Source organism: Sciurus vulgaris (genome assembly GCF_902686455.1).
Source record: "Sciurus vulgaris genome assembly, chromosome: 1".
Lineage (NCBI taxonomy): Eukaryota > Metazoa > Chordata > Mammalia > Rodentia > Sciuridae > Sciurus > Sciurus vulgaris.
This window is the reverse complement of record NC_136461.1, coordinates 122,254,933-122,358,518: the sequence shown is the minus strand read 5'-3', so window position 1 is coordinate 122,358,518 and position 103,586 is coordinate 122,254,933. Positions and strand designations below refer to the sequence as shown.

Sequence of the window (103,586 nt, the reverse complement as noted above, 5' to 3'; positions counted from 1 at the left end):
AGGCCTTTATTCATTTAAGGACTTGGGCACCGTTGGCCTCATTTTCCAAAGGTGAAAATGACCCTCAGTTACAGAGGGAATTTTGGTTTTACGAGGTGCAACGAAGATGACATAATCATTGGAAGTTCTGTGCATGCAGTTTTGATCATCAGGGGCTAGTTGTACAGGTTAAAACTCTAATTTAGGAGGGTAGTTGTTAAAAGGTTGAAACTTGTCTGGAGAGAGAAGGGTCCAGACCCCAAGGGATGAGTACTCAAATCTTGCCCATCGTTATTTGCTGTGCCTCCATTTAGGACTAATTTGCCATGGGGAAGGTCAAGGTTTAGGGCCCAGCATTCAGTATCCCCACTTTCCCCCAGGGCTGCTGGGAGGTTAATCTTTGTTTAGTTTCCCCTCTCTCCTCCCAAGCTGCCCCTCTCTCCATTTTTCTTCAGGGGCTATCTTGCAGGAATATTATTTTCCATAACCCTTCACTGGGGATGTAACTCAGTGGTAAAATGCTTACCTAATAAGCATGAGGCCCTGGGTTCAATCCCCAGTAGCACACAAAAGGTGCTGGAGATGAGCACAGTCTTACAGCTCTTGCTGCAGGCATGAGGTCCTGGGTTCAATCTCCAGTCACGAAACAAAAACAAAAACAAGGAAAACAAATGTATAACACAGAAGTGCTTCTAAAAAAGAGATTTCTACAACAGCACAAAGAAATTGGGGTTGATCATACTTGAGCATACTTAATGAAATAGTAGTAAAAAGACAAATAGAATAGCATGACTGCTGGATGTACTAAAAGTTTTGAGTGTTAAGGGGAGTTGCACCATGTGAACAGATCATCTGGGCTTGTTAATTGGTGCTTAACTGGATGAGAAAGAAACTATCTATTTTATTTTATTTTTGGTACTGGGGACTGAACCCAGGGGTGCTCTACCCCCCCCCCACCTCTAGAGCCCTTTTAATATTTTATGCTGAGATAGGGTCTTGCTAAGTTGCTAAGCCTGGCCTCAAACTTGAGATCCTCTTGCCTCGGCCTCCACAGTTGCTGGGATTACAGTTGTGTGCTATATACCCAGCTACAAATCTCTATCTTTACACAGTGGTACAAGAGTTAGAGCATTGTGCCCATCTGACTGAGGGCTAGAGAAAGAGTTATGTCCTTGAATGTTTGCATTCCAAAGAGGTGGCTTTCAGGTCCTTGAGAAGACAGGTGGTATAAGATTTACTTTTCAAGGGGCCAGAGAAAGAATTTTTAAAATGGCAACCCTTCTGAGGTACTTGCTCTTTGAGAGGGCTTAGGGGACTATGTCTATTACCAGGTTCTGACTGAATTTTTTCAGGCAAACCATTTTAAGGAGGGGACCTGGAACTTGCCTAGGGATATGGTCTCAAACTGCTAGAAGTCATACTAGAATATGGTCAAGGAGATAGTCTTGCCAGGAGTGGTGGTGCATGCCTGTAATCCAGGTGACTTAGCAGGCTGAGGCAGGTGGATAACAAGTTTGCGGCCTGACAGTTCAATTTAGTGAGACCTGTCTCAAAATTAAAAAAAAAAAAAAAAGAACTGGGAATGTGGCTTAGTTTTAGTGCACCTTTAGGTTCAATAATAGAAGGCTTTAAAAAAAATTAGAGTCCTTATCACCTGGCACTTCTGGGGAGTAAGATCTCAGTGCCTTAAAACAGGTGAGTGGTGGGGTGCATAGTGATAATAATTCATGTATCTAATTCATTGCATCAGCCATCAACCAAAAGCAGGACTGCTTTTAGATGCTTTTAGGAAGCAGTTCCACAAGTTGTAGGTCACCAAGATTCAGAAGACTGGGACTGGGAGGGAGGCTCACTGGGGAACAATATACTTAGGAAAAAAATTTAAAATGTGTGATTTTTTTGCTATCCAAATTTTCATTAATTAAGGAAAAACTGTGAGAGATTCTTTCAAAATTGTGAAGTTGACAAATACAGGCATCCCTTCAATGGAATTCTAGGCTCTCCAGACTAGAGGATGCATCTGTGGTTTTCTGATTCTCGAGGGGTCTATATTGGGGACTGTTTTTGACTATTTTGCAACTCTGTTGAGAAAGAATTTGTGGAAGCTGATAGTGATGTAAATGATCCCTGTTCATAAAAATGCAAATGAATTTTGTCTGGTAGAGATACAATTGATTTCCTCTTTGTAAGGAAATTAAGATGATTCTAGAAATTAAATTTTGCTCTATAGGTTAATTAAAGAGTTAATTAATTGTTAACATGTATTCATTTTATGGTACCATAGAAGTCATGATTTTTACCTTATTAAAGTTTATTTTAATTGACAAATACCAATCGTAAATATTTAGTAAGTAAAAACTGATGTCTTTGAGACAGGGGTAAAAGAAAAAAAGACCCCTAATAAATGTGTCAGGAGAGAAAACATATCTCCTAAGAAGGGTTTGAGGAGTTCCCAGAGAGAAGGGGGAATTTGACTCAGGACCAGTAGGATTCTTGGCATACGTGACATGACAGGAAAGACTTTCAACATGCATCAAAGGCATAGACAGAGGTTTATTTATGGAGTAGATACACATTCAAGGGAGAATGTGGGCGATCTTGAGAGTGAGTCGTCCCTCCTTGGGGTAGGGCTTCAATAGTTATAGACAGGATGTAGTTAGGGGCTGAACTGGAGGTGGAACCAGGGTGGAGCCACACCATTTCCCTGCACTTGCACATTTTCCTCCTTTTACAAGGAGTCACACAATTTCACTTCAGTTTTACAAGGGTCTGGGTCAAGGGCATGTCACTCAGTAGCTACAATTACTCCTGAGCATTTTTTTCATTTCAATGACTCATGGACATTTCCTTTGAGACAGTCTCTCTCTCTTTTTCTCAAATTCCTATCTCATACAGAGACCTAACTATGAGCAATGACACTCATTCCTGTCCCTTTAGTTAGATGAACAGACCCTCCTGAGTATGCTTGTAATAGATCAACTAGAACAAAAACATAAATCAATATAAATGTCACCAGATTCAGATGTGCCCACAACTGATTTATTGCTTAGCCAAAAAGAAACATTCTGATCCCCAAATATCAAATGATTGTTACTGGATTTGAGAACCTGTATTTTTTTTTTTTCCCCCACGGAAAATCATATATATGATAAGAGTTCAACCATGGGTGTGTCACTTGTTTTCTCTGATAGACCAGAAGCTTCTGTGCCCTGTCTTTGGGAGTGGGTATGCTTTTGCTGTCCTTAAATAAATCTGTTTGTGCCTTGCTTTTCTAGAAAAAAATATTTATTTATTTAGAGACAGGGTCTTGCTAAATTGCCTCCTGGCCTCAAACTTGAAATCCTCCTGCCTCAGCCTCCCGAGTTACTGGGATTACAGATGTGTGCCACTAGACTTGGCTATTTGTGCCTTGTTTTTGATGCATCCTGGAATCTTTTCAGTGGCATAAGTCAAGAACACCCAGGTCTACTTGAGGTACCATTGCCTCCTTGGAAATGAAGCCAGAATTAAAGACAGGCAGTTAAGTGTTGATAGATGATCAGATTGAATGGAGAAAATGGAGGTCGGTTAGGATCCTGGAAGTTGGAGGGAGACTGCCCCTGGGGAGATTGGAATGTTAATGTCTCCAGAACCCTTTGATTACCAAGATCATCTGCCTATACAAACCGCCTCTCCCCCTCCAAAAAAAAAAAAGATTTTAGATGGAGTTATTAATTAATGCTTCCTGAGCTGCTACCTGCCTGGATCACTCCATTTGCCTTTTGGCCATCCCAATAGCATCTCCTGGGCCTAGTCAGGTAGGTAGGAAGTAGAGAGGTAAGGGGGTGGGGGGAGCAGGAGAACAAAGACTGTAAAAGTGTATAAAAGGGGAAAAGCACTCTCACTTCTTGGGATACCAGAATACCAACCATGGCCCCCTTCTTCCTCCCAGGAGAAGTCTGTATTACTTCCTTTGAATAAAACCTGCTTTATATGCTTGCCTTGGCATGTTTCTCTAACGTTCAAACTTCAACATTTGAGGAAACACAACTCATCACAGATAAACTGTGGTATCAGAAGGACCTCCTCGGACCCCCGTCGGGTGACATCTTGATACATTATAAATTGTGAAATAATAAAATCAAGTAATTAACATCACCTCAAATACTGCCACCCTAACCATGTGCTGGAATAGAAGCCTTGAGCATGCTAGATGAGTGCTCAACTCCTGAGCTACATACCTAGTCCTTCAAATACTTCTGTTAGGTAGCTAGGCAACTATGAATGGGTGAGCAGGATAATGAAGGGCAACTGAAAACCACTGGGAGCCTTACCTGACAGAAAAGGACCTGGAAGATGGTGGTGTGGGGGTTTGGGGAGGCTAGGTAGGTTAAAACCTCCCCCAGCCATCATTATATCCCCTTAAGAAAAACTATCCTTTCAAGATCATGTCATAGTCTACCAGGTGGACAGGACCTTCCCTTATCATGGAAACTATGTCACAACCCCCAATCACCCTGGCAAACAAAATATCAAACCCTCACAAAGAAAGCTTGCTGAGGGCTATTCAGAGGGGGAGGAAGTTGAGGCAAAAACAGGGGACTCAATTTCCTTAAAAACTTCAACTCTAGTTGGGCACAGAAACTCACACCTGGAATCCCAGCAACTCACGAAGCAGAGGCAGGAGAATGGAAAGTTGGAGGCCAGCCTTAGCAATTTAGTGGGGTCCCTAAGCAACTTAGACCCTGTTCCAAAATAAAAATAAAAAGGGCTGGGGTATAGCTCAATGGCTCAGTGGTTAAGTACTCCAGGGTTGTTCAATCCCTGATACATACATACATACATACATAAATAAATAAATAGAAAGAAAGAAAAGAAAAAGCAAAAAGAAAGAAAAACCAGAAAAGGACTTTGGAAGGGATACTGAAACTTAAACTTCTTTCTTTTCTTTGGTACTAGGGATCTGTAACAGCGGTCCACTTCATGCTTTGAATATAGTTCTTGCTGCTCTGCCACTGCAATGTATTTTTAAAATGGTGGTGTTTCTTTTTCCTCTCTCCCTGTTCCTCCCTAATATCTCCCCCCAACCCCCAATCTCAGGGGAAATAGGATTACCTTTCTTCCCCATCCTAGGCAGAGTTAACTGTTCTTGAGCACACACTTACCATAGAAACTAAGTCATTTAGACTCAGGGGGTGCTATCAGAAGATCTGAAATGACTATCTCAAGTTAACAAGTGAATTACAACTCCAACAGAGAACACATAGAATGTAGCCTTTGAATCACCTCTTTAAAAGTCCCCTGTTCTTGCTGATGGGCAGAATCAGAACTTTTGGGACAGGAGACCCCTGTGTTTTCTCCTTTGCTAACAAAGCAATAGACCTTTTTTTTTTTTTCTCGAAACCATGTCCTCGTTATTGGATTGGCATTGGAGACAGAATAGAGCTTTTGGTAACAGATTGAGTCCAGGGGGCTTAACCACTGAGCCACATTCCCAGCCCCTTTTATTTTTTATTTTGAGACAGGTTCTCTGTTGCTTAAGTCCTCACTAAGTAGCTGAGGCTGACCTCAAACTTGTGATCTTCCTTAGTCCCCAGGTGTCTTGGATTACAGACATGCATCACCATGTCTGGCTACTTGAACTTCTTTAACCAATGCCAAAAGATAGGTTTCAGAAAAAGGTGAGATCATAAATCTTATTCAGATATGAAAAAAAAATGAACCTGGGTTAAAGACTTTATTTTATTCATATGAGAGAACCACATAGAAGTTATTAAGGGTTAAATCAGAAGAGGAAAAATATATATGGAGAGGAAAAAAAAGTTGAAATACAAATGAAGGCAAAAATTGGTTGGGGGTATGGAGAGGGTGGAGGAAGTAATAGAATTTACATTTGTCACAGAATTTGTGTGTCTGTCAATTACCTCCAACTTGCAATACCTCAAAGAACAAAAGGCTTGAGGTGTATTACAAGGCATCACATTTAGGCAAGAAAGATGGCCCACACCTGTAATCTCTGTGGTTCAGTTGGCTGAGGCAGGAGGATTGAGAGTTCAAAGCCAGCCTCAACAATTTAGTGAGGCCCTAAGTAATTTAGCAAGACCCTGTGTCAAAATAAAAAAAAACAAAAACAAAAAGGACTGGGGATGTGGCTCAGTAGTTAGGCACCCCTGGGTTCAATTCCTGGTTAAAAAAGAAAAAAAAAAAAAAAGAAAAACAAAACTAGAGGGCTGGAGTTGTAGCTCAGTGGTAGAGCGCTTACCTCACATTTGTGAGGCACTGGGTTCAATCCTCAGCACCACATAAATAAATAAAATAAAGGTATTGTGTTCATCTACAACTAAAAACAAAAAAAAAAAATTTAAAAGCTAGACTCTGATACCCTGGAAGATGATAGGCAATTCATGGAATTCTACAAGAGCTTGAGAGGGCTCCCTTCCCTGAGGATGTGCTGGCCACTGGGATAATAGGATTAGGCCACCTTTCTTGCCTAAATGTGATGCCTTGGTGTTTATATTGTAAACATTTTGAGAAACGCAGGCCTGATCTGTCTCCATTCCCAAAAGAGGAAGCATTCAGATGTGAGGTTCCGGCAAGTTCGAGCCAGTTATTTAGGTCCCACTAGGGCCCACTCCTCACTGCGCTGGCTGAGGCCTCAGACAGGAGACCACGCCCCCTAATCTGCTTCCAAGTGTGCCATAAGGGGAGCTACTATGGCCACCAAGACCGTGGCCTCGCCCTTGAACCCCAGTAAGGGATGAAAGAACACTGAAACTTTTTGGACGGGTGGGGTGTCTAGCCCAAACCGGCATTGGTTTGGATGTGGCAAAGGAGGACATCTAGTGGCTGCTTGTGTTCTTGGTTTCTTTTCCACGCAGAGACCTAATTATGGAGGGGTTCTAATGCACAGGCTTCGCTAATTTTAAGGAATGGTTTCCGCATCTGTGTGAGAAGAGAGCCTGTCTGGGGCGCCTTCAAGTCACACAGAGAAACCGTCTGCTGGGGTAGAAAAGTGCGGAGAGGTTGCTGGCTGCACAGAAAAGTGGCACCGGGGAACGCACTGGGGTAATACAGCACCTCTTGCAGGGGCGGAAAAGAACTCGGAGGTTGGGGGTCTGGGAAAGGAACTTGACTGTTATTCACCCCTCCAGTTACCTAACCCTGCAAGGAGAACCTAGGCTTCTTGGGCTACACCTTTATGATACCTTACCCCGCCCTCAACCCCACCTCCCAATTGCGGGAGAATAGATCCTGGTCAGACCGGTTCTGAACTATTGTGATGCTGTATTTTAGAGAGTGCTGAAGTGAAAAGGTAGCAGGAAGTAAGGTATTTATTGGGAAGTTTACTTGAATCCGCATTCCAAAGCACCTGGGCGGGGGAAGCAGCCCTTGGGGATTAAAGGGGAGTGATCTATGGGTGAAGGGAGCCGGATGGGAGAAAATAAGGGAAAAGAGAAAGATTATGGAAGGTGTTAACTGAGATTAAGGATTATTCTCCTTCAGCGTCCTTTAGGAGGCAGTATAGGGGGATTCCCACCCCCTCGATATTTTATGCTTATATGCTTATTTGGATTTTGGATTGTGATTTTTTTTTTTTTTTTTGGACCTTAATAATCTTACCAGTTTTGGAGCTTTTGACTAAGTATAAAATTGTAACAAATATTAACACTTATGGTCTGAATTTTACCTCCCTCCAATTCATATTTGTTGCCAAAAGCTCAGTTCTTTTCCCTGATGCCAATCCAATAAGGAGAACACGGTTTTGAGAAAAAGGAAAAAGACTTATTGCTTTGCTAGCAAAGGAGAAACACAGGGTAATGTGTTTACCCCACCCCCCTTTTTTGGGTAATGGGGATTGAACTCAGGGGCACTTGACCATTGAACCACATCCCCAGCCCTATTTTTTGTATTTTATTTAGGGACAGGGTCTCACTGAGTTATTTAGCACCTCACTTTTCCTGAGGCTGGCTTTTGAACTCACATTCCTCCTACCTTAGCCTCTCTAGCTGATGATATTACAGGTATGGGCCACCATGCCCAGTTTCCTTGGCCCTTTAACTTCCTTGACTTTGGTCTTAAGTTTTTGGTTTTTAAACATTCAGTAGGCCAGTTTTACCAGTTTTAAAGTGGGAATAATGGGGTATAACTGCAATATCTATAATTTTACAATTACCCCTTTCATTTAATCAAAGTCAGTACTGGTACTATAAGCCAGCATTATATCCTAACTTGTAGGTGATGGCTTATTGTCTCAAATTAATTCAGGTTGTTTTATTAGAAGCAGTACCTCTGCAAAACACCAATAGGCAACAGTTATAAAGTTTACAAGGAAAATACAAAATGAATTAACAGAGCAAAAACATATTCAGTTTGTGTAATAGCTATAAATCAAGAAAAATTATTTTATAATCTTAAATCTTTACTTAGTTATACATTGTATCCTATTTATTTTGAGATCACAGTAATCTTTACAACAAAAAATATATCTTTTGAACACAACTTTAAATAAGTTTAATTCTAACCTACTTCAGAGCCATCCTAACATGAATAAGGGCAAGAGACAGAGCCTTAACTCAGGTGAGGCTGGCCTCTTTGAAGGAGGTGGAGACTTATAATCCCTTGGGGGAAAAAGGAAACTGAGGACTCTGACCTTTTGCAGTTTCCCTTATCTGCCAAAGTTCCCCTGCCCGCCAAAAGTGACAGACTCCTTCCATGATGTGGCCCTGCTAACCCCCATAAAATGTGGACCCTTTTGTAGCCCTTCTCCATCTTCCCCTTGAAAATGTGCCCCTCTGTTGCTTAATAAAGCATCACTGGTTTGTTGAGGTCTGTCTCCTTTTCTTTTTCTTTTTATATTCTCTTTCATTTGCTTTCACTCTTGACACATCTTGAAAATTGTTTTATTTCTGAATCTGACCTTTGCTCCTTTTTAAAGTGTCATTCTGCAAAGTTCTCATGTATTGTTTCCTGAGTCCCTGAATATCAGTTAATATAATACCACTTACATCTGACATAATCAAACAGAAAGGTTAAGAGAGATTTTTAACTTCCCTTTTGTGGAAAAGTAGTAGAATGCTTTTATGTTCCATATTGTTAACCTTTGAACAAATCAGACTCTCCTTAATACCTTCCAAAAATGCATTGAAATTTCCATCCCAGTGTAAAGAGAAACACAAAATATTATACATAACATATAAAACATTAAATGGCACAAATAAATACCAATCAATTTTGTTATTTCCATACAAATCTGAAGGGGACTACTGCTACAGACAATTTTAGCTTGGAGAACACCAACTTGGCAAAGTACTCTCCTAAGTTTTAATTTAACTAAGATTAACTTTCAAAGTACAATTTAGAATCCAGAGTTTATAGTAACAATAATCACAGGTCTGGATGGGTTAGCAAAAATCAAAGGATAATCTTAAATTTTTTATACATTTAGGAAACAGTGTTAATGATCAGAAATTAAATTAGTCAAAACAAACAGACATAAGATAGGTCTTCAAATGAGAATGTGACCCTTCTATGTCAGATACAATGTATAAAAGAGAGCACTTACTGGTTATCTTGCCAGTAAACTTACATAAACTTTTATATAGCACTTAGATAATACTTAGATATATTTCTCAGATGTATTCATATACCTACTCACATATAGTTAGGGTGCCAACTATATTGTAATAACCTAAATAGAGTTACGAAGTAATCATTTAAGACTTTAAAATGGGCACAAATCCTAATTCCTTTAAGACTTAGTTTTCCCAAGTAATAAAAACCTAACAAATGCAAGAAAATTATCTTGATAGATAAGAGAAGATCAATGTTTCAGGCTTTACTTCATATCAGTACATTAAAGTTCAAATAATTTTGACTGTGCTCATTATAGCCAATTAAAACACAAACAAAAACTTTTTGAGATTTATCTTCTGCAAACCTTCTGATACTTAAACACTCACAACTTGTTTATATCCTTAGTTTTGTCTTCTTTCATCTTGAACTTCAGCACAAGAATAATACTTTACCAGACAAAATAACTTCCTCATCCAGAAACATTTCTTTTACCTTCTAATTTTCCATACTAAAATATTTCCATCCCTATAACTTTCTATTTTCTAGTTTCAGACCCTTTCTTAAATTCGTATTCTGTATTCTCTCTGATATGCAGACGCTGACTGATAATAAGTGAGTAGGGGAGGGAGAAATGGGGGTTCACTGGATTGGACGGGGGGGGGGGGGAGGGAGGGGGATGGAAATGGGAAAGACAGAATGAATTGGACATAACTTTCCTATGTTCATATATGAATAAGGACCAGTGTAACTCCACATCATGTACAACCACAAGAATGGAAGTTACACTCCGTGTATGACTGATATGTCAAATACATTCTACTGTCCTGTATAACTAAAAAGAGCAACAAAAAAAATCAATAAATGGGATGGTATCAAACTAAAAAGCTTCTTCACAGCAAAATAAACAATCAAGAACGTGAAGAGAGAGCCTACAGATTGGAAGAAAATCTTTGTCATCTGCCCCTCAGACAGACCATTAATCTCCAGGATATATAAAGAACCCAAAAAACTTAACACTAAAAACAAAACAAAACAAACCCAATCAATAAATGGGCAAAGGAACTGAACAGACACTTCACAAAGATAGATGATCAGCCAACAGGCCTATGAAAAAATGTTTGAAATTTCTAGCAATTAGAGAAATACAAATTAAAACTATACTGAGGGACTGGGGATAGAGCTCAGTTGGTAGGGTGCTTGCCTAGCATGCAGAAGGCCCTGGGTTCAATCCCCAGCACCACTACCAGAAAACAAAACAAAACAAAACAAAACAAAACAAAACAAAACTACATATTTCATCTTGATCCTACCAGAATGGCAATTACCAAGAATACAAGTATTAGGAAGTGTTGGTGAGGGTGTGGGGAAAAAAAGGCACACTCCTACATTGCTCATAGGACTGCAAATTGGTGCAAGTACTCTGGAAAGCAGCAGTGAGGAGTTGCCTCAGAAAACTTGAAATGGAACCACCATTTGACCCAATAATACCAACTCCTTGATAGTGATGTGGCCACATCAATGTTTATAGCAGCTCAATTCATAATAGTTAAGCTATGAAACCAATCTAGGTACCCTTCAACAGAAGAATGGATAAAGAAAATGTGGTACATATACACAATGGAATATAATGAAGCCACAAATAAGAATGGAATTATGGTATTTGCCAGTAAATGGATGGAACTGGAAGTTAAATAAGCCAATCCCCCCAAAACCAAAGGCTGAATGCTCTCTGATATGCAGATGCTGACTCACAATAGTGCTGAGGGGAGAGGGAGAGGTTCCCCAGATTGGACAGAGTGGGGAAGGAATGGGGGATGGAAATGGGAAAGACAATGAATGAATCAGACATAACTTTCCTATGGTCATATTCGAATACATGACCTGTCTAACTCCATATCATATACAATTATAATTCATGTGTGTATAATGTCAAAATACATTCTGCTGTCTTGTATAAATAAAAAGAACTAATAAAAATTTTAAAAATATTTGTATTCTGAAACAATCCTTATGAATGTTACCTGTGCATTTAATTTACACAACAAATTTCATCCCAGGACAGTGTTAGACAATCAAGCACATACAAAAACTGTACCTTGATCTTTTACTCCCAGGTTGCATTTAAGGGGTTGGTGCGCAGGATATTTTTGAGCCTGACCTGTCTCCCTTATCATTATCACAATGCCATCAACTTTAAGTGAGTTCCCCACTGTCAATTGTAACCAGAGTCTCTTTTGGGGACTTTTTCTTATACTAGGCATATTGATATGCAACAGAGGAGGCGCTTTCCATTCCTTTCTTTAGATTTCCTTTAAGATCCTTTTGCAGAGCCTGCCTACGAAGCACAGGTTGGCCCTAGTTTGTCTTTTTCTTTTCTGGGTGCAGTTGTTCATTCTGCCAGTCTCCCCATGCATTAAGTTTGATGGGATAATATTACAAGAAGACAACTTGCTTTGCTCCAGTGATGAATATTCCCTGGTCAAATGGGGTGTCCTGTCAGTTCTTAAAAGGGGAGACTATTCCTGTCCCCAGGTCATAAACTAACAGTGCTGGAATCTACTGCCACATCCTTTGTGGCCAGCAGCATCCACCCCCCAGGGGCAAAAGGGACTAGAAGGCAAGACAGAGGCCAGAGGCCAGGTTCTCTTTGGCCATTTTTCTCAGCCCAGGCAGGTTTTCTGGGAGTTTTTTCCTCCCAGCTTAGAGTTAATGTCTTTGACCCACAGTGAGATGATCTGCCATTGCCTAGGACCAGACTGAGAAAGTGTTAGGAGTGCCAGCACTGGGTTTAAAAGATTTAAATCTTATTTTCAAACTCTTTCTTCTGGTTTTCTGCTATTTTGCAAACCACAGGCAGTGACTTTTAGCAGCTTCAACTTAGTTCCTGACTGTTCAGACCCCTTATTATTCAACTGTATAAATGCCTGTATATACAGAATCTCTTTTGTATACTTTACACCTGACAGACCAACTTCAAGATAATCCAGAAAAACCATTAAAAGGCCAGATTGTGTTACAGTAAACTGTCTTTCTCTTATACCTATAGGTAACCCACTCTGCCAAGATCTCACTACTCAACAGACTACAGGTACCATCAATGCAGCATGGCCCATGTCTTAAAGTGCCAGTAACAGATTAAAAAAAAAAAAAAAAAAAAAAAAAAAAAAAAAACAACCAAAACACGAGAGGATAACCAAAACTGGGACTGACAGGAACCTTTAAAACAGATAGACCTGCAAATACAAATTTCTTCCACTTTACCTTTGACAGACCAACTCCAACTGCAAGATTGTATAATAATCCAGAAAGCTATTCAAAAACTATTTCAAAAAGCTATTCAGATCATTAAAGTAAAACATCCTAGACAGGCTTACATTTATAGGTGGCCCTTTCTTCAACTTACTTTATCTCTGATAGAACAATTCCAATTGCAAAAGAAACAACCAGAGAGAGAAAACCAGAGAGGAACCCCAAAACCATGACCGATAGATGGGAACCTTTAAAACGGAACAGCCAAGACCTTTCTCAAGAGACTACTTACAGGATCAATGTAGTATTGGCTATGTCTTAATATTGGCAGTAACAGATGTAAACAAAACAAAAACACAGGCAGACAACCAGAGGGAATTCCCAAACCCCAGACCAAAAAACAAATGAGAACCTAGAATACACCAGAAGGGAGTAAATATCCCTAGGTTCTTGAATCCTGCTTAACCATGACTCCTACACCAATGGCACCACAGATGTCCCCACAAAGAGGAACCAGATGTGTAGAATCAAGGGTCTCGGCAGGCACACCAGGGGACTTACGAGATGGCCAAGGTTTTCGCGACTTTCCTGAGTTCAGTTTCCTTTTTCTCACAGTGGACCATGCTGGAGCAACCTGTACAACTCAGGAAGAGAAGGCGGGAGTTCCCCTGAAGCAAAAGGAGCTTCCGCAGCTGCTGGGATGTTCCTCAGTCGCTCCCCTTACTCACAGGAACATCTCAGTTTGCCACCTGAGGCAAACTCACCCATCTCCTAACTCTCCTTCAACTGGCTCTCAACAAGTTTGCCAGCCACCTTGCATTCTCAGCATGGAAGTGGGGTTCCTTGGAGAGCCAGTCCTGCCCAAGAAACCTGGAGTGGGAGCTGCTCATGGGTCCCACCTGGAAAGCTAGGTCTTTGTCCCTGATGCCAATTCAATAACAAGGACACAGTTTTGAGAAAAAGGGAAAAGGTTTATTGCTTTGCTAGCAAAGGAGAAACACAGGGGACTCCTGTCCCAAATGCTGTGATTCTGCCCATCAGCAGGAACAGGGGGCTTTTGAAGAGGCGATTCAAAGGCTACATTCTCCATTGGGGTTGTAATTCACTTGTTAACTTGGGAGGTAGTTATTTCTGAGATCTTCTGGTGCATCTGCAAAATCTGATTACTTCATTCCTATGGTGGGTGTGTACTCAAGGACAGAGAACTCTGTCTAGGATGGGAAAAAAGGTACTTCTGTTTCCCTGCGATTAGGGAAGGGGAGAGATTAGGGAGGAGCGGGGAGAGAGGAAGAGAAAGAAACATGTCTGCTTTAAAAATAAGTTGCAAAAATAAATAAATAAATTGCAGTGGCAGAACAGCGAGAGCTATATTCAAAGCTTAAGTGGACCAGTGTTCTGATATGTGGAGGTTCTAACTCCTCAGTACCTGCAAATGCAACTTCATTTGGAGATGGGGCCTTTTAAGGAGATAATTAAGGTTAAATGAAATCATCACGGTGGGTGCTCATCCAATGCACTTGGTGTCTTTATAAAAAGAGGAGGTTGGGTCACATATATGGACTAAGGGTCAACAATGTGAGGGCACAGCAGTAAGGTGCCCATCCACAAACCAGGAAACGGGCCTCAGAAGAAACTAAACTGACAACACTGAGGGCTTGGACTTCTGGCATCCAGAATTGTGAGATAATAAATTTCAACTAAGCCACTCAGTCTTTTTAATTTTGTTATGGCAGCACTAACAGACTGATATTGCTGTATTTAAGGATGATGGCAACTAAGCATGCTTTTAACTTGTACAAGAAAAATAATCTGGGTCTTAACTGCATTCATCCTTGACAGTGTTTTACTCATAACAACATTTTACTTTACCCACAGCCTCTGGTCTACCTTTGAATCTCTGAATCCTGTTTTGGAGTCAGATCCTGAAGGGGCTCATACTTTTCTCTTTGACTCTAATGCCTTTTTTTTTTTTTTTTTTTTCCTATCAAAACCTCCTGCAGCTCGCATTCCTACTAGGTTGATCTCATGGTAATTGAGGTTTATGTGGCAGTTTGTTGTGACTGTTTTTATTTAGGCAAAAAAGACATAGCAGAAAGCAGAAAATAACAAGCAGAATTTATGTTGAGAATCCATTTATTAATTTGTAGCAAAAAAAAAAAAAAAAAAACTAAAACCAAAACAAACAAACAAAAAAACCAAAACAAAAAGCAGAAAACACAAACCAAAACAAGTAATAAAGCCACTGTATCACTGTGGCAGAAAACTTTAGAAAAACAGGTAGATTGATGGACTACTGGTAATCAAAAACTTCTTTTTTTAAAGTTAAAAAGTTGTGCTGGGGTTGTTGCTTGGTAAAGCACTTGCCTTTCATGTGAAAGGCACTGGGTTTGATTCTCAGCACCACATATAAATAAGTGAAGGTCCTTTAGCAGCTAAAAAAAAAAAAAAAAATCATCTTAAAAAAAGTTAAAAAGTCTATTATTATAATTTTCCACAAAGTTTTAAAGCATTTAACTTTTTAACTGACAGATTACTCAATTACTGAAAAAACACCTACAATTAAACCAATTCTTATTGATTACCTACTCTGAAAAAAAGAAAACAAACAAACACACAAACAATCCCTTCCCAAACTATATGAGGCACTATGGAGAAATATAAAGAATGACCAAAATTTGTTCAGATTCTTAAGTTGCTCTTCCTATTTCCTATTGTAACCATTCATTGAGTGGCGATTTTTCATTATAGGATGAGAATGAATTATAGGATAAGAATGAAGAATTATTCTATATCCTATAAGAATTATAGGATATAGAATGAAGGGGATAACAGGAAAACCTCCAATCAGTCAACACTTTGCTTTTTCACAAGTGAAATGGATTAGAGGAAAAGCAAAGCTAGGGAGGAGATTGTAAAGAAATGACAGTAAAGGAGATTTCTTAGAGTTGGGCAAATAACAATTTTTAAAAATTTTCTTAATTTGTTGCTAGGGTCTAGCTGACTTCAGCTGCCCTGCGTCTCAGCTCAGGTAGAAGTCTTAGAGTTCACCAATCCCTTTCCTTTTTATCTCCCTGTTTTTCCGGCTTGGGGCTCCCTTCTCTTGTGGACCTATCTCCTCTCCCAGTCAACTAAGTTCCTGCCTTTTCTTTTTCACTTTCGGTCTTCCTTCCTCATCCGCCCTGATTGCCTTTCTCTCCTGAGGACTCATTCATTTGCCTCAGGCCTCACTTCCCTTCCTGTGCTGCTGGGCCCAGGTTCCAGTAGCCATGGTGGAGGTGATCTGCTCAGCATTTTGGCTGTCAGCAGAACTTGATGCCATCCTGGCTGTTTAGCCCTGGTGGAATCATTCCTGTGGGGAGCCTTTTGTGATCCCAAATGCCACTCCTGTCCAGTTCTTTGACCCTGACTCTGTACCTCCTCCTGTATGTAACAGGGGTTCACTTGACTCTTTGACTATATCCCTTTTGGTTTTGAAACTTATGTAAGGCCCCCAAAAAGGAAACCCCAACTCTGTCCCATGGATGGATGGCAACCCCAATCAACCGCAGGAGGCGTCACTTGATGCAAACCGCAAGAGGTGTTTATTCCAGCGCGCTGGGACCCAACTCGAGGAGTCGAGTCCCTAGCAGAAAATCTTGTAGGTTTATAAAGGCAGAAACCACACATTGGGAGGGGTCGCACATGCCGGGAAATTTCAAAGGGGGGTCTGGGTTTACTGATAACACACAACATGTTTCACAATGTTTTACAACAGGGCGTAGATTCTGGTCAATAGTTTCTGGTAATCATTCTGTTTGAGCACTATCTGGCTATCTGGCTCAATTTACCCTTTTATTCTCTGTTTGGGGCTGTTTCTTAGAACAGCTTAAGGGCTTTGTTCCCATTCCTGGGAGGGTGACCTTAGGGAGTTGAGATGACTGGGAGGGTGACCTTAGGGAGTTAAGATAACTGGGAGGGTGGACCTCAGACAGCTTAAAAAAATGTCCATTCTTTCATTTCCCCATTTTCTTTTCTGGTAAGTTCTAATCATGGAACTTCTGTCTCTATATACTCTTCTCCAAAGCTATTTCCGTGGCGGAGGGACTGGTATTATTGCCTGAGCATTAGTACCTGTACAGCACTTATTCTTTCCCTGATGAAGGTGACTAGGCGATTTCAGGCAGGCAAGAGCCGAGGGGGCGGGCCACCAATTAGCAGCCCCTTGTTTTCAGTCCTTGATAAACAGTCCTTGATAAAGGCAGGTAAATTTGGTAATCAATGGCCTCCGGAGATCCTTGACATTCCATTCTTCCAGGGGCAGTCCTCCAACTTGCAGAGGCAGATGACCTCATGGCTTCATTTCCTCGATTTGACCCGATCCCCTATTTCTACACTAACTACCTATTCCCAATTCTGGCTTCATTCCCCTCTTTAGCTTTAGGAACCCATAACTGCTTGTTAAGGAAATGAAAAGGTGCGTTGGTCATTCTGGCTGCTTCGTAGCTGAATGGGGGCAGCGAGGGAGAAGCAGTTTGGAGTCCCTTTTTAAAAAATCGGGTCAATCGAGGGGTCCCAGGAAGAAGCCTGGTTGGGGAAGAGCAGGTTGTAAAGTCATCTGAGGGTGGCTGCTTCTATGATAGAAGAACAAAAAGACACGAGTACTGAAATGAGATTAGCACAAAGTAAATGTTGCAGCATCTGAAACATGCCACTGAGTATCATGAAAATGACAGAAGTTAATCTCTCACCAGGAGGTGGAAGAACTGAGAAATTGTTCCCATAACTAGGCCTAGCAAAGGCTGGAGAGGGACAAGGCCTTTATTTGGGGACTTTAACATTGCCATAGATGTCCCCAAAAAATATAGTTAAGCTACTTAATGTCATCTGATTTTTGTAAAATATCCCTTTATTGGTATAACCTGTGTTTAGTAGAGATCTCTATACTTCTGTTACTTAGAAATAGATAATCATACTGGCAAACATAGATTAAGTCTACCTGTGTAGCTTAGGAAGGTCTGCAGGCCTTAAACTGACTAAAACTTCTGACTCTGGCAGTTTCTCTGATAGTTATCAGGCTACATCTTAAGTTACATTTAACTATTATTTCCTTTAATTGCCCAAGAATGGCTATATTTTGGTTTTAACTGTTTTGCTGGGTATCTAAGATCAAGCTGGTCAATTGACCTGGTTCCTGTCTTGTTAAAGAGTCAGCTGAGTCCCACAGGGGTCACTCATACAGAACTTAAGAGCGGCTCCTTAGCTCCACCAGTGACTTTGGTTAGGCAGGGTCTCTTGATGGGGTGACGTCCTTTAGAAACATCAAGGGATGGTTTCCCCTTTTCCATGACCCTCCTCTGCAGCAGATGCACTGGATGATTTTTCATCCTCTAGTCTCAACAATCTCCTTGATCAGGAGGTTGTGTGACCCAGAGTTGCAACGCTCCTTAGAGATGTTTCTCTTATTCCCTGGGTTCAGGCTAATGTTGAGGGCAGACCCAATATGGACTTTTCTTGACCTCTGTATTTAACTCATATTTCTAAGTTTGATCTTAATTATCCAGCAGCCGTCTCACCAGTCATAAATTAAGAGTAATGGGCTTTAACTTTAATGTCCATAACTTTACAGTTATTTACCCCTTTTATCTAACTGGAGTCTGCATTAGTACTGGAAGTTACCACTATCTATTCTATAGGTGATGGCTTATTATCACAAGTTACCTAGGTTGTATGTTCTTGAAGCAGCTACTTCTGCAAAACATTAACAGGTAACAGTTTTACAAAATGAAATTAGCAAGAGTAAAAATATATTCAGCTTGTATAATAGCTATCTTGAATTTCGATTGAGAACCACATTCTATCCCCTATTTGAGATCACAGTACTTTTACAACAAGAACCAATATTTTGACTTAACTTTAAATAAGCTGAAGTCTGACTTATTTTGGAGTCACTCTAACATGCAGTAAGGTGGGAGGCAGAACCTTATCTCAGGTAAGGCAGGGCTCTTTACAGATCTTAAGTGTTCTAATTCTGATGTTAATCTTTGCTTCTTCCTTAAATATCATTAAGTAGTTTACATATACTGTTTCCTGAGTCTATATAAACTTTATAATTAACACAATTTAACATAGTATCTAAAACATGAATCAAAGAAAGGCTGAGAGAGCTTTTAACTTTCCTTTTGTGATTAAGTGGCAAAATGTTTTCATGTTTCTTTCATATTTCACAATATTAACCTTTAAACAAATCAGACTCTAATGTTTAGAAATACATTTACATTTGAAATTCTTTATCTCAGTGTAAAAAGTAACAAATTTTACACATACCCTATTGATAGCAGGTCCTATAATAGAACATTAAATGATAGAAATAAATCCCCAATAAATTTACTCTTTATAAGTTAAGATTACCATTACAGACAAGTTTAATCTGGAGGATAGCAGAGCTTAATAAATTCCTTGCTTTAAAAAACTTGTGGTCCTGAAAAATATGAACACATTTAATATACAACTAGTGACCATTTCACAATTACCTTGACACTTTTATCTTACCAAATTGAGTTTTTAAAGAAAAATGTAGACTCTGTAACAAAGTTACAATACTCTATAACAGTTGTTTAACCATAATTGTATACACCCCAATTTTTAAGACTAATTGTTTCTAAAGATAAAACTTAATAGACACAAAGTTAAGAGTAAATTAGTGTTTCAAATCCTTGTCATTTTACCATGTCATTCTACCATATAGATTAAACTTTGGTTTATATCAGAACCAAACCTTCAATAGTTTTAGCTGTCTCACATACATATAACCAACTTAGTTACACACAAACTTGTTGAAAATTGCCCTTTACTTACACAGACGTTCTTAGCACTTACTTAGACCTTCATGTATTTCATCACACAAGCACTTTCTTACCCAGAAACATTTCCTTTTTCCTTTTACTAAATATATTTCTATACCCAGAACCTTTTATTTTCTCTTTCCTATTCGTTGACACCTTTTTGTTCACATTCTGAAACAACTCTTATGAAATTTCTGAATTTAGATAAATTACTCTATTTTAATAAGATTAAATATTCTTTTGTTTATAGTACTCTAATTGAAACACAGTTGAAACTTTTGGGACCCTTTGTATATAGAATTGCACTTGTTAGGACATAACTCTTAGTAACCTTGTTTTTAGTTTAGTGATGACACAAAGCAAGTTTAAACCCTTTATTTACCAACCTATGAAACACACCAATAATGTTTAAGTATGATACCCCATGGAATTTTAGGAGTTAAAAGTACTCAATGTTATTTAACAATTAGCATTTTGACTTTGTAAATTAATCAGATATCTCTACAAACACATTAGAGTACATACATGTTAACTCTAATTCACTTATTCTGAAAAAAACCAAGATATCAGACAAGTGTCCTGAACAGTATTTGCTGTCTCTTCCCTGTTGAAGAAAAGTCCTAGAAACAATTGATATTAGACATTTTATTAACATCAATATTTATTAGCTTGACCACCTAGAGACTTGCAAGTTATTTTCAAAGACATTTTACTCCTTATTAGTTTACCCAATTTGAACCTTTTTTAAATCATGTGAATTAAAAGTATCTGGATCCATTTTTAAATTTTAATTTTAGGAGCGCTCAGTTTTGATACAGACAAAACATGACATCAGACAGCACAACATACAAATAACATAAAATCAAGCCCTTGTAACTTTATAGGTGAATCTCCATTGCAGTGTAACAGATGTTCAAAAACTCTAGTTGAATAAAAAATAGAACTGATCAAAAAATCATGAGCTCAAAAAAACATATAATTAAAAATATAGCATTTACTTTGCTGGAGTTTTAAAGACTCTTTTTACCTTTTCTTTCCCTGGGTTTGAGACCAGTCTCCTACTGAGCATTTAGGCTTCTTTTATTTATATTTCGATGTAAGCCTGGACTGAGATCTGGAAGGATCTAACAGGTTTTAACAGAAACTCTGTGTCTAAGGCATTTTAGCCATCTCATCCGGACAGGTTGGATGTTAAAATTATGAGACCTTATTTTTCATTACTTTTGAGACTGAAGCTACTTGCTAAGTTACCCTTTAGGGCTGTCGGGAGGGGGAGTCCAGAGAAGGAACCTTTGGGGTCCACCCGAGAGTAGCCCGGGCCCAGAACCCCCCAGTTGTTCCAACCCTTCCTCCACCTCCGCCACAAACACACAACAGAACCAGATACAGACGGGCGCCAATCTCTGATCCACCAATTGAACCCCATCAGCGCCCTTACCGACGGAGACTACCAGGCGTCCCTGGCTCTCCTTCCACCCTTAGGGCGTCCCCCAGGGCCGCAACCTGTGGCCCCCCAGGCACGTCTACCGGCCACTGTCCGGCCACTCTCACGAGTCACCGAAACCGAAAGCGCGCTCACAGAACCAGACCAACTAACAAAACACAAGACAAAGACAGACAACTTCGGGGTACCCCTTCTTACCTCCAAGGTCGACTCCGCGGATGAGGGGGCCGTCTTATCCCGGACGAGCCCCCAAATGAAAGGCCCCCCCAAAAGGAAACCCCAACTCTGTCCCATGGATGGACGGCAACCCCAATCAACCGCAGGAGGCGTCACTTGATGCAAACCGCAAGAGGTGTTTATTCCAGCGCGCTGGGACCCAACTCGAGGAGTCGAGTCCCTAGCAGAAAATCTTGTAGGTTTATAAAGGCAGAAACCACACATTGGGAGGGGTCGCACATGCCGGGAAATTTCAAAGGGGGGTCTGGGTTTACTGATAACATACAACATGTTTCACAATGTTTTACAACAGGGCGTAGATTCTGGTCAATAGTTTCTGGTAATCATTGTTTGATCACTATCTGGCTATCTGGCTCAATTTACCCTTTTATTCTCTGTTTGGGGCTGTTTCTTAGAACAGCTTTAAGGGCTTTGTTCCCATCCTGGGAGGGTGACCTTAGGGAGTTGAGATGACTGGGAGGTGACCTTAGGAGTTAAGATAACTGGGAGGGTGACCTCAGACAGCTTAAAAAATGTCCATTGTTTCACTACATGTTTTTTTTTCTTTTTCTCAACTTTCTTCTCCCTGATCTTCTCCTCTCTGATCTTCTTTTCCCAGATTTTCTCTTTCCTGATCTCTCCTCCCTAATCTTGTTTTCTCTGAATCACCTTTAAAAGCCCCTGTTTCTGCTGATGGGTAGAATCACAGCCTCTGGGACTGAAGTCCCCCGTGTTTCTCCTTTGCTAGCAAAGCAATAAAACTTTTGTCCTTTTCCTAAAAATAGATAAATAAATAAAAAATTTTCTTAGCATGTCCTCTAAGCTTGGAGTACTGTTAAAGAAATGGGCATAGTTTAGTCTAAAAACTCTGGCTAGTAGCTGAGAAACCTAGTTCCTAACTGTGGGCTTTGATACTAATGAGTTGTATCTTAGTTCCCTAATTTATAAATGAGAGACTGATTAGTTCATCTTTAAATTAGGTGTTATAAAGATTATCTAGTGTTTTATATGTTTAACAATGAAGACTTTAGGCCACTGGGGGCTAGAGAACTGTGTACAATATTCCTAGCATCTTCTCACATAATATAACTGATCTTTAGGTATTAGAGATAAACCATTGAAAGTGACAATGAGATCCCACAAAACCTTTTTTGAATCGCATAACAGCAGCATATTTCAATGGCCATAACATTGTTCACACCCTGAAGTTCAGCAATCCCTCTCAAGGGAATAAGCCCTGAGGAAATAATTAAACAGAAATAAAAGTTATATACATATATATGAAAAGATGTTCATTGTAGCATGATTTGTAAGAGTAAAAGTTCTCAACAATAAGTAATTGTTAAGTTAGAGCACATAAACCAATGGAATAGTGTGGGAAGTCATCCACATCTAGCAGAATCAGACATGGTTGAGCCATGGGACACTGAGGCCTGACTCCCAGGAACTGGCAGCCATGAGGGACTGTTTCATATCACCGGGGATCAGTTGGCCCTGTGTGGGAGTGGTTTATTGTCTGGTTATATGATAGTTTCCCTGAGCAAATGGCTTCCCTAACTCCACCCCATCCTGTCCATCACAGAAGAATTCCCTCCTGGTCTGGGCCCTTTTACCTGTGTGACTATAAAACAAAGGAGAGTTGGGCTACTCCATCTTGTTAAAGGCCAGATTTGGTATAGCCTGGTCCATCACACCCCCTCTCATTTGAAAGAGTGTTGGCTCTCATATGTTTATTGATTAGATGTTTATGGGTTATTAATTGATTTATAGCCAACATCATCCTCCAGCAGTTAATCCTTTTCTCATCCACATGGCTGAAACCTCAACAGAATAGTATGCAGCTATTAAAAATGATAATAACTTATTATCCTTTTTCTCTCACTGTGCAACCTGCTTCAGTGCCAATAGCCTACAGGCACAGAAGCCAGGGCAGTGGTTTTGGACCATAGTTTGTTCTGGTAGTGACACAAGAGAGGTACAAAAGTCCAAGGTAAAAATGATTATGAGAGAACATGTAGAAACTGTTAGGATTGGGACTTGAGTGGCTGCATGAAGAGAGCAAAATGACTGAGGCAGTGGGACAGCGTGCCAAACGGCGACCAATCGAACAGGGACAGATAAACTCCAGAGTCTTATATGTCACTCAGAAAGAACCCCCCACCTATTCTGGTCTATAAAGACCATGGGCAGGTCGGGCCATGCGCGATTTTCTCTGGCTTTCCATCCTGACCTGTACCCCCGGGGGCTGGGAATTTCACCGGAGAGCCAAATTCCAATAAAAGCTTGCTTCTGCTGCTTTTCTGCCTGCTTTTGTCTGGCCACCAGCCCTTGCCCTCGAGCTTACAGAAACATGAAAAGTGTTTATGATTTTGGGTACAACATGTCTATTAGAAAAAGCAGAACACAAATAATATTCATTTTATGATTACAGCTATGTGAAAAATATCACATAGGCAAAAATGGACAAAGGATAAGAAATAAAAACAGGGCGGGAATATAGCTCAGTTCGCAGAGTGCTTGCCTGTTAAGCACAAGGCTCTGGGTTCAATCTCCAACACAGCCAAAAAAATAAATAAATAAATAAAAATAACAATTTAAAAAAATATTTACTTATTTAACTGGGTGCTGTGGCACATGCCTATAATCCCAGAGACTCAGGCAGGAGGATTAGTGAAGCCCTAAGCAACTTGGAAAGGCTCTGTCTCAAAATAAAAAAATAAAAAGGGCTGAGAGTTTGACTCAGGAGTTAAGTGTCCTTGGGTTCAAATCCCTAGTGCCCTGCCCCACCCCCCAAAAAAAAAACTCTACTGCTGAGCTACACCCCCAACTCCAAAACATTCTCTTAGGATAGTAAGTCTATACATTTTTTAAAAATAAATTTTATTTAAAGTATATATTGTACATATATATTTGGTCTTTTATTTTGAGACAGGGTCTCAGCCAATTGCTGAGGCTGGCCTTGAACTTATGATCCTTCTGCCTCAATTTCCCATGTCACTGGGATTAGAGGTGTATGCCACTATGGCCTGGCTCAGACATAAATTTTAAACAACAAAGTTCTGAGTTTGTTTCAGGAAAAGCCCCTGGAACCTACTTAAGGATAGTATGAAACTGGCTTTTCAAGAAGGGGACATTTGCTAGGCACAGTGGTACAAACCTGTAATCTCAGTGATGCAGGAGGATCACAAATTTGAGGTCAACCTAGGCAATTTAGTGAGATCCTGTCTATGAGAAACAGAAAGTTTGGTGGTCCATTTTCAAAATATAGTATTTAGTCTTAATTGGGATAGTAAGATCCAGTTGTAGTCATTTTGAGATCCAATTATAGTCATTTTAACTGTAATCATTCCCTTTGTCCACCCCAATTTAAAATTAGCCAGTCCTGTATATTGTAACTCGGAACTCCTCTTATGAGAGCAAGGGGGTAGTACTGTGTTAGGGATAAAAACAGGTGGACTGTGTAATGTACAAAGCTGCTCTCCCCACCCTTTCTGTGTAGCCATTTCCCCCGCCTCCAACTACTGTCAGTCTGTGAACATCCTAGCTAGCTATTGGTTCATAAGTCAGCTTGCAAGTATCCTTCTCCATTATTGTCCCCTGTTAGCCCCACAGAATTTAACTGCTTAAGGGTGGCTACCCCCGCCATCTTTTCTCTCTTGCTTTTCTCTCCCCCTGACTCATTTTCTCCTCCTCGCTTTCCACTCTGTCTAGCGCGCACCCCTTTCTCTTTTCCTCTCATTTTCTCTCTTACCCTGCAGGGAGACACTCTGTTTGCTTAATAAACTCCCTTATGTGATTTCCCGTGTCTGGTGTGGTTTCCGTAGGATTCCTTATAATGGTGCCATAACTCGGGATGGGTCCTTCCACTGCCTCTTAGCAAGTGGAACCCCATCCCTCCTGTCCTCAGCCTCCCCAGTTGTTGGGATTACAGGCATGCACCACCCACTCCTGCTTCCATTTACTATTTGGACTGTGCTTGACCACTTGGAAAAGTAAAAGCACAGATGGGCTGTGGATGCATAGCAAACCGCCAGAGAAGTGAGTTATTTCATATAGGTGGCTTCGAATTATTTAAATACTACTTCAGTTTAAAGAAAGGAAAAGGGTTGTCGGGGAAACTGATTTGGGGGAAGATAGACAGGAAAAATATGGTGAATAATGGTAAGGTTTATTATGCAGGGTTAAGTCAGTGCCTTCTCTGTTGATGAGAGTCTAGTGATTTAGCCTCCTTCCCTTCTGGGTGCAGAGAGTAAAACATTCCCACAAATGGGAGTACAAAAGATTAACTTCTCTGTTCTCAGAGACAATTTCTCCAAAGTATCAGATCAAAATATTCTGTCAAAACAAAATCCTTACAGGCTAGGGGTATGACTCTTTGGTAGAGTTTGCACCTAGTGTGAGCCAGGCCCTGGGTTCCACACAGGGTCAATTAGATCTATAACTAAATTTTTCTTCTTCTTCTTCTTCTTTCTTCTTCTGCTTCTTCTTTCTTCTTCTTCTTCTTCTTCTTCTCCTTCTTCTTCTTCTCTTCTTTCTTCTTTCTCTTTTCAAGGTGTGGTGGATTCAAAAGCTTCTAGTTGACTTTCTTTTGCAGCTCATGATTTGTGGCAAGCCTCCATTCTATACAAAAGCCTTCTTGGGCAGTTCAGAGTAGTTGGGGTTTTGTAAAGAAAGTAGGAAGGAAACAGAACAACAGGGAGAAAACTCCCCACCACCATCTCAACAAACCTGATTGGGACATCATGTTACTTTGGGTTACTTTTTGCAGGGATTAAAATAGAGGACACTAGGCCAGGTGTGGTGTAATCCCAGCAACTTGGAGGCAGATGCAGGAGGATCACGATTTTGAGGCGAACTTCAGCAATTTAGTGAGGCCCTAAGCAAATTAGGACTGGGATGTGGGGATGAAGCTCAGTAGCAGAGCGCCCCTGGGTTAAACTCCATATATACATAAAGTTGACATAAAATAGATAACAGGAGAAAAACAATTTTAATTCATGGAAATTGTGGGCAGAAGCTGTGGCTCTGCTCAGAGTTACTGCAAAATAGGGCTGTACCTAAACCTGAGTTACTCTGTTTTATACAATAGTAATTGGCCATGAGCTACCCCCATTTGAGTTTAAGTGCTGAGGTGGAATGACTCTACACCTTGTTTGTACAAGTAAATAATCACCAACTGCCTGGCACAACCACAAGGCACCAACGGATAAGTGTAGTCATGCTAATAAAAATGACACCCTGTATTGGCATCAGATCTGCTATTTTGCTGCCTCCATTATCCTGCAACCCCCCCCCCCCCCCACCATTTTACACTCAGATCCGCAAATCCCCTCACCAGTCATTGGTTCGTTGTTATGAGTCTGCGAAATTTCCACTACTTAAAGAATAGCTCCTCAGCTATTTTCTCTCTCTCTCTCTCCCGCCCTGAGAGTGGACACTCTGGTCATCTGCCTAATAAAATCTCTTGTGGGAGTTCCCACATCCGGAGTGGTTTTCTAGGTGCATTCATTCATTGGGGCTACAACTCAGACTGGGCACCCCAGAATATTTGCTCCCCTGGATTCAAGGGTCTGAGCTGCCTTGGTACCAAAACTGAGGGACATTTTTCTTACAACCTGTGAACTTACTGAATTACTCAGATGAATGCTCATAATCAAACTCATGTGGAAAAACCCCAATTCCATGAGCTTATGGAACACCCTGGACCACTGAATGAAACAATCCCCTTGCTCATGGCCCATAAAAGGAGACTAACACAGGGGGCACCATCACCTTGACCCTGCCATCTGGTCACTCATCACCAACCACCAGTGTTTCCTCAGGCTTTAGCAGAGTGCAGTTTCTCCTGCCCTTGACACCACAACTGGCCCACTCCAAGCAGACATCTCAAGCTGACACTCCAAGCTAACATTGTGAAACTGCCATCTTCTGGACCTTGGCCTAGAATAAGTACAGTGCTTTGCAACTCTAAGTTCTGAACAAGTTCTTCAGCTGTTTTGAAACCTTATCTGACTATCTATAGTGACTCTTTGCATTTATATCTGCTCTCTGCCTTTGCTCTCATTTTAGCTTCCTGAACCCCTGTGGCTGCCTTAACCTTTCTTAGTCTGTCTGTAATACATAGTTAATACATACATACATATGTCATCCTGAGCTACAGAAATAAAAAAAGATTTGGGGTTTTTGGGGGTAGTAGAGGCAAATTATGGGAAGGAGAGGGGAGGAAATGGTGAATAATACAGAAAAAAAGTTAATACTTTTTATAATACAGATAAAAGTTTCTTGGGTAATAAAAGTTCTTGGGTTAGCTCTTTTTGATACAGATAATTCACAGAAAATCTTTATATATATATGTACACACACACCATACATATAAATATATACATATTTATATATATTTCTTTAGAAGAGAAGGGGTTTGAAATGTTACCCAGCCTGACCTTAAACTACCAGTCTCAAGTGATTCTCTTGCCACCAGCTTCTTTAATATCTGAGATTATAGGTATACACCAACTCATCTGGCATGGAAATTTTTTTTAACTTTTTTTTCTTTTGTGGTATTGGGGCTCAAACCCAGGACCTCATGCACACAAAGCATATGCTCTTCCACTGAGCTACACCCCAGACCTCCAATAGTTTATTCATTTATCAGTTGATGGACACGGGGGTTATTTCTGTGGATCCTGTGTGTCAACTGAGCCATATAGTGCCAGCTGGGTCACTTGTGAGTCTGTAGGAGCTGGGAGCTAGTCAAGGCCTCCTCAACTCTCCTCCACTTGCCTCTCTTTCCATGTGGTGTGCCCGCCCTCCAGGGCCTCATCATATGAGTCACACCTCTGTATCCCATGGCTCAGCCAAGCCTGCCTAGCATGTGTGAGGCACTTGGTTCAATTCTCAGCACCAAATAAAAATAAATGAATAAAATAAAGGTCGATCAACATCTAAAACATATATAAAATAAAAGAGTTAGTCCCATTAAGCCTTTTCTTTGACATATTTTCCCATTAGCTCCATTTGTCTGGGAAGGAAGATTCCTTTAGTACAGCAGGTGCACTGGGGTAACTTCTGACCAATTATTTACCCCAGCACCCACATTAACATGGGATTAACTTGTGGATGAAGCCCCCCTAAATAGGATAGCCTCTGTGACAGTTCAAACTCCACTGCCCGAACAAAGCAAGGGGGAATTGAACACCTGATAGTCAAAGAGTAGAAGGTGGTCCCCAGTCCTGATAAACATTAAACAGTAACAAATTTGGAGACTGCATTGTCTCCTTTGTTGTTTCTCAAAAGAGAGAGTGCTCTCTGTTTAAGTCTTACTTTGCTTTTAATTTACTTTCACCTATAATAAAGTTCTCTTGCATAGCTTTTTGGTGTCTGACGTTAAATTTTCTTTCCTTGGATCACAAGAACTGAGTTTTGGAGTTTCAGCTCCTTGTTTTCCTGTGACAAGGATCTTGCTGAGTTGCTTTGGGTCTTACTAAGTTGCTGAGGCTGGCTTTGAACTTGCTATCCTCCTGCCTCAGCCTCTGAAGCTGCTGGATACAAGCATGCACCACTGTACCCAACTGATCAACTGAAGTTTTTAATCTATTCAAAAAATTTTTTTTATAGTTTTAAAAACGGTAATTTTGAGAAATATTTTTTTAATTGGAAGAAATTTTGCAAATACTTATTTTGTGTGTGTGAATACTTTTTGAAGTCCAATTTAAATTTGTCATTATCAGGAGACACTGCAATATTTTACTCCAATCCCAATCTATTTACTTCTTTATTTAATTTTGGGTACTGGGGTTTTCCCCAGGGGTGCTTTACCACTGAGCTACATTCCCAGCCCTAAAGTTTTTTCATTTTGAGACAGGGTCTAACTAAATTGCAGAGTCTGGCTTCAAATTTGTAATCCTTCTGACACACCCTCTTGAGTAACAGGGGTTACAGGAGTGCACCATTGTACCTAACATCCAATCCCAATCTTGGCGAAGGTCTAACATTAACTAGGAACCACAAGGATCAATAAGTGACTACTAGAAATAAGAACTATTTTGAACTTCAAAGGATGTCCTAGGCCCCTGGGGAAACCTCCTCAGGTCCAGCTTCTGGAGGATGTCCTCTCTGTCCCTCTTCTTCCTCCTGACCCGTAGGAACATTTGTACAACAAGTCTCATTCAGGCAAATGTGGGTTGACTGAGGACCCTCTTTGATGTCACAATATCTGGGGAGCAGGCGCTAGGGAGCAGATGGTGTGTTTTATAATTTTGAAGAAGATAATGTTGCCTAGAGTTTTTACAGTGTTTTATAGCTTACAAAGTGTTATTGATAAACCATCTCATTTGATCCTCATTATAGTCCTGCAAGAGGTGTTAAAGAAAATATGGTGTATATACACAGTGGAATATTACTCAGTCTTAAAGGAGAATAAATTTATGGCATTTGCAGATAAATTGATGGAACTTGAGAATATCACTGTAAGTGAAATAAGCCAATCCCCCAAAACCAAAGACTGAATATCTTCTCTGATATGCAGATACTAATTCACAATGGGGGACTAGGGGGGCTGGGGGAAATACAGGTACTTTGGATTAGGCAGAGGGGAGTGAAGAGAGGGGAGGAGCTATAAGGGTAAGAAGAATAGTAGAATGAATCTGACATTATTACCCTGTGTACATATATGATTACATGACTAGGATGATTCTATATCATGTACAACTAGAAGAATGTGAAGTTATATTCCATTTATGTATGATACATAATACATTCTACTGTCATTAATAATTAATTAGAACAACAACAAAAAAATCCTCACTTTACAACTGAGAACATAGAGCTTCCCCAAGGGGATGATTAGGGTTTGCTTTTCTAGCCATGCTTCTATACTATCTTGCTCCAATTCCTGCTTCTGGTCCTTTATTCCTGGGTCTTTATCCTTGCATGTGTGTGTGCTCAGGGAAACCTCTTGGATCTGGGTTTTCCTTTGCTTTTTTCCCAGGAACGGGTACTTCTGCTTTGTTTTCTACCCTCTGAGGCTGCATCAAGGGTCTTTGCCAGGCAGCTGTAGGCTCTGCTGTACTCTGTGGATAGGATCTTTGACTGAGAAAATTCTCTTTCAACTTGGAGTTAAAAATTGAAAATGTAGCCAGACATGGTGGTGCATGCTTATAATCCCACCAATTTGGGAGGCCGAGGCAGTATTGTGAGTTCAAAGCCAGCCTCAGCAACTTAGCGAGGCCCTAAGCAACATAGCTAGACCCTGTCTCAAAATAAAAATAAAACGGACTAGGGATGTGGCTCAGTGGTTAAGTGGCCCTGGGTTCAATCCCTGGTTCCATAAATAAATAAATAAATAAGTAAGTAAAATTGAAAATGTAGCTAGGAGTACAAGTCTATAATTCCAACTCCTCTTCAGGCTGAGGCAGGAGGATCACAAGTTCAGGGATAGTCTTGGCAAACTAGTGACACCCTGTTTCAAAGTAAACAGAAAAGGGGAGAGTGGGGGTATTGTGTCTTGGTGGTCGAGCACCCCTGGGTTCAATCCCTAGTATGGAAAAAACTGAAGATATGTCTCCCAAATACACTATGATGTTTGTTGGATCAGAGTAACAAGAACTGGGATAACAGTGAGGCCATGGGTAGACCAGCCCCTGGGTTCTCTAGTGTATCCTTGAAGGGTACTCCTGCATTTTCCTCATCTCTCTTGTTCTCATCGAATGTCAAACCCCTTCTTTCTACTTGTTGTTCAGAATAGTGATATCTACGGAAGTCAAGTGAACAGTCTGAGTTCATCAATGAGGTAGAATCAAGGATGAATATTTCCCCCAAACCTCCTCTTTCCAGCCCAACCAAGTGCCAGTGAAAAGAAATGCACAAAAATTAGAGATAGAATGAATTTTCATGGCGAGTCTTGTTCTAAGAGAGAGTTCAACCATGGGTGTGTCACTTGTTTTCTCTGATAGACCAGAAGCTTCTGTGCCCTGTCTTTGGGAGTGGGTATGCTTTTGCTGTCCTTAAATAAATCTGTTTGTGCCTTGCTTTTCTAGAAAAAAATATTTATTTATTTAGAGACAGGGTCTTGCTAAATTGCCTCCTGGCCTCAAACTTGAAATCCTCCTGCCTCAGCCTCCCGAGTTACTGGGATTACAGATGTGTGCCACTAGACTTGGCTATTTGTGCCTTGTTTTTGATGCATCCTGGAATCTTTTCAGTGGCATAAGTCAAGAACACCCAGGTCTACTTGAGGTACCATTGCCTCCTTGGAAATGAAGCCAGAATTAAAGACAGGCGTTAAGTGTTGATAGATGATCAGATTGAATGGAGAAAATGGAGGTCGGTTAGGATCCTGGAAGTTGGAGGGAGACTGCCCCTGGGGAGATTGGAATGTTAATGTCTCCAGAACCCTTTGATTACCAAGATCATCTGCCTATACAAACCGCCTTCCCCCTCCAAAAAAAAAAAAGATTTTAGATGAGTTATTAATTAATGCTTCCTGAGCTGCTACCTGCCTGGATCACTCCATTTGCCTTTTGGCCATCCCAATAGCATCTCCTGGGCCTAGTCAGGTAGGTAGGAAGTAGAGAGGTAAGGGGGTGGGGGGAGCAGGAGAACAAAGACTGTAAAAGTGTATAAAAGGGGAAAAGCACTCTCACTTCTTGGGATACCAGAATACCAACCATGGCCCCCTTCTTCCTCCCAGGAGAAGTCTGTATTACTTCCTTTGAATAAAACCTGCTTTATATGCTTGCCTTGGCATGTTTCTCTAACGTTCAAACTTCAACATTTGAGGAAACACAACTCATCACAGATAAACTGTGGTATCAGAAGGACCTCCTCGGACCCCCGTCGGGTGACATCTTGATACATTATAAATGTGAAATAATAAAATCAAGTAATTAACATCACCTCAAATACTGCCACCCTAACCATGTGCTGGAATAGAAGCCTTGAGCATGCTAGATGAGTGCTCAACTCCTGAGCTACATACCTAGTCCTTCAAATACTTCTGTTAGGTAGCTAGGCAACTATGAATGGGTGAGCAGGATAATGAAGGGCAACTGAAAACCACTGGGAGCCTTACCTGACAGAAAAGGACCTGGAAGATGGTGGTGTGGGGGTTTGGGGAGGCTAGGTAGGTTAAAACCTCCCCCAGCCATCATTATATCCCCTTAAGAAAAACTATCCTTTCAAGATCATGTCATAGTCTACCAGGTGGACAGGACCTTCCCTTATCATGGAAACTATGTCACAACCCCCAATCACCCTGGCAAACAAAATATCAAACCCTCACAAAGAAAGCTTGCTGAGGGCTATTCAGAGGGGGAGGAAGTTGAGGCAAAAACAGGGGACTCAATTTCCTTAAAAACTTCAACTCTAGTTGGGCACAGAAACTCACACCTGGAATCCCAGCAACTCACGAAGCAGAGGCAGGAGAATGGAAAGTTGGAGGCCAGCCTTAGCAATTTAGTGGGTCCCTAAGCAACTTAGACCCTGTTCCAAAATAAAAAAAAAGGGCTGGGGTATAGCTCAATGGCTCAGTGGTTAAGTACTCCAGGGTTGTTCAATCCCTGATACATACATACATACATACATAAATAAATAAATAGAAAGAAAGAAAAGAAAAGCAAAAAGAAAGAAAAACCAGAAAAGGACTTTGGAAGGGATACTGAAACTTAAACTTCTTTCTTTTCTTTGGTACTAGGGATCTGTAACAGCGGTCCACTTCATGCTTTGAATATAGTTCTTGCTGCTCTGCCACTGCAATGTATTTTTAAAATGGTGGGTTCTTTTTCCTCTCTCCCTGTTCCTCCCTAATATCTCCCCCCAACCCCCAATCTCAGGGGAAATAGGATTATTTCTTCCCCATCCTAGGCAGAGTTAACTGTTCTTGAGCACACACTTACCATAGAAACTAAGTCATTTAGACTCAGGGGGTGCTATCAGAAGATCTGAAATGACTATCTCAAGTTAACAAGTGAATTACAACTCCAACAGAGAACACATAGAATGTAGCCTTTGAATCACCTCTTTAAAAGTCCCCTGTTCTTGCTGATGGGCAGAATCAGAACTTTTGGGACAGGAGACCCCTGTGTTTTCTCCTTTGCTAACAAAGCAATAGACCTTTTTTTTTTTTTCTCGAAACCATGTCCTCGTTATTGGATTGGCATTGGAGACAGAATAGAGCTTTTGGTAACAGATTGAGTCCAGGGGGCTTAACCACTGAGCCACATTCCCAGCCCCTTTTATTTTTATTTTGAGACAGGTTCTCTGTTGCTTAAGTCCTCACTAAGTAGCTGAGGCTGACCTCAAACTTGTAATCTTCCTTAGTCCCCAGGTGTCTTGGATTACAGACATGCATCACCATGTCTGGCTACTTGAACTTCTTTAACCAATGCCAAAAGATAGGTTTCAGAAAAAGGTGAGATCATAAATCTTATTCAGATATGAAAAAAAAATGAACCTGGGTTAAAGACTTTATTTTATTCATATGAGAGAACCACATAGAAGTTATTAAGGGTTAAATCAGAAGAGGAAAATATATATGGAGAGGAAAAAAAAGTTGAAATACAAATGAAGGCAAAAATTGGTTGGGGGTATGGAGAGGGTGGAGGAAGTAATAGAATTTACATTTGTCACAGAATTTGTGTGTCTGTCAATTACCTCCAACTTGCAATACCTCAAAGAACAAAAGGCTTGAGGTGTATTACAAGGCATCACATTTAGGCAAGAAAGATGGCCCACACCTGTAATCTCTGTGGTTCAGTTGGCTGAGGCAGGAGGATTGAGAGTTCAAAGCCAGCCTCAACAATTTAGTGAGGCCCTAAGTAATTTAGCAAGACCCTGTGTCAAAATAAAAAAAAAACAAAAACAAAAAGGACTGGGGATGTGGCTCAGTAGTTAGGCACCCCTGGGTTCAATTCCTGGTTAAAAAAGAAAAAAAAAAAAAAAGAAAAACAAAACTAGAGGGCTGGAGTTGTAGCTCAGTGGTAGAGCGCTTACCTCACATTTGTGAGGCACTGGGTTCAATCCTCAGCACCACATAAATAAATAAAATAAAGGTATTGTGTTCATCTACAACTAAAAACAAAAAAAAAAAAATTTAAAAGCTAGACTCTGATACCCTGGAAGATGATAGGCAATTCATGGAATTCTACAAGAGCTTGAGAGGGCTCCCTTCCCTGAGGATGTGCTGGCCACTGGGATAATAGGATTAGGCCACCTTTCTTGCCTAAATGTGATGCCTTGGTGTTTATATTGTAAACATTTTGAGAAACGCAGGCCTGATCTGTCTCCATTCCCAAAAGAGGAAGCATTCAGATGTGAGGTTCCGGCAAGTTCGAGCCAGTTATTTAGGTCCCACTAGGGCCCACTCCTCACTGCGCTGGCTGAGGCCTCAGACAGGAGACCACGCCCCCTAATCTGCTTCCAAGTGTGCCATAAGGGGAGCTACTATGGCCACCAAGACCGTGGCCTCGCCCTTGAACCCCAGTAAGGGATGAAAGAACACTGAAACTTTTTGGACGGGTGGGGTGTCTAGCCCAAACCGGCATTGGTTTGGATGTGGCAAAGGAGGACATCTAGTGGCTGCTTGTGTTCTTGGTTTCTTTTCCACGCAGAGACCTAATTATGGAGGGGTTCTAATGCACAGGCTTCGCTAATTTTAAGGAATGGTTTCCGCATCTGTGTGAGAAGAGAGCCTGTCTGGGGCGCCTTCAAGTCACACAGAGAAACCGTCTGCTGGGGTAGAAAAGTGCGGAGAGGTTGCTGGCTGCACAGAAAAGTGGCACCGGGGAACGCACTGGGGTAATACAGCACCTCTTGCAGGGGCGGAAAAGAACTCGGAGGTTGGGGGTCTGGGAAAGGAACTTGACTGTTATTCACCCCTCCAGTTACCTAACCCTGCAAGGAGAACCTAGGCTTCTTGGGCTACACCTTTATGATACCTTACCCCGCCCTCAACCCCACCTCCCAATTGCGGGAGAATAGATCCTGGTCAGACCGGTTCTGAACTATTGTGATGCTGTATTTTAGAGAGTGCTGAAGTGAAAAGGTAGCAGGAAGTAAGGTATTTATTGGGAAGTTTACTTGAATCCGCATTCCAAAGCACCTGGGCGGGGGAAGCAGCCCTTGGGGATTAAAGGGGAGTGATCTATGGGTGAAGGGAGCCGGATGGGAGAAAATAAGGGAAAAGAGAAAGATTATGGAAGGTGTTAACTGAGATTAAGGATTATTCTCCTTCAGCGTCCTTTAGGAGGCAGTATAGGGGGATTCCCACCCCCTCGATATTTTATGCTTATATGCTTATTTGGATTTTGGATTGTGATTTTTTTTTTTTTTTTGGACCTTAATAATCTTACCAGTTTTGGAGCTTTTGACTAAGTATAAAATTGTAACAAATATTAACACTTATGGTCTGAATTTTACCTCCCTCCAATTCATATTTGTTGCCAAAAGCTCAGTTCTTTTCCCTGATGCCAATCCAATAAGGAGAACACGGTTTTGAGAAAAAGGAAAAAGACTTATTGCTTTGCTAGCAAAGGAGAAACACAGGGTAATGTGTTTACCCCACCCCCCTTTTTTGGGTAATGGGGATTGAACTCAGGGGCACTTGACCATTGAACCACATCCCCAGCCCTATTTTTTGTATTTTATTTAGGGACAGGGTCTCACTGAGTTATTTAGCACCTCACTTTTCCTGAGGCTGGCTTTTGAACTCACATTCCTCCTACCTTAGCCTCTCTAGCTGATGATATTACAGGTATGGGCCACCATGCCCAGTTTCCTTGGCCCTTTAACTTCCTTGACTTTGGTCTTAAGTTTTTGGTTTTAAACATTCAGTAGGCCAGTTTTACCAGTTTTAAAGTGGGAATAATGGGGTATAACTGCAATATCTATAATTTTACAATTACCCCTTTCATTTAATCAAAGTCAGTACTGGTACTATAAGCCAGCATTATATCCTAACTTGTAGGTGATGGCTTATTGTCTCAAATTAATTCAGGTTGTTTTATTAGAAGCAGTACCTCTGCAAAACACCAATAGGCAACAGTTATAAAGTTTACAAGGAAAATACAAAATGAATTAACAGAGCAAAAACATATTCAGTTTGTGTAATAGCTATAAATCAAGAAAAATTATTTTATAATCTTAAATCTTTACTTAGTTATACATTGTATCCTATTTATTTTGAGATCACAGTAATCTTTACAACAAAAATATATCTTTTGAACACAACTTTAAATAAGTTTAATTCTAACCTACTTCAGAGCCATCCTAACATGAATAAGGGCAAGAGACAGAGCCTTAACTCAGGTGAGGCTGGCCTCTTTGAAGGAGGTGGAGACTTATAATCCCTTGGGGGAAAAAGGAAACTGAGGACTCTGACCTTTTGCAGTTTCCCTTATCTGCCAAAGTTCCCCTGCCCGCCAAAAGTGACAGACTCCTTCCATGATGTGGCCCTGCTAACCCCCATAAAATGTGGACCCTTTTTGTAGCCCTTCTCCATCTTCCCCTTGAAAATGTGCCCCTCTGTTGCTTAATAAAGCATCACTGGTTTGTTGAGGTCTGTCTCCTTTTCTTTTTCTTTTTATATTCTCTTTCATTTGCTTTCACTCTTGACACATCTTGAAAATTGTTTTATTTCTGAATCTGACCTTTGCTCCTTTTTAAAGTGTCATTCTGCAAAGTTCTCATGTATTGTTTCCTGAGTCCCTGAATATCAGTTAATATAATACCACTTACATCTGACATAATCAAACAGAAAGGTTAAGAGAGATTTTTAACTTCCCTTTTGTGGAAAAGTAGTAGAATGCTTTTATGTTCCATATTGTTAACCTTTGAACAAATCAGACTCTCCTTAATACCTTCCAAAAATGCATTGAAATTTCCATCCCAGTGTAAAGAGAAACACAAAATAATACATAACATAAAACATTAAATGGCACAAATAAATACCAATCAATTTTGTTATTTCCATACAAATCTGAAGGGGACTACTGCTACAGACAATTTTAGCTTGGAGAACACCAACTTGGCAAAGTACTCTCCTAAGTTTTAATTTAACTAAGATTAACTTTCAAAGTACAATTTAGAATCCAGAGTTTATAGTAACAATAATCACAGGTCTGGATGGGTTAGCAAAAATCAAAGGATAATCTTAAATTTTTTATACATTTAGGAAACAGTGTTAATGATCAGAAATTAAATTAGTCAAAACAAACAGACATAAGATAGGTCTTCAAATGAGAATGTGACCCTTCTATGTCAGATACAATGTATAAAAGAGAGCACTTACTGGTTATCTTGCCAGTAAACTTACATAAACTTTTATATAGCACTTAGATAATACTTAGATATATTTCTCAGATGTATTCATATACCTACTCACATATAGTTAGGGTGCCAACTATATTGTAATAACCTAAATAGAGTTACGAAGTAATCATTTAAGACTTTAAAATGGGCACAAATCCTAATTCCTTTAAGACTTAGTTTTCCCAAGTAATAAAAACCTAACAAATGCAAGAAAATTATCTTGATAGATAAGAGAAGATCAATGTTTCAGGCTTTACTTCATATCAGTACATTAAAGTTCAAATAATTTTGACTGTGCTCATTATAGCCAATTAAAACACAAACAAAAACTTTTTGAGATTTATCTTCTGCAAACCTTCTGATACTTAAACACTCACAACTTGTTTATATCCTTAGTTTTGTCTTCTTTCATCTTGAACTTCAGCACAAGAATAATACTTTACCAGACAAAATAACTTCCTCATCCAGAAACATTTCTTTTACCTTCTAATTTTCCATACTAAAATATTTCCATCCCTATAACTTTCTATTTTCTAGTTTCAGACCCTTTCTTAAATTCGTATTCTGTATTCTCTCTGATATGCAGACGCTGACTGATAATAAGTGAGTAGGGGAGGGAGAAATGGGGGTTCACTGGATTGGACGGGGGGGGGGGAAGGGAGGGGGATGGAAATGGGAAAGACAGAATGAATTGGACATAACTTTCCTATGTTCATATATGAATAAGGACCAGTGTAACTCCACATCATGTACAACCACAAGAATGGAAGTTACACTCCGTGTATGACTGATATGTCAAATACATTCTACTGTCCTGTATAACTAAAAAGAGCAACAAAAAAAATCAATAAATGGGATGGTATCAAACTAAAAAGCTTCTTCACAGCAAAATAAACAATCAAGAACGTGAAGAGAGAGCCTACAGATTGGAAGAAAATCTTTGTCATCTGCCCCTCAGACAGACCATTAATCTCCAGGATATATAAAGAACCCAAAAAACTTAACACTAAAAACAAAACAAAACAAACCCAATCAATAAATGGGCAAAGGAACTGAACAGACACTTCACAAAGATAGATGATCAGCCAACAGGCCTATGAAAAATGTTTGAAATTTCTAGCAATTAGAGAAATACAAATTAAAACTATACTGAGGGACTGGGGATAGAGCTCAGTTGGTAGGGTGCTTGCCTAGCATGCAGAAGGCCCTGGGTTCAATCCCCAGCACCACTACCAGAAAACAAAACAAAACAAAACAAAACAAAACAAAACAAAACAAAACTACATATTTCATCTTGATCCTACCAGAATGGCAATTACCAAGAATACAAGTATTAGGAAGTGTTGGTGAGGGTGTGGGGAAAAAAGGCACACTCCTACATTGCTCATAGGACTGCAAATTGGTGCAAGTACTCTGGAAAGCAGCAGTGAGGAGTTGCCTCAGAAAACTTGAAATGGAACCACCATTTGACCCAATAATACCAACTCCTTGATAGTGATGTGGCCACATCAATGTTTATAGCAGCTCAATTCATAATAGTTAAGCTATGAAACCAATCTAGGTACCCTTCAACAGAAGAATGGATAAAGAAAATGTGGTACATATACACAATGGAATATAATGAAGCCACAAATAAGAATGGAATTATGGTATTTGCCAGTAAATGGATGGAACTGGAAGTTAAATAAGCCAATCCCCCCAAAACCAAAGGCTGAATGCTCTCTGATATGCAGATGCTGACTCACAATAGTGCTGAGGGGAGAGGGAGAGGTTCCCCAGATTGGACAGAGTGGGGAAGGAATGGGGGATGGAAATGGGAAAGACAATGAATGAATCAGACATAACTTTCCTATGGTCATATTCGAATACATGACCTGTCTAACTCCATATCATATACAATTATAATTCATGTGTGTATAATGTCAAAATACATTCTGCTGTCTTGTATAAATAAAAAGAACTAATAAAAATTTTAAAAATATTTGTATTCTGAAACAATCCTTATGAATGTTACCTGTGCATTTAATTTACACAACAAATTTCATCCCAGGACAGTGTTAGACAATCAAGCACATACAAAAACTGTACCTTGATCTTTTACTCCCAGGTTGCATTTAAGGGGTTGGTGCGCAGGATATTTTTGAGCCTGACCTGTCTCCCTTATCATTATCACAATGCCATCAACTTTAAGTGAGTTCCCCACTGTCAATTGTAACCAGAGTCTCTTTTGGGGACTTTTTCTTATACTAGGCATATTGATATGCAACAGAGGAGGCGCTTTCCATTCCTTTCTTAGATTTCCTTTAAGATCCTTTTGCAGAGCCTGCCTACGAAGCAACAGGTTGGCCTCTATTGTTGTCTTTTTCTTTTCTGGGTTGCAGTTGTTCATTCTGCAGTCTCCCCATGCATTAAGTTTGATGGGATAATATTACAAGTAAGACAACTTGCTTTGCTCCAGTGATGAATATTCCCTGGTCAAATGGGGTGTCCTGTCAGTTCTTAAAAGGGGAGACTATTCCTGTCCCCAGGTCATAAACTAACAGTGCTGGAATCTACTGCCACATCCTTGTGGCCAGCAGCATCCACCCCCCAGGGCAAAAGGGACTAGAAGGCAAGACAGAGGCCATGAGGCCAGGTTCTCTTTGGCCATTTTTTCTCAGCCCAGGCAGGTTTTCTGGGAGTTTTTTCCTCCCAGCTTAGAGTTAATGTCTTTGACCCACAGTGGATGACTCTGCCATTGCCTAGGACCAGACTGAGAAAGTGTTAGGAGTGCCAGCACTGGGTTTTAAAGCTTTAAATCTTATTTTCAAACTCTTTCTTTCTGGTTTTCTGCTATTTTGCAAACCACAGGCAGTGACTTTTAGCAGCTTCAACTTAGTTCCTGACTGTTCAGACCCCTTATTATTCAACTGTATAATGCCTGTATATACAGAATCTCTTTTTGTATACTTTACACCTGACAGACCAAACTTCAAGATAATCCAGAAAAACCATTAAAAGGCCGATTGTGTTACAGTAAACTGTCTTTCTCTTTATACCTATAGGTAACCCACTCTGCCAAGATCTCACTACTCAACAGACTACAGGTACCATCAATGCAGCATGGCCCATGTCTTAAAGTGCCAGTAACAGATTAAAAAAAAAAAAAAAAAAAAAAAAAAAAAAACAACAACCAAACACGAGAGGATAACCAAACTGGGACTGACAGGAACCTTTAAAACAGATAGACCTGCAAATACAAATTTCTTCCACTTTACCTTGACAGACCAACTCCAACTGCAAGATTGTATAATAATCCAGAAAGCTATTCAAAAACTATTTCAAAAGCTATTCAGATCATTAAAGTAAAAACATCCTAGACAGGCTTACATTATAGGTGGCCCTTTCTTCAACTTACTTTATCTCTGATAGAACAATTCCAATTGCAAAAGAAAAACCAGAGAGAGAAAACCAGAGAGGAACCCCAAAACCATGACCGATAGATGGGAACCTTTAAAACGGAACAGCCAAGACCTTTCTCAAGAGACTACTTACAGGATCAATGTAGTATTGGCTATGTCCTTAATATTGGCAGTAACAGATGTAAACAAACAAAAACACAGGCAGACAACCAGAGGGAATTCCAAACCCAGACCAAAAAACAAATGAGAACCTAGAATACACCAGAAGGGAGTAAATATCCCTAGGTTCTTGAATCCTGCTTAACCATGACTCCTACACCCAATGGCACCACAGATGTCCCCACAAAGAGGAACCAGAGTGTAGAATCAAGGGTCTCGGCAGGCACACCAGGGGACTTACGAGATGGCCAAGGTTTTCGCGGACTTTCCTGAGTTCAGTTTCCTTTTTCTCACAGTGGACCATGCTGGAGCAACCTGTACAACTCAGGAAGAGAAGGCGGGAGTTCCCCTGAAGCAAAAGGAGCTTCCGCAGCTGCTGGATGTTCCTCAGTCGCTCCCCTTACTCACAGGAACATCTCAGTTTGCCACCTGAGGCAAACTCACCCATCTCCTAACTCTCCTTCAACTGGCTCTCAACAAGTTTGCCAGCCACCTTGCATTCTCAGCATGGAAGTGGGGTTCCTTGGAGAGCCAGTCCTGCCAAGAAACCTGGAGTGGGAGCTGCTCATGGGTCCCACCTGGAAAGCTAGGTCTTTGTCCCTGATGCCAATTCAATAACAAGGACACAGTTTTGAGAAAAAGGGAAAAGGTTTATTGCTTTGCTAGCAAAGGAGAAACACAGGGGACTCCTGTCCCAAATGCTGTGATTCTGCCCATCAGCAGGAACAGGGGGCTTTTGAAGAGGCGATTCAAAGGCTACATTCTCCATTGGGGTTGTAATTCACTTGTTAACTTGGGAGGTAGTTATTCTGAGATCTTCTGGTGCATCTGCAAAATCTGATTACTTCATTCCTATGGTGGGGTGTGTACTCAAGGACAGAGAACTCTGTCTAGGATGGGAAAAAAGGTACTTCTGTTTCCCTGCGATTAGGGAAGGGGAGAGATTAGGGAGGAGCGGGGAGAGAGGAAGAGAAAGAAACATGTCTGCTTTTAAAAATAAGTTGCAAAAATAAATAAATAAATTGCAGTGGCAGAACAGCGAGAGCTATATTCAAAGCTTAAGTGGACCAGTGTTCTGATATGTGGAGGTTCTAACTCCTCAGTACCTGCAAATGCAACTTCATTTGGAGATGGGGCCTTTTAAGGAGATAATTAAGGTTAAATGAAATCATCACGGTGGGTGCTCATCCAATGCACTTGGTGTCTTTATAAAAAGAGGAGGTTGGGTCACATATATGACTAAGGGTCAACAATGTGAGGGCACAGCAGTAAGGTGCCCATCCACAAACCAGGAAACGGGCCTCAGAAGAAACTAAACTGACAACACTGAGGGCTTGGACTTCTGGCATCCAGAATTGTGAGATAATAAATTTCAACTAAGCCACTCAGTCTTTTTTAATTTTGTTATGGCAGCACTAACAGACTGATATTGCTGTATTTAAGGATGATGGCAACTAAGCATGCTTTTAACTTGTACAAGAAAAATAATCTGGGTCTTAACTGCATTCATCCTTGACAGTGTTTTACTCATAACAACATTTTACTTTACCCACAGCCTCTGGTCTACCTTTGAATCTCTGAATCCTGTTTTGGAGTCAGATCCTGAAGGGGCTCATACTTTTCTCTTTGACTCTAATGCCTTTTTTTTTTTTTTTTTTTTCCTATCAAAACCTCCTGCAGCTCGCATTCCTACTAGGTTGATCTCATGGTAATTGAGGTTTATGTGGCAGTTTGTTGTGACTGTTTTTATTTAGGCAAAAAAGACATAGCAGAAAGCAGAAAATAACAAGCAGAATTTATGTTGAGAATCCATTTATTAATTTGTAGCAAAAAAAAAAAAAAAAAACTAAAACCAAAACAAACAAACAAAAAAACCAAAACAAAAAGCAGAAAACACAAACCAAACAAGTAATAAAGCCACTGTATCACTGTGGCAGAAAACTTTAGAAAAACAGGTAGATTGATGGACTACTGGTAATCAAAAACTTCTTTTTTTAAAGTTAAAAAGTTGTGCTGGGGTTGTTGCTTGGTAAAGCACTTGCCTTTCATGTGAAAGGCACTGGGTTTGATTCTCAGCACCACATATAAATAAGTGAAGGTCCTTTAGCAGCTAAAAAAAAAAAAAAAATCATCTTAAAAAAAGTTAAAAAGTCTATTATTATAATTTTCCACAAAGTTTTAAAGCATTTAACTTTTTAACTGACAGATTACTCAATTACTGAAAAAACACCTACAATTAAACCAATTCTTATTGATTACCTACTCTGAAAAAAGAAAACAAACAAACACACAAACAATCCCTTCCCAAACTATATGAGGCACTATGGAGAAATATAAAGAATGACCAAAATTTGTTCAGATTCTTAAGTTGCTCTTCCTATTTCCTATTGTAACCATTCATTGAGTGGCGATTTTTTCATTATAGGATGAGAATGAATTATAGGATAAGAATGAGAATTATTCTATATCCTATAAGAATTATAGGATATAGAATGAAGGGGATAACAGGAAAACCTCCAATCAGTCAACACTTTGCTTTTTCACAAGTGAAATGGATTAGAGGAAAAGCAAAGCTAGGGAGGAGATTGTAAAGAAATGACAGTAAAGGAGATTTCTTAGAGTTGGGCAAATAACAATTTTTAAAAATTTTCTTAATTTGTTGCTAGGGTCTAGCTGACTTCAGCTGCCCTGCGTCTCAGCTCAGGTAGAAGTCTTAGAGTTCACCAATCCCTTCCTTTTTATCTCCCTGTTTTTCCGGCTTGGGGCTCCCTTCTCTTGTGGACCTATCTCCTCTCCCAGTCAACTAAGTTCCTGCCTTTTCTTTTTCACTTTCGGTCTTCCTTCCTCATCCGCCCTGATTGCCTTTCTCTCCTGAGGACTCATTCATTTTGCCTCAGGCCTCACTCCCTTCCTGTGCTGCTGGGCCCAGGTTCCAGTAGCCATGGTGGAGGTGATCTGCCTCAGCATTTTGGCTGTCAGCAGAACTGATGCCATCCTGGCTGTTTAGCCCTGGTGGAATGCATTCCTGTGGGGAGCCTTTTGTGATCCCAAATGCCACTCCTGTCCAGTTCTTTGACCCTGACTCTGTACCTCCTCCTGTATGTAACAGGGGTTCACTTGACTCTTTGACTATATCCCTTTTGGTTTTGAAACTTATGTAAGGCCCCCAAAAGGAAACCCCAACTCTGTCCCATGGATGGATGGCAACCCCAATCAACCGCAGGAGGCGTCACTTGATGCAAACCGCAAGAGGTGTTTATTCCAGCGCGCTGGGACCCAACTCGAGGAGTCGAGTCCCTAGCAGAAAATCTTGTAGGTTTATAAAGGCAGAAACCACACATTGGGAGGGGTCGCACATGCCGGGAAATTTCAAAGGGGGGTCTGGGTTTACTGATAACACACAACATGTTTCACAATGTTTTACAACAGGGCGTAGATTCTGGTCAATAGTTTCTGGTAATCATTCTGTTTGAGCACTATCTGGCTATCTGGCTCAATTTACCCTTTTATTCTCTGTTTGGGGCTGTTTCTTAGAACAGCTTTAAGGGCTTTGTTCCCATTCCTGGGAGGGTGACCTTAGGGAGTTGAGATGACTGGGAGGGTGACCTTAGGGAGTTAAGATAACTGGGAGGGTGACCTCAGACAGCTTAAAAAAATGTCCATTCTTTCATTTCCCCATTTTCTTTTCTGGTAAGTTCTAATCATGGAACTTCTGTCTCTATATACTCTTCTCCAAAGCTATTTCCGTGGCGGAGGGACTGGTATTATTGCCTGAGCATTAGTACCTGTACAGCACTTATTCTTTCCCTGATGAAGGTGACTAGGCGATTTCAGGCAGGCAAGAGCCGAGGGGGCGGGCCACCAATTAGCAGCCCCTTGTTTTCAGTCCTTGATAAACAGTCCTTGATAAAGGCAGGTAAATTTGGTAATCAATGGCCTCCGGAGATCCTTGACATTCCATTCTTCCAGGGGCAGTCTCCAACTTGCAGAGGCAGATGACCTCATGGCTTCATTTCCTCGATTTGACCCGATCCCCTATTTCTACACTAACTACCTATTCCCAATTCTGGCTTCATTCCCCTCTTTAGCTTTAGGAACCCATAACTGCTTGTTAAGGAAATGAAAAGGTGCGTTGGTCATTCTGGCTGCTTCGTAGCTGAATGGGGGCAGCGAGGGAGAAGCAGTTTGGAGTCCCTTTTTAAAAAATCGGGTCAATCGAGGGGTCCCAGGAAGAAGCCTGGTTGGGGAAGAGCAGGTTGTAAAGTCATCTGAGGGTGGCTGCTTCTATGATAGAAGAACAAAAAGACACGAGTACTGAAATGAGATTAGCACAAAGTAAATGTTGCAGCATCTGAAACATGCCACTGAGTATCATGAAATGACAAAAGTTAATCTCTCACCAGGAGGTGGAAGAACTGAGAAATTGTTCCCATAACTAGGCCTAGCAAAGGCTGGAGAGGACAAGGCCTTTATTTGGGGACTTTAACATTGCCATAGATGTCCCCAAAAAATATAGTTAAGCTACTTAATGTCATCTGATTTTGTAAAATATCCCTTTATTGGTATAACCTGTGTTTAGTAGAGATCTCTATACTTCTGTTACTTAGAAATAGATAATCATACTGGCAAACATAGATTAAGTCTACCTGTGTAGCTTAGGAAGGTCTGCAGGCCTTAAACTGACTAAAACTTCTGACTCTGGCAGTTTCTCTGATAGTTATCAGGCTACATCTTAAGTTACATTTAACTATTATTTCCTTTAATTGCCCAAGAATGGCTATATTTTGGTTTTAACTGTTTTGCTGGGTATCTAAGATCAAGCTGGTCAAATTGACCTGGTTCCTGTCTTGTTAAAGAGTCAGCTGAGTCCCACAGGGGTCACTCATACAGAACTTAAGAGCGGCTCCTTAGCTCCACCAGTGACTTTGGTTAGGCAGGGTCTCTTGATGGGGTGACGTCCTTTAGAAACATCAAGGGATGTTTCCCCTTTTCCATGACCCTCCTCTGCAGCAGATGCACTGGATGATTTTTCATCCTCTAGTCTCAACAATCTCCTTGATCAGGAGGTTGTGTGACCCAGAGTTGCAACGCTCCTTAGAGATGTTCTCTTATTCCCTGGGTTCAGGCTAATGTTGAGGGCAAGACCCAAATATGGACTTTTCTTGACCTCTGTATTTAACTCATATTTCTAAGTTTGATCTTAATTATCCAGCAAGCCAGTCTCACCAGTCATAAATTAAGAGTAATGGGCTTTAACTTTAATGTCCATAACTTTACAGTTATTTACCCTTTTATCTAACTGGAGTCTGCATTAGTACTGGAAGTTACCACTATCTATTCTATAGGTGATGGCTTATTATCACAAGTTACCTAGGTTGTATGTTCTTGAAGCAGCTACTTCTGCAAAACATTAACAGGTAACAGTTTTACAAAATGAAATTAGCAAGAGTAAAAATATATTCAGCTTGTATAATAGCTATCTTGAATTTCGATTGAGAACCACATTCTATCCCCTATTTGAGATCACAGTACTTTTACAACAAGAACCAATATTTTGACTATAACTTTAAATAAGCTGAAGTCTGACTTATTTTGGAGTCACTCTAACATGCAGTAAGGTGGGAGGCAGAACCTTATCTCAGGTAAGGCAGGGCTCTTTACAGATCTTAAGTGTTCTAATTCTGATGTTAATCTTTGCTTCTTCCTTAAATATCATTAAGTAGTTTACATATACTGTTTCCTGAGTCTATATAAACTTTATAATTAACACAATTTAACATAGTATCTAAACATGAATCAAAGAAAGGCTGAGAGAGCTTTTTAACTTTCCTTTTGTGATTAAGTGGCAAAATGTTTTCATGTTTCTTTCATATTTCACAATATTAACCTTTAAACAAATCAGACTCTAATGTTTAGAAATACATTTACATTTGAAATTCTTTATCTCAGTGTAAAAAGTAACAAATTTTACACATACCCTATTGATAGCAGGTCCTATAATAGAACATTAAATGATAGAAATAAATCCCCAATAAAATTTACTCTTTATAAGTTTAAGATTACCATTACAGACAAGTTTAATCTGGAGGATAGCAGAGCTTAATAAATTCCTTGCTTTAAAAACTTGTGGTCCTGAAAAATATGAACACATTTAATATACAACTAGTGACCATTTCACAATTACCTTGACACTTTTATCTTACCAAATTGAGTTTTTAAAGAAAAATGTAGACTCTGTAACAAAGTACAATACTCTATAACAGTTGTTTAACCATAATTGTATACACCCCAATTTTTAAGACTAATTGTTCTAAAGAATAAAACTTAATAGACACAAAGTTAAGAGTAAATTAGTGTTTCAAATCCTTGTCATTTTACCATGTCATTCTACCATATAGATTAAACTTTGGTTTATATCAGAACCAAACCTTCAATAGTTTTAGCTGTCTCACATACATATAACCAACTTAGTTACACACAAACTTGTTGAAAATTGCCCTTTACTTACACAGACGTTCTTAGCACTTACTTAGACCTTCATGTATTTCATCACACAAGCACTTTCTTACCCAGAAACATTTCCTTTTTCCTTTTACTAAATATATTTCTATACCCAGAACCTTTTATTTTCTCTTTCCTATTCGTTGACACCTTTTTGTTCACATTCTGAAACAACTCTTATGAAATTTCTGAATTTAGATAAATTACTCTATTTTAATAAGATTAAATATTCTTTTGTTTATAGTACTCTAATTGAAACACAGTTGAAACTTTTGGGACCCTTTGTATATAGAATTGCACTTGTTAGGACATAACTCTTAGTAACCTTGTTTTTAGTTTAGTGATGACACAAAGCAAGTTTAAACCCTTTTATTTACCAACCTATGAAAACACCAATAATGTTTAAGTATGATACCCCATGGAATTTTAGGAGTTAAAAGTACTCAATGTTATTTAACAATTAGCATTTTGACTTTGTAAATTAATCAGATATCTCTACAAACACATTAGAGTACATACATGTTAACTCTAATTCACTTATTCTGAAAAAAACCAAGATATCAGACAAGTGTCCTGAACAGTATTTGCTGTCTCTTCCCTGTTGAAGAAAAGTCCTAGAAACAATTGATATTAGACATTTTATTAACATCAATATTTTATTAGCTTGACCACCTAGAGACTTGCAAGTTATTTTCAAAGACATTTTACTCTTATTAGTTTACCCAATTTGAACCTTTTTTAAATCATGTGAATTAAAAGTATCTGGATCCATTTTTAAATTTTAATTTTAGGAGCGCTCAGTTTTGATACAGACAAAACATGACATCAGACAGCACAACATACAAATAACATAAAATCAAGCCCTTGTAACTTTATAGGTGAATCTCCATTGCAGTGTAACAGATGTTCAAAAACTCTAGTTGAATAAAAAATAGAACTGATCAAAAAATCATGAGCTCAAAAAAACATATAATTAAAAATATAGCATTTACTTTGCTGGAGTTTTAAAGACTCTTTTTACCTTTTCTTTCCCTGGGTTTGAGACCAGTCTCCTACTGAGCATTTAGGCTTCTTTTATTTATATTTCGATGTAAGCCTTGACTGAGATCTGGAAGGATCTAACAGGTTTTAACAGAAACTCTGTGTCTAAGGCATTTTAGCCATCTCATCCGGACAGGTTGGATGTTAAAATTATGAGACCTTATTTTTCATTACTTTTGAGACTGAAGCTACTTGCTAAGTTACCCTTTAGGGCTGTCGGGAGGGGGAGTCCAGAGAAGGAACCTTTGGGGTCCACCCGAGAGTAGCCCGGGCCCAGAACCCCCCAGTTGTTCCAACCCTTCCTCCACCTCCGCCACAAACACACAACAGAACCAGATACAGACGGGCGCCAATCTCTGATCCACCAATTGAACCCCATCAGCGCCCTTACCGACGGAGACTACCAGGCGTCCCTGGCTCTCCTTCCACCCTTAGGGCGTCCCCCAGGGCCGCAACCTGTGGCCCCCCAGGCACGTCTACCGGCCACTGTCCGGCCACTCTCACGAGTCACCGAAACCGAAAGCGCGCTCACAGAACCAGACCAACTAACAAAACACAAGACAAAGACAGACAACTTCGGGGTACCCCTTCTTACCTCCAAGGTCGACTCCGCGGATGAGGGGGCCGTCTTATCCCGGACGAGCCCCCAAATGAAAGGCCCCCCCAAAAGGAAACCCCAACTCTGTCCCATGGATGGACGGCAACCCCAATCAACCGCAGGAGGCGTCACTTGATGCAAACCGCAAGAGGTGTTTATTCCAGCGCGCTGGGACCCAACTCGAGGAGTCGAGTCCCTAGCAGAAAATCTTGTAGGTTTATAAAGGCAGAAACCACACATTGGGAGGGGTCGCACATGCCGGGAAATTTCAAAGGGGGGTCTGGGTTTACTGATAACATACAACATGTTTCACAATGTTTTACAACAGGGCGTAGATTCTGGTCAATAGTTTCTGGTAATCATTGTTTGATCACTATCTGGCTATCTGGCTCAATTTACCCTTTTATTCTCTGTTTGGGGCTGTTTCTTAGAACAGCTTTAAGGGCTTTGTTCCCATCCTGGGAGGGTGACCTTAGGGAGTTGAGATGACTGGGAGGGTGACCTTAGGGAGTTAAGATAACTGGGAGGGTGACCTCAGACAGCTTAAAAAAATGTCCATTGTTTCACTTACATGTTTTTTTTTTCTTTTTCTCAACTTTCTTCTCCCTGATCTTCTCCTCTCTGATCTTCTTTTCCCAGATTTTCTCTTTCCTGATCTCTCCTCCCTAATCTTGTTTTCTCTGAATCACCTTTTAAAAGCCCCCTGTTTCTGCTGATGGGTAGAATCACAGCCTCTGGGACTGAAGTCCCCCGTGTTTCTCCTTTGCTAGCAAAGCAATAAAACTTTTGTCCTTTTCCTAAAAAATAGATAAATAAATAAAAAATTTTCTTAGCATGTCCTCTAAGCTTGGAGTACTGTTAAAGAAATGGGCATAGTTTAGTCTAAAAACTCTGGGCTAGTAGCTGAGAAACCTAGTTCCTAACTGTGGCTTTGATACTAATGAGTTGTATCTTAGTTCCCTAATTTATAAATGAGAGACTGATTAGTTCATCTTTAAATTAGGTGTTATAAAGATTATCTAGTGTTTTATATGTTTACAATGAAGACTTTAGGCCACTGGGGGCTAGAGAACTGTGTACAATATTCCTAGCATCTTCTCACATAATATAACTGATCTTTAGGTATTAGAGATAAACCATTGAAAGTGACAATGAGATCCCACAAAACCTTTTTTGAATCGCATAACAGCAGCATATTTCAATGGCCATAACATTGTTCACACCCTGAAGTTCAGCAATCCCTCTCAAGGGAATAAGCCCTGAGGAAATAATTAAACAGAAATAAAAGTTATATACATATATATGAAAGATGTTCATTGTAGCATGATTTGTAAGAGTAAAAGTTCTCAACAATAAGTAAATTGTTAAGTTAGAGCACATAAACCAATGGAATAGTGTGGGAAGTCATCCACATCTAGCAGAATCAGACATGGTTGAGCCATGGGACACTGAGGCCTGACTCCCAGGAACTGGCAGCCATGAGGGACTGTTTCATATCACCGGGGATCAGTTGGCCCTGTGTGGGAGTGGTTTATTGTCTGGTTATATGATAGTTTCCCTGAGCAAATGGCTTCCCTAACTCCACCCCATCCTGTCCATCACAGAAGAATTCCCTCCTGGTCTGGGCCCTTTTACCTGTGTGACTATAAAACAAAGGAGAGTTGGGCTACTCCATCTTGTTAAAGGCCAGATTTGGTATAGCCTGGTCCATCACACCCCCTCTCATTTGAAAAGAGTGTTGGCTCTCATATGTTTATTGATTAGATGTTTATGGGTTTATTAATTGATTTATAGCCAACATCATCCTCCAGCAGTTAATCCTTTTCTCATCCACATGGCTGAAACCTCAACAGAATAGTATGCAGCTATTAAAAATGATAATAACTTATTATCCTTTTTCTCACTGTGCAACCTGCTTCAGTGCCAATAGCCTACAGGCACAGAAGCCAGGCAGTGGTTTTGGACCATAGTTTGTTCTGGTAGTGACACAAGAGAGGTACAAAAGTCCAGGTAAAAATGATTATGAAGAACATGTAGAAACTGTTAGGTTGGGACTTGAGTGGCTGCATGAAGAGAGCAAAATGACTGAGGCAGTGGACAGCGTGCCAAACGGCGACCAATCGAACAGGGACAGATAAACTCCAGAGTCTTATATGTCACTCAGAAGAACCCCCCACCTATTCTGGTCTATAAAGACCATGGGCAGTCGGGCCATGCGCGATTTTCTCTGGCTTTCCATCCTGACCTGTACCCCCGGGGGCTGGGAATTTCACCGGAGAGCCAAATTCCAATAAAGCTTGCTTCTGCTGCTTTCTGCCTGCTTTTGTCTGGCCACCAGCCCTTGCCCTCGAGCTTACAGAAACATGAAAAGTGTTTATGATTTTTGGGTACACATGTCTATTAAGAAAAAGCAGAACACAAAATAATATTCATTTTATGATTACAGCTATGTGAAAAATATCACATAGGCAAAAATGGACAAAGGATAAGAAATAAAAACAGGGCGGGAATATAGCTCAGTTCGCAGAGTGCTTGCCTGTTAAGCACAAGGCTCTGGGTTCAATCTCCAACACAGCCAAAAAAATAAATAAATAAATAAAAATAACAATTTAAAAAATATTTACTTATTTAACTGGGTGCTGTGGCACATGCCTATAATCCCAGAGACTCAGGCAGGAGGATTAGTGAAGCCCTAAGCAACTTGGAAAGGCTCTGTCTCAAAATAAAAAATAAAAAGGGCTGAGAGTTTGACTCAGGAGTTAAGTGTCCTTGGGTTCAATCCCTAGTGCCTGCCCCACCCCCCAAAAAAAAAACTCTACTGCTGAGCTACACCCCCAACTCCAAAACAATTCTCTTAGGATAGTAAGTCTATACATTTTTTAAAAATAAATTTTATTTAAAGTATATATTGTACATATATATTTTGTCTTTTATTTTGAGACAGGGTCTCAGCCAATTGCTGAGGCTGGCCTTGAACTTATGATCCTTCTGCCTCAATTTCCCATGTCACTGGGATTAGAGGTGTATGCCACTATGCCTGGCTCAGACATAAATTTTAAACAACAAAGTTCTTGAGTTTTGTTTCAGGAAAAGCCCCTGGAACCTACTTAAGGATAGTATGAAACTGGCTTTTCAAGAAGGGGACATTTGCTAGGCACAGTGGTACAAACCTGTAATCTCAGTGATGCAGGAGGATCACAAATTTGAGGTCAACCTAGGCAATTTAGTGAGATCCTGTCTATGAGAAACAGAAAGTTTGGTGGTCCATTTTCAAAATATAGTATTTAGTCTTAATTGGGATATAAGATCCAGTTGTAGTCATTTTGAGATCCAATTATAGTCATTTTAACTGTAATCATTCCCTTTGTCCACCCCAATTTTAAAATTAGCCAGTCCTGTATATTGTAACTCGGAACTCCTCTTATGAGAGCAAGGGGTAGTACTGTGTTAGGGATAAAAACAGGTGGACTGTGTAATGTACAAAGCTGCTCTCCCCACCCTTTCTGTTGTAGCCATTTCCCCGCCTCCAACTACTGTCAGTCTGTGAACATCCTAGCTAGCTATTGGTTCATAAGTCAGCTTGCAAGTATCCTTCTCCATTATTGGTCCCCTGTTAGCCCCACAGAATTTAACTGCTTAAGGGTGGCTACCCCGCCATCTTTTCTCTCTTGCTTTTCTCTCCCCCTGACTCATTTTCTCCTCCTCGCTTTCCACTCTGTCTAGCGCGCACCCTTTCTCTTTTCCTCTCATTTTCTCTCTTACCCTGCAGGGAGACACTCTGTTTGCTTAATAAACTCCCTTATGTGATTTCCCGTGTCTGGTGTGGTTTCCGTAGGATTCCTTATAATGGTGCCATAACTCGGGATGGGTCCTTCCACTGCCTCTTAGCAAGTGGAACCCCATCCTCCTGTCTCAGCCTCCCCAGTTGTTGGGATTACAGGCATGCACCACCACTCCTGGCTTCCATTTACTATTTGGACTGTGCTTGACCACTTGGAAAGTAAAAGCACAGATGGGCTGTGGATGCATAGCAAACAGCCAGAGAAGTGAGTTAATTTCATATAGGTGGCTTCGAATTATTTAAATACTACTTTCAGTTTAAAGAAAGGAAAAGGGTTGTCGGGGAAACTGATTTGGGGAAGATAGACAGGAAAAATATGGTGAATAATGGTAAGGTTTATTATGCAGGGTTAAGTCAGTGCCTTCTCTGTTGATGAGAGTCTAGTGATTTAGCTCTCCTTCCCTTCTGGGTGCAGAGAGTAAAACATTCCCACAAATGGGAGTACAAAAGATTAACTTCTCTGTTCTCAGAGACAATTTCTCCAAAGTATCAGATCAAAATATTCTGTCAAAACAAAATCCTTACAGGCTAGGGGTATGACTCTTTGGTAGAGTTTGCACCTAGTGTGAGCCAGGCCCTGGGTTCCACACAGGGTCAATTAGATCTATAACTAAATTTTTCTTCTTCTTCTTCTTCTTCTTCTTCTTCTTCTTCTTCTTCTTCTTCTTCTTCTTCTTCTTCTCCTTTCTTTCTTTCTCTTTCAAGGTGTGGTGGATTCAAAAGCTTCTAGTTGACTTTCTTTTGCAGCTCATGATTTGTGGCAGCCTCCATTCTATACAAAAGCCTTCTTGGGCAGTTCAGAGTAGTGGGTTTTGTAAGAAAGTAGGAAGGAAACAGAACAACAGGGAGAAAACTCCCCACCACCATCTCAACAAACCTGATTGGGAACATCATGTTACTTTGGGTTACTTTTTGCAGGGATTAAAATAGAGGACACTAGGCCAGGTGTGGTGTAATCCCAGCAACTTGGAGGCAGATGCAGGAGGATCACGATTTTGAGGCGAACTTCAGCAATTTAGTGAGGCCCTAAGCAAATTAGGACTGGGATGTGGGGATGAAGCTCAGTAGCAGAGCGCCCCTGGGTTAAACTCCATATATACATAAAGTTGACATAAAATAGATAACAGGAGAAAAACAATTTTAATTCATGGAAATTGTGGGCAGAAGCTGTGCTCTGCTCAGAGTTACTGCAAAATAGGCTGTACCTAAACCTGAGTTACTCTGTTTTATACAATAGTAATTGGCCATGAGCTACCCCATTTTGAGTTTAAGTGCTGAGGTGGAATGACTCTACACCTTGTTTGTACAAGTAAATAATCACCAACTGCCTGGCACAACCACAAGGCACCAACGGATAAGTTAGTCATGCTAATAAAAATGACACCCTGTATTGGCATCAGATCTGCTATTTTGCTGCCTCCATTATCCTGCAACCCCCCCCCCCCCCACCATTTTACAACTCAGATCCGCAAATCCCCTCACCAGTCATTGGTTCGTTGTTATGAGTCTGCGAAATTCCACTACTTAAGAATAGCTCCTCAGCTATTTTCTCTCTCTCTCTCTCCCGCCCTGAGAGTGGACACTCTGGTCATCTGCCTAATAAAATCTCTTGTGGGAGTTCCCACATCCGGAGTGGTTTTCTAGGTGCATTCATTCATTGGGGCTACAACTCAGACTGGGCACCCCAGAATATTTGCTCCCCTGGATTCAAGGGTCTGAGCTGCCTTGGTACCAAAACTGAGGGACATTTTTCTTACAACCTGTGAACTTACTGAATTACTCAGATGAATGCTCATATCAAACTCATGTGGAAAAACCCCAATTCCATGAGCTTATGGAACACCCTGGACCACTGAATGAAACAATCCCCTTGCTCATGGCCCATAAAAGGAGACTAAACACAGGGGCACCTCACCTTGACCCTGCCATCTGGTCACTCATCACCAACCACCAGTGTTTCCTCAGGCTTTAGCAGAGTGCAGTTTCTCCTGCCCTTGACACCACAACTGGCCCACTCCAAGCAGACATCTCAAGCTGACACTCCAAGCTAACATTGTGAAACTGCCATCTTCTGGACCTTGGCCTAGAATAAGTACAGTGCTTTGCAACTCTAAGTTCTGAACAAGTTCTTCAGCTGTTTTGAAACCTTATCTGACTATCTATAGTGACTCTTTGCATTTATATCTGCTCTCTGCCTTTGCTCTCATTTTAGCTTCCTGAACCCCTGTGGCTGCCTTAACCTTTCTTAGTCTGTCTGTAATACATAGTTAATACATACATACATATGTCATCCTGAGCTACAGAAATAAAAAAAGATTTGGGGTTTTTGGGGGTAGTAGAGGCAAATTATGGGAAGGAGAGGGGAGGAAATGGTGAATAATACAGAAAAAAAGTTAATACTTTTTATAATACAGATAAAAGTTTCTTGGGTAATAAAAGTTCTTGGGTTAGCTCTTTTTGATACAGATAATTCACAGAAAATCTTTATATATATATGTACACACACACACATACATATAAATATATACATATTTATATATATATTTCTTTAGAAGAGAAGGGGTTTGAAATGTTACCCAGCCTGACCTTAAACTACCAGTCTCAAGTGATTCTCTTGCCACCAGCTTCTTTAATATCTGAGATTATAGGTATACACCAACTCATCTGGCATGGAAATTTTTTTTAACTTTTTTTTCTTTTTGTGGTATTGGGGCTCAAACCCAGGACCTCATGCACACAAAGCATATGCTCTTCCACTGAGCTACACCCCAGACCTCCAATAGTTTATTCATTTATCAGTTGATGGACACGGGGGTTATTTCTGTGGATCCTGTGTGTCAACTGAGCCATATAGTGCCAGCTGGGTCACTTGTGAGTCTGTAGGAGCTGGGAGCTAGTCAAGGCCTCCTCAACTCTCCTCCACTTGCCTCTCTTTCCATGTGGTGTGCCCGCCCTCCAGGGCCTCATCATATGAGTCACACCTCTGTATCCCATGGCTCAGCCAAGCCTGCCTAGCATGTGTGAGGCACTTGGTTCAATTCTCAGCACCAAATAAAAATAAATGAATAAAATAAAGGTCGATCAACATCTAAAACATATATAAAATAAAAGAGTTAGTCCCATTAAGCCTTTTCTTTGACATATTTTCCCATTAGCTCCATTTGTCTGGGAAGGAAGATTCCTTTAGTACAGCAGGTGCACTGGGGTAACTTCTGACCAATTATTTACCCCAGCACCCACATTAACATGGGATTAACTTGTGGATGAAGCCCCCCTAAATAGGATAGCCTCTGTGACAGTTCAAACTCCACTGCCCGAACAAAGCAAAGGGGGAATTGAACACCTGATAGTCAAAGAGTAGAAGGTGGTCCCCAGTCCTGATAAACATTAAACAGTAACAAATTTGGAGACTGCATTGTCTCCTTTGTTGTTTCTCAAAAGAGAGAGTGCTCTCTGTTTAAGTCTTACTTTGCTTTTAATTTACTTTCACCTATAATAAAGTTCTCTTGCATAGCTTTTTGGTGTCTGACGTTAAATTTTCTTTCCTTGGATCACAAGAACTGAGTTTTGGAGTTTCAGCTCCTTGTTTTCCTGTGACAAGGATCTTGCTGAGTTGCTTTGGGTCTTACTAAGTTGCTGAGGCTGGCTTTGAACTTGCTATCCTCCTGCCTCAGCCTCTGAAGCTGCTGGATACAAGCATGCACCACTGTACCCAACTGATCAACTGAAGTTTTTAATCTATTCAAAAAATTTTTTTTATAGTTTTAAAAACGGTAATTTTGAGAAATATTTTTTTAATTGGAAGAAATTTTGCAAATACTTATTTTGTGTGTGTGAATACTTTTTGAAGTCCAATTTAAATTTGTCATTATCAGGAGACACTGCAATATTTTACTCCAATCCCAATCTATTTACTTCTTTATTTAATTTTGGGTACTGGGGTTTTCCCCAGGGGTGCTTTACCACTGAGCTACATTCCCAGCCCTAAAGTTTTTTCATTTTGAGACAGGGTCTAACTAAATTGCAGAGTCTGGCTTCAAATTTGTAATCCTTCTGACACACCCTCTTGAGTAACAGGGGTTACAGGAGTGCACCATTGTACCTAACATCCAATCCCAATCTTGGCGAAGGTCTAACATTAACTAGGAACCACAAGGATCAATAAGTGACTACTAGAAATAAGAACTATTTTGAACTTCAAAGGATGTCCTAGGCCCCTGGGGAAACCTCCTCAGGTCCAGCTTCTGGAGGATGTCCTCTCTGTCCCTCTTCTTCCTCCTGACCCGTAGGAACATTTGTACAACAAGTCTCATTCAGGCAAATGTGGGTTGACTGAGGACCCTCTTTGATGTCACAATATCTGGGGAGCAGGCGCTAGGGAGCAGATGGTGTGTTTTATAATTTTGAAGAAGATAATGTTGCCTAGAGTTTTTACAGTGTTTTATAGCTTACAAAGTGTTATTGATAAACCATCTCATTTGATCCTCATTATAGTCCTGCAAGAGGTGTTAAAGAAAATATGGTGTATATACACAGTGGAATATTACTCAGTCTTAAAGGAGAATAAATTTATGGCATTTGCAGATAAATTGATGGAACTTGAGAATATCACTGTAAGTGAAATAAGCCAATCCCCCAAAAACCAAAGACTGAATATCTTCTCTGATATGCAGATACTAATTCACAATGGGGGACTAGGGGGGCTGGGGGAAATACAGGTACTTTGGATTAGGCAGAGGGGAGTGAAGAGAGGGGAGGAGCTATAAGGGTAAGAAGAATAGTAGAATGAATCTGACATTATTACCCTGTGTACATATATGATTACATGACTAGGATGATTCTATATCATGTACAACTAGAAGAATGTGAAGTTATATTCCATTTATGTATGATACATAATACATTCTACTGTCATTAATAATTAATTAGAACAACAACAAAAAAATCCTCACTTTACAACTGAGAACATAGAGCTTCCCCAAGGGGATGATTAGGGTTTGCTTTTCTAGCCATGCTTCTATACTATCTTGCTCCAATTCCTGCTTCTGGTCCTTTATTCCTGGGTCTTTATCCTTGCATGTGTGTGTGCTCAGGGAAACCTCTTGGATCTGGGTTTTCCTTTGCTTTTTTCCCAGGAACGGGTACTTCTGCTTTGTTTTCTACCCTCTGAGGCTGCATCAAGGGTCTTTGCCAGGCAGCTGTAGGCTCTGCTGTACTCTGTGGATAGGATCTTTGACTGAGAAAATTCTCTTTCAACTTGGAGTTAAAAATTGAAAATGTAGCCAGACATGGTGGTGCATGCTTATAATCCCACCAATTTGGGAGGCCGAGGCAGTATTGTGAGTTCAAAGCCAGCCTCAGCAACTTAGCGAGGCCCTAAGCAACATAGCTAGACCCTGTCTCAAAATAAAAATAAAACGGACTAGGGATGTGGCTCAGTGGTTAAGTGGCCCTGGGTTCAATCCCTGGTTCCATAAATAAATAAATAAATAAGTAAGTAAAATTGAAAATGTAGCTAGGAGTACAAGTCTATAATTCCAACTCCTCTTCAGGCTGAGGCAGGAGGATCACAAGTTCAGGGATAGTCTTGGCAAACTAGTGACACCCTGTTTCAAAGTAAACAGAAAAGGGGAGAGTGGGGGTATTGTGTCTTGGTGGTCGAGCACCCCTGGGTTCAATCCCTAGTATGGAAAAAACTGAAGATATGTCTCCCAAATACACTATGATGTTTGTTGGATCAGAGTAACAAGAACTGGGATAACAGTGAGGCCATGGGTAGACCAGCCCCTGGGTTCTCTAGTGTATCCTTGAAGGGTACTCCTGCATTTTCCTCATCTCTCTTGTTCTCATCGAATGTCAAACCCCTTCTTTCTACTTGTTGTTCAGAATAGTGATATCTACGGAAGTCAAGTGAACAGTCTGAGTTCATCAATGAGGTAGAATCAAGGATGAATATTTCCCCCAAACCTCCTCTTTCCAGCCCAACCAAGTGCCAGTGAAAAGAAATGCACAAAAATTAGAGATAGAATGAATTTTCATGGCGAGTCTTGTTCTAAGAGAATTGAATGTGTTCTATTTTCTGAATGTTCAGGGCACACTTTATAATTTGCACAAGAATTATGATTTTCCAGTTTTTGTCACAGGTAAATCATTTAGTAATACCAAGTTGTATTGAAACATTTGATAATAAATATTTTTTCTAAATATGCATTCTTGAAATTTATTTGCATGCTTTAATAATTTTTGTTTACTTATTTTTATGCAACTGTTATCACTTTAGTTTTTGAAGATGTTCTTTTTTGTTTTAATTTTTTTTTTTATTTAATTCATTCATCTTTTATTCTTTTGGCAAACAGTTAATATGAGCAAAACTACGTTGCTCACAATAGTTACACACATTCTTTTTTTGCTTTATACAAGCTGTAAACATATTTAAGTGGATAAAATTCTTGGCTAAAGACATATTCCAGAAATCTGACATATAATTTTCCAAGTTAGGACAAAAGAAAGCTTATGTAATTTCCATTAGACCATCATCATACAGCAAACCAAATTAGTATAGGCTGCTTTCCCCCGCCACCCCATTCAGTGCTGGGGACTGAACCCAGGGCCCTGCATATGCTGTGCAAGCCCTGCACCACTGAGCTATATCCCAGTCCCATATGCTGCTTTTAAACTAATATCTACCATTTGGGGGGCTGGGTCTTTTTTTTTTAGTCATACCTAAAATATTTATCTGTAGTTTTATAAAAGAACAGCTGACCAAACAAATCTTGTTCAGAATGGTACTGGCCCTTTAAAAGTTTTTTTTTTTTTTTTTTTTTTAAATTAAGAGGATTAGCAGGGGATAAGATAAGCTGGGGATATAGCTCAGTAGTAGAAAGCTTGCCTAGCATGCTCTAGGCCCTGGTAATTCAAAGAATAAAAATTAAAAATTAAAAACAGAAAAACATATAATCAAGAATATTTTAACTCTTCTTGTTTAAAAAAAAAACAGTTATTTTAGAATACTTCTGATGACAATAGAACTAATAACAACTAGGTTTCATAATATTTTATTATTTCTTAATACTGATACTTAAAGTAACAGACTCACTTCAAAATAAACCCAAAGCATTTAGTATTCATGGTTTCCTTCTTTTATAAATTTCAAATGCCCCCCAAATTCAGATTAAAGGTAACAAAACAGGTAGCCTTCAGAATACATTGTTTGGCAGGCAAAATGTACAACTTGCTCTAGTTGACCATGGTCCCAACCAGCTTCCCATAATGTTACCTGCTGGCCAGGTATGACTAAAGCCTTTTTTTCTTTGATACTGGAGATTGAACCCAGGGGTGCTTAAGCACTGAAAGCCACATCCTCAGCACTCTTTTTTATTTTGAGACAGGGTCTCACTAAATTGCTATGTCTGGCCTTGAACTTGCAATCCTCCTGCATCAGCCTCCCAAGCCGCTAGGATTACAGGCATGTGCCACCAAGCCTGGTGTGAAGTCATTTTTAATATTATAAACCCAATATTTCCTCATAAAAATTATACAATGTTATAACATTATGAGTTCCCAGATACATGTTTGATTTTCTCATAAATTGTCATTCACCTGGCACATGATAAATGGTCAATAAATACTTAGTAAATGAAAAAAATTCCAAATGTTATAAATTTGATGCTAAACTGACCCTCTTATATCTTATTTCTAACTTGGGAAAAACAGGTTAATAGATTTCATTTTCATAATATTCCATATCCTTACCTAATAAATTATCAGATGCATTTGATATATGGGTATTATCCTCTTAGAAAGAACACTATTATGACTGATCTGAAATTTAAATTAATCATTCACACAGAAAACTACTGCAAACTTATTTTACTATGAAATTCTTGGTGCCCAAACAGTGGTTTTCAACTTCACCCATTTACACGACATAAAAATTCTCAAATATTTGAGTTGAAGAAAAAGTGGCATTAATAAGAATAACAACATAGTGACAAGGGCTTTCTTCCAATCCTAGAGAATGAGCAGAAGGGGAGAGATTTTGTAAAACAAATTGGAAAAGAGGAAGAATGTGAAATAAATGTGGCCTTGGCACCTTTTGCACTCAATATCCTCAACTTGCACAAGGAAAAGAATGAGAGGCCACAAATTGTTACTTAGTGGAAAAAGCTGCAGGGAAAGCAAAACAGCTGAGTCGTGAACAGAAACCACACCAGAAAATATAAAAATAGGAAGTTAGAAGAGAATCAAGATATGATGGCACTAACTCCAGTCTGAAGTTCAAAAGCAGTAAAGAGTAACAAATGAATTAGAAAGACAATGCTCTGTTATGTCTTGTTAAAGTTATACACAAATAAAAGGCAAATTTCTAATTCTTTAGAGTTTAAATCTGATAGTGAACATCTCTTTACCTTTGACTTTGTCTCATTTCTTTAAACTTAATAACTGAGTTCCATCTGAATAAATATTTTAAAATTCTTAATTATTAAAGCAAGCTTCCTAGCTGCACTGACAAGGAATATAAAAAAACTTCACCCAACTAATTCCATCAACACTAAAGTTATTGCAATCAAGTTCACATTTTATAAGCATTATTATTATTATTATTTTTTTTGCAGGGCTGGGGATTGAACCCAGGGTCTTGTGCTTGGGAGGCAAGCACTCTACCAACTGAGCTATATCCCAGCCCCATTAATTAAATTCGCCATCACAATACCCCTTTATTACAATGACAGAAAATAAGTCATTTTATTTCCTCTAGAAAAACTACACTGAAATGCTTTCTTTGGAAAATTTTAGCAGTGGGGTGAAATTTTTAAACATTACAAAAATATATTCTAAAATAGAACAAAATATCCAGGATACCATATAAATAAAAATGATAAAAATGTATCAGTGAATAGGGTATCACCTTGGTCTATAAGTGATATTCTCCACAATCAATTTATAAGTTTTAAAAACACCACTAAAAGGACACTGGTTAAAGTTTATCTCTGACATATTTCTAAAAAGCTTGGTAGTAAGCTTATTCTTAAAATTGATTTAAGGTAGTTGTGTTTTCAGTAGCATTTAGAACAATCTCGCACTTTGTAGGAATACGCAGATCAGCACACTGTACTAAAACATAATTGTGTAACATTTTTTAAACTAGCTGCAATTTTCAGTAGCTGTGTTCACCAACCGTGCAACAGAATTATAATGTTCTCCTAAGCCATATGCATGTCTTGGAATATTCTTCACCAACTATAATAGCAGGAGAATCTGCCTGTATTATCTCTATTGGTGTTTGTAAAATGTGAGACAGAGCTCTTAGCTCAAGCTGACCTCCCCATGCAGCTGTGTTTACAATATCATCACAGTACTTTCCAAATTCTTTTGGAGTATACATATTTCCTGAATTAGGATTGGTTAGAAATGGCAAAAAGTCTTCCACACGGCTTTGCATATATTCAGCAGTTTGACTTCTTAAGACAGCCACAGTCAGAGCACAGTCCTGTTCTTTCAGTTGATCCTCAATGGCTCTATACATACAGTGGCCATCAGATGGAATCTGTTTAATTTCCAACTCTTTGGCTGACAATATTTGAGCAAGTTTTTCACTTTCTACATGTCTGGCTCCAGATAAGTTCTCAATTTCAGCTTCAGCTATCCTTTCTTCTCGTTCCTTTTCCAATGCAGCTTTCTTTTCCGAGCATGTACTTGGTGACATGGCATTCATACCCGTCTCTTCTGTGCTTTTGATATCCGAGGCGGCTGATTTTCAAGTACCAAGTTTGAAATGTTAACAGCAACAGAATCAATCTTATTTTCCTTGCAGGTCAGTCTCAATTACTCCAGATCCTCTTTATGTTTCTGCTCCATTTCTTTTTCCAACTTAGCAACATCTTCCGTGAGTTGCTTCCTCCTTTTTTTGTCATTCTTGGGAACAGCATTCTTCATGCCCTGAATTTTGGCTTGCAATTCCTTCTTCTCTTTGCGATGCCTTCGACCGGGTCGCCGGGCACACGCGCTGGAGAAAAAATGTTTTAATTTTTAATTAAAATTTATTTTGTGGTACTAGGGATTGAACTAGGGATGCTCTACTACTACATCCCCAGTACATTTTATTTTTCATTTTGAGACAAGGTCTTGTTAAGTCACTGAGCCTGGCCTGGAACTTGTCATTTTTGTGATCTTCCTGCCTCAGCCTCCTGAGGCATTCACCACTGTTCATGGCTAGAAGAATTTATATTGCAGAATAACTAAGGATCTTTGAATCCTGTTAAATATTGTGTTTTGTTACTAGAAAATATTTAGGAATTTAAACTGGCATCATCATGATAATTTACAGTCATGGGAAGGAACTGACCTTACAAACTTAAAGGACCAACTGGTGATTCCCAGAAACAGCATTTTGTGACATGCAGAGTAGACTTTGGGGTCAGTGGTGGTTGTACCTGGCATTACTGTCATCCAGATCTCTTCCTCCCAGCTCCACCAGCCATTTGACACAAAAGGCACATTCAGGAGGGCTTGCTTTGACTTTCCCTTGATGCCACACTATCTGGGGAGCAGGCATTCAGTAGCAGATGGTGAGCCAGCCCAACACTTACAAAGAATTTGATATGATCTAATGTTTTCTCAGTGTTTTACAGTGTACAAAGTGCTCATGACAATTTCTTATCTTGTTTTGAACCTTTTAACACTCTTATCAGGTCAGTACAAATCTATAATTCCTAATCCATAATTCCATAATTTAAAAAAACCTATACCATATTCAATTATAAGGGCTACTGTAGATTCTGCTAGAGATGTTGAGCTCTATATAGTATGTTCAACCAATTTCTTTTTTTCCTTTTTCTTTTGTTTTGCTTTTGATACTGAGGATTGACCTCAGGGGCACTTTACCACTGAGTTACACCCCCACCCCTTTTTAATTTTTATTTTGGAGCAGGGTCTCACTAAGTTGCCTAAACCTGCATCCAACTTATGATCCTCTTGCCTCAGTCTCTAGAGTCACTGAGTTTGCAGGTGTGCACCACCATGCTTGTCTCAACCTATTTTTTTCTAAAAATGCTTAAATTTTTGAATTCTAATATTCATCTGCTGCTGAGTTTTGGGTAAAGAATTGTGGACTTGAATTTCTGTTTCTACCTTACCGGTGGGAAAACCAAGGTATTTCCAAGGGACAGTCTCTTCACTTGGACAGATGGAGGGTGATTACTATGAGCAGATGGTAGGGAAGGTTCTAGGTGAGGGGAATTCTTTTTTCTTCCTTTGGTGCTGGAGAATGAACCGAGTGCCTTCTAAGCATGGGCTCTACCACCTAGCTACATCCCAGCCCTGTGAGGGTAACTTTTGTTCTCTTTACTTCTCTCATTATTTCCTGGTTTAAGAGACTCTGGAAACAAAGGTGGTTGTATTTTAAGCTACCAGGGGCTATTCCACCTCCAGTGTCTTCAATTATCTATCTTTCAGTAGGAATGGGCCACTGAAAAGGTGTGGGTGCCTCCCAAGAATTTTGCATTTTTCACCCCAGACAATCTGAATGCTATCAATGGAGGATTTATTTATTTATTTATTTTTACAAAGAAGTACCACAATAATTAAGCCTCAGTAAGGAGAAAATTAATTTAGTATGCTGAGATCAGAGTCGTTCTTTTAGAAGACATACTGAGAGTCTACTGCAGGCCTCGTCATATGCTAAATTCCAGGAGGAAGCAGGTGGGTGGGAAAACAGGGGAATAACTCAATGTTATAATCTTGTCTTCAAGAACAGGGTTTGGCAATTGTGGCTCACAGCCTGGTTTTGTATGGTCAGCAAGCTAAGAATGATTATTACGTATTCAGAGATTGTTAAAAATAAGCAAGCAAGCAAGTAGACAAACACAAAATGAAGAATATGCAAGAAAGACTTATGTGGTCAAAAGGTCTATAGTGTTTATTGTCTGGTTCTTTGCAAAGAAAAATTGTGATACCTACTCAAGATGATCTATCTAAAGGGGAAATTAGACACATAAAAATAATTAGCTCTAAACTACAGAAAGAAAAATATCTGTAAATAGGGATTGATAAATAAATACAGAGAAAAAACAAAGTTCATATTAGGATTAATATTTGAAGCTGGGTGCAGTGGCATGTACCTGTAGTCCCAGCAGTTTGGGAGGCTGAGGAAAGAGGATTGTAAATTCAGGGTCAATCTTGACAACATAGTGAGGCCCTAAGTAACTAAGTGAGACTGTGTCTTAAAATAAAAAATAAAAAAGACTGGGAATGTAGCTCAGTGGTAAAGCACCACTGGGTTCAATCCCCAGTAAACCCCCTAGCCCCACTGCCCCCCCAAAAAAATTGTTCCTAAATTACTTTCTATATTTAATGCAACTCAGAACAAAATAACAACAACAAAAATCACTAATATTCAAATTCATTAATAAACAAAGAAATGCAAAGTATAAGTTTGCTTTTAAAACATTTCAAATTGACCAAAACTCAGTAAATCATAATTTCTGGCTGTAAACACAGCTCATCATTACAACCTCAGTTTTCCCTTCCTTTCTTCTAATGTTGTTAGCAAAATATTAATATTCCTAGCCTCTCTAGCAGCTAGGGATGCTTTCTTTTTCTTTCTCCCTGGAATACAAATGTAATGCCCAGAGAGACAGTAGTTATCTATCCTGAGGCTGATAATTATATACAAAGGATGGTGAGCAGGAAGATCAAAGTGACAAATACCTTCTTAACATCGTTAATTCCCACACCAGTCCTGGGTAACCTACACTTGGAATTTTTGTTTTGTGACAAATAATCCCCTTACCTATTTAAGCTACTATGGTAAGGTTTTCTATTATTTTCATCCAAATATATATCCTTATTGATACACTAATATTTGCCTTTGTTCATTTTTAGTGGAAGTAAAAATTGGCAGAAGTTATCAGGAGAACAATAAAGATGACTTCAAAAAGTGTTCATACTATTTTGCACAGAAATTTCACTTCTAGACATTTATGTCTGGGAAATAATTATATGTATAAATAAAGATATTTGTATAAGAATGTTTATTGCAGTTGTTTATTATAGTAAACACTTGGAAATATCTTAACAGTTCAACAATGAGATAGTTAAATTATTAAAAAAATTAATGCAACTGAATATTTGGTGATTAAAAATCTTCTTTTCAAAGAATATGTGATAACACAGTAAAAGGCCTAGCAGTTTTGTAAATGTAAATAAGTAACCAACTCAGGATATACATATTCTTCTTTCTGTTTATTTATTTATTTGTGGTACCAGGGATTGAACCTAGGACCTTGTGCAAGTTAGGCAAGTATTCTACCTCTGAGCTATACCCACAGCCTCTTTATTTGTATGTGATTGGAAGTTAGTGGGAGCTATCTTTGAATAGTGTGGTAAAGAGGAATTTTTTTTTTTTTTTTTTTTTTTTTTTTTGCGGTGCTGGGGATCGAACCCAGGGCCTTATGCTTGCAAGGCAGCCACTCTACCAACTGAGCTATCTCTCCAGCCCAAGAGGAATTTTTCATTGATTTCAAAAGTTATTCTGAAATAAATATACAGGAAAGAAAAGCAAATAAACATTTAATAAGATTTTACATAATAAATATTTACTATGTATATGTGAATGAGGATATTTAGCCTTTCTTGGTATCAAAATATATTATGAAGATATAATAATTTAAACAGCATAGTACCAGTGTAAAAACAGTTAAGTTGATCCTAAGGCTGTTTAGTGCCTATGAAAGCATTAATTGCGGTAGAAAACAATCCATAAATAACACTGGGAAAAGAAATTTAAAAGTAGAAAAACATCAATTTAAATCTTCAACTCACATCATACAAGAAAATTAATTCCACAGATATTTAAACATGAAATAAAAATTTCCAGATTTTACAAAAAAAGAAAAAAAAAAAAAAAAAAAAAAAAAAAGAAGTGGATAAGAAACATCTGTAAACACACAGTTTAAGTATAAGCTCTTCTTTCTTCCAGTCTCTTGGACTCCCATTTTCCTGGACATGGCAGGAGTTCTGGTACTGGAAGTCTATCAGCACAGTTGCCAGTATGACTGAAGAGTCCCAAGGAAGTCTGTGTTTCTCCTGTGTAAATCTGCATTTCAGTCAGGACCTTGGCTCTCACCTACTCCATTTTTTTTGGTGGGGGGTCCTACTGGGAATTGAACTCAGGCTGCATCCCAACTTCTTCTTATTTTTTGTTTTGAGATAGGATCTTGCTAAATTGCCAAAACTGGCCATAAACTTGTCTTTGTCCTTCATCAGCTTCCCCAGTTGATGGCATTACAGGTGTGTGCCACTGTGCCTAGCTTCATCTACTTCTTTATCACCCATCAGCCTGGGGATACCATAGTTTTTTTCTGGATTGTTTTGTCCCAAATAGGATACTACATTTCTTCCTTTGTTTCCTGAAAAGCACTGCAAATATCAGGTTGTTGTATGTCCTAGAGCATTAGCTGTTTTGATGGTGGAAGCATGGCAGGGAGTAATTAAGCAAAGAGGAGAAAACTTTCAGTTTATCTTTTTTTTTTTTTTGTAGTACTTATTGGCATAAGATCTGCTATTTTGCTGCTGCCATTATTCTCCCTCCCCCACACCACTTTACAATCCAGAGTGTTAGCCTGAACCTCTTCGCCAGCCAGACTGTTGTTATTAGGCCACGAAATTCCACTACTTAAGAATAGCTCTCCTGCCATTTTCTCTCTCTCCTCCATGCTTTCACTCTCTCTCTCCTCCTCACTCTTGCTCCCTCCCTCTCTGGCTCTCTCTCTCTCCCTCTCTCTCTCACCCTGTGGGCAGACACTCTGCCTGTCTGCTTAATAAAGTCTCTTGTGGGAGTTTCCACATCTGGAGTGTTTTCTGGGTGCTTTCAGTACTCATGATTGGAACCAGGGTTTCATGTATGCTAGGCAAGCGGTTCACCACTGAGTTACATCCCTAGCCACCCCCTTGCCCAACTTTTTCAAAAAATTTGAGACAAGATCTCACTAAATTTCCTAGGCTGGCTTGGAAGTTCTAATTCTCCTGTTTCAACCTCCTAAACTGTTGGGATTGCAGGCATGGCACTATTATTCCTGGCTTAAATTTTTGTTTTATTTTTACTTTTTTGTTACTAGGGATTAAACCCAGAGCCTCACATGTGTGAATCACACACTCTACCTCTGAGATACACCCCTAGCAGGACTTTTACATTTTGCCTTGGAGATTATTCTTTTTAGAAATTTGTTGAGCTAGTGTGGTGGTGCATACTTGTAATCCCAGTGACTCGAGAGGCTGAGGCAGGAAGATGGCAAGTTTGAGGCCAGTCTGAGCAACTTAGTGAGACTCTATCTTGAAATAAGAAATTTTAAAAAGGGTTGGGGATGTAGTTCAGAGGAGAACACCCCTGGGTTCAATACTGAAAACACACACACACACACACACACACACACACACACACACACACACAACAAACAAACAAAAAAACAGAAAAGACATTAAATTAATGATTTTTTTTTTTTGTGTATGTGGCAATACTGGGGATCAAACCAGGGCCATGTACATACTAGGCAAGTGCTCTACCACTGCGCTATGCCACCAGACCCTTAAATAACGAAGATTGAGGATCTATTATGTGCAAGGTATTTTGTATACACCTGGAGTCATGGTGGCCAGCCTTGCATCTGTCCCTGTCCTCATGGAGGAGGAGACCCGTATTAAGCAAGCACTTATACAAATACTTAAATAAAAGGATCCAGACATTTCTTGAAAAGAAACTCACACAATCATTTGATATTTCAGGGTTCTAAGATAAATGTCAATCAGAGTGTCACAGGAAAGCAGAAAGCTGAAACTCCAAACCTCAGTTCTTGTGTTCCGATGAAAGAAAATTTAAAATCAGACACCAAAAGCCATGCAAGAGAACTCCATTATAAGTGAAAGTAAAGTAAAAGCAAAGTAAGGTCAAGCAGAGAGCACTCTCAAGAGAGAGTGGGCCATCTTCCAGCAGAGAACAACAAAGGAGACAATGCTGTCTCCAAATTTATTAGTTTAATGTTTACCAAGAGAACTGGGGGCCACCTTCTGTATTCTTTGCCAATCAGGTGTTCAACTCCTCCTTCATGTGAGGTGGTGGAGTTTGTGACATTACTTGGTTCTCTCTGGATGGTGGCCATCCTATCTGGGGGGCTTCACCTACAAGTCAATCCCATGCTAATGTGGGCAGTGGGGTCAATAGCTGGTCAGAAGTCACCTTAGTGCACCTGCCCTATTAAAGACATCTTCCTTCCCAGATAGATGGAAACACCTATAGCCATAATGCCTAGCTTCACATCAATCTCAGTAGATCTTGTCAAGAGTTAGTTCAATTAATCCTTTTCTCTTGACATGTTTTCCAAATAGGTCCCTTGCTTTTGTTTATTTTCTACAGATTAACTGCCACCATTTGATTTCTCATCCACTGTGAGGATAGTTTAAAGAAGACCCTAAAGTAATTTAAAGAACACTAGTGACTTTGCATTTCACTGCTCATTGCTAACTACTGCCTAACATGAGTATAGCGTATTGTCCTTCAGCTTTGTCCTCCATTCTCACCTCCTTTGACTCTTGTCTGGGTCCAGGAGATAGCAATGTGCAAGAAACACTACAAAAACAGTTTCCCTGAGGTCACCGAGACACACAGCAAGTCCTGCTTTGGTGCCATGGACAGAGCAGTCAGTTTACTCCCACAACACTGACCAAGGTGGGTGGCTCCTGTGCCCTGGATGACAATGAGATGTGCTGGTGACTGAAGAGGAAGCAGTGTCTCGAACATCAGCAACTTTTCCCTCACACCAGGCTCAGCATCAGAGGCAGCAGGGCCACCATATCACACAGGCAGTGGTCAGCTGGGGCCTCAGCAGTGAGCGGTACTGAGAGGAATCAGGGTGGGCTGGGGTTTGTGTAGGACGGAGAATTCTTGTTTGTTAGCACACACAAAACATCCCCTGGGGATTATGGATTTCAAAGAGGACCATGAGTCTCCTTATAATGGGAGGCGATGAAAGCCAGAGAACTTTCAGTGCCATTAATACAAACCCAGCATAATCTCTGGGTTGGTGTACCCTAGGGAAATATCAGTTATGCTGCAGAATTAATGATACACTAGGTGTGGCGGTGCACACCTGTAATCCCAGCAACTCAGGAGGCTGAGGCAGGAGATTGCAAATTCAAGATCAGCATAAGCAACTTAGCAAGGCCTTAAGCAACTTAGAACCTGTCTCAAAATAAAAAATGAAAAGGGACAGGGGATGTGGCTCAGTTGTTAAGTACCCCTGGGTTCAATCCCCAGTACCAAAAAAAAAAAATAAAAAATAAAATAAAATAAAAATCAATGATATGAAATTGTTGGTTGTACTATGGTTATATGTGAGAATAATTGTTAGAAGACATTTATTTAGGGCTAAATGTCCATGTTAGAAGACATATTTATTTAGAGTTAAAGGTCCATGTTGTATGTAATTTACTGTCAAATGGTTCAGAAAAAGTGTGTGTGTGTGTGTGTGTGTGTGTGTGTGTGTGCACCCACGTGCATGTATGGGAAGAGAGAATAAATAAATGATAAGCAAATGTGTGAATATTAAGAATAGGTGAATCTAGGAAAAGGATATATGTGTGTTTTTGTATTTTAATTTTTACAACAGTTTGTAAATTTTAAGTAATTTCTAAATAAAAAAATTACTAAAACAATGGAATTGTGGTGAGATCTGTGTAATAATTAGTGTTTGAACAGTGCAGAGTGGGAGGACAAAGGAAGAAGCCATCAGCTTTGGGTGGGAATCTTAGGGAAGAGGTCTCAGAGAAATTTAAGGAGAGACTTGAAACATAATATGTGGACAGAGATATGTCTGGGGTGCTGGAGCATCAGATTGAGGTGGGAGGGTGTGAGGCAGGGAAGGACTGTAAGGTCTGATGCACCCCAAGAGTCTGATGACATACTGTTACACCCTATGGTGTGCCTGACAAAGCAGAACTTACCATCTGCCAGATGGTAAGTGTCACCTGTGTGACTAAGAGCACAGCTCCCTGCTTCTCCAGCAGTCACACATCTCAATTCCAGAGAACTAAGATTTGGGACCTTCAAAGGGAAGGATGTCAGAGGGAGGGGCAAACAGCTTGGGGTGGGTGGGGCTTGTGTGGTTTGGTTCTGCCCATAAAGGGCTAGGCACTTCACCCCACATCAGGACTCTCTGCAGAGGGAGCTACGAGTCTCCACCTGGCAGGACTTTCAGCTTCTGTCATCTTGAGGCAGGAAGGTGGGAGCTATTTGTGTGGATGAGAAAGGGTTTCTTTTCTTTCCTGGGTATTGGGTATTGAACCCAGGGGTGCTTTACCACAGAGCTACATCTCCAGTCCTTTTTATTTTTGATTTTGAGACAAGCTCTTGGTAAGTTGCCGTGGCTGGCTCAAACTTATTATCCTCCTGCCTCAGCCTCCCAGGTCACTGGCATTACAGGCATATGCTGCCATGCCTGAATAGGAAGATGTTTCTGAGTATGAGACAAGATCCATGCATGGTGGTGGTGGGGAGGGTGATGATACCAGCTCAGGTCCGGTCTCAGTCTCAGGGAGTGAGAGTTTCAGGGAAAGGAGCCCAAGGCCTGTTGGGTATTTACAGGGTTCAATAGGGATGCAGGCTATTTCAGGAGTTCCAGATTGCTGATCACTTGCCACTGGAGATTTCCTGACTCAGTGAAGTCAGGGAGGAAGAATGGGAGGAAGACAAAAGGTGGTCCAGTCAGTGATCCTGGGTATCTTGTTTCTGGTTACAGGACAATGACCAGACTCTGCTTCCTTTTGTTTCTCTCTGTGGCACCAAAAGATGCAGTGCAGGTAAATCACTCCAAGGAGCAACAGTTCCTCTGCTTCCCCTCTGGGGTGCCTTGCGTCAGAGGAGTAGAACTGGGCTGGGTTCTGAAGTCCTGGGCCAGAAGAGGAGTTGTGAAGATGCACAGAACACACACTTGGCTGCCAGCTGGAGATGTGGACTTGGGGCAGATTTCTGACCCCTCCTGGGTCTGGCTGGAAGGAAATCAGGGGTGAGGCAGAAACTGTGTCCTCCCCCAGCCTCTCTGGCTCCTGTGTCTTGGCCTTGGGATCTGTAGAGGGAACTGGTAGCCAGAGCAGTCAGGAATCTTCCTCTAATTTCCATCCTCACCATTGCATTTCTCATGATAGACATAATAGTGATATTTTCCAGTGTTACTGGATTATATTATTTATTTCAATTCATTCCATCATCAAGTTAAAAGGCACATTTTCATACACTATTTCATTTGCTGTCCATGAGTAAGAAGAGTTTATTAATGGCATTTGTTTTCCTTTTTTGTACTAGGGATTGAACTCAGGGATGCTTTACCAATGAGCTATATCTCAAGCCATTTTTGTAGTTTTTCATTTTGAGACAGAGTCTCATAAGTTTCTGAGGCTGCCCTCAAATTTATGATTTTCCTGCCTCAGGCTCCTGAGTTGCTGGGATTGCAGGTGTGAGCCACCATGCTTGACTTAATTTCTATGCTTTTAGAGCAATAAACAAGGCCCTTTCCCCACTGGTCTCTGCTAGAATCAGCTTTAGTTTTGAACCCCCCTCCACCCCATTACATCATGTGTTCCAGCCACAGTATGCTACTGACCTGCGGTTTTCAGCAGATTGGTCTATGCTTGGTCATCCCTTCATGCTATTTTTTATGCTTTCTGGAGTGTCCTCTCCCCTTTCCTTCCAGTCTCATAGCCAGTTCTTATTTGTTCTATCAGAATCCACCTGCTCTGAATTACTTCTGGTTGCTTTCTCAGCAAGTTGAGATTTCCTGTGCCCACAGGTGGGCCTCTTCTTACCCGATTTCAGCTGGGTCCCTCTCTGTGTCCTTCCTCCCTCTAGGATGCAATCTCTTGAAGGAGTGTGTCAAATTGTCTTTGAATGCTCAATGTCCAGGTAGTTCACACAGTAGGGATTTAAGTAAAATCGGTTGACTAGATCATGACTCTTCAGCCTGTAGTAGCTTTTGGGTCAGACAATCTTAGCAGAGAGTCCCTGACTTTTTAGAACTTCAGAACATAGAGATGAGCTGATGCAATGGGCTGGGGTTCGAAGTTAATGTGCAGGAAAGATGGTTTCAGTGGTCCAAATCTGTTAATGAGAATTTTTCTCATGTTCTCTAACAGTGACCCATTCTCCTGAGATGTCGTGGGAGGACAAAGCCTGTGCCTCTTTCTTTTCTTCCTTGCCTAGAAGCTGCAAGGAAATCAGAGAAACTTGCCAGAGAGCAAGAGGTAAGTAATGAACCAATGCAGCATTCTCTCTTTGAAACCACTTTTTAGTGAAACACAGCCTAATCATGGAAATCAAGAGGAATAGAGTCTGTTGTGGCTCCAGTTTTCACCCAAAAGAGGTTTCCAGTGGGACTTACTTTTTCTCTCTCCTTCCTTCCTTCCTTCCTTCCTTCCTTCCTTCCTTCCTTCCTTCCTTCCTTCCTTCCTTCCTTCCTTCCTTCCTTCCTTCCTTCCTTCCTCCCTCCCTCCCTCTCTGTCGTTGTGCTTTTGCAGTACTGGGAATTGAATCCAGGGGCACTCTTACCACCGAACTATATCTCCAGCTCTTTTAATTTTTTATTTTGAGACAGTGTGTCACTAAATTGCCCAAGCTAGCCTTAAACTTGTGATCCTCCTGCCTCAGCCTCTGGAGTAGCTGGGATTATAGGTGTGTACCACTGTAGCTGGACTCAGGTGGGAATTTTGAGGTGTTTGTGTTCCATGCACACACATAATCTGAACACAGGGAACATGCAGCTTTGCCAGTGTGCTTAGGGTGGCGGCAAGAATTGTGATGAGCTAAGATCCTCCTCTACTTGTAAACTATCCAGTTAGTGTGCCACAGGTTCATGGATGCTGCCAGAACTTGTGGGACTCCAGAGGCAGAGACATAGAATTTCCTTATTGTAGCAAAGCAGAAGCCAGAGTATCAGTGTTTTCTTGTGCTGGGCCAGGTGACATCTCTACATGTAGTGGGTTTGTCAAGCAGGCTGACAAATTTGACTAGTAGAGAAACAAACCAGTTGTGGTGGCACATTCCTATAACTCCAGTGATTTGGGAGGCTGAGGTGGGAGAATCACAAGTTTGAGGCCAAAGAAAGAAAGAACAAGCTCTTTGTAGAGTCAGGTATTTTCTTATAGAAACAGCAAAATCAAGATCAGCAAAGATGTCAGCTTTTCTGATTCCTTGTCCTGTGGGCAAGGAAAAGGGGCTGGTTGATGATGTGATGTGGATAGTGTTGCTGAGAAGACAATCTGTATTGCAGCTAAGCAATCTCATAGGCTATGACTGAACCATAAGAAGTGGGGGTAGGATGAGGCAATCTGGGAGGCAATGAGACCTGTCATGAGCTGTCATGATGGCTGAGCAGTGACAGCTTCCATGGAAGATAGGGAGGAGGATGAGAAATGACCAGGTAGCAGCTCCTCACAAGCTTCCCACGTTCTCAATCATGGGGAATCATGGGCTTTCTGATAAGAGCAGGGTGAGCTGAGCTTAAGCCCTGCCTATGTGGCCAATGGGGAAATGTGCAAGGTGCTTGCAGAGGAACCAGTCTCCTGCAGGTTGTGGAAAAGAGGCACACTCTGAGCTTAGGGAATCTGAATCTTACATAAAGGGCAGGAGCCATTTGCTTTCAGAAGTTCAGGGGCCTATTTCTGATCTCAGATGGGACATGCATGATAATTTCTGGCCTCTCCTGGCCAGAGGGTGGCACTATATAAAGTGAGGAACCATCTTTCTCTATTTGGTTTATAAATTTTTTGAGAAAACAATACAGAACAAAGGTGGTCAATGCCTCTGCTTATGGATTGGAAGAAACACAAGATACCCATGGAGGATTATTATTGTACCCATGGAGATAAGTGAACATGTGTGAGAACGTTCAGAATACACTTTTAACTTCCCAGGGCCATTCTGGTCACGGGGCTGAGATGGACCATGAGCTCACACACAGGGAGGCTCTGGCTGGTTCTCTCTACAGATGGCCTGTATTTCCTCCGGGCCAAGAATGGTGTCATCTACCTGACCTTCTGTGACATGACCTCCGCGGGTGGCGGCTGGACCCTGGTGGCCAGTGTGCACGAGAACAGCATGCCTGGGAAGTGCACAGTGGGCGATCGGTGGTCCAGTCAGCAGGGCAACAGAGCAGACTACCTGGAGGGGGATGGCAACTGGGCCAATTACAACACCTTTGGGTCTGCAGAGGCGGCCACCAGCGATGACTATAAGGTGGGTGCCACTTGGGAAATAGTGAGGACCTGAGTGTGGCTGGGCCACAGCAGGAGAGAGTGTTGGGAGGTGGGCTGAGGACATAGGGCTGGAGCAGAAGAGAGACATACTTACACATCTTACATCCCAGTTTCCTTCCCACAAGGCCATTAGATTTTGGGGTGGTGTTGGGGGCCATGATCAGTCCCCATGGAAGGGGTGTGTGAGCATGGCTGGTCATCTGTCCACCTGGAGCCCAGAGCTGCCAGCTCACCTGAGGGAGCCCATGTGTGTTTTTTTGCCCTTGTGGGACCTGCTGGGCTGGTTAGTCTCAGTGTTGGTTGCTTTTCCAGAACCCTGGCTACTATGACATCCAGGTCCAGGACCTGAGCATCTGGCGTGTGCCCGACAACAGCCCCATGCAGAATTGGCAGAGCAACTCTCTGCTGAGGTACCGCACCACAACTGGCTTCTTCCAACATTTTGGACATAACCTGTTTGGCCTCTATCAGGTACACAGGACTGCTGGCTGGGGAACACTTGAGTGTTTGGGATTAGGGGACAAATCTGCTTCTTGAAGCCATGTTATGATTGAGTTGTGGGAAAATCAAAGTCACTATTGTTTGCATTGATATTTTAATGAGTTCACAGCGATATCATGCATATCTCAGAAACTCTGAACCAGGCCAGGGAAGAAGCCTAGAGGAGGAAGAGTGGGAAGACGGAGGAAGAGACACAGAGGTCTTGGGACTATTGTGGAGATGTAGCCTTGGGGAAGAAGGAGTCATTATTATTCAAACTGGTTTCTGAATAATGACAACTGACTTGAAGGGATCCCTCTCCTGTCCAATGGCAGCATATCTACTGTCCTTACAAAACTTTTCTTTTGTGTTCCTGCAGAAATACCCAGTGAAATATGGATTAGGGAAATGTTGGACTGACAATGGCCCAGCAATACCTGTGGTCTACGACTTTGGTGATGCTCAGAAAACCGCATCTTACTACTCACCTACCGGTCGAAGTGAGTGTTTGCTCTCAAAGTCCAATCAGACGTCCTTTCTTGAACTCTTGGGGAAAGGGGGCAAGTAATAAAGAATTGCTAGCCAAGCTCAGAAGTGCACACCTGAAATCCCAGCTACTCTGAATTCTTGAGGCAGGAGGACTGCAAGTTTGAGGTCAGCCTCAGTAACTTAGTGAGACCCTGTCTCAACAGAAAAAAAACAAAACATGTTTTGGGGATGTAGCTCAGTGGTATTCAATCCCCAGTACCACCACCAAAAAAAAAAAAAAAAAAAAAAAAAAAAAATTGACACAATTTTGTGTCATTACGTCATAAGAAAACTATGAAGTTAGGGTTACAATTTTCTCCATTTTACAGGGCAAAAACCCAGTCTATCTAACCACCATGTCCCTATGCAGCCTCTTATAATAGTTAAGAAAATCTGCAGACTAATTTTTTCAGGAAAGAACTAGCAAAGTGGTGAGGAAGATTTATTTTTATTTATGTATTTATTTTGATTGTGGGAATTGAACCCAGGGGCACTTAACCACTGAGTCACATCCCCAGCCCTTTTTAATATTTTATTTAGAGACAGGGTCTTGATGTGTTGCTTAGGGCCTCGCTGAGTTGCTGAGGCTGGATTTGAACTGGTGATCCTCCTGCCTCGGCCTCAGAGCTGCTGGGATTATAGGTGTGTGCCACTACATTCAGAGAAGATGTATTTTTTATATGAAGGATAGCTTTTAGTTTTCTTAAAAATGACATTTTTTTCAGTAAAATAAAGCCACAGAAATTAAGTCTTGGATCAGAAAATCAAAAGCCTTTACAGTTTTCCTTTAAAATTTTTTTTTAAAAAAATTTGTCAATGGACCTTTATTTTATTTGTGTTTGGTGCTGAGAATGGAATCCAGTGCCTCACACATGCTAGGCTGAGTGCACCACTGAGCTGCACCTGAACACCTACTATTTCCTTTGATATTTGAATGAAAGCAGGACAGTAGGTGATGCTGGGAAAACATCCCATGGTAACTGGCTGAGGCCTGTGTAAACAGCAACAGATGGCTGCATCTGACAATTGCTTATCCCTGCTCATCTATATTGATCTTTCTTCTATCTTTTTATTTGGTGGTATTAGAGATTGAGCCAAAGGGGACTCTACCACTGAGCTACATCCCCAGCCCTTTTTTTTTTTTTTTTTTTTTTTTTTTTGGGACAGGGTCTCACTAAGTTGCTGAGGTTGGCTTAGAACTTGTGATCATCCTGCCTCAGCCTCCTGAATCACTGGGATTTCAGGTTGCACCACTGTGGTGGGCCTAGTGAGCTTTCTGTGCAGTCTAACTTCTCCCACAGTCTTTAGGAGAACAAGTCTTCTGTGAGTTCCAGCCTCTTACCCCAGATGACAGAGGTTCCTTCAAGGATGAGTTCAGGGCTGGGATGCACCAACCGCTGGCCGCAAGGGTGTGGGAACTGAATGTCTGACTGTAGCCTAAATTTTGACTATGGAATCTTTGGTTCAAAAAGAAGCTGTTTCTAGTTATTATTATTTGGTACTGAAAATTGAACCCAGGAGTGCTTTATCACTGAGCTACAGCCTCAGTCTCACTAAATTGCTGAAGTTGGTCTTGAATTTGTGATCCTATCCTCACCCTCCTGGGTCACTGGGATTACAGGTGTGTGCCACTGGGTCTGGGTCTGGCTCTAGCCATCATTTTTTTTTTTTTTTTTAGTACTAGGGATTGAACCCAGAGGAACTTTACCACCGAGCTACATTCCTAGTACTTTTTAAAAATTTTATTCTAAGGCAGGATCTCACTAAGTTGGGTAGGACCTCACTAAGCTGAGGCTGGCCTCAAACTATTGATCCTTCTGCCTCAATCTCCTGAGCTGCTGGGATTACAGGCATGGGTGCTGGTGCTCTGGTCTAGTCACTCCTTTTAATGCTTGGCTTTTGTTCGTGTCTTCTTTTTCAGAGGAATTTGTTGCGGGATTTGTCCAGTTCAGAGTGTTTAATAACGAGAGAGCAGCCAACGCTCTGTGTGCTGGGGTGAGAGTTACTGGCTGCAACACTGAGCACGTGAGTTTATGAGGAGACCACAGCCTGCACCCATGCCTGTGTGGGATGTGTCATTGGGTATCTGACTAGCTCTCTTCCCCCCTTATTCTCTTTACTCTCTTTTTCCATTTTTTTTTTTTTTTTTCGGTGCTGGGGATCGAACCCAGGGCCTTATGCTTGCAAGGCAAGCACTCTACCAACTGAGCTATATCCCCAGTCCTCTTTTTCCATTTTTATGGATGTATTATGCACAATAGTTGGTCTTGTTACATACTCACACATGCACGTGACATAATTGGATCACTTTCATTTTGTACTTATCTGTCTTTCCTTTCCCTCCTCCTTTCCCAGTCCTCTTGCTTGACTCTACTGGTCTCCCTTCCATTTTCATGAGATGCCCCACTTTCCCCCTTTATTCTCTTTAGCTTCCACATATCTCATTTCTCTCTTGATAGTGTCATATGAACAGAATTTGAATGGGGTCCATTTTACCAATATTTCAGTTTATGGTTAGTATTTTCTTCTTCCTCCCTTCTTTTCTTTTTTCTTCCTTTCTTTTCTTTCTTTCTTTCTTTCTTCCTTTCTTTCTTTCTTTCTTTCTTTCTTTCTTTCTTTCTTTCTTTCTTTCTTTCTTTCTTTCTTTCTTTCTTTCTTTCTTTTCTTTTCTTTTTCTTCTTACTGGGGATTGAATCCTGGGGACACTCTACCACTGAGCTACATCACCTTTTTATTTTTTATTTTGAGTCTGGGTCTTACTAAATTGCTGAGGCTGACCTTGAACTTGCCATCCTCATGTCTTAGCCTCCTGAATCACTGGAATTATAGGCATGTGCCACTGTACCCACTCAGCTTGTGTTTTCTTTAATAAGTACTTCCTGTGTTGAGGTCATAAAGCTATTGCAAAGATAGCATTAATATTGGGAAGATTTTAATATTAGCATCTATAATACTACTCTTTTTTTTTTTTTTTTTTTCAGTTTGGTAGGAGAGTGTACCATAGCTTGGTGACAGGAGGCTGTTTTTGCGAGAGGTCTTGTAGCTCAGGGGTAGGGAGAGACTGTCATCAAGAACAAGAGCACTCACTTGGGCTCCTCTTCCCTTCCCAAGTGACAGTCTGAAGTCGCAGTTCCATTTTTAGTTCCCCCTCTAGTCGTTAATCGGTCCATTTTCCAGCCAAGATGAAGCAGCTGCACTTGCATGCAGAATCCCCAGATTATGATTCAGAGAATAATGGGGAGGGAGCCCTGAATGTGCAGCAGGGTATGTGTCTTTCTGCCCTTTTCCTTGACAACCATTTCCTACACTGGCTTCCATGGCTCCTTAAACTGTTGATTAGTGCATATTTACATAGCTATCTGCATACCTTCATGCATGGATTCTTAAAAATACTAAGTGATAAGTGATAGAGTAGTACAGATGATAGAGCTAAGGAGCTTAGCTTGAGTGGAAGAGAGATGTAAATGCATAATTGCAATCTCATTGGTGTAAAAGAAATAGGAACGAGGGTCTCTGGGAACATATTAGGGGAGTTTCTAACTATACGCATAGTTGATTCTCCAAGGAAGAATTGTGCTAAATCTTTTTTTCTTTTTAAGTGCTTTTTTTTTTATTGTAAACAAATGGGATACATGTTGTATCTCTGTTCGTACATGGAGTAAAGGCATACCATTTGTGTAATCATAAATTTACATAGGGTAATGTTGTTTGATTCATTCTGTTATTTTTCCCTTCCCTTGCACCCCTCCCACCCCTCTTTTCCCTCTATACAGTCCTTCCTCCATTCTTGCCCCACTCCCTAACCCTAACTCTAACCCTAACACTAACCCCAACTCTAACCCTAACACTAACCCCTCCAACCCCCCATTATGTGTCATCATCCACTTATCAGCGAGATCATTCTTCCTTTGGTTTTTTGAGATTGGCTTATCTTACTTAGCATGATATTCTCCAATTTCATCCATTTGCCTGCAAATGCCATAATTTTATCATTCTGTATGGCTGAGTAATATTCCATTGTATATATATGCCACAGTTTCTTTATCCATTCATCAATTGAAGGACATCTAGGTTGGTTCCACAATCTGGCTATGGTGAATGGAGCAGCTATGAACATTGATGTGGCTTTATCTCTGTAGTATGCTAATTTTAAATCCTTTGGGGATAGGCCAAGGAGTGGGATAGCTGGGTCAAATGGTGGTTCCATTCCAAGTTTTCTAAGGAATCTCCACACTGCTTTTCAGAGTGGCTGCACTAATTTGCAGCCCCACCAGCAATGTATGAGTGTACCTTTCTCTTCACATCCTTGCCAACACCTGTTGTTGCTTGTATTCTTGATAATCGCCATTCTAATTGGGGTGAGATGGAATCTTAGGGTGGTTTTGATTTGCATTTCTCTTATTACTAGAGATGTTGAACATTTTTTCATATGTTTGTTGATTGCTTGTAGATCTTCTTCTGTGAAGTGTCTGTTCATTTCCTTAGCCCATTTGTCGATTGGGTTATTTGTATTCTTGGTGTAGAGTTTTTTGAGTTCTTTATAGATTCTGGAGATTAGTGCTCTATGTGAAGTATGATTGGCAAAGATGTTCTCCCACTCTGTAGGCTCTCTCTTCACATTACTGATAGTTTCCTTTGCTGAGAGAAAGCTTTTTAGTTTGAATCTATCCCAGTTATTGATTCTTGCTTTTATTTCTTGTGCTATGGGAGTCCTGTTGAGGAAGTCTGGTCCTAAGCCGAGATTTTGAAGATCTGGACCTACTTTTTCTTCTATAATCTGCAGGGTCTCTGGTCTGATTCTGAGGTCCTTGATCCATTTTGAGTTGAGTTTTGTGCAGAGTGAGAGATTGGGGTTTAATTTCATTCTGTTGCATATGGTTTTCCAGTTTTCCCAGCACCATTTGTTGAAGAGGCTATCTTTTCTCCATTGCATATTTTTGGCCCCTTTGTCTAGTATGAGAAAATTGTATTTATTTGGGTTTGTGTCCGTGTCCTCTATTCTGTACCATTGATCTACCTTTCTATTTTGGTACCAATACCATGCCGTTTTTGTTACTATTGCTTTGTAGTAGAGTTGAAGATCTGGTATTGCGATACCCTCTGCTTCGCTCTTTCTGCTAAGGATTGCTTTAGCTATTCTGGTTTCTTATTCTTCCAGATGAATTTCATAATTGCTTGCTCTATTTCTGTAAGGTACATCATTGGGATTTTAATTAGAATTGCATTGAATCTGTATAGCACTTTTGGTAGTATGGCCATTTTGACAATATTAATTCTTCCTATCCAAGAACATGGGAGATCTTTCCATCTTCTAAGGTTTTCTTTAATTTCTTTCTTTAGTGTTCTATAGTTCTCATTGTAGAGGTCTTTCACCTCTTTTGTGAGATTGATTCCCAAGTATTTTATTTTTTCGATGCTATTGTGAATGGGGTAGATTTCCTAATTATTCTTTCCAAAGATTCATCACTTATGTATAAAAATGCATTAGATTTATGTGCATTGATCTTATATCCCGCTACTTTACTGAATTCACTTATGAGTTCTAAAAGTTTTCTGGTGGAATTTCCTGGTTCCTCTAAGTATATAATCATATCATCAGCAAATAGGGATAGTTTGAGTTCTTCTTTTCCTATTCATATCCCTTTAATTTCTTTAGTCTGTCTAATTGCTCTGGCTAGAGTTTCAAGGACGATATTGAATAGAAGTGGTGAAAGAGGGCATCTCTGCCTTGTTCCAGTTTTAGGAGGAATGCTTTCAGTTTTTCACTATTTAGAATGATATTAGGCATGGGCTTAGCATAGATGGCCTTTACAATGTTAAGGAATGTTCCACTATCCCTATTTTTTCTAGTGTTTTGAGCATGAAGGGGTGCTGTGTTTTATCAAATGCTTTTTCTGCATCTATTGAATAAATCATGTGATTCTTGACTTTAAGTCTATTGATATGGTGAATTACATTTATTGATTTCCTGATGTTGAATCAACCTTGCATCCCTGGTGCACTATCTTTTTAATATATTTTTGTATGCGATTTGCTAAAATTTTGTTGAGAATTTTTGCGTCGATGTTCATTAAGGATATTGGTCTGAAATTTTCTTTCCTTGATGTGTCTCTGTCTGGTTTAGGTATCAGGGTAATATTGGCTTCATAGAATGAGTTTGGGAGGGTTCCCTCCTCTTCTATTTCATGGAGTACTTTGAGAAGTATTGGAATGAGCTCTTCTTTAAAGGTTTTGTGGAACTCAGCTGAGAACCCATCTGGTCCTGGACTTTTCTGTATTGGTAGGCTTTTGATGACTTCTTCTATTTCATTACTTGAAATTGGTCTGTTTAAATTGTGTATGTCCTCCTCGTTCAGTTTAGGTAAATTCATATGTCTCTAGAAACTTGATGTCTTCAAAATTTTCTATTTTGTTGGAGTATAGATTTTCAAAATAGCTTCTAATTATGTTTTGTATTTCAATCCTGTCTGTTGTGATATTTCCTTGTTCATTCCGAATTTTAGTGATTTGGGTTTTCTCTCGTCTTTTCTTTGTTCGTGTGGCTAAGGGTTTATCAATTTTGTTTATTTTTTCGAGGAACCAACTATTTATTTTGTCAATTTTTTGTGTTGTTTCTTTTGTTTCAATTTCATTGATTTCAGTTCTGAGTTTAACTATTTCCTGTCTTCTACTACTTTTGGTATTGGTCTGTTCTTCTTTTTCTAGGGCTTTGAGCTGTAGTGTTAGGTCGTTTATTTGTTGAATTTTACTTCTTTTATTAAATGCGCTCCATGAAATAAATTTCCCTCTAAGTACTGCTTTCATAGTGTCCCAGAGATTTTAATATGATGTTTCTTTGTTCTCATTTACCTCTAAGAATTTTTTACTTTCCTTTCTAATATCTTCTGTTATCCATTCATCATTTAATAGCTTATTGTTTAATCTCCAGGTGTTGGAGTAGTTTCTGTTTTTTACTCTTTCATTTATTTCTAATTTCAATCCATTATGATCTGATAGTATACAGGGTAGTGTCTCTATCTTCTTGTATTTGCTAACAGTAGCTTTGTGGCATAAAATATGGTCTATTTTAGAGAAGGTTCCAGGTGCTGCTGAGAAGAAAGTGTATTTGCTCTTGCTTGGATGGTATATTCTATAAATGTCCGTTAAGTCTAAATTATTGATTGTGTCATTGAGATCTATGGTTTCTTTGTTCAATTTTTGTTTGGAAGATCTGTCCAGTGGTGAGAGAGGTGTGTTAAAATCACCTAGTATTATTGTGTTATGGTCTATTTGATTTCTGAAATTGAGAAGGATTTGTTTGACATACATGGATGAGCCACTGTTTGGGGCATAGATGTTTATGATTATTATGTCTTGCTGATTTATGCTTCCTTTAAGCAGTATGAAATGTCCCTTCTGACTAGTTTTGGCTTGAAGTCCACATTATCTGAAATTAGGATGCAAACCCCAGCTTTTTTGCTGAGTCCATGTGCATGGTATGTTTTTCCCCATCCTTTCACCTTTAGTCTATGTGTATCTCTTTCTACGAGGTGAGTCTCTTGCAGGCAACATATTGTTGGATCTTTCTTTTTAATTTAATCTGCCAGTCTATGTCTTTTGATTGATGAATTCAGGCCATTAACATTCAGGGTTATTATTGTGATATGATTTGTATTCCCAGTCATTTGGTTCATTTATTTTATTTTATTTAATTTATTTATTTTTTTGACATGACTTGGCTCCTCCTTTACTTCACAATTCCTTTAGGATAATTCCTCCCTTTGCTGATTTGCTTCTTTGTTTTTCATTTCTTCCTCATGGAATATTTTGCTGAGAATGTTCTGTAATGCTGGCTTTCTTTTTGTAAATTCTTTTAGCTTTTGTTTATCATGGAAGGATTTTTATTTCATCATCAAATTTGAAGGTAATTTTTGCTGGGTATAAGATTCTTGGTTGGCATCCATTTTCTTTCAGGACTTGAAAAATGTTGTTCCAGGCCCTTCTAGCTTTTAGGGTCTGGATTGAAATATCTGCTGATATCCGTATTGGTTTCCCCCAAATGTAATTTGGTTCTTTTCTCTCACAGCCTTTAAAATTCTGTCTTTATTTTGTATGTTAGGTATTTTCATTATAATGTGCCTTGGTGTGGGTCTGTTGTAATTTTGTGTATTTGGAGTCCTATAAGCCTCTTGAACTTCATTTTCCATTTCATTCTTTCGATTTGGGAAATTTTCTGATATTATTTCATTGAATAGATTATTCATTCCTTTGGTTTATTTCTCTAAGCCTTCCTCAATCCCAATAATTCTTAAATTTGGCCTTTTCATGATATCTCATTGTTCTTGGAGATTCTGTTCATGATTTCTTACCATCTTCTCTGTTTGGTAAACTTTGTTTTCAAGGTTAAATATTTTGTCTTCAATGTCTGAGGTTCTGTCTTCCAGGTGTTCTATCCTATTGGTTATGCTTTCTATGGAGTTCTTAATTTGGTTTATTGTTTCCTTCATTTCAAGGATTTCTGTTTTTTTTTCAATATCTCTAACTCTTTATTGAAATGATCTTTTGCTTCCTGTATTTGCTCTTTCAACTGTAGATTGGTGCGATCATTCAGTGCCTGCATTTGCCCTTTCATCTCATTGTTCAAGGCCTGCATTTGCTCTTTCATCTCCTCGTTTGCTTCCCTGATCATTTTAATTATGTACATTCTGAACTCCCTTTCTGTCATTTCTTCTGCCATGCTGTCATTGGATTTTATTTTATTTATTTATTTATTTTTTTTTATTGTAAACAAATGGGATACATGTTGTTTCTCTGTTTGTACATGGCGTAAAGGCATACCATTTGTGTAATCATAAATTTACATAGAGCAATGTTGTTTGATTCATTCTGTTATTTTTTTCCCTTCCCCCCACCCCTCCCACCCCTCTTTACCCTCTATACAGTAGTTCCTTCCTCCATACTTGCCCCCCTCCCTAACCCTAACTCTAACCCTTCCCTCCCCCCCATTATGTGTCAACCTCCACTTATTAGCGATATCATTCGTCCTTTGGCTTTTTGAGATTGGCTTATCTCACTTAGCATGATATTCTCCAATTTCATCCATTTGCCTGCAAATGTCATAATTTTATCATTCTTTATGGCTGAGTAATATTCCATAGTATATATATACCACAGATTCTTTATCCACTCATCAATTGAAGGGCATCTAGGTTGGTTCCACAGTCTGGCTATTGTGAATATGAAATGACCTTCTTTATCCCTTCTGACTAACTTTGGCTTGAAGTCCACGTTATCGGAAATGAGGATGGATACTCCAGCTTTTTTGCTGAGTCCATGTGCATGGTATGTTTTTCCCCATCCTTTCACCTTTAATCTATGGGTATCTTTTTCTATGAGGTGAGTCTCTTGCAGGCAACATATTGTTGTATCTTTCTTTTTAATCCAGTCTGCCAGTCTATGTCTTTTGATTGATGAATTCAGGCCATTAACGTTCAGGGTTATTATAGAGAAATGATTTGGTTTCCCGGTCATTTGGTTCATTTTTAAAATTTTGTTTATTTATTTGTTTGACACAACTTGTTTCCTCCTTTATTTGACAATTCCTTTAGGATAATTCCTCCCTTTGCTGATTTGCTTCTTTGTTTTTCATCTCTTCCTCATGGAATATTTTGTTGAGAATGTTCTGTAATGCTGGCTTTCTTTTTGTAAATTCTTTTAGCTTTTGTTTATCATGGAAGGATTTTATTTCATCGTCAAATTTGAAGGTAAGTTTTGCTGGGTATAAGATTCTTGGTTGGCATCCATTTTCTTTCAGGGCTTGAAAAATGTTGTTCCAGGCCCTTCTAGCTTTTAGGGTCTGGATTGAAAAATCTGCTGATATGCGTATTGGTTTCCCCCTGAATGTAATTTGGTTCTTTTCTCTCACAGCCTTTAAAATTCTGTCTTTATTTTGTATGTTAGGTATTTTCATTATAATGTGCCTTGGTGTGGGTCTGTTGTAATTTTGTGTATTTGGAGTCCTGTAAGCCTCTTGAACTTGATTTTCCATTTCATTCTTCAGATTTGGGAAATTTTCTGATATTATTTCATTGAATAGGTTGTTCATTCCTTTGGCTTGTTTCTCTAGGCCTTCCTCAATCCCAATAATTCTTAAATTTGGCCTTTTCATGATATCCCATAGTTCTTGTAGATTCTGTTCATGATTTCTTACCATCTTCTCTGTTTGTTCAGCTTTGTTTTCAAGGTTAAATATTTTGTCTTCAATGTCTGAGGTTCTGTCTTCCAGATGTTCTATCCTATTGGATATGCTTTCTATAGAGTTCTTAATTTGGTTTATTGTTTCCTTCATGTCAAGGATTTCTGTTTGGTTTTTTTTCAATATCTCTAACTCTTTATTGAAATGATCTTTTGCTTCCTGTATTTGCTCTTTTAACTGTCGATTGGTGCGATCAATCAATGCTTGCATTTGCTCTTTCATCTCATCATTCAATGCTTGCATTTGCTCTTTCATCTCCTCGTTTGCTTCTCTGATCATTTTAATTATGTACATTCTGAACTCCTTTTCTGTCATTTCTTCTGCCATGCTGTCATTGGGTTTTATTGATGTAACATCTAGATTTGTTTGCAGCATTTTCTTTCCTTGTTTTCTCATGTTGTTCAGATATCAGTGGACCGCTGAGATATTGCAGATTTCCTCTGTTGATTTACAATGACCCTGAAGATTTCTATATATATCCCCTCTTAGCCTTCAGTAGGCTGAAGTCTTGGAGGAGGTTGATAATGCGGTGCTCCACAAGGAAGCTGCCTCTCTAGGAGTGGTGGCCTTCAGGTGGGGTATATTCCCTGCTAGTGGGCAGAGGTGCCTCCACTTGTTGACCAATGGTCATCCAAAGGGGACCTAGGCTGCGGGCTGAGGCAAGGCCTGTTTGGGCCTGAGTCTCTGGTTTTACCGTCCTTGTGGGAAACCTCACCCAGCAGGGAAGACTCACCCGGTGGGGAGGTCTCGCTGGTCAGTTTCCTCCTAGAGGTTCCCCTCAATTTACAGCTACTGCCTGGGCTGGGCTGCCTTCCTCTGCAAAGTTTCCAGGGGCCCGGCCCTACCTCCTGGGCCTGGGAGCCTCACCCTTCGCAGATGAATCTCCTTAGGCTGCCCCTCCTCAGAGAATTTGCCCATAGGCCTGGAACCTTCGCTCCGCCCTAAGCCTGTCTCTGTGCGGCTCTTCCACCCAGAAGCCTCCTAGATCCTGGGACCCTGTTCTGCACCTAATCGCCTGGCTGCGTGGCCCCTCCTCTGAGCAGCCACCTGTGGCCCCGAACAATCGCTCTGAGTCCCAGAGACCCGCCACAGGCCTCTTCCTCCAGACAGCCGCCCAGTATGCCGGTGCGGTCACTAGGAGTCCAAGAAACTCACTTCGTGCCTCCTCCTCCCACCAACCACCCGTAGCCCGGGGCAATCAATCACTCCGAGTCGAAGTGACCCTGCCCGTTCCTCCTCCTTCTCCAGATAACCCCCCCGGGTGTTCAGGAGCAGTCCCTCTGAGTGGCTCTGAATCCACGTGACCCGCTGCACGGGTCCTCTGGGCAACCGCCCGGAGCTCTGGTGTGGTCCCTCAAGACCAAGCGTCCCACCACGCTTCTCCTCCAGGCAGCCCCCCTGTGTTCAGGAGCTGTCACTTTAAGACCAAACAACTCACCACTCGCCTTCTCCTCTGAGCAGCCGCCTGGAGCGCTAATGCAGTCACTGCGAGTCCAAAGGACCCGCCGCGCTCCTTCTCCTCCTTCTCCTACTCCTCCGGGCAGGCCCCGGGGTTCAGAAGTGGTCAGGGTCCAAACAGCTCGCCACGCAGCCCCTTCTCTGGCAACCGCCTGTAGTTCCCGTATAGTCACCCGAATCCAAGCGGCTGCTCCTCTTCCTCCTCGTCCTCAGGGCAGGCCCCGGGGTTCAGAAGCGTCGTTCTGATTCCAAACAGCTCGCCGCGCGGCTTCTCCTCTGGCAACCGCCTGCAGCTCTGGCGCAGTCTCTCCGAATCCAAGTGGCCACGCTCCTCTCCTCCTCCTCAGGGCAGGCCCCGGTGTCCTGAGTCCACACAGTTCTCCCCGCCACTCCTCCCCCGGGCAGCCGCCGGAGCCCCAGTGGCTGCTCCGAGTCCCAGCGCTGTGCCGAGCGGCCTCCTCTATGGCGCTCCAGCGGGGGGAGGGGCGTCTCGCCGGCAGTTCTACTTCACAAAGTTTCCTGCGTTCCGGGACCCCCGTCCCATCCGGGATGCCCCCCCAGGGGGTGAGAGTCACCCGGCTACTTTGAGTTGGTCCCAAGCGTCTCAATATCTCCTCTCTTGAATCCTGAGTTCTGGAGCAACACGTAATGCAGCCACCCTCTAGGCCGCCATCTTGAAAACCCTGTCATTGGATTTTATTGATGTAACATCTAGATTTGTTTGGGGCATATTCTTCCCTTGTTTTCTCATATTGTTCAGGTATCAGTGGACTGCTGAGATATTGCAGATTTCCTCTATTGACTTATAATGTCCCTGAAGATTTCTAGTATATCCCCTCTTAGCCTTTAGTAGGCTGAAGTCTTGGAGGAAGTTGATAATGCGGTGCTCCACAAGGAAGCTGCCTCTCTAGGGGTGGTGGCCTTCATGTGGGGTATATTCCCTGCTAGTGGGCAGAGGTGCCTCCACTGTTGACCAATGGTCATCCAAAGGGGAACTAGGCTGTGGGCTGAGGCAAGGCTTGTTTGGGCCCGTGTCTCTGGTTTTACTGTCTTTGTGGGAAAACCTCACCCGGCAGGGAAGACTCACCCGGTGGGGAGGTCTTGCTGGTCATTTCCCCTCCTAGAGGTTCCCCTCAATCCACAACTACCGCCTGGGCTGGGCAGCCTTCCTCTGCAACGTTCCCAGGGGCCCGGCCCTACCTCCTGGGCCTGGGAGCCTCACCCTTCGCAGACGAGTCTCCTTAGGCTGCCCCTCCTCAGAGAATCTGTCCGCAGTCCTGGAACCTTTGCTCCGCCCCTCAACTTGTCTCTGTGCGGCTCTTCCACCAAGAAGCTGCCTAGGTCCTGGGACCCTGCTCTGCACCTAATCGCCTGGCTATGCGGCCCCTCCTCTGAGCAGCTACCTGGAGCCCCTTACAGTGGCCCTGAGTCCCAGTGACCTGCTGCACGCTTCTTCCTCTGGGCAGCCACCCGGTGTTCTGGTGTGGTCACTAGGAGTCCAAGCAACTCACTGCTTATCTCTTCCTCCTGACAGCCGCCCGTAGCCCTAGTGCAGTCACTCTGAGTCCAAGCGACCTACCGCGCTCCTCCTTGTCCTCCGGGCAGCCCCCTGGTGTTCAGGAGCAGTCACTCTGAGTCCAAACAACTGACCGCATGCCTCCTCCTCTGGGCAGCCACCTGGAGCCCTGGTGGGTTGCTCTGAGTCCAAGCGTCATGCTGAGTGGCCTCCTCTACGATGCTCCCAGTTGTCTGAGTTCACTGCTCCAGCGGGGGGAGGGGTGTCTCTTTGGGCAATTCTACCTCACAAAGTTCACTGCGTTCCGGGACTACCGCCCCATCTGGAGCGCCTCCCCAATGGGAGAGATTCACCCGGTGGCTTTTAGTTGGTCCCAGGTCTCTCAATATCTCCTCTTCTTGAATCCTGAGTCCTGGAGCAACATGAAATGCAGCCACCCTCTATTCCACCATCTTGAAAAACCCGCTAAATCTTAAAAGGTGCATAGAGCTCAACAAGTAGCAAGGGGCAGCATAGTGCATTTTAAACATGAATGACTAATGTGCTCAATGTCATTGGTGTTTGAGAGAGCCTGGGGCAGCAGGGTGTTGTGTAGCTTTGGAGCATGGAATGGAGGCAGGCCTGATGCTGGAAGCACTCTTGGAAATCTGAGCAAGGAGGAATTTTATGTTATGTCAGGAATTTGGAGTTAATGTGGGTGATGGCAATCACTAGAGAATTTTGTACAGAGGAGTGACTTGATCAGCTTTGGTTTTCCTTAGATGCTGAGTAGCTGTATGATGAACATGGATTCAGGGGTAGGGAAGTTAGGGGCAAGGAGACCATGAAGCAGGCACAAAGGTCCAGATGTGAAATATGAAGAACCTGAGCCTGGGCATTCTTTAATTAAAAAAGTATGAATTCATTTTTATTAAATGAATAACACTATTCATTTTTACTAAAATGACAATAATAAACCTATACATGTTAACATAAATTTCACATTTTATGAAAAATAATTACATTTTTGAAACTAAAATGGGTAAAAAGAAGAATGACAGTGCATTATCACTGTACCTAATTGTGGACTTTGTTTTTAGATATTTGTACATGCAATAACATAATTTGATGGATTTCATCCCCTGATCCCCTCATCCCCTTCCTCTAGTCTACTGCGAGGCAGGGTAACTTGATAAGGTTATCTGAGCCTGGATGGATTCCAGAGAACATAGGTGGTAGAAGCAACAGTTCTTAATGACCAAATGGTGGTCAGGGATGGGAAATGAAAAAAATTAAAAAAAGCCAAGTGCAGTGGCAAATGCCTGTAATCCCAGTGATTTAGGAGGCTGAAGCAAGAGGATCACAAGTTTGAGGCCAGCCTCAGCAATTTGTGAGGCCCTAAGCAACTTAGTGGGATGGTGTCTTAAAACAAAAAATAAAAAGGACTGGGGATATGGCTCAGTGATTAAGAACCCCTGGATTCAATCCCTGGTATCAAAAGACAAAACAAAACACTAACTAAGGTTTTGAGTAACTATAGTGTAAGGAATCCCACAAAAACTATGCTGGACATGGGAAATCACATAAGGGAGTTTATTAAGCAAACAGGGTGTCTCCCTGCAGAGTAAGAGAGAAAATGAGAGGAAAAGAAAGGGAAAGAGAAAGGGCATGCACTAGAGAGAGTGGAAAGTGAGGAGGAGAAAGAAAGTGAGTCAGGGTGAGAGAAAAGCAAGAGAGAAAAGATGGCGGTGAAGTCATCTTTAAGAATCCCGCCAGGCTAACAGGGGACCAGTAACGGAGAAGGATACTGACTGATGAACCAATAGCTAGCTAGGATGTTCACAAACTGACAGTAGTTGGGAGGCAGGGAAAATGGCTGCACCGGAAAGGGCGGGGAGAGCAGCTTTCAGACTGACAAGTTAGGTTGTGATGTAATGGAAAGGGCGGGGGAGCAGCTTTGTATTACATTCCCCCATTTCTGTTTTTATAAGAAAATCTTTTGTTCTCCAGTTCTTTCCCACCTTATCTCTCCTTCCTGCCTATGTGACTATGGTTGGTTTTGGGGGTGAGATGTAAAAAGTCCGTTCTCCCAGGGGCAGTGTTCATCATCCAGACTTCCAGAGGCAGAGGGCTTTCATGGACTTCATTTCCTCGACTTTACTGATCCCCTTTTCTACACTAACTGCCTGTCCCCAATTCTGGCTTCATTCACCCCTCTAATTTTAGGAACTCCTTTACTGCTGTAGGGAAAGAGGGGTGATGACTGTTCTGGCTTCTTTGAGCTGGAAGGGGGCAGCGTGGGGCGAGCAGTTTGGAGTTTCCTTTTTAGAAATCGGGTCAATCGAGGGGTCCATGGTAGAAGTCTGGTTGGGGAAGAGCAGGTTGTAAAGGCATCTGGGGATGGGTGCTTCTATGAGATAAGAACAAAAAGACATGAGTACTGAAATGAGATTGATACAATATAAATGTTGCAGAATCTGGAACATGCCATTGCATATCATAAAGATGACAGAAGTCAATAATTCCTCACCAGCAGGTGGAAGAACCGAGTTGTTCCCATAACAAGGCCTAGCAAAGGCTGGAGAGGACAAGGCCTTTATTTGGGAACTTTAACATTGTGTAGGTTGTCAGGAATGTAACCACAACATTTAGTAGAGATACTAGCAAACATAGATTAAGCCTACCTGTGTCTGTAGACCTTTAACTAACTAAAACTTCTGACTTTGGCAGTTTCTCTTGATAGTTATCAGGCATGTATGCCTAAGAATCTCTCTTTTGTAGCTTTTAGTCTTTATTCTAGTGGGCTAACACAAGTGTACATCTTAAGTTACATTTAAGTATTATTTCTTTTAAATGCCCAAGAATGGCTATATTTTGGTTTTAACTGTTTTGCTAGGTGTTTAAGATAAAGCTGGTCAAAGTGACCTGTTCCTGTCTGTTAAAGTCAGCTGAGTTCCCACAGGGGTCACTCATAGAAAACTTGAGAACCTTAGCTTTAGTGCTGTCCATTAGGCAGGGTCTCCTCAATGAGGTGGCTTCTCTTGGAAGCATTAGGGGTGTCTCCCTTTTTCCATGACCCTCCTCTGCAGCAAGTGCACTGATTGACTTTTCATCCTCTAGTGGCCTCACAAATCTCCTTGATCAGGAGTCAGGAGGTTGTGTGACCCACCCAGAGTTGTAAAGCTCCTTAAAGAAGTCCTCTTGTTCCCTGGGTTCAGGCTGACTTTGAGGGCAAGACCCAAATATGGACTTTTCTTGACCTCTGTATTTAATCTCAATCTCTAAGTTTGATGTTAACCACCAAGCAAGCCAGTCTCACCAGTCATAAAGTATCAAGTACTTTTGAACACAACTTTAAATGAGTTAAAGTTTGGCTTACTTTGGAGCCATTCTAACATGCAGCAGAGTTGTGAGGCAGAGCCCAATCTCAGGTAAGGCGGGGCTTTTCCTAAAGCTAATTTTTTCCTCTTTTGCCATGACCAGCATGACCAAATTCTCAAGTTTAGTGAGGGGCAAAGGAGTATTAGAAAATAACTGTTTATAAACACAAATTTTGAAGATTAAGCTGAGATCAGATGGAGCTCTGTTCTCTGATGGAAGTGCAGATCTAAAGAGCAATCTTTATGTCAACATCTTTATATATGATTATGTCAGCACTCTTTATATATGTATGTAAGCATTATTCTTTGTTTTCAGGAAAGTTACAGAGACTAGGTCATTACGGTAACTTTTTTTTTTCAGAGCTGCAAAGTGCAATGTTAGGAACTCTGTGTAGCTCTCAAGGAAGTCCACTGTCCAAAGTTACTGTAAGGTGGGCAGGAACTAGAGAAGGGAGCTGATGAAACACTGGTTATCAAGCAAAAGAATTCCTTCCTGCCCAAGAGCTGTGTGCCTGAGATCAATGTCAGAGCTGATAGGACTCCTGTATAGAGCCTTCCCAAGGAGGGCACTGCCACAGCAGTTAGGCATCTTGTGCCCCTGCACAGGAGCACTCCCAGGCAACAGGCATGCCACAGTCATGAGGCCAGAGACCCCAATCTCAGTCACTGTTGTCCCATTTTTGTTCCTGCACATTACACTCTTTCTTAAATGTCATTTTAAGTTTAACACAATTTAACATTATATCTAAAACATGAAAGAAAGGCTGAGAGAGCTTTTAACTTTCCTTTTGTGTGGCAAAGTGGCAAAATACTTTTATGTTTCATGATATTAACCTTTAAACAAATCAGGCTCTTACTAATTTTTAAAAATACATTTACATTTAATTTTTAATTAAAATAAATAAATAAAAAATACATTTACATTTAAATTTCTCAGTGTAACAAATTTTACATATACCCTATTGATGACAGGTACAGAAAGGTTAATTTGGAGAGTAGCAGCTTGATAAATTTTCTGCTTTAAAGGCTTGTATACCTGGAAAATATGAACACATTTAATTTTGACTCTAATTCACTCATCTTATTGTAAAAAAACCAAGATCAGACAAGTGTAAAAAAACCAAGATATACCAACAGTATTTGCCGTCTCTTTCCTATGGAAGAAAAGTCCTAGGAAAATTGATGTTAGACATTTTATAAACATCAGCATTTAATGAGTTTGACCACCTAGAGACTTGTGAGTTAATTTTTTTTGGGGGGTGCTGGGGATCGAACCCAGGGCTTTGTGCTTACAAGGCAAGCGCTCTACCAACTGAGCTATCTCCCCAGCCCCTAAAATTGAACCTTTTTAAATCATGTGAATTAAAAATATTTGGATCCATTCTTAAAATTTTAATTTTATGTGCGCTTATATTTAACACAAAAGCAAAGGCCTTGTAATGTTTATTTCCATTGCAATGTAACAGATGTTCAAAAAAATAACCCTAGAGTTGGATAAAAAGAACTGATCAAAAATCATTAACCTAGGTATGTAGGATCAAAATTGTGAGCTCAAAAATATAGCATTTAAGAAAAACAAGAGTCCTAGAAGAAAAATGATAATGGCCATTAATTATAGCATGAGAAAATAGGAAAGAGAAGGGCAGAGAGAAGAGGAAAAGGGAGAGAGAAAGTGTTGTGTTGCAGCCCAGGAGAAATTTAAAATGGACACGTTTTTTCCCCTTGGATTTGAGACTAGTCTCCCACTGCGCCTTCCTCCATTTACATTTCAATGTAAGCCTTGACTGAGATCTGAAAGGGGCTAAAAGGTTCTAGCAGAAACTTGATGCCTAGTGCATTTTAACTCTTTTTCCTGGTTAGTAATCAATTCAGGTTTGGATGCAGAAAATTGTGAACCATTATCTCCCACTACTTGTGGGGAATGGGGCTGCTGTATCATACTCCTTACTGGGACATGCCACTGATGGTTGGGCTTGTTACTCCCTCCACACTGGCATATGTGGGACCTCGTGGCAGGAGGACTAGGTGGGCTGGGCCGGGGAGTGGAAGCAGAAACAGCTGAATCAAAGTTGGAGGAGGAGGAGGGATTAAGAGGGGGAGAAGAAGGAGGCCTTTGAGTTTGCAGGAAGAGCCAAGAAGCAAGAAGGAAGAGACTTGAAGATAAGAAATCCCTTTCCATCTGCCTGCTCACTCACGGAAGCTGTGTGCCATTACACAAACGAATTTTGATGGCTTTAAGCCAGGGGTCAGGCGAAGGGTTCCCAGGGTTAAATCTGCCAGATTGGAGGACCCAGGTCCCATGGTGGAGACTGATACAGCTGAGTCTGTGGCCAGGGCATATGCGGCCATTTTGGATTGATTATCTAAAGGGTACTGTGGCCAAATATAAGCTGGGAGTCAGGCGAAGGGTTGAATCTTCTGGAATGGAGGGCCCAGATCCCATGGTGGAGACTGATACAGCCGAGTCTGTGACCAGGGTGTCCTGAGGCCAGAGTAGTCGACTGGAGACGAGAAGGCAGCACATAGATGGTGTCATCACACAAGCATCAATGTGGGGCCAGGCAAAAGCCAAGAAGAGTTGAGGACCTGATATCAGGGTTTTTGAGTATGAGTGCAAGTGCGAGATGAACCTTAACCCTGAGAGAGAATCTCCACCATAAAATCAGGAATCCACCCAGCAGATAAGACCGACTATAGGGACCAGCAGTAACTATAAAAGTTGTGACTGGGTTACCCCCACCCCTCAGCTGCCTCGAGAGCCCCGGACACTCAACGGTCACTTCTCAGGTCAGCAGAGGTGTGTTTAAGTGGTCTAGAGTGGGGACCTGTCTAAGGGAACTCACCAATCTGAAGTCCGGTGTTGCATGCAAAAAGCTGAGTGTCTGGGCGAATGGAAGGTGGGGCCGTGTCTGGGGGCACTGGGGCATCGGATGGGGTTCCACTTGCCTAAGAGGCAGTGGAAGGACCCATCCCGAGTCACACCACCAATGTAAGGAAGCCCACGAAAACCACACCGGACACGGGAAGTCACATAAGGGAGTTATTAAGCAAACAGAGTGTCTCCTTGCAGGGTAAGAGAGAAAATGAGAGGAAAAGAAAGGGAAAGAGAAAGGGAATGCACTAGAGAGAGTGGAAAGTGAGGAGGAGAAAGAAAGTGAGTCAGGGGAAGAGAAAAGCAAGAGAGAAGTTATCTTTAAGAATCCCGCCAGGCTAACAGGGGACCATTAACAGAGAAAGATACTTGCAAGCTGACTGATGAACCAATAGCTAGCTAGGATGTTCACAGACTGACAGTAGTTGGGAGGTGGGGAAAATGGCTGCACCGGAAAGGGCGGGGAGAGCAGCTTTTAGACTGACAAGTTAGGTTGTGATGCAACAGAAAGGGCGGGGGAGCAGCTTTGTATTACATATACTATCAATTAATTAAGACAGGGTGACAAGGGGTTATGACTTAGTGGTAGAGCACTTATCTAGCACCCAGAAGACCCTGGGACCAATTCCCAGGGCTGGGGTTGGGGGCCCTGAAATAGTTCCCTTACATTAGTGAGGAACTAATTCAGGGACAAGAAGGGAGAGATTTTTTTCCCCCTCAGTGGTGTTTGAGATATGTAGTTGGGAACATCCAGGTGGCTATTGGATACAGCATGAGAAATATCTGGGTCAGAGCAGGAGACCTGGAAGTGGTCCAGATTCTGCTAATAGTTACATTCAGGGAGAAGATGAGTCATACAGCAAAAATGAGGCAGAGATTGAGCCTTGGGCAATAGCATTTAGGGAATGTGCAGAGGAAGAGAGGCCAGCGGAAGGTTCTGAAGATGAATGCTAAAAAAGGAGGAAAGGAAGTCAGGAAAGAGCATTATTTCAGAATCCACTGGAGGAGAGGGGTTTATAGGAGGATACGATCAAAGTCAAGAAGCATGAGGACCAACGTACTTAATGGTGTCATCAGCAAATCAGATCTCTCACTGTCTCTACCTTTTCCCCAGCATTGCATCGGAGGAGGTGGATTCTTCCCAGAGGAAAGTCCCAAGCAGTGTGGGGATTTCTCCTCCTTCGACTGGAATGGATATGGAGCTCACATTGACTCCAGCAGCAGCCGGGAGATAACTGAGGCAGCTGTACTCTTGTTCTACAGATGAGAGCTCTATGGTTTGGGACTGGAAACCCATCTCCAAACCCTAGGCTGTTGGATACAGAAAAACTAGAATACCAATAAAGAAAAGAGGATAATAAATGGCAACATTTGGTGGCTCTAGGTCTATTTGAATTCATTTTACAAATTGGCTGATACCTGGATATGGTTGGCCACTCTGGCATACCATCTTGAGTTGCTTGTTGAAACGGGGACCAAATGTTTCAGTCAGACCTCAGAGAGCCATCTGTGTTAGCAGGGTGCTGACCACAGCAGCCCTGGCTTGGGAGCAGGGACCATATTTGTTACATCACTTTGCTCAAAAGGCTGATTGGATCATGCATCCCCAGCGCCACATTTTGGGAGCAGGTGCTGGGAATTAAACCAGGGCTCAGCACATGCTCCAACACTGAGCAACACTTCCCTTCTTTATGAATGATCCCTTTTCTATTTATCCCCGTGGACTAAGGCATTGGTTCTCAAATAGCAAACAAGGTGGGATAGGAAGGGGTGTTTTGCCTATCAGATAGGGTGACTAGAAAGATATAGAGGGTCAACTGAAGTTTGAATGTCAGATAAAAGATTAATAATGTTTGCAGTATAACTATGTCTTATGCAATATTTTATCTGGCAGACTACTCCTCAGGGATATTTGGCAATGTTGGAGGCAGGGGTGTTAAGGGAGCCTGGCAAGAGTGCTACTGGCATTTAGTGAATGTTGGGGATATTGCAAAATAACTTATACTACAGCTGGGCATGGTGGTACATGCCTCTAGTCCCAGCAACTCGGGAGGCTGAGGTATAAGGATCTCAAATTCAAGGCCAGTCTGAGAATTTAGTGAACCCCTCAGCAACTTTGTGAGACCCTCTCTCAAAGCAATAGAAGAAAATAAAAAGGACTGGGGATGTAGCTCAGTGGTAAATCAACCCTGGGTTCAATCTCCAGTAACAAACAAACAAACAAAAAAGCAACTCAAGAAACCTGATAACATCCCCCAAAACAAACAAACAAACCCCCAAAACATCTTATATTGCAAAGACCATGCTCTTCTTGCAGTAAAGAATGATCTGATCTGAAATGTCCATAGTTCTGCAGTTGAGAAACTCTGGACTAGAGGGTTTGTTTAAATCCTATATAATGGGGGCCTGGGAATGTCGCCCAATGGTAGAGCATTTAACCTGAAATGGGTGAGATCCTGGGTTGGATTCCCCAGCACCATTAAAATCATTCAATCAATCAATCAATCAATCATATAGAGTAGAATAATTTGGCACTGTCAAAGCTCATCTGGTATAGAGCAACCCAGCCTTCATAATCGAAGACAGATGAACTGTGGTTTGCAGGTCCAGAAAAATTAAGGCCAACATCCCAACCAAGATTCATATATCCAAGATTCATACATATCAGGGAAAACATTCGGCCTTTGGTTTTTGGGGATTGGCTTATTTCACTTAGCATGATATTCTCTAATTCCATCCATTTATCTGCAAATGCCATCATATTATTCTTCTTTATGACTGAATACTATTCCATTGTGTGCATACACCAGAGTTTCTTTTTTCTTTCTTTCTTTTTTTTTTTTTTGTGGTGCTGAGGATTTGAACCCAGGGCCTTGTGCTTGCGAGGCAAGCACTCTATCAACTGAGCTATATCCCCAACCCCAGAGTTTCTTTTTTTTATTAAAATCTTTTTTATTTTTATAGACTGCATTTTGATTCATTGTACACAAATGGGGGTACAGGTTTTCATCTCTATGGTTGTATACAATGTAGATTCACACCATTCATGTAATCATACTTATAAATAGGGTAATACTGTTTCATTCTATTATCTTTCTGTCCCTCATTGCCTCCCACCCCATTTTCCACTACACCATCCAAAGTTCCTTCTTTTCTTTACCCTGCCACGCCCCCCATTATATATTGTCATGCACTTATCAGAGAAAACATTCGGCCTTTAGTTTTTTTGGGCTTGGCCTATTTCACTTAGCATGATATTTTTCAACTTCATCATTTACCAGCAAATGCCACAATTTTGTTCTTCTTAATGGCTGAGTAGTATTCCACTGTGTATATATACCACAGTTTCTTTATCCATTCATCAATTGAAGGGCATCTAGGTTGTTTCCACAATCTAACTATTGTGAATTGAGCTGCTATAAACATTGAAGTGACTGCATTACTGTAGTATGCTAACTTTAAGTCCTTTGGGTATAAACTGAGGAGTGGGATAACTGGGTCAAAAGGTGGATCCTTTCCGGGTTTTCTGAGGATTCTCCACACTGCTTTCCAGAGTGGCTGCACCAATTTGCAACTCCACCAGCAATGTTTAAGTGTGCAGTTTTCCCCACATCCACTCCAACATCTATTATTGTTTGTGTTCTTGATAATAGCCATTCTAATTAGAGTAAGATGAAATCTTAGAGTTGTTTTAATTTGCATTTCTCTAATTACTAGAGATGGTTGAGAACTTTTTCATATATTTATTAATTGCCTGTATATCTTCTGTAAAGTGTTGATGATATATAATGGGGGTGAGGGGCTGGGGGTGAGAGAAGAATGGAGGAATTTTAGATTACGTAGAGGGAAATGAGAGGTGGTAAGAAAAATAGTGAAATGGGACAGACATCGTTACCCTATATACATGTATCATTATACAAATGGTATGAATCTACATTGCGTGCACAACCATAGAAAAGAAAAAGATGTACCCCATTTGTGTACAGTGAATCAAAATACAGTCTGTAAAAATAAAAAAAATTTAAAAAATATTATAATGAGAAAGCCAAATATAAAAAAGTAAATAATAATTAGGAAAGGACAGCATTGGTCCAACTGGCACCATCTTGGAGAAGGGTCTGGAGAGGAATTTATTGGGAGGGATGTGAGGTGTAGAGGGAGATGGCAGAGGTGATGGCCTTAGAGCTGTAAACAAAAGGTAGAGTTCTGAGCTTTCAACTTCTTGTGTATACTGTTATCTGCCTGCTCTTGCTGACTTGACATCCGTAAAAGTAAATTCAGTGTTAAAAAAAAAGATTTATACATACTCTCTTGTGAAAGGACTTGCAAATCTTATAGGAAGGTTTGATTTTTCTGCTTTTCCTTCTCATGTTTGGTGAGAAAGTATTATCAAGTATGTTCCAAACCTAACAAATCTAGTCAATGCTCCGTTTTTTTTTTTTTTTTTTTTTTTTTTTTTTGCGAAGACCATACTCACTACTTCTATTTGTCTGCAAGGTTCCCTCAACTTTAGCAGTTACCTTATTACTAACTGAATAACATGCTGAGAATTTCATGCCATTGCATGGCTTTGCTTTCAAATCCAGTTTCACTAAGCCTACATCAAATCTTTTGTTGATAATATCTCTGGTATCTTTACCAAGCCCTGCATACAATGGAGGAAAACACACTGGCCATGTACAGCTCTGTCTGTGGTTGCTATGGAAAGACCACAGGAAGAAGTGATCTGGCAGTCTTTTTTTTGGTACTGAGAATGGAACCCAGTGTTGCTCTACCATTGAGCAATATCCCTAGCCTTTTTAAAAATTTCTAAACTATAAAGTAATTTTATCTTGTCCCTACAGATGGACAGTGAATTAAAACTCAAAGTGTTCTGTGGAGATGAGCTCCAGTCCTTTTTATTGTTTATTCTGAGATAGGATCTTGCTAAGGTTGTAGAGACTGGCCTTGAGCTTGCAATGCTCTTGCTTCAGCCTCCCAGATAGGTGGGATTACAGGGGAGCACCATCAAGCCTGGCTGATCTTGTGGTATTTTAATGGGGACAATTGCTGCTACTACCTCTTTATTTGTAGCTCGGGCTGGTGGGCTGATTTGGGGGTTGGGTTGTAACTGCTGGCTGAAAGGTGCCGTGAAGCCCTCATGGTTGTTCTTCCTTAAGCCTGATCTCCGTCAGTTACTATTAGTATACTTGCCTTTTTCCTTATCACCTCATTTCTGCCTTTTCTTCATACTCTATCTGTTTTGCAGTGGTCAGAATGTGTCCCCTAAAATTCATACGTTGAAAGTGAATTGCCAATGGGATAGTACTGACCAGTGGGGCCCTTAAGAGGTGATGGGTCATGAGGGTCATGAATACCATTAGGATGGCACTGAATTCACAGACAAATTTGAGAAAATTGATATCACTTTAATATTGAAATTTCAGGTCAGTGGAATCAAGGCCCTCCTAAAAGAGGCTTCCCACTCACCTTTGGATGTTCGGTCCTCCTGTCCCTTCTGCTGTGTGAGGGTGCAGCATTCCTCCCCTCAGAGGACCCAGTGCTCAGAGTGCTGTCTGGAAGCAGATATCAGGCTCAGCAGTCAGTATCTGTGAGTCCTTCTAGTGAGCTATTGGACCCAAGGTGGTCTTGGGACTCACAAGCTGGTAATTAACATCTGAGGTGAAGGTGATCTTGGAAGCCCTTGAACTTGCAATTGGTGTCAGAAGAGAGAGTGGTCTCTGGGATTGTTTCTTTAACTGGGTACGCAGCATAACCTTGATACAAAATCTGACCAGAATATCACAAGAAAGGACAAGTACAAGCCAGTCACTTTCATGATTATATATTCAGCAATCCTAAATAAATTACTAACAAATCTAATCCGTTCTTTAAAATACATTATAACAAAGTTCAATTTATTTCAGGAATGCAAGGAATCAATGTAATTAACTCCATGAACAGAATGAAAGAGAGAGGGAGAGGAAAAAGGTCTCATAGCTGTAAAGAGAACCTGATGAAATTTTAAACATATCCTGGGAAATCTTTTACTATGATAAATTGTATCTTCCAGAAAATGGCAGAAAACATCATCATACCTTATGGAGAAATTGAAAGCTTTTCTTCAGAGGTTGGAAACTATGTAGAAAGGGCTGATACTACTTCTAGTCAATGTTTTAAAAAATTATAATAGTATTGTTGGACACAGTGGTACATACCTGTAATCCCAGCTACTCAGGAGGCTGAGGCAGAAGGATTGAAAGTTCAAGGCCAGCCTCAGCAATTTAATGAGATTTTGTCTCAAAAATAAAAATTAAAAAAGAAGTGAAGAGGAATAGACATGTAGCTCAGTAGTAGATCACTGCTGGGTTTAACCTCTATTACCACACACAATTTTTTTTAAACATTTTATTGGTCTTTACTCTTTACAAATTACTTTTGTATGAATGATTTCATTTGAGTCCCACCACAATCTTATGATAGTAGTGTTATTTTGTTTTTATTTTTATTTGTTAATTTATTTTTTGGATCAGGGTCTCACTATGTTGTCAGGCTGTCTTTGAACTTCTGAGCTCAAGAACTCCTCCTGCCTCAGTCTGGGACCACAGGCATATGCTTCCATGTAATCAGCATTTTGCTGGAGAACTTAGCCAGTGAAACATGATGAGCAAAAGAAAAGACGTGATTTTGAATGTAGGAAATCTGAAAGGGTCTATAATTTTTAGAATTAATACATTAATTTTGGAAGGTCATCTGAATATCGATACCTACTAGAAAATAAGATAAAAGAAACTTCATTTTGATATCATAAAAATAATTAAATATCAAGGGATGAAGGGATAAATTTAATGACAGATGAGCAATACTTGAAGAAAAAAATCTATCAAACATTACTTGGAGAAATTAAAGAAGAATTTAAGAAATGGAAAAAATAAAATATTCAGGGATTGGAAATTTCCATATTGTAATGATATCAGTTTTTTCAAATTTGTGAATTTTGTGCCATCCTAATCAAAATTGAAACAGATTTTTGAAATTTTAGCTAATTTATATGGAAATGCAAAGAGTCAAGAACAGTAAACACATATTGAGGAAGAAAAAAAAAATTAGAGAACTTATACTACCAAATATCAAGACTTGTTTTCAGGGTTCCTTCAAAAGTTAGTGTTCAGAGACAGGTGCAGAGGTGCATGCCTGTCATGTCAGAACCTTGGGAGGCTAAGGTAGGAGTATCTCAAGTTTGAGGCCAACCTCAGAAAATTACTGAGATCTTGTCTTAAAATTAAAAAAAAATTACAACCTTTTTTGTGTTACTGGTGATTGAACCCAGAGGTGCTTTACCCCTAGACTACATCCTAGTCCTTTTTGTTTTGAGACAAGGTCTTGCTAATTTGTGGAGACTGACCTGAAACTTATAATCCTCCTGGTTTAGTCTCCTGAGTTCCCAGGATTACCAGCATATGTCACTGTGCCCAGTTTATTCCTTTTCCCTTAGTGTTTTTACCACTCCTTATGTTACTGGAGGAATACAAGGGAGCAGATCTTTTGGCACCACCAAGTGGTAGTCTGGGGCATACCATAGAAGATGTGTAGCGGTCAGGAGATGGGTGGATAATAAGCACCCTGTTAGTCACCAAGACTTCCTGAACAGGTGGGACTTAAAAAGTGGCAATGTCACACTGAAAGAGTACTGGTCAAGTCTGTGGCAGTGGTGCATGCCTATAATTCTAGCTAGTTTGAAAGAGGTTGAGGCAGGAGGA

At 40.7% G+C, this 103,586-nt stretch overlaps 2 long non-coding RNA genes and 2 pseudogenes across 4 annotated transcripts in view; 2 read left to right on the top strand and 2 right to left on the bottom strand.

Annotated features, from left to right (window-relative positions):
* LOC306642994 overlaps nucleotides 1–1,588 on the top strand; it is a 7,623-nt gene extending 6,035 nt beyond the window's left edge. The window contains exon 2 of the long non-coding RNA XR_013758769.1: nucleotides 1–1,588. This exon is cut by the window's left edge and continues 100 nt beyond it. This is a non-coding gene — a long non-coding RNA (uncharacterized lncRNA).
* Nucleotides 1,589–19,657: 18,069 nt separating this feature from the next.
* LOC306642988 lies at nucleotides 19,658–48,067 on the bottom strand. The gene is made up of 2 exons (XR_013758767.1): nucleotides 47,744–48,067; nucleotides 19,658–19,738 (listed from the first exon to the last, which is right to left on the bottom strand). It is a non-coding gene; the product is annotated as an uncharacterized lncRNA (long non-coding RNA).
* Nucleotides 48,068–59,877: 11,810 nt separating this feature from the next.
* LOC306638025 (deubiquitinase OTUD6B-like) lies at nucleotides 59,878–63,080 on the bottom strand (annotated as a pseudogene). The gene has a single exon. The product of its transcript is annotated as a deubiquitinase OTUD6B-like (transcript).
* A 7,990-nt stretch (nucleotides 63,081–71,070) lies between these two features.
* Nucleotides 71,071–97,114, top strand: LOC306665177 (intelectin-2-like; annotated as a pseudogene). Its single transcript, XR_013766973.1, has 8 exons — nucleotides 71,071–71,111; nucleotides 71,893–71,953; nucleotides 73,283–73,390; nucleotides 75,133–75,380; nucleotides 75,713–75,871; nucleotides 76,260–76,380; nucleotides 78,330–78,433; nucleotides 96,962–97,114. The product of XR_013766973.1 is annotated as an intelectin-2-like (transcript).
* Nucleotides 97,115–103,586: the final 6,472 nt, after the last annotated feature.